Here is a 144,179-nt window from a genome sequence, read left to right as displayed (position 1 = left end):
TACTTAAATGAAAATTATATCTTATAGAATTAAGAGTTAAATCGATCAAATTTATGTTTATTATAGATACAGAAATGGTTGTGATAATATAGGACCACACAGAGATGACGAAAAAGAAATTGATAAAAATACTCCTATTGCCTCACTCTCATTAGGACAACAAAGAACGTTTGTTTTTACGCATAGAGATGCGCGACTTAAAGGAAAATTAAAACGATCAATTGCCCCAGGTGAGTTAACAGTGAAAGATTGTTAGAATTATATTAGAAATTTATTTTTTCTAATACAATAAAGAGACTTTTTAAGAATAAATCTGATAGATGCTAATAAATAAAACACTAAAACATAACATGATTGCAAAAATATGCTAGAGAAAGTGTAAAAATAATTTGAAAAAGCATATATGTGGCGCCATCTTTGACGCACATTGAATAAATAGCTTGTTAGTGGCTAACGATTTCTATATTATCTATAAAATACCTAACATCGTTGTTTCAATTTATTGACTCACAAACAATATGCTCTTTTAATTTGTTTAACGAATTAAATAATAATATATAAATTTGAAATCATCAATTGTTAATATTCAATATAATAACTTATGCGACTGCTGCCATCTATGCCGTAAATATTGTCATATACATTGGTAATAAGTACGCAGTTAATGGCTGTTAGATGGCACTGGCGAGTAAACAAATTTTGACATGGAGGCGAATAAACAAATTTCAACGTAGATATCTATATCTAGGAAATCATTTATTGAGAGATATTCTGTGTGTTAACAAAGGAACTTTAAATAGTTAATTTTATTTTATCATGGTCTATATTACAGTTGTTTTTGATAAATGAATATATCCTAGTCGACGTATTACTTTGTATATAGATATTTCTACCTTTAATTTTTGTTTATTAGTACCTATTTGATTATTATTTCAATTATTTTTTCATGGCTTGTATTTTATTTATTTACGGAAATACTGGGCGTGTTTCAAAAAACATGTGCTATCACTCGTGGGGAGATTCGTCACGTAAAAATAAGATTTATTTTTCATATCAACATAGGTCTGATTCTGCTTTGTTTTGTAGCTACAGGGTGTTAAAATCTTAGTATTTTTCGATTTATTCAATTTCTTCCAAGTACTTTTAGCGTTTCGAATAAAATTTTGAGGGTAGAAGTTACTATAAATGCGACATATTTTAAAGCTAAAAAAGTCTCGACATATTCACCAGGGACGTGCATATGGGTTATCACCGGAATATCTGTCTAAACAAAGTATGTACGCCACTGACTTTTTTTTCTCTTGTTAGCAAAATAGGATAAGAAGTTTAATGCCGATTAAAAATTGTCTCTTGATATTTTGTCGATTTCGGCCTTCTTGATGAGATAAACGCAATTTTATTAATTTGCCTTGATCCAAGCCTAATAATAGCAACATTTAAAAAAAATAATATCATTAACTTGCGAAAATTTTAAATAAGTACTCACTGATTCCTCACCAAAAAATATGAAAAAAAAGTTCCTATAAACATGGGCATGGAAATGCATAGTTTTAGAGTTACAGGATGTTAAAACTTTTTAAAATTAGATTTCTTGTAATTATCTGAAATACCATTTTTTTTTATTTGAAATTGCTGTAGGTTGGACTAATGATTTAAAATTTCCGGAAAAATTGAGTCATAGAAAAAAACCGGGTTTTTTTCCGGAAAAAAAACGGAAAAAAACAGAAAAATTGAAATGGTGTTAAAAATCAGTGTAGAATAGTCTGATAAGGAAATTAGCCCATATAAGCCTCATAAAAACTTTTTCTTCTTTTTTAAAATCATTATTAAGTAATTTTAATAAAATTTTGATGAAAAATACACCCTACGTATCCTACGATACTGGAAATCCCCCGTCTGCACAATTGGTCTGCGCTGGGATTCCCCTATGAACGTCGGTATACGAACTACGGTACTCATCCAGTTATATGGTGGAAAGGTTTGTGTACATCACAGCCGCTTATGAAAATTACCTTCCGGATTTTAAATGGGCCTCCATCCTCTGCCTCTTCAGAAAGAAATTGGTCCTTATGTGGTTTTATACATACTAACAAAAGAAATATATTGACACAGGATAAAGTTCAAAAGCTGGTTACTATTCAATCTAGTTTAATGGGCTTAAATATATATGAAAATGGCAACTATATGTCTAATCCCAGATGATTTCCGCTTTTAGAACAGTCTGCAAACGTTGTGGATTTAATTCAAGATGAAGAAGAGGTTAATGTGGAGGCAGATTCAGATGCCGATGCTTACTCAGAAGCCGAAGACGGATCAGGATCGGACTCGGAGGAAGATCTTCCTCTTAGTTTTTTTTTTAAATAATATTTCTGTTTTTTGAAATGATAATTTAAGTTTGATTTTTAATATTTTTTTAGATTTATTTTGTTTAAAAACTTGAAATCGAAGTTATTTTTATATTATAAGAAGAAACATTTTATTTGATTTTGACTATTGACCCCACAAGAATGTATAATTTGGTTAATTTACGTTTATTTTTGCTTCTATAAATATAATTTGTGGTTTTTCAATTATACCGTTTTTTCCAATTTTTCCAAGGTATGTGAAAAAAACAGTAAAAACCGTGTTTTTTCCAATTTTTCCCGATTTTTTCAGAAGTGTTAAATCTCTAGGTTGGACTAATAGTTATATTGTTAATTGTAATAATATTTAATAATAAATTTAGTAAAACATATAATTTATTAATTTTATTTTAATTTTATTAATTGTGATTAATAAAATTTCGTTTATTTTATCAAGGAGGCCGAATTCGACAAAATATCAAGAGTAAATTTAATGCCTGTTATAAGTTTTTAACAGGCATTAAACGGCCTATATAATTTTGATATCAAAATAAAAAAAAAGTCAGTGGCGCACATGACTCTTTTTTGAAAAATATTCCAGTGATAACCCATATGCACATCCCTGATAACTTTATCTACACTTTTTAGCATTAAAATATGTAGCATTTATAGTAACTTTTACCCTCAAAATTCGAAACGCTAAAAGTACTTGGAAGAAAATTATAATAAATTCAAAGACTATTAAGACTTTAACACCCTGTAGCTACGAAACAAAATAGAATAGAACTTACATGTTGATATGAAAAATAAATCTTATTTTTAAGTGAGGAATCTCCCCACGAGAGATAGCACATGTTTTTTGAAACACCCGGTATATAATTTATTTATTAACATACTATTTTATCTATATAATTTTAGTAAAAATAGAATTGGAACCAGGCAGCTTATTGCTAATGAATTCTCCAACCAACGAGGTCTGGTACCACTCACTGCCACCAAGAAAATCGCTCCACAGCCCAAGAATCAACTTAACCTTTCGAAAAATTAATTCTTAATATTTTTTTCTTCGAATGAAATAATTCTAATTAGTTTTATGTTATTGTTTATTTATTGTAGTTTTAATTTATTTTTAACTTAATAAGTATTTGGTAGTTTTACCGCATGCAATGTAAACTCACCGGCCAAAAAAATCGGCCACTAAAAACTAGTCCCACTTTCAAAGTTGGATTTCTCGCGAACCACTCATTAGATTTTGATGATTTTTTTTTAAATTCTAAATTAATTCCTTCTTAACGGATGCTACGTCAGAAATTTTTATTCCGAATTTATTTTGAGCATATACTTCTTCTTCTTAGTGTGCCGTATTCATTTAATGAATGTTGGCGACAATTCTGGCAAATTCGTCTCGATCTTGGGCGACTCTAAAGAGTGAATGGGCATCGAGACCAGTCCAGTCTCTGATGTTCTTAAGCCAAGAATACTTCTTTCTTCCGATGCCACGTTTTCCTTCAATCTTCCCCTCCATAATCAGTTTCAGGAATTGATATTTGGTGTTTCTAAATATGTGGCCCAAGTAAGCTGTTTTCCGTTTTTAACTATTTGAAGCAACATTCTTTCCGTTCCCATACGTCGCAGAACTTCGTCATTTCTCACGCGATCAGTCCAAGGAATCCTGAGCAATCTTCGAAATATCCACATCTCAAAGGCCTCTAGTCGGTTCATAGTTTTTTGCCTTGAGGGTCCAGGTCTCCACGCCATATAGTAGTACTGAGTATACGTAGCCTTTTACAAAACGGTAACGTAGGCGTAGACTCAGGCTTTGGTTACTCAACAGAGTTCTCATGTTCGTGAATATTGCTCGGGCTTGTTCGATCCTGCTTCGAATCTCCGTGTCTGGATCTAGGTCTTCGGTAATCCAGCTGCCGAGGTACTTAAACTTCGGGACCTGTTGAATCTGTTGGCCGTTCACCGAGATGTTTAGACGGTCGATCGGGGTTCTGCCAACCATCATAGTCTTCGTCTTATCGATGTTGATTTTTAAACCGAGTCGCTCGCCTTCCGCGGATACTCTATCGATAAGTCGCTGTAATGCTTCTTGGTTATCAGCAATGATGACTGTATCATCAGCGTAGCGAAGGTTATTAACCGCGTAGCCGTTGATCTTTATGCCGTCGTCTGTGTCCTTTAAGGCACTGTCAAAAATGGCCTCCGAATACAAATTAAAGAGGAGGCGACAAGACACAACCCTGTCTTACACCCTTCTCTATTGGAAAACTAGAGGTGGTTTCATTTCCTACCTTCACCGATGCTATCTGGTTTAAGTAAAGCTTTTTTATGAATGCCAGGTCGTTCCTGTCCACCATTTTCTCCTCTAGAAGTTTTATAAGTTCCGAGTGGTTGACACAGTCGAAGGCTTTCTGGTAATCTATGAAGCACACGCATACATTTTTTCGCTGGTCTCGACACTTCTGAAGAAGAACACTCAGACTGAATAATGCTTCCCTTGTGCCAAATCCCTGTCTAAACCCAAACTGTGTGGTGCTGATCTCTGAGCATATACAGGGCACAACAACAAGACGAAGTTTTTTGCCCGAACTTTGTAACACCCTGTAGGGTGCAGCAGCTGTAGTAGCTATTGCATTGTAGCCTCATCTTTTGTGAGCATTTTGTTTTTTTAATCACGACATTATCTCTGTTTGTATTGGAGATACGCTGCTTTAAAACGAACGTCCCGGAAAAATGCTTCACAGGCAAAACTGCGATTCATCCGTGAATAGGACTTTAGTCCATTGCTCAATATCCCAATTCACATGTAAACGCGCAAACTGAAGACGTGCTCGGCGATGTCTTGGAAGTAGCTAGGGTCCTGTGGCAGGCCTCCTTGCAGACAAACTGTTTTCTTTTAGTCTTCGTCGGATTGTTCTCTCACTGACTTGAGTTCTACGCACGGCTTGTAGATGTTGATTCTGAAAAGCTGTAATTCTACGATTTCGTAAAGTATTCAGGACAATAAAGCGGTCGTCAATTGCATTTGTCTTCCGTTTTCTTCCGGAACCCACTAGCCTGGTGAAATTTCCCGTTTCCATATACCGATTCCAGTCATTTTCCGACACGTTCGTTCTAAAGCAGCATATCTCCAATACAAACAGAGATAATGTCGTGATTAAAAAAACAAAATGCTCACGAAAGATGAGGCGACAAAGTGATTTGATTTAGCAATAGCTACTACAGCTGCTACACCCTACAGGGTGTTACAAATTTCGGGCAAAAAACTTCGTCTTATTGTTGTACCCTGTAAATGCTCAAAATAAATTCGGAATAAACATTTCTGACGTAGCATCCGTTAAGAAGGAATTAATTTACCTACAAATTAAAAAAAATCATTAAAATCTAATGAATGGTTCGCGAGAAATCCAATTTTGAAATTGGGACTAGCTTTTAGTGGCCACATGCAATGCCGTTTTTTTACGGCATGCAATGTAGTTACCTAAAATAGTTTTCATTCATTTTTTTTTGATATTCAATATTTCGAGCATCGTTCCAGAGTAACTACCTAATAAACTTAGATTTAAAAGAAAAAGAAAAAAATGCAGTCTATCTGTGAGATAATTTAGAAGTCTCCTCTGAAACAAATGATTTCTTCCCTTGAATAGAGTCTTTCACTACTGGAAAAAAAATCTAAAAAGCCACACTTTATAGTTTTTTTTTTGTTTTGGGTACCCTAACGATTATAAAACTATTTATTTATTATTTAAAATAATTTTAAGTCCGACTCTGGTTTTTTAAATTATTTAATCTGATTATATTCATCGCAGCAATATTGATCAGCGCTAATTAACATTGAATAAGGAAAATCGAGCCAATTGAAAGATTCAATTAAATAATATCCAGGTCAGCAATTTAAAAATATTATTTTAATTTTTTTATTGTGAATTTGAAATAACATTGTACGATCTAATAATATGCATAATATTAATCGTCGTTATTATAAATAAATCTACTTCTACAAACTAGTTTCTAATGCTCTACATGTTCGAAGAGGTTACCACCCTCCCTAATGCACACATTTATTTTTAGTCCAATCGTATTTATCGTATTTATAGTTCTTTGAACATATCTTCTTCTTATACTTCCAAATGCATTTTGTACTCTTGTAAATGTTGATTATCAGCTCATTTGAAAATCTAAAAATAATGTCAGATGCCCTAATAAAGTGGCTACGAAAATGTGTAATTAGTTTTTTGATTTTCTAAAAAGTAACAACAAGAAAAAATAAAGTTGATTTTCAAAAAAATCCGTTTTTTTCCAAAAAACTCAGCAATCCTTGAAATTTTTAAAACTTTTTTGATGACATCTTGGTGAACATACTAAAGCGCAACTTTGTCCCAATTTAACCATGTTCGTTGTTCGTATCTATCACCACAGAATATATTATACGCAAGCAGCGTTTATGGTTCAAGCTGCGTAGTATAGTATATTCTGTGCTAATACGGTTACCGAGATACCAATGCTCTTACCCCGAATTTGTAGCACGCTGTATAAAATGCAGGGTGTCCCAGAAATAAGTGCAAATATTCTAAGGGGTGGTAGATCTGGTCAAAACAAACATTTTTTCGGTAATTTCTTTACCGTTTTCCAAATAAGTCCAAAATAACCGAGTTATTTTACTTTGAAAATTTCCAAAAAATATGAATTTTGCTAAACTTTTGAGAACCTATTCTACTACCTATTTTGCCATATTATCAAGAAAATATGTTTTTTAACTTAAAACTAAAAAAAATCCATTTTTTTTTTCAAAAATTCCAAATTTTCAATTTTTTTTTCGCAAAAAATACCTCATAGGCGTGTTTCTGAGGCCGAAATATACTACCAGTTAAAATACTTGCACTTATTTCTGGGACACCCTGTATAAAAGGCAACCCTCGTATAAACTAATATAACATTAACTTTAGTCTAATGAGCCTAATTGAAGACTTGATTTGAAATTAAATTAAGATTTGGAATAATAATCAAATTTATATATTCAATAGATAAAAAAAATCTTCATATTCATCATTAGGGCAGCAGCAAATAAGCGTTGCGTATTCCCTCTGTTTTTACTCGAATTTTTTTACAGAGTTGTTTAAAGTGACCTGGCCAACCAGGATTGACACAAAATTTACAAATACTGAAAATTTTAATTATGCTTATTAACGAAAAATTTTTTTTGTTTATTTTAAGTTCTTCGTTTTATTGCCAGATAAATATTAATTCTGTAATGTAAGACCAAACCTTGAGTTTTCCACGAAAACTAATAATTATCGATAGGTTATAAAACACATTTATTAAACGGATAGTTCAAAGATACTGAACATTTTTTCCACGCTGCTTTCACAGGTTTGTCAACTGTATAAACTTAGGGTTATATTAAAAGGTTACATGTAAATATACGAAATTGTATTTGCATTTTCATTGTTTTCATTATGTCGCTCGTCACGATTGTAATTTGAATTATTTCAAATTTTTGGAATTTTTCTTTGAACAGCACCGTGGCACAAAGGTAAAGGACTTTTGTATTATGATCGGGATGTACTTAAGAATAGAGTAGATAATTAGATAATATTTTACTTTACTTAGTTGATTTTAATTTATTTATAAACACTTCACAGATATATAAGTTACAAGAATGAAATACTAGAGGATCGAAAAATAAATGGGGTCAGAATTGTTTGAAAATAAAGTTTGCTGTCATTTTATATCAAAAATTTTATAGTGAATGGCATAATTCATCATATCCAGGCCAACTTGACGACGGTATTTTTGGCCATACAGTTCGTTTTGAAAACAATTCTTTAGTAGAGGTGGTTGTGCCTTATTTATTCTTGAGAGCTTGAGATATTTGGGTTTGCTTAAATACATTCACCGGCACGAAAAACGGACACCTTAAAATTTTGATGCAATTTTAAAGTTTAATATATTTTCTACTAGTGGGCCTATTTTGATGATTTTTTAAGCATTTTCTAGTTAAATTATTTGACTTTTTAGTGTATCTTTCTAAATTAAAAATGAAAATTCTCAATTATAGGACGGAAAATAAAATGTTGATAGTTTGGTAAAAGTTTGAAACACCCTGTGGAATACGTTAACAAAGCGCGGAATTTTCAAATCATTTTATCATCTAGGTGCATCTTTTCTTGATGGTTTGTTTTTTGGTTAATCTCAATAGCTTTATTTTTGTTGGAGATATTCGCTTTTGAAGAAGACATTAATATTTTTTCGTAGTTTTTATTCTGATAATAAAATGTTACAGAGCTACCGATTAAATAAAGGAAAAAAAAACAAAAACATATAAGAAAATTATTACTCATACCGGATATTACCCTCCCGAGCTTCTCAATTATACCTAAATATTTTAGTGACATAATTTTGTTCTCTAGCATGCTATTGACATGACCCAAAAAACATCATTAAATCTTCATTAAATGAACTTCGCTTGGTTCTTAAAGAAGAATGGGAAAGCATAACACAATATGATATATGCAGCCCCAATGACAGTATGATAGTATGAACGGACTCATATACAGGCAGTTATAGCTTATAGCAGCCAAGGGGGCACCAGTAAGTATTAGGGTGTATTTTACAATTTTTTCTGTTTGTATACTTGAGTATTACATATACTTTCTTTAATATCGTTAGTTCTGTTTTCGTTTTATTGTTATTAATGTTTATTAAAACTAGGACTGTATAGTTACCCTTAATTTTTTTTTTAAATTTAGTATAAAATACAGTATCCAATGCAGAGGCGTAATATGACGTTACGACAATAGTCACCAAAACCTCATAAAAAACTACATTAAAAAGTAATGATAATTGAAAAAATTGCAAATTGATCGCGATCAGTTCATTTCGTTCTTAAAACATGAAAAAAAATGCTCAGGAGTCATGGTTCTGACCGTAAAATTATATTTTAGGAAAATTTACACACGAGATTATTGCACAGGGTGTTTTAAAGTTAGGGTAAAAACACAACCTCTCTCATTAACCCTGTATAATATGCCAAACACTAAAGTTTATAAAAAACTTAGTTTACGAATAAATAAAGTTGATATAATTATATACAGTTTGCTAAAAAATTCATGAAAATAGAGCTAAAAATAACAAAAATACAAAAATATAACACAAATTTGACCAAACACATCTCCGTTGAAGAGTCACATAAAATGGGAAAAAAATAATTCATTCTTAATTGAAAATGGACACTTAAATAGTAAAGTAAGTCTTAATTATTTCCTAAATCTGTATATATAATTTCGTAATTTTACATTATGTATATGAATTTTAAGTAATCTTTTTTTTAATATTTGGATATACCAAAATTAATAGGTTATGACTAAATATCACCTATATACACATATAACACATACTTTACGTTTTTGATACTTTTAGAGTAAATACTATTTAACCTTGCAACATCCTGTAATGCCATAGTAGGTACAAAAATACGATATTTACTTTAAGAATCAAAATAGGTATAAGCGTGAATATTGCGTAGCCAAAAGATTTTATACAATTGCAGGGTTTTTAATATTGATTTTGTCTCGACAAGATTTTAAGTAATGCTTTCCAGCTTTAAATTTGATCTAAATTCAACAATGCATGTACATTTTACAGTATTTTTTCACTTGCAACTTTACGCAAATTTCACTTGGAGACTCTCCACCGCGGCAAATCAAATCAATCAAATTAGAGAAAATTTTACCATCCATTTTTTTTTCAATCTTTCGATGTAATTAGGTGATATGCCGAAAAAGCTTTTCTAAGTGCTGTTTGATATGAAGCGGACCGTCTGCGCTGATCGTCCCTGTTGTGCCGTTTCACATGGAGCGGATTTTCCGTCCGGATCGTGCGTTGGATGAACAAGTACCATGAGTTTATATGAATATTTTCACATGGGCGCGAATTATTTTTGCATTTTTTACGTTTTTTTCATTTTTTTCAATATTCCGTTACGAAATTTTGTTGCGAAACATTTGATTCATCAGTGGCCCCAAAAACGCAAAGAAAAAAATAAATTAGAACTACCCCAAAACTCTCCTCCAAATAATACAATTTGCCCCGATTTGCCCAGACTATATACTATATGTAACTATTTAATTATTTCAAAGAAACAATAACATGCATAAATGTTGAAGAAACTCATAATATACGCACATTCTAAACTATAATAAATAGGAGTAAAATATTTTTGAAAGCAAAACAAATGTAAAGAATGCCAATTATTAATACAATAGAAATAAATAACTAATGGAAGTTTTTGGGACACCCTCGAATTTTTATTTGCATATAGATAAATTTCAATATGCATATTACTTACGTTGGGTCTAGGTGCACGTTAACGTGTACTCTATTATAATATTTAAGTACACGGAAAAACTGAAAATCTTTCCGCACTAAGTAATGCCTAGCTATAGCCTATAGCCGGGGGTTCACCCACGGAGTCCTCAGATCGATCCCCGACAAAGGTATAGAACTCTTTATTTTTTTACAGCTGTTTTAATTTACATTATTATACAGGGTGGCGCACCTCATTCGCCTCGGTTGATTATACGAAAACGGAAAGATGTAGAAACAAAATATTTTATGGGTATATGTGGGGAGGCAATGTGCACATTTTAAAATTATTTTGAAACATACAGGGTGTCTCAGAACTAAGATCCGTACCAAAGTTATATTTTTTCTTATGGAACACCCGGTATTTTATTTAATTTTTGGATTCTTGGGCCCAAAAAAGCATTTATTATAAGGGTTAAATATGTTTAATTTCTTTGGTTTTTGAGATATTTAAAGATATTTAAATATGCACGCTACAAAATAATTGATTATTTACACCCTGTACATTATTTTCAGAATTAATTCTTGTGCTGAGTTTAAAGGTAAAGAAATAAACTTTACTGAAAAATGTCATTACTTCCTTAAATTTATACAGGGGTACCAAAAATTGGTGATCTATTTTAAGGATTTATTTTACATAAAAACTTTGTTATTTCAAATGCAACATCCTGTATTTTTTTAAATAAATCGAAGAAGATTCAAATGCTCTTTCAAACTATATTAGGGTTTCCTATACCTATCTATCTCAGATTTTGAAAAAAAAGCGATTTTTAAATAAAATGTCAATCAAGATGGCTGGTATCGCCATGGCAATTTTCTAGTGACAGTTAGTAACTATCTTCAAAATCGACATTAGTTTATAAACATTATTATTTAAACAGTTTACTAAAATTTATAGTAATGCAATAGTTTTTTAAAAAATTAAACTTTGGTGTGCCACGACTTTATGACCGACCCTGTATACTTAACTTTATTACCCTCTAATAGATATTTAAAAACCCTATAATTTTTATATTTAAGTTTTTGCGGCACCTCTTATATTTTACCTAATAATGGACCGTTCCCATACATATCAACAGCCCAGTACTTATAAATTGATTATGAAGAAAAAAATGTTTTGCCCTTAGAACAATGCCTAAACTTCTTTAAATTAGATTAAGGCTAAATCTAGTCTTCACATTTTTTGACAGGTTTTGGGAATATGGTAGAAATGCAGCAGCGCGAAATTCCATCAATAAGATCAGGTTTATGACTTACTGTCGATTATTCTACATAAATATATCCAAACTGTTGATAAATTTAATGTTTTTTTTTCAAAAATGTTTTTTTTTTGTTTCCAATACAATTAAAAATTCCATTTATTACTTGTCCACTAAATAATTATCCCATAATAATTATTAACAGTGTCAGTGGTACAGAAAAATAGAACAATTCAATTATCTTTGTGGGTTCATCTTATTTGGCAAGCATATAATTAATGACTTCTTAATATGTGATATTGTGATATAGATACAGTTATTAGTCTGCCTTTGAGTATTTGCTTGTTTGGCATCAATCTTAGTGATAAAAACTATGAAACAAGAATGTTCGGATCGCTAGTTTTTTATATAATTTATTCTATTTATATTACTGTATCATGCGAGAGAAAGTATTTACATTTTTTTATATTTACATATTGTATCTTGCTTTTAATGTTTTTTTTCGGTTTTAATTGACTAAGAAACGGAGAGGTACAGCGCTCGATTTTGATACCAAAGATCGCAGGTCGCAGGTTTAATTCTTGATAAGGGCATGAAATCAGCCATTTTTATTATCAAAATTTTTGATACCCTGATCGACTAGGCCTTAATTAAGTACTTAATTATTCATAACCTCAAGGTTATAATAATAATAATAATAAGGTATGGGTTCTTCTGTGGTATGTGCTGTTAACGCGTAGTGCTGATATTTATTAAAAAGTAGTTTAAAGAAATATTCTTTGTTATAAATGAAGAAGTAATGATAGATGGCACTCCTATGATTGTAAAACGATGTATTACAGTGCAATCGAAACATTACTTTTTATCATATGTATGGTGACATTTTTGTGTAACTTATAATTATGACTTTTAATTTAACTTGATCAGTTGCTATCAGGAACATTACAAATTTATTTTTATTTTTTTTTATTTAAAATATTTGGTTATACCACGTTTAATAGTTTTTGACTTTCGCTTAAACACACTATGCAAACAAATAGCATTTACATTTAAATTTTCAAATAAATATCTTTAACCTCGCAACATCCTGTAACGTAAAGGTACTAAAATGAGTAAGAGTAATTCACAATTTTTATTGAATTCTAGATTTAATATTGAATAATGAAAACTTAATATAAAAAAATTGTATGTGCACCATGAATAAACAACTATTAAATTGAAGGATTTGAAGATCATACATTTGAAAAAGCGTAGTATGAAATGTTGAAAAAGTAATACATTAAAAATTAATGAATAATTTGATTCACTTTCACAAGATTTGTAGTAAAATGACCGTCTGTCTGTCTGAGGACTCCATTCAGGTTCAACCTCTATCCACGTAGCGAGTTTGGTTCCAATCGACCTATAATTAATATATAAAACTTCTGATGATTTCATCCATTCCTTGGCATCGGTACTAAACGTCGAGGACGTCATCCTGTAACCCGTCCCCGATTATGCCGAAATCGACCCACATTTTTCTTCAATATCAAATCCTTAGTTCCACCCTGCTGAAGATGTAAACGAAACGTCGTATCCAACTTTGCAGGATTGGACCGTGTGCACCGTCGCTCACATTTACCTTACCCATCAAATTTGGTTGCGATTTAACGACTCATTATCGTTTGACGTTTCTCTTTTGACGTTTCTTACGTCAAAACTGTCACAGTGACACGTGTCGTACGCGGTCAAGTTGGCCTTGGTCCAATCTATCGACATACCAAATTTAATTTGAATCGGACGATTTTTTCTAAGCCGTAGGCTGTCCTTAACACTTTTCCTCTCGCCTGTTGTGTCGCGTGTCGTGTCACGGCCTTTTCATTTTTACTCCCAACACGCGTAATAAAGTTTCACTTCAAAAACTTTTTTTTTATCCAGTAGCTGATTCTATATAAAAGCTAACAGATTATAAATGTACGGAGAGGGGTAGAATGAACTGATAAGGCTCTAAGGAATATACATGATTTAAAAATTAAATAAGTAGGATGGAAGTTAATAGTACTTTGTTTTATAACCATTGATTAATTAGATACTGAATAATTTGGTAATAAACTTTAAGTTATTAGCGCTAGTAAAAATCTACATTATGATATACGTACATTTTTATTTACAGTCGATTCACTATTTAAAATTTAGAAGAAAAATTATTATTTTCTAATAATAATCTAGAGTGCCATGGCTGTGTTAAAAACACTAATTTTTAGTCAAGGAGCCTTGGAAAAATAGATTTGATAGTCTATGTTATTCGTCTCTTGTCCTAGCTGGTTAAAAGATGCCCAAATCGTATTTTTATTCATATCTCAATTTTTTCAAATGGAACGAGGGTAGCTCAATAACATATTTGGAAAGAGCATTTTTTTACGAATAATTTGGTACCACACACTTGGTATTTCGAGTCAAATTGTCATTATGAATCGCATGTTGCAATTTCAAATAAACCATATTCGAAAATGTCAAAGTTGACATATGATATGTCATTCTATTCAGAGTATAATTTTCTATCAAATAAAGCAACAAAAAACCGAGGGTACCATTTAAAAATCAAAAGTTGTAGTCATTTCCGGTGAAACAAGAAGTGACAGAAAACAACTGAATACATCAATCAATCCTAATTTATGTCATATACTAACATACCAAATCTCGTTTTTTTATCTGAAAAAATAAAAAAGTTATAGGGGTGAGCCATTTTTGGGACTCACCCGGTATATAAACTTTGGTATTAGTAAATTTAAAAATCAACACTTCAAGCTGAGGGCGTTGAGTCAATGGGACGAACTTGGCAAACTTTGTTTTTTCTTTTAGTTTTCTTAAACGAGAGATGAAAAATTAATAAAAAAAAATTAGATTTATAAATCTTTTTGTCAAAGATCATTTGTGTTCCCCTTTCTTGAGTTATAACTCATCATACAGTCTCAGGGCTTTGACAAAAGCCAGTCTCTGAGACGGCTCCACAGAGGCCAGCTCTCCATCCTCGACATCAGCCGTACCAAAGTTCATGGTGTGTTCATGGTACGAATGGTCGTCGTCTCGGCGCATTCAGTGATAAGGTGTTCTGGTGTTTCCTCATTTTCCCCACAGAATCTGCATTCGCCGTTGTTTCGTAAAGCTTAAAATAATTTACGCAATTTAACCAATTATTTCTTATTATATGTATATGAATGTCAGTCATTGACTTTTGTGTTTCATTCAATATGTTTACTTATACCTAGTGAAAAAAAATATTTCTTGGAATTATTTCAGTACTAAGTAAAGTACTAAGTACTAAGTAGATCGTAAAGTAAATTAATTATCAGCATATTTTAAATCTGATTAAGGTATCTGTAAGAAGAATACAGCAACACTGCTGCTTCCCAGTTCGGTTTAGTACTTAGCTATTCTTTAGTACTGAGGCATTCATTCGATGTCCGATTTCTCTATCAGTAAAGGTTGATTCTCACTATCAACTCCCTTCCATTTCTCGTCCGTTTACATAAAATATTATATCATGTAAACGAATAAGACAATGCACACTATCCGTTTCGTTTCCCTTCCGTTCCATATCCTTTCCTTCCATACATTTTTTTTGGTGGACGAACTGAGGCGTATCGGAAACAGTGTTGTCAAGTTCTTACATTTGTACCAGCTCTGTTAAAATTTTGATGGTGTTTATTTATTCTTTCACCTCTTAATTATACCTATTACATTTTTCAGAAGATCAAATTCTTAAAATCAAACTTCCATAATTATATAAATTGTACAATAAAAAGTATGGAACTGATACGGAACCATCGCTTACGTATAGCGTCAATACAATAAAATATATGGAACGGATATGAAATGGATATGGAATGGAAACGGAAGGTATAGTGAGAATCAACCTAAATTCGGTCCATTTTCGATATGCCTGAGTTCTTTCTGAGACGCACAATTTTCGAGTGCTGTAAGTCTTCTCTTAATTTCGGCATTTGAGTTCACACTTCACAATCATAGATTCAATCAAAATTTGTCACGACCACAATTAATTCAGACATCCTACTATTCAATTGCTTTGTTGAGTTACGATTGACACTAAATATTTAAAGTCGTCGACCTTTGTGACCTGAGTATCATCCATAATCAAAACTTTAAAGGCCGCTTCATTATTGATTACCAGATATTCTGTTTGACTGACTTACTGCTAGGCCCCATTTGTCGTATTGTATACAGTCTCCTCATCATGTACTTAAAGTCAAAAGCATCTTGCGCAAGCACTAACCCATCTGAAGCAAAATTTAAAGTAAAACACTTTTGTGCGCCTATAGAAATTCAAATATATTCACATTGAGAGGCTGCAATCTTGTCTAAGACCCTTTGTGGTTATTATAGGTTCAAATAGTTGATTCCCTATTTTATGAGCGATATATTGTTATTATATAGTTCTTTAATTATTTTTACTAGATCCGTATTGACAGCTAGCCGTTCGAGAGCCTTTTTCGAGAGAATTTTTGATGGGGTATTGTGTCGAAGGACTTTTCAAGATATTCAAAACTTAAGTGAACTTCCTGTTCTACAAATATTTGTTTTTTCAGAAGCTGATGAAATATGAAAAGGTTGTTCACGCAAGGTCGGCCCAGTCTAAATCCATTTTGGTCTTCTCCAATTTTATGACCAGTATTTGCCCTTATTTCGGATTGTAGACTTCTAGTAAACAACCTGCCTATCGTACAATTAGCACTTGGTCCTCTGTTGCATCAAGGCCAACGTGCAATTGATACTTAGTCCTCTGCACCATTTCTTTGAATATAGATAACCACTAAATGAGGCAATTTCCATTCTTAATGTATTTTATTAATTGCTAGGCATTTATTCAATAGGGCTGCTAAGGGTTCGGGTTCGATCAGAGAGCAGAGAGTAACCTCTGCATTTAAGTAGCTCAGCTGGGATATTACCTGGGTTTGAATTTCTTTTATTTTTCATTCGCGTTTTTTGCGTCTTCCACTGATATATTTAGTTTTCTTTCATGATATTCTTCTGTGTTGGCAGAGTCTACAACTATGACATCTGGCCTAGTTTCAATCAATAGTGCCCTGTATTAAGATGTTAAAGCTTTTAGGCCAATTAAGGTGGTGTTCCTTCTTTTACTATCTAATTTTAGTTCTCTAATGGTTCTCTAAACTTTAGTGCTCTGGGCACCTTCTATCATGCTCTTAATCTCCACTAATTTCTTTTCCCAGATGCTGTTTTCTTCTTTTTTTATTGCTTATCTGACTTCGCTGTTTTTAAGTTTCCAATGGTACCTGTTCTCCATTGTCCTATTTGTAAGCTTTTCAAGTAAGTTTCATGTGTAAGCAGTTGTTATGCTTTTCTGCATTTATGTACTTCATTTTGTCAGTGAGCCACGACGGTTTCCTCTTTATTTGTATACTAGTATCGTATCAATAGTAATACATATTTTTTGATGTTTTCGGGTTTTTAGAAATATACTTAATTGTAATTTGTAAATTGTTAAATATTGGGCATTCCGTACACTGGAAACATAAATACGATTCAACATTCCATATCCAAATATTATACTACTTAACACTACTTTATGTAAAAGGTAACTATCGCATAAGTATTCACAAAGCTGAAAACAGTTAAATGCGCACTAATATTTCTCACATTATTTAATCATATTAGTGCATATAATATGAAAACAAATCAGGGTTAATTATATTTCGGTATGGAATTACAACATTTTGATGAAAGTTTTTTTCGTTGCCATGCATTTTCAATTTTGCATTGTTTAACTTTTTTTAAAGGTACTTGATTATTTATAAGCTTAATAAAGTTGGTAAAAAAATGGAAGGAATCTGGATGGAATTATCGATATTGTTAATTGCTTGTGGCATCTACGATTAACATCGTGATTATTCTTAAACATGTTTTTTAACAGGAATAGTAAATATTATGTTAGATATATTATTTTAAGTTTCCGTGGATTCTATAATAACTGTATTATGCAAAGAAAACTTATGTAAAAAAACATAATAGATCATATTAAGACTAAATGAAGATAGAAAGGGAAAGTAAAAATTAAACTTTTGTATAAAGTTTATATCCATAAAACCTTACAAACAGTCAAATAAATCCTCATTATAATTACAAATACCCGATTACATAGCGTTTTATTAATTATTCCGAAAATGGTAATGCTTTACTTCACAAAAAAATATTTTATTCAACTTTGGTGTGTTGTGCGTTTTAGTTGCCGATTAACGAATGAGCAAAAACAATAATTCGTACATTTTGATTTTATTTCTTCAAGTACAGTAAGTTACAACTGAAGCACAACAAAGTTAATAAAGTAATTAATAATTAATTTAAAAATATGGCGCTGCTTCTAAAAAGAATATTTGAAAATTACTTTTGGCTGATGAATGACTTATCAGGTAAGTTTGTATCTTCCTATTATACATAATATTTTGGATTATACGTATAAGTATTTCTGACACCCTCTTGAATATTATTTGCATACAACACTATAGTTTAAAGTCTACTATTATATCGGGTACCATATCAAAACGTGCTATATTGATGCTTCCAAAACCAAAGCAGGGACAGAGTTAGGAGTATTTAGGCCGACAACTAAATACTCCGAATCAATAGGCACCTAACCCAGCGTCCTTCAGGAAGAAATCTACATTATCGAAAGATGCGTACAATCTATATATATATATATATATATATATATATATATATATATATATATATATATATATATATATATATATATCTTAGATAGGCACTATCGAAAACAGCAAATGACTTATCCGATAGTGAAGCAGCACTAAATGCGATCAACTCAGTAACCATCAATTCCAAGTTGGTCAAAGAATGCCTAGAAAGCTGAACAAATTAGGCAAAGAAAATAAAGTCCTCCTACCCTGGGTGCCACCTCATCAAGGGATAGAAGCAATGAAAAAGCAAATAATCTAGCTAGAAAAGGAGCGAACACTCCCACTAACTGGATCAGAACCGTTCTGTTTTTCTAGCGGAAAACAATTAAAAGCGGAACTGAAGAACCTGGAAGACTCCATCCCTAACCTGGAATGGGAGTCCTCCAATGGTCTAATTGCTGTACCTCTAGTCCGATCTCAATCTCAGAGTCGAACTTAGCCAAGCCATACTCAAGACTCGAGATTCCGTCTCTATACGCATGTGCAGTTTGACGCCTTCTTGATTAAGTCTCCTCTATAGTACATTTTTCATCTAAGACCGTGCTCAAGCTTGAGGTCGGCTCAAGTACCGACAGCAATAAGAGACTCGAAAAGTTCCTCAGAACTTACGAGCGAGAAAAATCAAAAAAGATTTTTCTTGATTTAAGTAATAGCAATCTTCGGATTGTCACGGGGTTTCAAACAGGGCACTGTCTCCTCAACGAACACTTCAGCAGGCTGAAGCTGAGAAACAACGGCGAATGCAGATTCTTTGGGGAAAATGGAGAAACACCAGATCACCTTATCACTGAGTGCGCTAAAACGACAACCGTTCATGCCATAAACTTTGGTACGGCTGATGTCGAGGATGGAGAGCTAGCCTCTGTAGAACCGTCTCAGATACTGGCTTTTGTTAAAGCCCTGAGACTCATTATAACTCGTTATAACTCAAGAAAGGGGAACACACAATAGATCTTTAAGGTCGCGGTGATTAATCCTCTCCTAAACATTCTACATTATACCGGGTGCGTCTCAAAAGTGGCTCACCTGTACAACTTTTTCAATTTTTCAGATAAAAAAAACGAGATTTGGTACGTTAGTATATGACATAAATTAGGATTGATTGATGTTTTCAATTATTTTCGGTTATTTCCTCTTTTACCGGAAATCTACTACTCCCGATTTTTAAATGACACCCTTGGTATTTTTTGACTGCATTTCATAGAAAATGGTATTCTGAATAGAATGACAGAGCATATGCGTCAACTTTGACATTTAAAAAAAAAGAATTGTAAATTTTATTTTAGTTGTGGTGGCCATAAGTGAAGATTACACGGAAAAAACAGCTTTGTCCATTTTAATTGGAGCTGAGAAAAATTCTATTTAGTGTTAGAATCTTATCCCCATTCGTAAATTTTTAAGAAATGTATTATTTACGATTGAATTATTAGGACAATGTAAGGGTGTCTCAGATTTTAATCGGTAAAATTTAATAGACGATAGACCTTGCAAAAATAAAACAAAAAGTTCATATCAACTTGTAATGGTACGTTTAGACTTGAGCACGCACGCACTGATCCTCCGCGAATGCTCAAGTGTAAACGGCTGTGCGCGCACGCTCACCCTGAATCTGTCTGTGCGCGAGCAGCCGCGAACGTGAGCCGTCTGGTGTCGGTTTTTGGTCCGTGCTGAAAGGGATTTTATGTGTGCGCGAACGCTCAATTTGGACCGGCAATTTGTTTTGTCTGCGTTCGTGCGTGCGTGTGTAATTTTTTTCCGTTTTCTTTATTAAAATTATGGATGTTAAACATTCTTTGTATTATTAAAAAATCAAAAAAAAATATAATGCATTGCAAAACCTTGTAAATAAAATTAATATTGAATATGTCGATATTAATGAAATTGCTATTCTAAAATTTGTATCTTTTGTTCGTAATTTTTGGTGTTAATTAAATTTTGTAAATATTTAAAGTCGGGGCTGGTTATTCTTGTAAAGTTTTTGAACTGATCATAGCGCTCCTCAGACACTAAGTTGTTGCAGTAAATTATATCAATTTCTAAAAATTTGGGTTTGCCACCAGCGACGATGTTTTCGATTTATCTTCTTTTTAATAATTAAGCTGTGCATAACAATGACTTCAGGCTCGACTATTTCTTGGTCGTCCATTATTTTCGCCAACAAAACACTGCTGTGCGCGCACAAATGGATCACTTCATTCGTCGAAAAATAAGTTTTTAATTTGAACGGAGCCGAGAGCGCGAACGAATGCCGTGCGCGCACGCTCAGCTCGTGCGTGCTCAAGTCTAAATGCACCATAAAGGTGCGTATTCACTTGCAACAAAACACTCCGAACAAACCAAACTCGCCGCGCACTCCAAACAATCTGCAACAAAACATTTTCCGGGAGCGCTCTGAACGACCTGCAACAAAACATTTTGCGCGGAGCGTTCTGCCTGTTTGCGGTGTTCGCTGCGTTCCCATCAGTAATCAGTGTGTGAATCAGTTTTAGTGTGTTTGTCGATAAACATGCATCTGATATTACCATAGCCGCTGGTGCTTTTTTAATTATAGAGGCATTAGCGGGTAACAAAAAAGAGAAAAAAATAAAAGGACGAAAAATGTGGGCAAGGCGCCTCTTTTAGCGCCGTCAATGGCCTTACTTAGTGACCTAGATTATATGCATAAGAAGAATTTAATTAATTTAATAATTAATTATTAATTTAATAAAACAGGCCGCCTTTCAAACTCATCAATTAACTCTAAACACTTTTCTCTGTTCCACTCCATAGCTAGGTACAGTTTAAAAACACCCCAAACACAACGAACGTTCAAAATTGTCGTATCCACTGAACACCGGCCAACGAACAAATTTTTTTGACCAAATCCCGTTTACCGACAAGCTTCGGAAAATGTTTGGCGCGTTCGGTTCGGTTCGGCGCAACGTACTGACTACACAAACTTGTTACAGCGCGCGCGGCGCGTTTGGTTCGTTCGGAGTGTTTTGTTGCAAGTGAATACCCACCTTAAGATTTAAAGCTTCCTTTTCGAGATACAGAGTGTTAAAGTTACTTAAAAAAGAAAAAAAATTAAGATATTTGAAAAACTATTTAATCGATTTTGATATAACTTGACCGTTTATAATACTTACTATGGAACTTAATTTGTGTGTGTGATGTAATTAGATTTAAGTTTAATGGCCAGGGGCGGCGGTGGGGCATCACTGTTAAATTATTTTAAAGGAAAAAATAGGCACGCCACTGCTTTTTTAGAAATATTATTTTTTTGTCTCCTGACTTTTTTGTCTATAACCTAACCATTATTATTTAATTTATTGTCCAGGGTGGAGTGAATAAATTAATTTAATTTTTTTTCGCAAGAAGTAAGCAAGATAGACAAAAAAATCAGGAGAAAAAAAATAATATTTTTAATTACTAAATCCAAAAATAATATTAAACTTCTAAAAAAGCAGTGGCGTGAATATTTTTTCCTTTAAAATAATTTAACAGTGATGCCCCACCGCCGCCCCTGGCCATTAAACTTAAATCTAATTACATCAAATTAAGTCCCATAGTAAGTATTATAAACGGGTCAAGTTATATCAAAATCGGTTAAATAGTTTTTCAAATATCTTAATTTGTTTTCCTTTTTTAAGTAACTTTAACACCCTGTATCTCAAAAAGGAAGCTTTAAATCTTACAAGTTGATATGAACTTTTTGTTTTATTTTTGCAAGTTCTATCGTCTATTAAATTTTCACGATTAAAATCTAAAACACCCTGTATATTACTACCAATTCTGAATTATTAATATTGTTAATTATCGCGATATTCTGAAATATAGAAATAAAAATATCAAAATGCAAAACAAAACAGGGGAAAAACCAGCGATGTCCAATTAAAGGTTGTATAAAACCTAAATCTAAAGTATTATTTTTTTGTTGTAGGAAGAAAATTAATATTTAACTAGGTTTTTATTAGAATACATAAATTTGCTACATGTAATACTAACTGCAAGATGCATGCTGGTCGCCCATTCGTAAGGACATCTCTGGTTTTTGCCATTTACGCGTGGACTACTCTGGTTTTTGCCTTGTACTGAAAAGCCATGAACCAAGCTTTAATATCTCTGGGACTAAGCGTAATGATGCTTTCTTTGATGGTACATCGAATAACGCTAATATTTGCCTATAAAGTTGTGTTGTCATCTTAATTTCTATAAAAACGTGACATATCTGGTTTTTCCTTTGCAGTCTTCAAATATAATGACAATTTGATTCGAAAAACCAAGTGTGTGGTACAGAATTATTCGTAAAGAAATACTTTTTTCAAATATGCTAATGAGCCACCAGTTCTTTTTTCTTTTCCAACAATAATTATACCTACTAATAACAGTCGCACTGCATTATTCATATTATAATAATTTTTCTATTTTAGATCCTCGGACTGCAGATTTACCATTGATGTCTAGTCCTTTACCAGTAGTGATAGTTCTTTTTTTATACTGCAAATTCGTATTTGATTGGGGTCCTAATTACATGAAAAACAGACCACCCTTTGATCTCAAATATGTGATGATTCTTTATAACACCGTTCAAGTATTGGTTAATTCTTACGTTGTATACATTGTAAGTCGAGCATTTATTTTTTTGGTACAAAAAAAATCAATTTTATATATTTTTAGTGTTGGACTGCATGGAGCGTCGTTGATACTCAATGTACACCGGTGGACTATTCTAACAGTTATTGGGGTCTAAAATTCTTAAAAATCACATATTTGTATTTCTTATTGAAAATGGCCGATCTACTCGACACAGTAAGCATAAATATATTCTTACTAGTTTATTTTATTGTAAAGCATAAACAGTAATCTACAGAGTGTTTCTAAAAACATTTGCCATCTCTCGTGGCGAAATTCCTCACGTAAAAATAACGTGAACGGCTGTGCGCGCACGCTCAGTCTGAATCTGCCCGTGCGCGAGCAGCCGCAAGCGCGAGCCGTCTGTATCGGTTCTTGGTCCGTGCTCAAAGGGATTTTATGTGTGCGCGAACGCTCAGTTTGCACCGGCAATTCGTTTTGTCTGCGTATGTACGGGTGTGTTTATTTTTCGTTTTCTTAAATTAAATTATGGAACCACGAATTTTCATTACTGTCAATACAAGAATATGAAAACTATTTTAAAAAAATTATGGGACGTAAACCATTCTGCGTATTATTCAAAAACCAAAAAAAATAACTGCAAATAAATGACCTTGCAAATAAAATTAATATTGAACATACCGATATTAATAACGCTAAAAAAATTAAAAGCCGTTTTCTCCATGTAATAATATTTCCACAGTCTCTCCCCTATAAACGTCCCTATATAGCTTTCAGTAATGAATATTCCGTTACATCTAAAACCAGCTCCCATCACGACTTTCCAAACCAAACCAAATTATGGGACGTAAACCATTCTGCGTATTATTCAAAAACCAAAAAAAATTACTTGCCATTAATGATGGCAAGACCTTGCAAATAAAATTAATATTGAACATACCGATATTAATAATGCTAAAAAAATGAAAAGCTGTTTTCTCCATGTAATAATATTTCCACAGTCTCTCCCCTATAAACGTCCCTAGCTTTCAGTAATGAACATTCCGTTACATCTAACACCAGCTCCCATCACGACTTTACATCTCCAAGTACATCTGATATGAATATTTCAGAATATAGATCTACTAATACCCCATCATCTGCTTCTACCTTCATTGAATCCGATATATACCCCAGAAATATACCTACAGTCGCTGTTTCAGGAATAATATACGCGATGGAAGGTTTAAAAACTTGCCAAGAAACGTAAAGTAAAGGCTCAGCGTTCTTTTGGCGATATTGTTTTTTTTATCTTTTTTCGTAATTTTTGATGTAATTAAATTTAGTAAATATTCAAGTCAGCCAGGTCATTCTCGTAAAGTTTTTGAACTGATCATAGCCCTCCTCTGCTGATATAGCTCTCCTGTGTCAAAAAAAATATTGATCGGTATGAGACAACTCTGCTGTGCGCGCACAAGTGGATCACTTTATTCGTCGAAAAATAAGTTTTTAATTTAAACGGAGCCGAGAGCGCGAATGAATGCCGTGCGCCTAAGCTCAGCTCGTGCGTGCTTAAGTCTAAACGCACCTTTACGTATTTTAGTGCTAAAAAAGCATCGACAGATTAACCAGAAACGTGCATATGGGTTATCACTGGAATGAATATATATTAAGAAAAAACTGTGCGCCACTGACATATTCACCTTGATATTTTGTCCATTTCGATCTCTTCGATGAGATAAATGCAATTTTACTAATGGCAATTAATAAAATTAAAATATTAAGATATTTAAGTACAAAAGGACTATTTTTTAATATCCTGTAACTTTAAAACTTTAAAATAGGAACTGTTTTTATAATTTTTGATGAAAAATTAATGAGTACTTGTTAACATTTTGGTAATTTAATTACTTTAAAATGTTTTAAATGTTGCTACACAAGTTAGTTTGCGGTTGCTATTAGAATTGGATTAACGCAAATTAATAATTAAATTAAATTGCGTTTATCTCATCAAGGAGACCGAAATCAACAAAATATCAAGAGACAACTTTTAATCACCATTTAATCTACAACGTCTGCTACAAAATAAAAAAAAGTCAGTTGCGCACATATTTTTTTTAGAAAAATATTCCAGTGATAACCCATATGCACGTCTCTTGTGTCGACATATTTGTCGACACTTTATTAGCATTACAATATGTCGCACTTATAGTAAGTTTTACCCTCAATGGCATATGTTTTTTGAAACATGGCACATGTTTTTTAAAAAAAACACCCTGTATAAATATTACTTCCTTTTAAATAATGAAGTTAAAATAATCGTGTTCCACCATGATGAGTAGCAAGTAATGAGAGATAACAATTATCTCAATTCAAACTAATTTTTGGTTAGATTTGAAATACATATTTATTTATTAAAGATTTTAAAGTTGGTTACTTAATTTAGGGTGCAAAATCTTAAGTCCTATTTATTTCAATAGGCATATCATAGAATAATAATGTAGTATTGTTAAAATTGGCTAGGTTTATTTAATTATAGTTCATTTATCGAAACAATAAACTATTACAAAATTGTGGTAATAATAGTAAATAATAGTCTACATTAATTTTCGATTCTTTTCTTACAATGCTGCGATATTGGAAAGGTCAAATGGTCAATATGTGATTTATTTATAAAGGTTTATGTATTTTGTTTGGTATGGATTCTAAATGAAAGTTTCAAAAAAGTATTACTTATTAACTTGTAAATATTAGAGTTGAGTAGTAGTATAATAGTAAATATAATAGAAAACCAGCATACTGATAGAATAGTGATATAACAGACGCACGAAAACAAGTCTGAGAGCAAGAAGAACTCCTACCAGATTGCTCAGAAATGAATTATCCCAGACGAATTCAAAAGAAGCCGAAACAGAGTACCGTATAGCGCGCAGTACCCTTAAAAAGAAGATTCTAAAATCAAAAGAGCAGTTATGGAGAGCCATGTTAGACAATTTGGAAGAGGACATCTGGGGACAGGCATACAAGATCGTAACCAAGAAAATAAAGGTCAGACGTGCGATTGATAAAAACAGGCAGGATCAGAAGTTATTTCCCAAAAGTGATAGTATCAAAAAGGCCAAGGCACATTATGATCACTTCCCGCTAATTACTGATGCGGACACACAGAATTCAGCACGAGGTTGTCCAACGTTTGACCGAGGAACAACCCAAAATTATCTCCAACGTTTCTAATGGCATCATCAAGGCTGCTAACTTCCCGCAAAAATGGAAACGCACTCAATTAGTACTTGTGGGGAAGCCAAAAAAGGAGGCTGATAAAACTTCATACAGGTAAACTTCTAGAAATGACCTTAAAGATGAAATTGGAAGAATAAATAGTACAAAAATGAGGTTTGATTAAGATACAGTTTGGTTTTAGAAAAGGAACGAGTACAATAGATCCATTTAGTAAAGTCACTAAAATGATTAAAAATCTCAAGGAAACTAGATTGATAAACGTGATGCTGTTGATGACATTAGATGTAAAAAATGTGTTCAACGTGTTGGAAAGTATATATATACATGAGTTATATACCGTGCTGGCAACTGTTACGTTTGGGTCGGCATTTACATGTGTGGAAGTAAATCGCATAGAGATCTTATTAAGTCGGAGTGAGAGAAATGCGACCAACCGACGCGACGCGCGACGGTGTGATGTTGCGGCGTTGCCGATACGCCTTTCCCTATCAAGTAAAGTAAAATCACAATCGCAAACCGCTTATTTTTAAAAGACTTTTTTTTCAAGAGATAACTAGATAAAATTATTAGACATGTTTCTGAGCATCTGAAATGGGATTATAAGGATATCGTTAAGGTGTCATTTCTTTTATAAAGAGAAAACGTCAGTAATCGCGATAATTTAAAAACTCAACTTTTTAACACATAACAGGCCATACTTCAAGAACCTTTTAAGGTTAACCTTTAAGAAACTTTAGATATTGAAACTTTTTTTTTATTTTCAAGATCGGATATTTTACAATATGTTTACATAAGAAAAATTCGATAAGGTTGTTTTTTCCATTCAAAAATTGTAAACAATCCATCCATTTACTTTTAGAGCATAGCAATTTTCAGCAATCGTGTAATTTTTTTTTATTGATAAAGATATTCACATACTCTCTACAAAGAAAATACAGCAAAAATATTAACAAAGTTCTTGAAAAAACTACAATCTATTATTTCTAATAGATTTCAAGATATCGATTTTTGAATTCATAGTTCTAATAGCGCGACCACTATCGAACACCCACTCAATTCCACTTATTTTTACCAAAAATGCAAGTGTTTCTAGCTTGCAGTTAAAAAAAATCAAGCTATAGGGAAAATTACAACGACTCGTTAATAAATAAACAAATTAAGTATCACGAGACGTAATTAAATCGTGAAACTAAACGCATGACATGCACCTTTCCCTAGAACTTTAAGTACTGACAGAGGTATTGATTGGGTCGACCGGTCAACTGCGACAAATCTGCTATAGCGATGTGCACAGTTTCTCGGTTTATTTCATACGTTTGGCAACGTGTTTACTGTCCTCTCTTTGTTCAGTACATTATAAACGCATTGTACTCTTCTTACATACGGAAATCTCGACTCAAGACTAACCTTTGCCAGCCCTTAGTATACATGAGTTATATATAGATGAGTTATAAATTAACTCATGTCTGAGTTGGAATGTTAGGCAGTATTTGTTGCCTAACATTGTCACAGGGGTCAATACTAGCTCCCAGTCAATGTTAGGCAGTATTTATTGAACGCATCAAAAGTTATTTAAGTGATCGATCTATTTTGATCGCTGACTGCGACTTGGAATTGAGAAAAGGCGTGCCGCTGGGGTCCATACTAGCTCTGGAATATCTTATATGACGGACTTCTCAGACTTCAATTTCTCTATGGCACAGAAGTACTGGCCTACGCTGATTACATCGCTTTTATCGGAAATCATTTTACGATAGCAGAACAGGCAACGTTTCAGGTATGTTCCTGGATGGAAGAGGTGGGGTTGAAAATTGCTCCGCACAAAACAGAATGTTTAAATTAACTCGGAGGAGATTAATTCAAATTATCAGTCTGGGACATTCTAGTAAAGGACAAAGCCATTATGCTTTAAAGCACAATAAAATACTTGGGAGTGACATTTCGAGCTGGAGGAAATTTTACTCAGCACATACGCACGTTAGCGGCAAAATCAGAGAGGCAATGTATTATCAAAGCTTATGCCGAACTGGTCAATTATGGGGAAAACCAAGCGAAGAATGTTGGCTGCCATGCCGTTCGGATATCTACCATTTTGTATGCTGCAAAAGTTTGGGGAGAATCCGTTGAAGTTAAGAAGAACAGGGAAAGATTAAGGGCAGTTCAAAGAACAATTGGTGCTGCGAATATGTCGAGGGTACCGCACTATATCAGCAGATGCTGCAGAAGTAATTAGTTCCATGATATCAATACACCTTTTAACACAAAGGGAGGATACAGAGAAATAATACTGAACATATGGTGCAACAGATGGAATCAGCAAAACAAGACATAGACGTGAAAGCTCTCACATCTCTCATCCAGAACTACAAAGAGAACTTCTGGCAGCTACAAGTGTGAATGTTTCAGTTGAAACCGTAAGAAAAAGGCTTCGTGCTCGAGGGTTTGGCAGCAGGATCCCACAGTTATATCGGCAAAATAAAATTGACCGGCTAAATTGATGCCTTTAACATCAAAACTGGACAACTCAGAATTGGCAAAATGTTCTTTTTTTCGGATGAGACCAGAATTGGTCTAAGATCAGATGATCATCGGATTCGGGTTCTCAGAGCTCCAGGAAGACGAGCGAGACTCTAGGCTGCCAAATCTATACCAAGATATAAAGAAAGAAGAAAGAACTGTAATGGTTCTTTTGCTTTTTGGCCATTAAAAATTTAAATCTTAATTTCGTTTCAGAAACCAAAAATATACCAGTATGTTCATTTTGGGAACTGATTATTTTTTTTATTGCTATATGCATTATTTTTCATTAAAAGTCATTGGTAAGGATTGAGTTTTATTCATAAACACAAAATTTTCATGCGTCTCAAAAATTATGAAAAATAATGGATGATTTCATATAAGTTTGGTTGTGTGTATTTTAGTATAATCAATAACATAATTTTAGGTATTTTTCGTTTTAAGAAAAAAGAACACCCACATAAGCTTCTTGCATACTTACCATCATTTTGGAATGGTAGTATTAGGTTGGATAGCAGTTAAATTTATTGGAGGTGGACACTGTTACTTCGTTGGTTTGGCCAATTGTATCGTTCATAGCATATTGTACGCTTACTATTTGTTGACAGCATATGATAGCAAATATGGACGGCTGGTTTGGTTGAAGAAGTTTATTACTCAAACTCAGTTGGTAAGATATTTCTGAAATTGTTTTTAAGTATTATAGCTCTATAGAAGTTGATTGAAACCAAATCCATTTAAAATATGCGTTCAAAGGAGCGTATTCTGTACTAGGATTTCGGTTTGTGATCTATATTTAATTTTTTTACATAATATGGAGACAATGGTAAAGCACATTTTGAAAATATTTTTGTAAACTTACAGTGCGATTCAAACATGTTTTCAAAATAAAGTTTTATGTTTTTAAATGGAATACTATATATATTTTTAGCTCAGTTCTAGTAATTTTCTATTCTAAAAATACCATAATGTCATATACTATACCAAGTGGTTTTTGAAATATCTGTTTTTAAACTAAATATACTGTTTATTTAATGACCTCTCAAAATTATAAATCCGAAGATTTTTTTATTTTTTTTTACAGAAAAACTGTATAATAGTGCTTTTTCAAAATTCGGTTTACCAAAATTTGCAATTTTGTTTGATATATACAGGGGGAGTCTTATTTTTTTCCAATAATAAGGGGCTGTGTCTGAGCATATATTGATGAGCTAACCTGAATAAGGCCTTCTATTGTTTTCTCTTGTAGAATGGGGAAGATTTCTGTTTGGAATACTTTTGGGTATTTACCCAAGGAAAAGGATAAGCTTACTCTTGGTCTTTTCCCAAATACTCCAGCTCCTGTTCCTTCAGCGGTCTTTGACCCGTCTGTATACCAAGTTAGTCCGTCCTGAAGGAATTTTATATCTGTCAAAATTCCTCGATCCGGTTTGTTCACCTTGAATGGTTTGTGGTAGTGATAAAGACGGGTCATTTGGCCTGATCTCATTTGGAGTAGAAGTCCCCCGATAGAATCCCCCGTCTTTTAGTATCCTGTTTCTGTCCTACTTCCCAGAGACAACATACTTTGTTGTCGATATAGTTCTAATCTTGCCTCCGCCTGGATCACTATGTGAAGGTCCAGAAGCGCCTCCATTGATGCAGTGGGCATTGATTTCATCGCCCCTGCTATGCTTAGACTAGGAAGTCTTTGCACCTTGCTGAGGCTGAGCATTGTTGTTGTTGCAGTACCTTAGACCACCATACTAAGGATGCATGTGTTACTGAAGGCCTCACTACCCCAGAGTACAGCCATCTGTGGTCTGAGGCCCCAGATATTTCCATGAAGTCGTCTGACTACCGCTAGTGTAGTCACCGCCCTCCTTGTGACATTTTCCAAATCGGTTCCAGGTCAGTTTGGCGTTCCAGGCAGTATCCAGCGTGATTCCTAGATACTTGACCTCCCCGATAGAGGAATCTTATCACGGCAGAGTCTTAGCCATCATAGTCTCTCCTAAATTCTTTGCTTGGTGAAGGGGATTATTACGGTCTTTGTAGGACTAATATTTGGTCCCTTCCGTGTCACCCATTATTCCACAATCTTCAGGGCCCTCTGCATTTGCTCCCTTACTGTTATGTTAAACTTACCTCTGACTATCACGACCAAAGCGTCTGTATATCCCTGAGTGTTGAAACTAGCCCTGTTGAGACTATTAAGGAGTCCGTCCATAACGACATTCAACAGCAGAGGGGAGAGAACGCCTTCCTGCGGGCATCCTCCCGCCGCGCCAGCCGGGCTGCAACAACAATTTGTAGCTGAATTACTTGTAGCTGAATTATTTGATTTTTCAGTATCTCTTTCTAAATTAAAAATGAAAGTTGCCATCTGTCAATTACGATGGAAAACAAAATGTTGATATTTTAGTTTGAAAGTTGTGGTGGAAGATAACAAAGCAAGAAATTTAACATTTTTATCACCTAGTTGTCTCAAGAAGACTAACATTTTTTCGTATTTTTACATTAAAACCATGCTTTGTTTATGATTTATGTAATGTCATATTATGACATGAAAAATCATAGCATTATTGTCTGTTAGGCAGTTACTTTAGCAGAGATGGTTTTAAGTTCAAAAGTTGATCTCTACCAGGATCAATTAAAGCAGCAATAGCCGATACTATAAATAATACTGATATGACTTTTCAATGACAGTGATATTACAAAAACAATATACACTATTTTATAAATGTCGTGATGAGAACCCAAAATCAACGCTAAAATTGATGTAAATCGTTACTGTCTTATTCAACAGCGAATATCTTCAACAAAAATATTGCTATAATAAAAAAAAGCAATTGTGATGAGTTAAAAAACAAACTATCGAAAAAAGATGTACCTAGATGATAAAATAATTTTTAAATTTCTTGCTTTATTAACATATTCCACAGGGCGTTTGAAACTTTTACTAAGATATCAACGTTTTGTTTCCCTCGTATAATTGATAGACAGATCAGGGCCGATACCTCGTTTTACATGGGTGACCTTCAACAAATTAGAGACAAGCTGCAATTTTGTAAGATACTTTGTTTTAAGGTGCTAAATGTCCTCTGAAACTCCAGCGCTGAGGCATTGAGTCCATCACCCCAAAACTAAAAATGGCCCTTTTTTACTTTTTCTTCAATAACTCTAAAACTACGAATTTTAGGAAAAAAAGTCACGAGTAAAAAATTGAAGAGAAGAGAATTTTTTACCACATAAGTAAAGAACCAAAATTTTTAGAATTTCAGTGACGCAGGTGCGAATTCTTTAATTTAGGAGGATTGTTTTAATAACCCACCATTCTGTGTTTAACTACAAATGAAAGCATTTTTGAGATAAATCTCGAGACCAAAAAATTTATTAGGATACAAGTTCCTATAAAAACGATCTTTTTAATAAAGGTAAGTTAGCAGTTTCGGAGATAATTTTTTTAAATGTGCGTTTTTTATATTTTAAAAACATTGAATAAGAAAAATTGCAGTTTTACAAATAATTTACCATGAAATAGGTAGGTATATTGAAAAATTTACACGTTTAATAACAAAATAAGAAAAAACTTAGCTCAAAAATAGGATAACTTATCTTAAGGATAGTCCTCATTTACTTCCACATTTGTTGGGTTCATACATGTAATGCCATTGCATTGACCACATGCCATAGTGCAGGTGAGTCCCATTCGCTTGCATGTACATGCTTTTTTACAGCCTCCCTAAGAGCAATTGCAAAAAATTTTCTCTAAAACCCATGTAGGAGCAATGGGCTGACCTGAATGTATTGGATTCATCTCTCGATTTTTTCAGATTCCAACCCCAATCTTGCGGTGGTAAATTGTTATTTAACCAAGCCTGTACCTGTAAGTTTTAGTCTGTACCTGAGAATTTAGTTTAACATTTGAATGCAACATAAATTTAACTGACCTGATGAAAAATTCTAAGTCCATGATATTTCGCACTATTGGAGGTATGTAGGTGGTAATGATGCCAAGTTGAAGTTGGTATTAAGACTTCGTTTAGCTAGGTACTGTTGATAAAGCATGTGTATGTTTTTTGTCGAGTTTTTAACATATGCTGCTATAAAAAACTAACAAATAAAAAAACGTAATAGATGGGGAGCACTTGCTTTATAAGGTAGTTTGGCAAAACCCTGCCATATTTTCCAGATCTGTTTTCTCACAATACTATAATTAGATAACATATCACTATGGTAAAAATGTCACTGTTGTTTTTGATGGCTATGAAGAGATACAGACCAAAATTGTGGAGCAGAATCGCAGATCTGCAGGCAAAAAAATGGTACCAATTGTATCTTTCTCGAATTTATCTGCAGTGAAAGGCAGATTTTTTGTCAAACAACATCAACAAAAGCAACTTAATTCGTGCGCTCGAAAAACTATTGTTGGAAAATGGAATCACTGTTAAACTCGCTGATGGTGATGCCGAATGCCGATACTCTTATTGTAACTACAGCAGTCGCAATAAATTGCAATTTATCAGAAGGGCCCATAGGAGGAGTTAGCGAAGATACGGACATTATAGTGTTACTGATTCATTATTTCCACAAGAGACTATTTATGATTCGTCCGGGATAGGTATCAAAACCAAATAAAATAATCGATATCTGCCTTACAACAAAAATTGGGGGATCTGAAGAATGTGATTTTTAGTGTTCACGTTATATCTGGTTGTGATACAACGTCTGTTGTGTTCAATAAAGGGAAGATTAATTTAATGAACACTATCCAGAAGAAAAAGTTATTAGTGAGAGGTATTAAAAGAATTTTATAATCCCGAGGCTACAAAGGAGAAGTTAGAAGAAGTTACATCTCAGTTTTTTATAGCAACATATGTTAAAAACTCGACAAAAAAAGTAGATTTATGGACTTAGAGTTTTTCATCAGGTAAGTTAAATTTATGTTGCATTCAAATGTTAAACTGAATTCTCATTTTTAACTTACAGGTACAGGCTTGATTAAATAACAATTTACCACCGCAAGATTGGTGTAGGAATCTGAAAAATCGAGAGATGAATCCAATACTTTCAGATCAGCCCATTGCTCCTACATGGGTTTTAGAATTAGAAAAAATTTTTGCATTTGCACTTCGGGAGGCTGTAAAGAAGCATGTACATGCAAGCGAATGGGACTCGCCTGCACTATGGCATGTGGTCAATGCAGAGGCATTACATGTATGAACCCAACAAATGTGGAAGTGAATGAGGACTATCCTTAAGATAAGTTATCCTATTTTTGAGCTAAGGTTTTTCTTATTTTGTTATTAAACGTGTAAATTTTTCAATATACCTATTTCATGGTAAATTATTTGTAAAACTGCAATTTTTCTTATTCAATGTTTTTAAAATGTAAAAAACGCACATTTAAAAAAATCATCTCCGCCACTGGTAACTTACCTTTATTAAAAAGATAGTTTTTATAGGAACTTGTATTCTAATACATTTTTTGGTCTCGAGATTTATCTCAAAAATGCTTTCATTTGTAGTTAAACACAGAATGATGGGTTATTAAAACAATCCACCTAAATTAAAGAATTCGCACCTGCGCCACTGAAATTCTAAAAATTTTGATTATTTATCGTTATTCAACGTGTAAATTTTTCAATATACCTACCTATTTCATGGTAAATTATTTGTAAAACTGCAATTTTTCTTATTCAATGTTTTTAAAATATAAAAAACGCACATTTAAAAAAATTATCTCCGAAACTGCTAACTTACCTTTATTAAAAAGATCGTTTTTATAGGAACTTGTATCCTAATAAATTTTTTGGTCTCGAGATTTATCTCAAAAATGCTTTCATTTGTAGTTGAACACAGAATGATGGGTTATTAAAACAATCCACCTAAATTAAAGAATTCGCACCTGCGCCACTGAAATTCTAAAAATTTTGATTATTTATCTATATGGTAGGAAATTTTCTTCTCTTCAATTTTTTACTCGTTACTTTTTTTCCTAAAATTCGTAGTTTTAGAGTTATTGAAGGAAAAGTAAGAAAGGGCCATTTTTACCCCTTGTAGGGGTGGTTTTGGGGTGACGAGCTCAACTGTTCATCGCTGGGGTTTTAGGATGTTCAAAGATCTACAAAATGAAGCTACATGCCAAATTTCAGCTTGTCTCTAATTTCTTGAACCTCGGCCTGTATAGGCTCTGAGCTAAGAAGAAAACTATAATTTTTAAATTAGAAAGAGATAGTAAAAATTCAAAGAATTTAGGTACAAATTGCTTAAAAAATCATCAAAATCGGCCCACTAGAACAAAATATATTAAACTTTAAAACATCCAAAATTTAAGATGTTCGGTTTTTGTGTTGGTGAGTGTATTTGACCATTTAAAAATAGCCCATTTAGACCATTGATGACCATTTAGAATATAGAAAATTTTCAAGCCAATTAAATATAGATCAATCAAGTAATATTTATCTTCCTATTTAAAATATGACGATGCAGGAATTGTAACTAAACTAATTATTTGATAATTTTTTCAGTTCTAAATTTCATCAAAATAATTGTACAAGTTGGTAGTAATTATTTCAAAATTAGGAATTTTTATATTCTATTTAGCTCATACTTAATGTTGAGCTAAAAATACGATCTTTTTTTCATTTCATCACATCTTTTAACTATTATTTTTAGATTCAGTTTGGATTCATACTCTTCATGTTCACGAGATTGTTGTTCCTTCAAGATTGTGGATTTCCGAAAATCGTTTCCTTGTTCTTGATTCCGCAAAATTTGTTTATTATTGCTTTGTTTGGAGACTTCTACATCCGGTCGTATGTTTTGCCGCAAAAAAAGAAAGAGAAGAAGGAAATTTCCCCAGAAGAAAAACAGGAATAACCTAGACAGCAGAAAATTAATCGAATCCTTTTGAATGAGTCTTTATATTAATAAGTTATTTTTCCAAAACTTAACTGTACAACAACTGAATATTAAGGTAGTTCTAACAAAATGTTATTAATTACTTTGACAAGACAAATTAACATACCAATAATTCTTATATTTTTACTTAAAAACACTTACATACTATATGTAGTTTAGTTTGTTATTTAAAAAAAATTATCGTTGTAAGTATTAATTTAATATTTATTATTGGTTCTAATGTTTGATTCGATCTGGTTAATACGATGTTAAAGTAAATATCGAAACAAAAAAATTTGAACAAAGAGCAAATAAATCCCTAAATATGTGCGAAACCATTAAACATTTTTAAATACTTTAAATACGAAAAATGTTTATTTTTTAATTCCCCATTTAACAAAATAAATATACAAGTTGTTCTATTAAAAAAAAAAACAAAGAAAAAATATTTTATATTATTAGAAAGGTTGGCATAGAATTTTGAACACCCCGTATGATTTAAGATGACGATATTTATAATAAAGTATTCCATAGACCACCTACAGTAAGTACATAGTTTTAATATTAGGACACATCTTTTTTTTTAAATATTGAGAACCATATTTTTTTCTTCATTTATTTAATTGTAAAGCTTCATTCAGAACCTCGCAATTAGAGCAATAAATTAGTGGTTTCAATTACACCTTATACTTTTTAGTTTACGATCATTCACAATGTCTAAAAAGCACAATTAAAATTAATAGAATATTCTAGCGACAGCTTCCCGTATACAGGGTGCTACAAATTCGAGGTACGAGCATTGGTATCTCGGTAACCGTAATAGTACTAACTAATAATACGAACATGGTTAAATTGGGGCAAAGTTGTGTATTGGGATGTTCACCAAGATGCCATCAAAAAAGTTTTAAAAATTTCAAGGATTGCTGAGTTTTTTGGAAAAAACTGATTTTTTTCAAAATCAATTCTATTTTTTCCTGTCCTTAATTTTTCGGAAATCAAAAAACTAATTGGACATTCTCATAGCCACTTTATTAGGGCTATCTGACAGTTTTTTTAGATTTTCAAATTAGCTGATAATTTGTGAGATAGAGGCCAACTTATTTTTTTTAAATACGGACCTGCATTTTTTATTTTAGGTTTTGAAAGAACTCGGTCTTCTGAATACAATGATATGCCACACTTTATACTTTTTTTTTGTTTTGGATACCTTAACAGCAACAAAACTATTTAATTATTATTTAAAATAATTTCAAGTTCGACTCTGGATTCGTAAATTATTTAATCTGATTATATTCATCCCAACAATATTGATCAGCGCTAATTAACATTGAATTTTCAAAGTAAAATATCTCGATTATTTTAGATTTATTTGAAAAACGGTAAAGAAAAAATATGTTTCTTTTATGGAGATCTATAACAGCCCTGAAAATATTTGCACTTATTTAAGACTCATCCTGTATATTTTTTCTCAATCAATGTAGGTACTACTTAGTGATTTGTATTCTATTTTTTTAACCAATTCCTATTTTTGATTCTTAGATTTTATATAATCAATCATCATTATTTTTATCATTACTTTTTTATGTAAGTCAGAATAATTTCTAGGATTATTCATTGAGCTATTTATTTTAAAATACGTTGATGTGCATCAAATAAGGATCTTATAACCATAACATTTTAAACTTCGTATTGTTTTAAAACAATAAGAGTTAGTTGTAGAGATTACAAATGAAATTGAAAATAATACTAGTACGTAGGCAATCAAATACATATTAGGATATTGGTACTAAATCAAAATTAACAAAAATACGTTGATGTGCATCAAATAAGGCTCTTATAACCATAACATTTTAAACTTCGTATTGTTTGAAAACAATAAAAGTTAAGTAGTTGTAGAGATTACAAATGAAATTGAAAATAATACTAGTACGTAGGCAATCAAATACATATTAGGATATTGGTACTAAATCAAAATTAACGTTTTTTCCACGTCATTTAAGGATAATTTAAAAAACTAGTTTATTCTATTGTGGATACATGAAAATAAATTGGAAAATAAACTTATTAAAACAAGTCATAGATTCACTTTTTATATACTGACGTAATATTTGAGACCAACAGAAACCAAAATAATTGGGGAAATTTTCTATGCTCATTTTATGTGTCACATAAAATTGACACAATATATTAAAAAAAGCTGTAAATTTGTTGTACACAAAAACGGTTTATTCAATTTGATATGTTCCGTGAACTCTATACTATTAATACCATGTATTTTAATGGAGTTTTTAGTAAGTAGTAATTATTGTATTTATTTAAGACAAATATTATTTGTGGCTAATATCATTTGTTCCCCGAATATTATTTACTTTAATGATAATGAATGTACTCATATTCTATTGAATTATTATACGTTATTTGACATAAAGTTAATTGTCTTTAATTTGTAGACCATTTATGTTTGATGTGTTTTTCCTGAATTAGTTTCAAAACAAAAAAGAATAATTACCAATTACCTTTTACCGTTCTATTATCTCTGGCCTGACTTTAACTAGATGAATGCAAAAGTCATTGTTTTGCACTAATACCAATTAACTAATGCACTTAGATATACGGGATGTTCCATGTTAAGCTTGCCTTAGAAGTTTCTAGAGAACTTAAAGATCTAGTGTCAGAGTATCGTATAGATTTTAAAAGGAAGCGGAAGGCGGAGTCGTACCCGGGTTTTGTATAATTTACGCTTCTCCATTCTCTTTTTAATTAATCATTTATTCGTGGATTTTGTTTATTATTATAAATCTAGATCGGAAGTTTTTTTGCTCCTCAGTGTTTCACAATAGGATCTGTGGAATAAAAATATTTTCAATATGGCCATAGAGAGCTGAAAATATTTTTATTTCACATATTTTCAATATTTTAACATATTTTGAATATGTGAAATAAAAATATTTTCAACTCCCAGCGGATGAAAGAAACTTTCTTATTTAAAAAAAAGTTATTGAACATCATCGTTAGTGGCCATCAGTTAAAACACTGTATCTTAAAGAAAAGACATGCAATTACCAATTTCAATAATACAAATTTCGGAATATTCGTATTGTTTGAATACCATAAAAAAATAATATTATAAGTCACTCTATTCAAATTTCAAATGCAAAAACAGCTTTTTATCTACTAACTTTAGATATACAGGGTTGTTCACCACATACGTCACGGAGTATTGTAGCTAAATGATTAGATTTTTAGAAATTGTAAGTTTTGGGTTCATTGAAGGACTATTAGAGCTACAATTTAAAAATATTTTTACAATATACAGAGTGTCCCAAATAAATAAAAAATATCAAAGTTGTATTTTTTTAAATGGAACGCCTTGTATATTATTACATTTTTAGTTTCTACGATTAAAATAAAGGTAAATTTGATTAAGGTTTATCACACTTAAACCATTCCGTTTTTGAAATATTTTCAATTTTGTGAAATTGCAGTCAAAATTTTAAGGCTTCATTTCTCCAAGGGTATCAAAGTTTTTAATACTAAATATTTACTGAAGTCTATTTATTGATCAGTTATTGTGTTGCAATAATAAAAATAATACTACCTCATACAGAGTGTCTAAAAATTTATTTTAAATTATTGCTAGCTTTAAACGGCAATAACTTGTTTAATTTAAACGGAAGGCCCTGTATATTTTAGGAGAATCAGATGTACAATTTAATTGTCTATCAAATTGTATTATACCACTTTTTACCCATCCCTTCAAGTTTTCGTAGAAAATGCATTTTCTTATAATTTAGACCTCATTTATCAATATACCCATGGAATATTGACATTTTAGATTGTTTTTAAAGCAACAAATGTACAAAATGTACAGGCTAGTAATAAGCATTTGTCAAAAAATGACATATCATTTTTAAGGTGTTACTTTTCACCACACTGTCTGATACACATACAAAATTCAGTTTTTTAGTATTTGGAGTAATTATTATTAATCAACGCCAACAGTCAATTAAAGTAGTTTGAATACTGGAATCATATTAATTGGTCCTTTAAAAATATTTAAAGAGTTGTTTTATTTCTTAATGAAATAAACAAACTATATCGACAATATTAGTATCTGTACTCTTTAAAAATTTGGTACATCTTTAAAAATAATCTAAAATGTCAGTATTCCATGGGTATATTGATAAATGAATTAAAATTACAAGAAAATGCATTTTCTACGGAAACTTGAAGCTATAGGAAAAAAATGGTATAATACAATTTGATAGACAATTAAATTGTGCATCTGATTCTCATAAAATATACAGGGTGTTCCATTTAAATTAAACAAGTTATTGCCGTTTAAAGTTAGTAATTATTTAAAATAAAATTTTAGACACTCTGTATAAGGTAGTATAATTTTGCAACACAATGACTGATCAATAAATAAATATCAGTAAATATTTAGTATTAAAAACATTGATACCCTTGGAGAAATAAAGCCTTAAAATTTTGACTGCAATTTCACAAAATTGAAAATATTTCAAAATCGGTAAGGTTTGGTTAAGTGTGCCTGCTCACCAAGGGATAAAAGGCAATGAAAAAGCAAATAATCTAGCTAGGAAAGGAGCGAACACTCCACTAACTGGACCAGAACCGTTCTGCTTTCCAAGTGGTAACCAACTCAAGGCGGAACTCAAGAACTTGGAAGATTCCATCCGCAACCTAGAATGGAAATCTTGCAATGGTCTAGACACCCGAAGAAGTTTCTGAGGGCTTATGATCAAGAAAAATCACAGATCTTCCTGGGTCTGAGTAAGAACAATCTTCGGATTGTCACGGGGTTTTTAACAGGACACTGTCTCTTCAATGAACACCTCAGTAGATTGAAACTAAGAAGAAACGGCGAATGCAGATTCTGTGGGGAAGATGGGAAACACCAGTACACCTCATCACTGAGTGCGCCGAGACGACAACCATTCGTGCCATGAATTTTGGTACGACTGATATTGGAGATGGAGAACTACCCTCTATAAAACCGTCCCAGATACTGGCTTTTGTTAAAGCCCTGGGACTGTATGATGAGTTATGATTCAAGAAAGGGGGACACAATGGATCTGTAAGGTCGAAGTGATTAACCCCCCTCCCACTCATTCTAAATTCTAAAATTCTAAAAGGTTTAAGTGTAATAAACCTTAATCAAATTTACCTCTATTTTAATCGTAGAAACTAAAAATGTAATAATATACAGGGAGTTCCATTTAAAAAAATACAACTTTGATATTGTTTATTTATTTGGGACACTCTGTATCTTGTAAAAATATTTTTAAATTGTAGCTCTAATAGTCCTTCAACGAACCCAAAACTTACAATTTGTAAAAATCTAATCGTTTAGCTACAATACTCCGTGTCGTATGTGGTGGACAACCCTGTATAGAATGTCTGATATTAAAGTTCATGGCATTCTACAGGAAATTTATATCTATGTATAAGAAGAGAAAAGCAATAGCCATTTCAAATATGAAAGTTGATGTCAATTTTCGGTACTTCCGGAAGTGCCGCCATATTAAAATAAAAATATTTTTAAATTAGAGATATCACTATGAAAGGGAAAAAACATGCAAAAAAGATTCGATCCAGAAAATGTTAAAGGCCTCATCAAATCGTAAATAAATGAAATTATTTAAAAGAACTACATAAATCTACGTTAATAATAATTTAGTTTCCCATGTACAAACATCTAATGCACGCTCAGACTAGAACACAAGGAACAAGTGGTTGATCTGTTATCGCGTTTAGTTACATATTACATACATATAACTTCCTCTAGAGGATGCGAGATGCGAGACCTTATCATTGGTGGGGAAGCTGTTAGTTAGGTGCTAGGGGGAATCCCCTCTGGCACTTTAGCTGTGTTCTAAAGAGCATCTCATTGTCTTGTCCCTGGATGCAGTGTCGTGACCAGGAAATTGCACCAAGACGTATAGCATATAGCACCCTGGATCACTGTGAAAGAGAAGAAACCTGCAGAAAAGATTTAATCTAAAAAATGTTAAAGGCCTCATCAAATCATTAATAAAAAAAATATATTAAAAGAACTACACGAATCTACGTTAATAATAATTTAGTTCCCCATACACAAACATCTAATGCAAGCCCAGACTGGAACACCCTGTATGCTACGTATACTGCTACACAATAATTTTTATAGACTATTTCAAAAATATTTACAACATGGTATTTAATATTTATTTAAGATCTTGATGAGGTTACTATAGTTACTATTTAATATTGTATACACACACAATTCTCACGTATTACAACTACCGTATGATCGAATAAAAACGGCGTCAGCGATGGCTATGAAATGAAGATCGCTGTCATTTTATATGTAAATTTATATAGGAAATGCCATCGATCGTCATTTCCAAGCCAACTGGACGCCGTTTTTATTCGATCATACGGTATAACTAGATTTAATTATAGATGTGCAATGAAAGAATATATTGTTATATTTTCGAATTCGAAAGAAAATATTGTTTTATTTCTTTTTTCGTTCAAAATCAAAAGATCAACATTACTTTAAAAAACTCTAAAATCATAATTTTTTCGACCGAGAATGTATTTATGTATTTGTACAGACCAACAGGATGTATTTATTCTGGATATAGGTATTATTTTCTTTAATAAATGATTTTTCTCTCTTAACTTACTAAATATTTTTCATTGCGAAATAATGAATGTTATTTCGAAATATATAATTATCAGGCCATTTTTTTTGTTCGATTTTTTTAATTATAATAATTCTTTACCCATTCTCTGTCCTTACAATATTCTTGTTTTACTTACAATTTTTTTCTAATTTTAATTAATCGATTAAAAAGAATGGGTATAATAAAATAAATAAAACATATTGTCATTAATAAAAATAACCAAAATTCAATGACCCAGGTATTATTTTCTGAAGCCTTGACGGTATCGAATTTTATTTGTTTCGGCTAAATTCCATAGGAATACCTTTACAGGGTGACAATTTGAAAACGAACAGTATTTAATATTATCGCTACCGATGATAGTATGAAAATTTGGCGAAATACGTCAATTTACATATCAAGAGGGACAATTTTTGAGACATTTGTTGTCGTGTTACTTTCAACCCTTTGACCCCCAGGGCACCTACCCATAAAATTTTAAATGGCAACCCCTATATGTATAGACACCCAAAATCTCATTCAAATCGGAATAACGTTTCTTAAAATATCTAAAAAAAATGTGTTTATTTTTTTAAAGTTTGATGCCCTCTAACGGACAAACGAAGCAATTTTGTATAGAGGTAAATTGTGTCCAATGAACTTATTTTGATTATAAAAACCCGTAGTAGTTCTATCTCCACTTAATATTGGGACACCCTGTTTATCTCCGTTGATAGAAAAACCTATACATATTTTTTATTAACGTACAAAAAGACTATATCCGAAAGTGTAGCTCAATGTTAATATAAATTTTATTAATCATAACCTAACTGAACATCATGAAAATTAAAAAACTATTTCGTACACTTTATACCAATGTTACTCACACACGAGCTAATTTGTTTACAACAAAATTTTACTTTTCATGCTAAACTATTAATTTCTTCACTGAAAATGTAAGTATTAAGTGAATATTTGACTGACTAACCGAAAAATAACTGCGCATCATTTTCGAACTTCTTTCTTCAATTTTCAACGATTGCTTGCTTGTTATGATAACTTATTTGTGTAGATGTTTCACTGTTAACTGCTGTGTTGTCACGACCCCAGGACTACATCTTCATTTTATTCATCAGTTTCATTCTCAGGCTCCAATTCATTTAATTTTTTTTTTCAGTGAGTTCGTCTATCTGTGATTCAGTAGTATTATTTACATTTTCCTGGTGCAAAATGAAAAATTCCACTCCAGTGATGACATTATTAAATCAGCAAATTTTTTTTGTTGCCGGTCCCGGATCCCTGAAGTTGTCCCGGATCCCTGAAAAGTCCCGGATCCCTGAAGTTGTCCCGGATCCCTGAAAATCATTATACTACCCCGGAAAGCGTCAATCAAATCATAAAATCAATGTTTACAAAGTAAATAATACACACTTATGCTTATTATTATTCCATCATATTTTTCAATTTAGCTTCGTTTGTCTATATCTAGTTATTTACTTTCATTTATGTTATTTTGGTAATTATGTGTAATCATCTTCGTTCTTCGAGAACGTCACCTTTTTTCCTTCCCGAAATTTAGCTATAACAATCTGGCAACCCTATATCTGATACCAAGCACATACGTATGTGATAATAGTTACATACATATAACTTCCTCTAGGAGATGCGAGATCTTGACTTTCGTTGGTGGGAAAGCTAAAATCAAGTGCTAGGGGGAATCCCCTCTGGCACTTTAACTGGCTCTAAGGAGCATCTCATTGTCTTATCCCTGCTGTAGTTTTGTGGGCAGGGAATTGCACCAAGACGTATAAGGATGCCTGATGGGACTACCCTGTCCATCATACCAGGCCAGAGTTGTTAAACTACACGTAGTAATTAATAAACTACATTTACTACATGTCACAAGTAGTATTTTAAATGTCGAGTAGTAAATGTCTAGTTTATGTAACTAATGTAGTTTTTTTAAATAACAGTGAAAACATAACCTAAAAACTTTGTTTGTTGATTAACTTAAAGAAATGAAAAATCTATATTTTGTGAATTTGTTCCTTATTATGTGATCTTTTTGATACTTAGTAGTTAAAAATGGTTGGAACTAAAGTCCGGAAGACGTCGATGTCTCCATACCTTGCTCCATACCTTCTGGGAAAAGGGGAATTATGAAGTTGTGCCTTTAGATGTAAAAAATCATATATTCTCCTGGAGAATGTGTATGGAGAATTTCTCTATAAGAATTTATAGTCTTTTTATTATTATTTTGTGTTCAATGTTACTTTGTATTTCATAGAAAATACACTTTTGTTGAAAAAAAATTGTCTTTTTTTCTGATGTTGTTTAACTTATACAAATATAATATAACTTCATACTTCCATGATAAGAATTTGGCTTGATTTTTGTTTAAAGTCTAAATTGTTTATGTTTTACTATATTTTTGTAGGTAGTTTTTAATGTAGTTTTTGTGTAGTTTCTGTGTAGTTTTTGAAGGTAGTTTTTAAAATTTTAAAACATAGTTAACACAAAAAACTAAGCGTAGTTTTTGGCGTAGTTTTTTGCTTCATAAACTACTTAACAACCCTGTACCAAGCACCCTCTACTGTCTGTGGTCATACATTACGGGTAGAGGGTGTGGCGGGTCTTGGCTTAACCGCCAGGACTAAGAGGAGACAACCTCACCAAAAACCAAAATCCTTCGATGGCTAGACTAGATCAAAGAAACACGTGGCTAGATCGAAGACTAGTCTCTACTAGTCTCAACCTTGGGGCACCAGTGTATTCTCGTCTCCCTTACTTCTACATGCGGGGCTCTGTAGAAGTGGACCGACTAACCCTTGCGGAGTAATTGACCTCGAACAACTAGATAGGAATCCACATAATCAATAGAGAAAGAGGGACATATTCTCCATTATAGATTCGGAACAATACCGGTATCAGGTCTAAGGAGAAACAAAGTTAAAGAGGAACCAAGTTAAAAAGGTGGAGAATGGAGACAAATCCTCCAGCCTCCACTCCAAGAGGATGACCTGTCAGAGGAGAAATACCTTGTCCACCTAACAACAGAAAGATACCCATGCATGATGAGTTATAGATTGTATGATGAGCTATAACTCAAGAAAAGGGGACGCAATAAATCTTTAAAGAATTAATTAAACCACGTATAAGTGGACCGCGTAAAATAAGACACTGTTCATCAAAACTGCAAACGGTAAAAGCAAAACCCCGTATAAATATGCCGCATAATATGAGGGATCCCTGTATATTTAAATTATGTTCAAAATGCCATTTTATGAAACATAAGTTTTAGGTCACCAGACTCACTAAATATTTCTTTTCTTACCAGAAAGTTCAATCGAATTTAATAGCCTAATCGAAAATTTAAGGAGGCGCAGACGGTCAGAAGAATAACCCACTTTCATCACATTGTTACGGCAAACATTTTTTGAGCATCGCATTTTAAAAGTATTTAATTTGTTGTCGTAAAGCTCAGCCGGATAACATGTCCGTTATTATAAAATAGAAGAAAAGCCGTGACCTCGATTGACATTGACCTAGACTCTCGAAGATTAGAAGGCAACAAAATAAATCCAAGGCTGTAAATGAGTATATTGCTCTGAACACAATTAATTTATCTGTGCTTTTCTTCACGCACACCTTATCGCAATCAATCAGAAACTAAATCTTTTGAGCGATTCGTATTTTTTTTTTCTTTGCGACAGGAGACGATGCAAATATTTTCGATATTTGTTTTCACTAAAGAATGTCTGTGTATGTGTTCGTTAACACAGTGACCTACATTGCCGAACAGCGAAGAAAGTATCGGTGTATCATTTTCGTTTTGGTATTATTGTTGTTCATGCTACCTACCTTCATTATTGAAAAGGCAAACTTCTTTTCTTTCATGTATTTAATTTTTAATTGCCAGCATCCATCAGTATAAAATTAATTGATAAACCATAGACACGAGTTTCTTAATATATTTACGTATATCTTATTTTTGAAAATTTGGTAATTTACTTTTTTTACAATTTTATTCTTTGTTGATGTTCGTTTATTATAACCTTTTAATATTTTTTATGTAAACAAATTACTAAAATTACATACCGTGCTGGCAACTGTTACTCTTGGGTCGGTATTTACACTTGTGGAAGTAAACCGCATAGGGATCTTATTAAGTCGGAGTAATGGCAGTATACAGGGTTGTTCACCACATACGACACGGCGTATTGTAGCTAAACGATTAGATTTTTACAAATTGTAAGTTTTGGGTTCGTTGAAGGACTATTAGAGCTACAATTTAAAAATATTTTTACAAGATACAGAGTGTCCCAAATAAATAAAAAATATCAAAGTTGTATTTTTTTAAATGGAACACCCTGTATATTATTTCATTTTTAGTTTCTACGATTAAAATAAATGTAATTTTGATTAAGGTTTATCACACTTAAACCTTACCGTTTTTGAAATATTTTGGTTTTTGTCAACATACAGTAATAATTTTAATGCTTCATTTCTCTAAGCGTATTTAAGTTTTTAAAACCAAATATTGTACTGAAGTATTTATATTTACTGAATTTTGTCTTGCAATAATAAAAATTATACTACCTTATACAGAGTGTCTAAAATTTTATTTTAAATAATTACTAGCTTTAAACGGCAATAACTTGTTTAATTTAAATGGAACACCCTATATATTTTATGAGAATCGGATGCAAAATTTAATTGTCTATCAAATTGTATTACACCATTTTTACCTATCTCTTCAAGTTTCCGTAGAAAATGCATTTTGTTGTAATTTAGAACTCATTTATCAATATACCCATGGAATACTGACATTTTAGCTTATTTTTAAACATGCATCAAATTTTTAAAGAGTACAGATACTAATATTGTCGACATAATTCCTTTATTTCATTAAAAAATAAAAAAAAACTGTTTAAATATTTGTTAAAGAGGACCAGTTAACATGATTCCAGTATTGAAACTACATTAATTGACTGTTTGCGTTGACTAATAATAATTGCTCCAAATACTAAAAAACTAAATTTTGGATGTGTATTAGACAGTATGGTAAAAAGTAACACCTTAAATATTATATTTCATTTTTTCACAAATGCTTATTTATAACAACAGAGACGTTCATTTTCATAACTTATTATTATAATCATTTCTGATTCAAATTCACATTAATTCAGAATAATTTATTAACGAACACAATTAAGTATGTAATTAATCAGTATTTGGGCGGAAATAATGGTGGTATATTTAATTAATGGTATACTCTTTTACAAAGATTTAAATAGTTTTTTTCTTGCATACAAATATTTTTGTACATTTTTTGCTTTAAAAACAATCTAAAATGTCAATATTTCATGGGTATATTGATAAAAGAGGTCTAAATTATAAGAAAATGCATTTTCTACGAAAACTTGAAGGGATAGGTAAAACATGGTATAATACAATTTGACAGACAATTAAATTGTGCATCTGATTCTCCTAAAATATACAGGGCGTTCTATTTAAATTAAACAAGTTATTGAAGTTTAAAGCTGGAAATTATTTAAAATAAATTTTTAGACACTCTGTCTGAGGTAGTATTATTTTTATTATTGCAACGTAATAACTGATCAATAAATAAACTTCAGTAAATATTTAGTATTAAAAACTTTGATACCCTTGGAGAAATGAAGCCTTAAAATTTTTGCTGCAATTTCACAAAATTGAAAATATTTCAAAAACGGTAAGGTTTAAGTGTAATAAACCTTAATCAAATTTATCTTTATTTTAATCGTAGAAACTAAAGATGTAATAATATACAGGGTGTTCCATTTAAAAAAATATAACTTTGATATTTTTATTTGGGACACTCTGTATCTGGTAAAAATATTTTTAAATTGTAGCTGTAATAGTCCTTCAACGAACCCAAAACTTACAATTTGTAAAAATCTAATCGTTTAGCTACAATACTCCGAGTCGTCTGTGGTGAACAACCCTGTATATGTTACATAAGAAAAATTCGATAAGGTTGTTTTTGCCATTCAAAAATTGTAAACACAACCCATCTATTTACTTTTAGAGCATAACAATTTTCAGCAGTCGAGTAATTTTTTTATTGATAAAGATTTTTACTTACTGTCTACGAAGAAAATACAGCAGAAATATTAAGAAAGTTTTTGAAAAACTACAATCAATTATTTCTAATAGATTTCGAGATATCGATTTTTGAATTCAGAGTTCTAATAGCCCGACCACTGTCGAAAACCAACTCAATTCCACTTATTTTTACCAAAAATGCAAGTGTTTCTAGCTTGCACTTGAACATTTTCAAGCTACAGAAAAAACGACTCGTTAATAAATAAACAAATAAAGTATCACGAGACGTAATTAAATCGTGAAGCTGAACGCATGATGTACACCTTTCCCTAGAACTTTAAGTACCGACAGAGGTACTGATTGGGTCGACCGGTCAACTGCGACAAATCTGCTATATCCCCTTCCACGTCTCTTAGCAATGTGCACAGTTTCTCGATTCATTTCATACGTTTGGCAACGTTTCATTTCATACGTTCTCTCTTTGTTTAGTACATTATAAACGCACTGTACTCTTGTTACATACGGAAATCTCGACCCAAGACTAACCTTTGCCAGCCTAGTATAACCTATTAAGATTTCTTCTATTTTATAATAACAAACTGTATTCATATCTAGCAATAATCCAAGTAATTTCCACAATATGATAAATACTTATAAAACGTACCAATGCGTGTATTCTCAGCGGATAACGTCTCTACAGAATAAGAAATAATCTCACGCATAACTACACCCATAGACTTAAAATAAAATCTAGACTGAGCATCTCATTCATAAATAGCTGGAACATGCGGTCAGACACTGTCTTGTTATTGTTGTGTTATTGTTTTAGGTTATAACGAGTGCGACACGAGCGATAGATAGGTTGTCTCTGTCGTAACGGTCGTTCCCTGACGACTCTGCCGAGAAACACAACACTGTCTTTCGTTTCTCAAGTACACCTGAACTCTCCGTATCATAGCCGGGTAATTTTTTATTTTAATGAAGCTATAATTAAATTAAAAATATATCGTATTTAAACTTTTTTATATTTTATTAAGATTTAGGATAGGTTTTTTAAATAAACGTTTAGAAAAAACAATTTAGAGTCCAAAAAGGATAAAAATAATAAAATACACGTTATAGAAGAAATTTTATAATCGAAATTAGGTAATTTTTGAAATTAATAATAAATTATTAATTTTAGTCAAACATTTACAACCGCTAATATTAATCAAAACAGGATCTATTCCACAGATATAATAGAATCGGCGACAGGGAGAGAGAAAAAAAATATGATTGTTGTAATTTTTTTTCTGGTTAAGTGATGTCTTATTATGTAAATTAGAGAAAACATAAATCTGTTCCATTAAAGCAAGGAAGGTGATAGGAAGTGGATAAAATAAAAACTACATTTATTTAACTCGGTACTGTCTTTATTATACCGGGTGCGTCTCAAAAGTGGCTCATCCCCATAATTTTTTATATTTTCAAATAAAAAACAAGATTTAGTATGTTAGTATATGAAATAAATTAGGATTGATTGACGCATTCAATTGTTTTTGGTCACTTCCTGTTTCACCGGAAATGACTATAACTTTTAATTTTTAAACGGCACCCTCGGTATATTTCTACTTTATTCGATAGAAAATTACACTCTGAATAGAATGACATATCATATGTCAAATTTTGACATTTTCGCATATGGTTTAATTGTAATTGTAACACGCGGTTCATAACGACAATTTGACTCGAAATACCAAGTGTGTGGTATCAATATATTCATAAAAAAATGCTTTTTCCAAATATGCTAATGAGTCACCCTTGTTCCATTTGAAAAAATTGACATATGTATGATTAAAAATTCGATTTGTACATCTTTTAACCGGCTTAGACAAGGCTCCTTGATTAAAACTTAGTGGATTGAAAAAAACTGGATTGAAATTTAAAATAGGATATGTTTTTAAGCGATAATGTCAAAAGTTGACATATGATATGTCATTCTATTCAGAGTGTCATTTTTTATCGAATAAAGTAGCAATATACCGAGGGTGCCTTTAAAAATCAAAAGATGTAATCATTTCGGTGAAACAGGAAGAGACCAAAAAAACAATTGAATACGTCAATAAATCCTAATTTATGTCATATACCTACTAACATACAAATCTGTTTTTTTATCTAAAAAATAAAAAAGTTATAGGGTTGAGCCACTTTTGAGACGACCCGGTATATTAAAAATATTGTTTCATAATGTAATATCATTTTAAAATTCTTGTATGTTATTTTAGATTCTGAAGATAATTTTAGAATAAACCGGAATATATTTTTAATAAAAACATTATTAATTATTAACAGGGTTATAATTATGATTTTGTTACAATGTAAGTAAGTAAATAATGTAATGTAAAAGAAAAAATTCAGATTTTACATTTTACTAAAATATTATCTAAATAAGCGCCTTTCTACAACAACGCCACTGACTGCCAATGGGTAAATTGAGAGTTGCCTACCGGTCAAAAGTCGTTTCAAGACTTAAATGGATTATTTAAGTCAAATTTCTTGCAAATTTGGCACTGGCGAACCATATTTTATAGTTTTTGAACAGAAAAAGTCAATAAAATAAACACTTAAGGACTACAAGCAAAGAAAATGCGTTAATACAGCCGGGGAGAGAGCGGCAACAAAGCTTTACCGCACACGTGCGACACGTACTACAAGGTAATAAATGAATGAATAGGCTCCCTCGCCTCTAATCGGTGTTGTCATATTGTAAAGAACTTATCCTTATTAAACAGTATCCGACTTATAATTTAGTAGTATAAGGACTATTTAATACATCTATGGAATATTAAAACCTACTTTATTAAACTGTAGTATTAATATCTCAATATATGTGTATAACAAGAAAAAAAATATTGATAATATTAAAGACGTGACAACATAGGCTGGATGAGGAAGGCTCGGTCGACTGTACCCAGAAGTAAACATGTGTACAAAAAAGGTTGTTTGCCCGCGTTGAGATGTAAATAGTGTAGTCTATATTTTATATCTATGACTACACCCAATTTTTCCATGTGTGAATGCTCTGCTCTAGTAAATAAAGCTCAGTAATTTTAGGATTTAGATTAGTTTCCATCTGAAATCAATTCTTCTGGTCAGTTAATTTTATCTTTCCCCGTCTTTTAAGATAGTTCTCCAAACACCCTATAAATAATGTATTTTCTTTCTTCCCCAATACCAGCAAGAATAATAGCTGACCATGTAGATAGTAGTCACAACCTAACCATCACAGACCTTGTTAGCTGACCATACTTCAGCAGCTGATTCTAGTGGGTAACAATCTGACACCCACACTGTTTGGGGTATGATTATCTCTCTCTAGAGGGTGATGGGAATGAACGCCAGTTGCCTATAAAAGGTTTTTTGCCACTGATGATTTTATGCAAATGTTGTATTAGACTTTTTTGAAGAGGCGTTCAAGTTGTACTTTCACCTAGATTGGGCATTTAAATGTTATTTGCAAAAATCTGCTTACAAATTATTAAAATTTATAATACCGGCTCAGGAAAAGCTACAATAAAATTACCAGCAAAAAATATGATTTTGTCGATGAAATTCGATGTCTCATTTTGTGTTCAAGAATTTATGTGGTTTCGAAAGGCTGGAAATTTTTTTTCTAAATTGGAATGATTATTTACTAAAAGAATTAGTTGCGTTGAGAATAGTATTCGCGGTGTATGATTTATTTATTATTCATTACTCGGTCAGTCTCGTGTCCTTCCTCATACCACATACATTCACAATAATTCAAGGAATAATAGAAATATTTGTAACTCCACGAACTTTATTAAACAACTATACCATTATTAAAATATTCAAATAATCTCCTATTCACAGCCAACGAAAGATCAGAGACCAGGCAGGCTGATTACTGGTGTTATATATCCCAATAAACGTTGCCTTTGAATGAATCCTGCTATATAATATATTCTATAATATATAATATTCTATAATTTTAAGTGACTGTGCAGGTCAATCATCCATTGGAATCAAGATCATCCATTGTAATAACTAATAATTGGAAGTGTCTGAAGAATAGTTATGTGGTCTTTTTCTACTACCTTCCTCAGCAGACGGGAGCTAATGTTTATATTTTCTTCAACATGAAGAAGAATATTCAAATCATTGTTTTCCTCCTGTTCATTATGTTTATCTTCACACTTACATTTGCTTAATACCTTGCCTTTGTTTTAAATCTCTGGATTATTCTTTGAACTGTTGATTTATTGTTGAGTTGCGAACATACCCACTGCGGGGGCTATTTCCAAGGAAATGCTATCTAATCATCTTAATGGTTAACTCTATCTTTATTAAAAAATAAATCTATATTAAATCTATCTTTTGGTTAACTCTATTTGGTACCTTCAAACCCTTGTAGTGCTCCTGTAAACAAAATGTGACATCGAATTTGACAATGATAAAACCATGTTTTTACTGCTATTTTAATTGTAGCGTTCTCTGGACCGTACCTATTATAAATTATACTAATTTAAAGATAAATTATTGCAAAAAAACATTTAAACGCCGATTCCGAATAATACGAAAGTACTAGCTTTAACGCCTCTTCAAAAAAGTATATTACAACTTTTGCTTAAAATCATCTGGGGAGATAATCTTTGGGCTTTTTCAGAATTTACATGGGACTCCCGATGTCCCGTTCTCGGATGCACCACACGGTATATATTTACAGTATGTAAACACATACCTAGTATAAAAACATGCTATAAAGAGATGCAATTTAAATTATCATACATCTATTTAAAATGTTTATTTAAAAAATATATTCTTTGCGAATAAGCATATTACGCGTATCAGAAACCAGCAGACAAAGTTGTCCATCTTTTTTTTTAATTCCTAATAAAAATGAAACTATCAATCTATAGTTGAGGTTATTATTTATTTTTTAGCATTCTACTTATACAGTGTGTTTCAAAAAATATGTACCATCTCTCTTGGGGAGACGTAAAAATAACTTGCTCACGTAAAAATAAGACTTATTTTTCATATCAACATAGGTCGGATGCTGCTTTGTTTCGTAGCTGCAGGGTGTTAAAGTCTTAATATTCTTTCGATTTGTTATAATTTTCTCCCAAGTACTTTTTTTAGTGATTCGAATGGAATTTTGCGGGTAAAAGTTACTCTAATATCAAGAGACAACTTTTAATCGGTATCAAACTGCTTACACTATTTCTCTAACAAGAGAAACAAAGGCAGTGGCGTACATGATTTTTTTAGAAAAATGTTCCAATGAAAACGCATATGCACATCCCTGGTGAATATTTGGACATTTTTCTAACATTAAAATATGTCCCATTTATAGTAACTTTTACCTTCAAAATTTAATTCAAAACGCTAAAAGTACTTGGAAGAAAATTATAATATATCGAAAAAATATTAAAACTTTAACACCCTGTAGCTACGAAACAAAGCAGAATCGGACCTATGTTGATATGAAAAATAAATCTTATTTTTACGTGAGGAATCTCCCCACGAGAGATGGCGCATGTTTTTTGAAATACCCTGTATATCTAATTATCCAAATAATGATTTATAGGAGAAACTTGGGCATATTGCTAAGTATTATTGTGGCGAATTCAAACTGTAAAAATGCAAGTGTAATTTTTGTGTGCACTTTCGATCATAAATAATCTAGAAAATATATTGCTAAACATATTTTATATGATTTGTTTGACGGTAATCTTCTCTGATAGATATTAATTAATAAAATGTTTTATAGAGAATACGATTCTGAATGCTTCAGTCATCTTATGCTCAAATTAAATTGATAATAGGCATTTTTGGTAATTCCTTAATTTTATTAAAATAAATTTGATTAAAATACACAATCCTCAACCAAATAAATACATAGCGTATTTATTTGTGTATATCGATAAGTATATCGATAAGTCGTACGATAAGACGTTCTGTCTGGACCGGCCTTTAAAGAAGCACAAAATTTATTTTGTTCAATACTACGGAAAAGGTGATGATAGTTATCAGAAAATCTGACACCTTAACAACGGCAAAGAATATAATGTTAATCAAAATTATTAATAACCATCGATATTACCATAGAAACGCTTTTAGATGTTTAGGAAAAAATTCAATAATATTATCATGTTTTTCTTAACTTTCTCTAAAACGGTATGGACATTTGGTATACAGTATGTTCCCGGATTGTCTTTACAAGAGAAAACACTTTTTTATTATTGATATTTTGAGGAAAATGCATTCTTCATAAAAAAAATTCTTGTTCTAAATGGTTAATCCCGTTTATACTTTTCCAAATTTCCATACCGTTATAGAGAAAATTAAGAAGAAGAACTTCGTTTTCATTCTTTGTTAGATTTTTATTCATAGAATTTTAATAATGTCATATTTTTTGTTGTTTTAAAATGTTAAGGCCGGTCCAGACACAACGTCTTATCGGACGATAAAACGTACAGGCAAATCGTTCGACAAAAACGTACAAAAATTAGCGCGTCCACACGTTTCCAATTAATCGGTCCAATTATAGTTTCGCGACGTTTTCAGTCATGGAAGAAGCAATATAATGGTCGCTCTATGCTATTTGCGTTGTAATAAAAACCAGAAAGAAACAAAATCGAAGACTTAGATGGTCTATGGAATGGCTATTAAAAAGACAGAAATTTTGGTCACTCAGAAACTTCAGCAAATCGAAGTACTATAATGTGGGTTTGTAGATATCATCTTCACCAGCACCACTTTTAGTGGATTTCATTATTTTGGCGCGTCTCTTTGTTTGCCGTTTCATTAATTATTTCCTTATATTTTTCAACCATTATTTCATATGCTTGTGACTTCTTATTGCGATCACTATACTCGGCACTTTTAACTTGTCACAAACAAGGAAAACTACGATACAGTTCAATAAATTCCCTTAAAAATGGTCGGGAATACTGCCGAAGATCAGACATATTGCTCTTTATTATTTATTGCAACAAATACGCATACACAAGGCAACAAAAAGTGCTACTACGAGTACTACGACGAAAATATACTAAAATAATTTCCAATAAAACGGACGTTCGTCCACACGTTCCAAGTTGTCGATCCAATTTTCATAAAATGATGCCTCGCTCTTCAAACTTTCGACAAATCGTACCAACCTATTTCGATCATACAAGACGTACGTTTTGTGGTCCACACGCGCCGTTATACTTGATACGACTTGTCTGATTCGATAAGTCGTACGATAAGACGTTCTGTCTGGACCGGCCTTTAAAGAAGCACAAAATTTATTTTGTTCAATACTACGGAAAAGGTGATGATAGTTATCAGAAAATCTGACACCTTAACAACGGCAAAGAATATAATGTTAATCAAAATTATTAATAACCATCGATATTACCATAGAAACGCTTTTAGATGTTTAGGAAAAAATTCAATAATATTATCATGTTTTTCTTAACTTTCTCTAAAACGGTATGGACATTTGGAAAATGTCCATACCAATAAATGGACAATTTAGAACAAGCAAACATTTTTATAGAGAATGCATTTTTCTCAAAATGTCAATAATAAAAAAGTTTTTTCTCTTGTAAAGACAATCCGGGGACATACTGTATATTGTATTACATATTTATAATTAATTTCACAAAAGTTTCATTTTGTCTTTGTTTATAATTTACAATAGATATTAACAAATTAAGACTACTATAACATGCAGATAAAAAAATATCACTATTTCTTCTGAGTCGGGTACCAGTTAATATTTTCATAAATATTTACTGCAGAATACTTATTTGGTCTAACAGATACTTAGAATACCGGCAAAACAGACAGAATTGTAATTAATTTAAACTAATTCTGACGATTTAAATATATCTAAATCGGTAACAACTACTGATATAGACGTGTATATGTATACGTTATGACAAACATCAGAAAGTATTTTTTGTATTAATATTCTGCATCTGCTTTGAGTCGTAATGAAAATTCATTATTTTCCATATTACACTCATCATTGTTTGGTATAGATTACCTTAATGAGATTTCCGTTACGACAAACTCGGACGTCATTGGATTCATATAAAATGAATTTTGCAAGTAATGATAGTTTTGTTGTTATTTTCCAAAAATTATTTGAAATAAATAAATTTGGAAACCCATACTATGAAAAAAAAAGGAAAGTATTGAGCGTTTTTGTCTTACGTACCTACTCTTTAAATAAATTTATTGCAATCTACATACCGGGTGGTGTATCGGCGTTGGAAACATAGGAAATCCCATGCAAATTTTAAGCAGTCAGCGAAGTCGTAAAGAAGTTTATTAACCCTCATCTGGCGTGGTGAATTCTTGCACCGCTTATGGCGTGCTGGGGTCCGACGGACCCCAATTTTTTTTCAGTTACAAATACATGATGAAGAGATTTTATAAAAAGCTTGTTATTTTAACACTGTTTACAATATACAGGGTGGTCCGAACTGTATTCCGGAAACTTCGGCAGCTTATTCTGCAGATAAAAATAAGTAAAAAAGTTCGTATTAATGTGTGTCCTAAAATGCTTAGTTTCGGAGATACAGGGTGTAGAAGTTACATTTTTCTTTCGATTTTTTCCAAATAATTTCTGCAGTAACATCAATATTTGGAAGAAAATTGGTGTCTGGGAGTTTTCTGACATGAGAAATTTGATTTTGATGTCAATATGACTCCTACTAGTAGAGGGCGCCACCTACATATATTTTAACTGATTTGAAGAATAATAACTTTTTGTCCATACCTGTATAAAGCTACTGAGTAAAAAAATATACATTCACAACGTTTTTTACGTAAAAATTGTCTCTTGGTAAATTAAATAGTTATTAGACTGAGATCATAAATTTGAAATATTTTTTTGCTAAAAGTTCAACAGAAGCTGTTTTATCATCATTTTTTTGCAGAAAAAATTATGATTGATTTAAAAAAATAAAAATTGTCCAAATTTATTATTTCAGTGAAATACCTATCTAACGCAACGTGTTTATTTTTCGTCAATAATGACATGTATTGACTATTTCCATTCTAAATATCTTGAGAACGATTGCTCCTAGCGATTTTTACAAAGATATATTTTTTACGTCAAAAGTCACAGAGATGTATATTTTTTCCCTCGATAGTTTTATACAGGTACGGACAGAAAGTTGTTACGCTTCAAAATAGTTAAAACCATGTTAAAACAGATGTAGGTGGCGCCCTCTACCAGTAGGAGTCATATTGACATCAAAATCAAATTTCTCACCTCAAAAAACTCACAGACCTCAATTTTCATCTAAATATTGACGTTACTTCAGAAATTATTTGGAAAAAATCGAAATAAAAATTAAATTTCTACACCCTGTATCTCTGATACTAAGCATTTTAGGACATACATCTATACGAACTTTTTTACTTATTTTTATTTGCAGAATATGCTGCCGAAGTTTCCGGAATACAGTTCGGACCACCCTGTATTCAAACTTGTGAACAAACAATTTCATTAATTTTCAACAAATTAATAATAATAACAGACACAAAAATAAAGTACCTAAAACGCATTTTTTAGGAATTTTTGACAACAGAAATATAACTTGACTAAGAAACACTTAGAAATTAAAAACATATATATTTTATGATTTTACCGTATTATTAAAAATACAAACAACTGAAATGTGAAGCTAAAGTAATAAGCATAAATTATTTTCAACAAAACTGCAAGAGATTCAGAATCGGAGTTATGTTACTGTTCGGAGAAAAATCAATGTCTGGATGATCTTCATTTCATTTAAGCCTCTTTAAGTTCATCAAACTACTCAATTAATGCTTCCTCAAAATTAGCGTCCCAGTGAGGCACCACTTTTTAGACTACCCACCATCCCAATAATGAAACATTCTTGGCGTGGTGGTGCCATACAGACCCCAATGAAACTTTAGCCCCCGCTGGTAGGAACAATACTTGATAAAATCAAGTGCGTCTTTAACAGTTGCATATTGGTACCCTAACTTAAAGGTAAATGGCGCGACGAGGCCTAATTTAAACATTTTCGAGAGGTTTAAACAGTGCTTAGGGTCCGTTAGACCCCACTACGCCAATTGAGGGTTAAAGGTCTGCGTATACTGAATATACATGGTAAATTTAAACAATTTTGGATAAGCCGATTTTAAGTAATTTAAGAAAAACTGCATCTATTTTTAAATTTAAATTGAACAGATAATAATGCAAAATCAGCCAAACGTCAACATACCTTAAATTACTATGATTGTGGTAGACAATGATTCAGTATTAAAACTAAAAGAATTTCGGATTTCCGTTGTCTTTATTTATTTTGCTTACACAACGCTGCAGTAACTGTGACCGAAAGGTATATTGGAGAGACAAAACGTCCTCTACATGTACGACTTGACGAATATAAAATACATAGGCAAAGAGGTGAAACCATGAAGTTGAGCATTGCAGATCATGTGTAGTATAAATATGCACCATAACATAAAATGGTCGGAACTCGCGAAATGGTGAAAAAAGCCCAAACTTAAATAGGCCGTATTCACTAACAGAATTAAATTGGGAGCAACTTTTCTCTTTGTCTGTATACGAAAACTTGTCACCTTATCCCACTTTTTTCATGGTATGTAAATAGTTATTTTTTATACAAGACGATAAAATGGTATTTTATCGTCGATTACAGTTGAGGGTTGGAACCTTTGGTGTTACACAGCAAAATAAAAACACTAAATCACCACAATACACCAAAACACTTTAACTTTTACTCTGGACGCGCGTTTCGCAAACCATGTTAGCATCATCAGCAGATGATTATAAACTAAAGTACAATCTACAAGTTGAGGGTTTATATACTCGCTCAGTAGGCACCGAGTGGGCGTGGCAAAATCTAGCCAACCGAGTCAGAGCCCACTGAGCGTAACAGTTAGATTTCCGCCACTAGAGTAGTAGGAACAAAGAACTTGAAGGAATTGAACCGCTGTCTCTGTTCATACTATCTTTACATTTATTAATTCTGATGCTTTCATATGCATCTAATTGCCTGTAATTTGAGACTTGTTTAATTAATTTTATAGTTATTAACGTAATAAGGCCGATAAACAACAAATAACGGCCGGGCTGAAGTTTGTGATCCGAGGCGATAGCCGAGGATCATAAGCAGCCAAGGCCGTTATTTGTTATCGGCCGTGTTGCGTTCTAGATTTTTCGTCATACTGCAGATTTTTTAGAGCAATAAACACTACTATTTAATAACAAATTTTATTGAACAATAACACAAGTAAGGATAAAAATACATAATGTCTTATACTAAAATTCATTTTCATGATAATGAACATGGAAATTAAAAGTGCACTTGTTGTTCTTAGAAATCTGTAATCCTTCCCAGGGATTTACAGATTTTATAGAAGAAGATGATGCTACTGAAGAATGGCAAATATTTGTATCCACTAAAGACACATTATTTTTGGAGCTATCATGAAAAAGTTGATTTGTTATTTTCATTCTTTTGGAAACTGATTTTTCTATGTAAGTTTCTGCCACTGTTGAAGACTCCCATCCTCCTAGCTCCTTTAGCGATAGCAAATCACCACCATTTTCGGCGAGCATGGTTGCTGATGATCTACGAAATGAATGCCCTGTATAACGTTCTGGATTCTCCAAGTTCAAAAAATTTTGCAATTTTCTGCGGTACGCTCCCGATGGTATGTATACCGACGATTTGCTTAACACACTTGCCTTTCTTGTAACCAATGAAAAATTTTGGATTGTCAAAGTTACGAGGACGCAGGTTGATGTATTTTTGTATAAACCATAGGCATCAAACGGAAGGCCCGTTTTTGGAATAAGAAATTTCCTATCTTTCTTATTTTTAGTATTTCTTAATGAGACAAGAATATTTTTCTCCGAATCTTCGAAATCATCAACTGTGAGTGACCAAAGCTCGCTGCGCCTACAAGCTCCAAGAATACCAAGCACCAATACAATTTTTTCGAGTAACCAGGTGTAATCATCGGCATCCAGTAGAAAATTATTTATGTCATTCTCCGACAGAACTTTGGCTTTTTTTGGTGAATAACCTTCGTTTTTGCGCCTCAGAAACATGAACAGTTTACCAAATCTATGAACAAATATAATTTAGATGAGTATGATTAAATATCGAAGAATATAATGGCTTTTTTACCTTGATATGTCGATGTTTTCATATACTCTCAACGCAAGCTTCAGCATGGATATCTTTGTCCACAGTGATGTAGGAGAATACATTTCAGACATTCTTTTAGCATAAGCCAGCAATACCGCTTCATTTACGCTGTTTATACTTCTATCCTGCCGCCACTTCAAAAAATTGTCATATTCCTGCTGATATCTCTCTCTGGTTATAGTCGGAAGTATAATTTTGAGTAGCCGCAGCCGCTTCCTCCTGTATTTCCAACGGAATTTCTCGCGACATCTCGCTATGGTCTATTTTCCCAATTTTTGAAAAGTCCAACTGACAATAAATAGTCATTGTTGCAGGTGACAGACGTTACGATTACCTTAGAAACTTAACGGCCGCCGGCCGTTATGATAACGTCCGGCGGACGTTATATGCATCTTTTCCATTCTGATTTTGCTTATGTTATAATAATATAACAATATAGTATGACGAAAAATTATTAAGATCTATACAATGTTCTTTATCAACAATATGTTCGGCAACGCAAGATTTATCCGGTCTACCATATCTTATCTGAGCTAAATGTTCATTAAATCTAGTTAATATTGATCTTCTAGTTTGCCCAACATATTTCTGATTACAATCTTTACAAGAAATTTCATAAATACCTGACCTTTCCAGTGGAGGTGTTTTATCCTTTGGATTACCTAATAATTGTTGTAATAAGTACATCACTGAGTGAATTAATTTCGGCAGACGATAATGCAATTTTATCGTCGTGTATAAAACAATATTTTTTTCCATAGCGAGTTACGTTTTAAAAAATACTCAGAAATTATGATTTCAAGGAATTTATTACAAGTGGATAAAATATTGTGCTGGGTTGGCGTTGGTTTCTATGTAATTTGACAAATAAATTAATAAAGCTGTCTCTTGAGTTGTCAGTTTTGAGTCAATATTTTTTAATTCTCTTTCGTGTCGATTGCTGATTGAATTGGAGCCAGAAATGGCTCAAAACGAAATAAGTAAATTACCAACAGATATTCAGGTTAGGTTAGGTAAACGCCATATCCAAACTACTTCTATTTAAATCCCGAATAACTTATGAAAAGGAATACAAAAATTTTCAAAAATGGAAGCAATTAAGAAACGTGCGAGAGGAAATAAAGTGTTTAACCTATCCTCGCTGTTAAAGTATCATTTAATCTATATACCCTTGAGGTTAAAGTACTATTTAAAGGCGGGTTCTCACTTGTCAGTTTCGCTGACGCAGTCTGACTGATTCAGTGATACTGAACAAACAATGAACGTCAGAACACATTTTCATGTTAAATGATCAGTACATTCGTACTTTCAGTTAAAGTGAAAACCAGTTCTACTTTTTTTCATTTTGACTGATCATTATCGAATATGAATAGAAACTGAAGCGTGAGAACTACATTTTCGTGATTTGTGCAGTTTACAAGTTAAGTTAATTAATTCTTTTAATATAGTTTCACTAGCACCCCGTTTATTTCTTCGCAATATCCAGGACCTGACCACCTACGACGTTTTTTTTTCTTTTCTGATTCACCAGAATATTCTGTAATTCATTTGCGAATTGTAAACAAACTTCGCGAACACCTGGTTTCAATTTAGTTTTAACCATTTTCATGTATGAACGAAATCACCACGTTAGAATGTTTGGACCAACTGAATACTGAATGTAGCAAAACATGAAACGTGTGAATACAATCGTTTTTTTTATTTTTCATTGATAATGAATCAGTCAGACTGCGTCAGCGAAACTGACAAGTGAGAACCCGCCTTTATCTACTATTTTTGATAGATATAAGGCAATTTTAACAGTTGCTATGGAAAAAAAAGATGTTTGTAGTTCGTATCATAGATAAATAAAAAGTTTAGATTGGAAAGTGCCCATAAGGACAATGTAAACAGTATTTGGCGCTATTCTTGCAACGGTCGCGACCCAAATCTTTTGAAAATTTCGGAGCGGTTCGGCTTTTTCCGGAATTACATCGCCAAATATTGTTTATTCAAATTTATTATTATTTTCTTTTAATTTTATAAATAAAATACAGTGTGTTGCATACAAGAAACTTTATTTTATATAAGGATATGTATGAAATAGGTACCTATGAAACATTGGAAACCGACGTTATGCCATGATCCACGATGGTTTTTGCAGTTCACAGTTCACAGCACGGCTTTTTAAGTGTTTAATGCCACTTTTTCACAATTATCACGGGTTGGAGTAAATAAGACTTGAATTAAACTCACAAGATAGTAATAATGATTTTGAAAATGGACGCTATAAACACTTCTCGGAATTTCTTCAATGAGAGCGGTTTCGATTTTGAAAGATTTTATAATTTTTGAAGATTCTGACTTTGACAAGAGAAAATTACTTCTGTTATTGTTTGCGGTTGTTCTTAGCAACCGCTATAGCAGCGCCAAATCGCGTATAACGGGCGCGACCCAAAATAATTTCGCGATCTAAAATTTTTATGGGCTTTCCAATCTAAACTTGTTTCATTTATCTATGGTTCGTATCATGTTTTTATCCATGACACTTGACGTCAAACTTCAGAACTTTTTTAATTTTCTGAGCTTAGCGCTTTCTGTTTTTCTTTATCAAGATATAAAAAATAAATACATTTTGAAATGAATACACAATAACATTTTTTTGGAGAAAAACCTTCTCTCATTATTGGAAACAGAGGAAATCCCATGCATCCCATGTAAATTTTGAACTGTCCCAATATTGGTTCCGTAACTTTACAAGTCGTAAATCGGTTTTTAAAGGTTTACGTATGTAAATATACACACAAGCAAACTTATATGGAATCATCTATTATTTTTCATAATTTTTGAGATGTATGAAAATTTTCTGTTTATGAATAAAACTCAGTCCTTACCAAGGATTTTTAATGAAAAATAATCCATATAGCAATAAAATAAAATTAATCAGTTCCCAAAATAAACAAAATGGTATTTTTTGGTTTCTGAAACGAAATTAAGATTTAAATTTTTAATGGACAAAAAGCATAAACAAAAAGAAAATTGATAATTTTAATATTCCTTGTTGCTACCTCTAGCCCTTATGCAAGCTTCTATCCGCGCTGGCATGCTTCTTGTTAAATTATCCACGTTGTCTTGGGGTATGTTTTCCCATTATGCTAATGCTGCATCAATAAGCTGTGCGAGATTTCCTGGATTGTTTCGACGAGCTCTAACCCTTCTTTTGACCTAGTCCCACAAGTGTTCGATAGGGTTTAGATTTGGTAAATAGGCAGGCCAGTCCAAAACTATAACACCTTCCGTTTCAAGACATTCTCTAGTCACTCTGCTGGTATGGGGAGGTGCACTATCGAGCATGAAGTTAAAATTATCCCCAATTGCAGCTCCCCAAAGACTAACGATTGGTTCTAGCACCAAATCAACATATCTCCGACCCCTTAAAATTTCTTGAAGTGGTAACAATGGAGTTTTTGCTCCTAGTATAATACCTCCCCAGAATATTACAGTTCCTCCTTTATATCTTGATACAGATTTTGCAGCCTGAAGTCTCGGTCGTCTTTCTGGAGCTCTAAGAACCCGAATTCGATGGTTATCTGATCTTAGGCCAATTCTGGTCTCATCCGAAAAAAGAACATTTTGCCAATTCTCAGTTGTCCAGTTTTGATGTTGAAGGCATCAATTTAGCCGGTCAATTTTATTTTGCCGAGATAACTGTGGGATCCGTAACTCTCTCCTACTGTAAAACTCTCATGCACGAAGCCTTTCTCTTATGGTTTCAACTGAAATATTCACACTTGTAGCTGCCAGAAGTTGTCTTTGTAGCTCTGGATAAGAAACATTGGGATTTATTCTAGCAATTTAGCACACAAGGCGGTCTTGTTGTTCAGTTGTGACCCTTTGACGACTTTGTATGGGCCTATCCTTGTGTGTTTCTAATTCCAAATATCTTGCATATGTTTTCGATACAACACCCTGGGTAACGCCTACTATCTCTGCTACGTCTCTCTGGAGCATTCCTTGTTCGGTGAAAGCAATAATTCTTACCCTCTGTACATCTGTTAATACAACATAAAGCATTTTTTATTTTTTTTGGATTGAATAAAAATTACCGGACAATCGTGATTTTACTACTGAACACAAAATTCAAAAGAAAATAAATTGCAGCAGTCGTTTATTTTTTATTATCATGTTTATTTATAACAAAAAGCCTTATCTTAAAGTTGTATACCAATTTTTATCCTTGCAAGAAATTTAGTCAGAAATAAAGACTGATTCCATATAAGTTTGGTTGTGTGTACATGCCGAATTTGAATAGAATATTTTTAAATTTATCAAATGCAATTTTAAAATATTAATCTTAATATTTAACACTTATAATAATATTTTATTGTAATTATTGTGAGCTACACTATTGAGGTGTCAGATATGTTTTCATTTAATTCTCCTGATAAATCAATTCTTACCCCGTCGTCAATACAAAAAATTATTCTTGGTTTAATCGAAAAAATTCTTAATAAAAACCAGTCAGCACAGTAGATAATCATGAGAGAATTAAAGAAAACAATGATAAAAATTTATATAATTTATTTCACATGGTCGAAAATAGTAATATTAATATAAGAAGTATTGAAGTAAATGTAGAAAAAGATTATAGTACAGTGTATTGATACATAAATATCATTGACTTAAATTGACTCATAAAGAAATACTAGAGTAGGGCGAAGAACGCAGTAGTTCAATATATTACAATTTGTACAGGGTGGCTCGAATTCGACGCTCATCATTGGGATTTCAAAAACCGTTAGAGATATAGGATCGGTTAAATGGAGGCAAAGTTGCGCAATTTGATGCACAATAAAATTCCATATTGCATTTTGAAAAATTCCGAATACTTCCGAATATATTCGAAAAAAATAGGAATTTTCAATAAAATAAAAAACACATTTTAATGGCCACTTTTTCTGCTCTATAACTCTGTGTAGTTAAATATTGAGTCTGACGTTTCGGCGTCTAGCGACTTAATTTTTTTAAATACGGACCTGATTTTTTTTTATTTAATTAAATCCATTCATCACTCATAAAAAACTATATATAGTCACTTTGATATTTGCGGACGTTTCGTACAGAAAATTCCATCACCAGAATATCTTATGCAAAAAAAAATAAAAAATAAAAATGCAATACGGCATTTTATTGAGCATCAAATTGCGCAACTTTGCCTCCATTTAACCGATCCTGTATCTCTTACGGTTTCCGAAATCCCAATGATGAGCGTCCAATTCGTGCCACCCTGGACAATAGTACAATTTTTTTAATGGAAAGAACTTTTGCTGTAGGTATTACTATTTCTTAATACTAAATATAATAATAATACTTAATACTTTAATACTTATTCTAATTCCCTCATAAAACCATTTCTTGTCATATTCAGTAAAATCATTTATTTTTTATTAAATGATTGGTTTAGAAATAAAGATCTTTTTTCTAAATATAGTTTTTAATTTATACATTAGCTAAACTTAGATTTAAAGGAAAAAAAAGTAAACCCGTTTAATATGGATTGTAATTTGTTGTACTGTCTACAAATACGTCATAATTGTCCAGAATTTTTAGAAATTTAAAACTTGTTTGAATTAGACAAAACCCTCGTTTGGGAAATATTATTGGACATAGACAAAATCATAGTTTTTCTAAAATTAACATCGGCCTGTCCAAAATTGTTCAAATTTGGCTTGTGTATTTAGTATAAAGGGTGCGTCTCAAAAGTGGCTCATCCCTATAACTTTTTTGTTTCTTTAGTTGGAAAAAACAACAGATTTGGTATGTTAGTAGGTATATAACATAAATTAGGATTGACAACTTTTGATTTTTAAATGGCACACTCGATATATTTCATTTTATTCGATAGAAAATGACATTCTGAATAGTATGAAATATCATATGTCTATTTTTGACATTCGCTTAAAAATAAATCGTAGTTTAAATTTCAGTCTAGAGTGCCATGGCTGTGTTAAAAACACTAATTTTTAATTAGGGAGCTTTCGAAAAATATACTTGATAGTCTAATGTTTTTCGTGTTTTGTCCTGGCCGGTTAAAAGATGCCCAAATCGTTTTTTAATCATATCTCAATTTTTTCAAATAGAACGAGGGTGGTTTATTAGCATATTGGGAAACAGCATTTTTTACGAATAATCTGGTAACACTTATTGGTATTTTGAGTCAAATTGTCCATACATTTATGGCCATGACACTCTAAGTTAAAATTTAAAATGCTATTTTTTTAATTGAAAATATCAAAAGTTGACATATGCTATGCCATTCTATTCAGAATGTCATATTCTATCAAATGAAGTAAAAAAATACCAATAGCGTCATTTAAAAATCAAAAGTTGTAATCATTTCCGGTAAAACAGGAGGTGACTGAAAAGAAGCGAATATGTCAATCAATTCTAATTTATGTCATATACTAACATATCTATATAATCTCGTTTTAATCTAAAAAATTATAGGAGTAAGCCACTTTTCAAACGGACCCGGTATACTCACACCTTTACGAAATATATTCACTCTTTCGCTGTAAAATCAACAGTAAATCCAAGATAAAGTTTGTATCACGCTGATAAAAATATTCTCGTGATTTTCAAGAGTATGGGAATCTAACTCTATAAAATTATTTATGATGAAATTAGTTACTTATTGTTACCAATACCAACTTATTGTTGTCAACCAAAATAGCAGAACATCGACATATATGAAGGCCATATTATGGTCTTGGGACAAGAGTATATACAGGGTGGTCCGAATTGTATTCCGGAAACTTCGGCAGCATATTCTGCAGATAAAAATAAATAAAAAAGTTCCTATAAATGTATGTCCTAAAATACTTAGTTTCGGAGATACAGGCTGTAGAAGTTTCATTTTTATTTCGATTTTTTCCAAATAATCTGTAAAAAATTGACGTTAACAATATTTGGATGAAAATTGGTGAATGGGTGTTTTTTGACATGAGAAATTTGATTTTGATATCAATATGACTCCCATTTGTAGGTGGCGCCACCTACATGTGTTTTAACTGTTTTGAAGAGTAATAACTTTTCGTCGGTACCTGTATAAAACTACTGAGTAAAAAAATATACATTTGCGATTTTTTTACATAAAAAAGGTCTCTTGGTTTTTTACATAAAAAAAATCGCTGCGAGTAATGGTTCTCGAGATATTTGGAATCGAAATTATCAATACCTGTCATCAATGACATAAATTAAACATGTTGACTAAATAATAATTAGACTGAAATCATAAATTTAAAATCTTTTTGTGCCAAAAGTTCAAAAGAAATTGTTTAATCATCATTTTTTCGCAGAAAACCTTATGATTAATTTAAAAAAATAAAAATTTATTATTTCAGTCAAATAACTATACTCAACGTGTGCTTATTTGTTGTCAATAATCACATGTATTGACTATATCCATTCTAAATATCTTGAGAACTCCCAGATACCAATTTTCATCCAAATATTGACGTCACTTCAGAAATTATTTGGAAAAAATCGAAATAAAAAAGAAACTTCTACACCCTGTATCTCCGAAACTAAGCATTTTAGGACATACATTTATACGAACTTTTTTACTTATTTTTATCTACGGAATATGCTGTCGAAGTTTCCGGAATACAATTCGGACCACCCTGTATACTCTTGATACAAGAAAATATTTATATCAATGCAGATTTACAGTGTTTCCAATGATGATGCACCCGGTATATTTTTTATGTTATACCTTTCAGGATAAAAAAATCTGTCATTGCGACAATTCGTCGGTATTGTTGACCTGTTGACTACATAATATGTCACCAAATACGTCAGTGTCCTTTTAATTAGTACACAGTTAACACAGTTACATTTTTTCTGATCAAAAAAAAGTGCCCGACGAATGTGACAACAAACGCCCATTATAAATTTACCACACGAGCGATCTGTGGGCAATCGAATTTCACCAGCCGAATTATATTGAAGTGGTTCTTGTCCTACATCCCAATTAATGCGATAACGTCATAGCCATCGGAACCTGCTGTATGGATGTGCGGAAGAATGGTACCACGAACCTAGAAAGAGAAAAGTGGTTTAGCTGCGAGCGATCGGGGATCGGCAAGTACCATTATCGTTTGGTGATTTAGCCACTAAAGTAGTAACTAGTGTACCGTCGAGTCGTAACAGAACATTTGTAAAAGTACTGCGGTACGACGCGCATACTTCTCCATGATCCATTTTCGGCACCAGTTACATTGGCACCTTTGATTTGAAAATAACTTTTTAAGGATCCTAGTTTGTGTCGTCTAGCTTTTTTCTAATTCAAGGTGAGATATTATTTTATATTTTATTAAATAATAATTATCCATTTCACCTCAGTTAAAAATGTACGCTTTTTTAAATTTAAATAAAAAATTAGACTCATCGGTATAATGGACATTAATTAATTTTTCGTTATCAAATATTATACAACCAAATACCTAGATACTTGTTTTAGGTAAAATTATTTTTTTATACATTCATATGTAGGTATTTAAAATAGTAACTACATATATTCAACCTAATTTTATACAGGGTGCGTCATAAATAAGTACAAATATTTTAAGGGAAAGTATATGAGTTTTTTCGCGAAAAAAAATTGAAAATTTGGAATTTTTTGAAAAAAAATTTGGAATTTTTTTTAGTTTTTAGTTAAAAAACATAACTTCGTGATGATATGGCAACATAGGTAGTAGATTAAATTTACAAGAAAGAAATCTCAGAACAGATCCAGCGGTTCTGAAAATTTAGGCAAAAAAAAATTTTTGGAAATTTTCAAAGTAAAATAACTCGGATATTTTGGACTTATTTGAAAAACAGTAAAGATAAAATATGTTTGTTTTATCGATATTTACTAGGACTGAAAATAGTTGCACTTCTACCCACCCTGTATATTTACAAACAAATTTTATATATTTACAATATTGTAATTATAATAATTAAAGAAATATATTATTTTAAAGAAGAGAGAACATTCAAATAATTTTTCGTTATCAAATATCATACAACCCAAAAAGCTATATTATGTACCTACTTGTTTTATGTAAAATAATTTTTTTATACTTTTAGTAATAAAATATAAATTTAAAATAAAATAAGCCATACACGGTAATATATCCATATTCAACCATGTACCATATTCAATATTTTATATTGCAACTTATTATAATAATTACAATATTGTTTGTATAAAATTAAACAAATATTTTAAAGCAGAGAGAACATTCCAAAATGTTCCTTCAATTTGAAGTTACAGGTACCTACTTTAAAATACACAATTTTAAGTTATTTTTTTTTTCAAAAAGTTGGTTTATACTATATTCTTATAACATAATTTATATCGGGCGACGAATGCCTCGAAAAAAAATTGGTTTATTTAAAAAAAAAAGTTTTATTTTTACTATTATTTCTATAAATTTTCTAAAAAAAATCAAATTTCTACAGTTATTGTTATACATTCATTGAACATATCTATTAATTATATTGAATAACAAACTGTGAAAAAAAACTTAAAATTTTTGCGCTATGAAACGTTTCTTGTACCCCTAAATAACAAAAATTAATTTTTAACTCAAATATATGTTTTTTTCTAACGTTCTAACTACATAATTAATAAGAATAGAATGAATGTATATAAAAAATGAGTTTTTTAAAATAATATACTAAAAATTACAAATTCAGTTACCCACTTTTTTTTATTAAACTTTATTTGTAAATAAATACTTTATGGTATAAATGCATATGCAAAATTTGAATAATTTTGGACTATTTTTAAATTAAAACTGAATAAGTAACAATACAAACCAGGCCAATGCCACAATACTTTAAGATTTGGTCCATCCACAACATGTGATTTTGTCATTGTCAAATGTATCACTTTAGAATATTTATTTTAATACTTAAAAACAAATTAAAAAAATTATATATTATTAAAGCTTTATGTGTAAATAAGTATTTTTTAAACGTTTTCCTACTATTTAAATTTGATTGTTCTATTTATAAAAAACATAATTATATTTTTGACTGAAATTAGAAAGTAAAATGTTTCGAAAAGTTACTTTTTACTATATTTTAACAACATAATTTATAACAATAGAATGAATGCATCTCTTTAGAAGTAGTAGGTCATGATTTCCTTTAATTTCACTATAAATTACTAGTAGATATGTGTATTTCTAGAAGTTCAATTCGCATTCATTTAATTATCAATTAAAATGCCACGCTACACACGGGTATATCATTATGCTTAAAATACCGTTTATTGAAAAATACTATAAATAACGAATCGGTAACGATTAAAATTGGTAATTGTATTTTTAGTAATTTAGGAATGATATATGAGTGCAATATCCTGATTACAATGTATTTAAATACAATGTATACATAATATTTGTAAAACTTGTTTTTAATTCTGAATCAGATTTTATAGTTTATTTCTATAATTAGCTTATTATTTAAAAATAAATATTGTTTTATAAAGTCTGTCTGAATAAATAACACAATACTGGATACAGTAGAGAACAACTAATAACACCAGCCTGTGATCTCAGGATCAGAAATCAACAAAAGAATTAAGTAGCATGGAGTACTTATGGAAGAAACTCAGTCATGTTCAAACCTAGAATGCCACTTTATCTAAAGAAGATAATTTTCGACCAATGTGTACTACCAGTCATGACCTATGCATGCGAAACCTGGACACCTAAAATGGACATTATAAAGAAACTTCAGGTCGCACAACGCTCAATGGAACCAATAGATGAACCACAAAAATTACAGCATGGTACCCACGAGGAATTAAAAGACCTAAAAGAGAAGACTAAACCTGAGATGAGACCATAATATTAGTAGATAAATAAGCAGGGATAACTTGGGCCCGTATAGCCAACAACAGATAACAATGGGCCCAATACAAAGAGATCTAAATATGTGAGGGACGCTATACCATCATTGAAAAGGGTTGGATAAGCTGAAAATGATGAAAGTCTCTCCAACGACAGAAAGATTTTGGCAGATAGCATTTAAAAAATGATAGAGAGTACAATTTGCCTATGAATAAAAATGATAGACACAACTGTCCTGGGAAACCTCTCATTGGAAAGACTATATATCCACAGACAGTAATATTATACAAATATAACAAGTTTAAAATATTATGATAATCTAGGTATATAAAAACATAGACTGACTTGTCGATATTAAATCATACGTGCAGAGAGTGAAATTAATTATTTATATATTACTGCAATATTATTCTATGAAAGTTCTGCAAGTGAAAGTCCCGTAATAAGTGGTTTCGTCGTTTTGAAGATCAAGATTATTAACGTCTGTACCTTTGTGACAGGTTCATTTCTAGAAAAAAGCTTGGGAATTTTGCCACCGAAGGAGAAATCTTAAAAAAAGTTAAAGTTATTTTTGTAAACATCACTTCGTAGAATGCAAATGGAAACCAGCCTGTCAATGGTTCTGTAACAAATTTGCCTAACCGGCAAAAAATACTTAATGTTTCAAGAAAACTAAAAGACCTTAAATAGTAAAATAAATCAGTCATTCACTGCAATACACCAAAACATTTTACTTTTAACACTGGATGCGTCTTTCGTAACTGCTGATGATGATTATCGAGATTAAAACAGTGAATTTTAATCATTTGCTGATGATGCTGACATATAGTTAGCAAAACGCGCGTCTAGTGTTAAAAGTAGTGTTGTGGTGAATTACTGTTGTATTTTTATATTGTAGCACCAAAGGTGTCAAACCCAAACTGTACTTTTAAATAATGTTTGCTTCTGACGACGCGACGGGAGGAGATCACAACCTTCTGAAAAGGGAAGCATTTTTTGTTAGATAAGCAATTTTGATTTAGGAGTAACAGAGTTAGATAAGTAACAGAGTTTTAGAAGTATCCATAGAGTAACAGAGATTTAGAAGTAACAGAGTTAGATTTAGGAGTAACAGTTCTGCTTGGATTCTACGAAGTGGTGTTTAAAAAAGAATACATTTTTTATTTCTTACATTTGGCAAAATATCCAGTCTTTTTCAAGAATTTTGATAATAAACAATAGGTTTAAAAATTTGAAAAAAGATAAAAATATCTACCTTGTTGCAAGAGAGTATAGAAAACAAATACTAATTATATATGTATTATAAATGATTAGAAAATCAAAATCTTTAATTGATCTCTTTTTTAAGAAAAAATACCGGGTGTTTCTCACAAGTGGTTAACCCCTATAACTTTTTTATTTTTTCAGATTAAATAAATGAGATTTGTTGCAGTTAGTACGAGTATATGACATTGAAACATTGAAAAAAATCAGGATTGATTGAATTATACGATTGTTTTCGGTCACTTTCGACTTCACCTGAAATGACTACAACTTTTGATTTTTTAATGGCATTCATTGGTATTTTTTGACTTTAATCCATACAAAAATGTCACTCTGAATGGAATGAATTTAAATTGTTACATTTTTGGCCATGGCACTCTTAATTGAAAATGTCAGAAATTGACATATACAGGGTGTCCCACTTAAGATGGATACAAGCCAATATCTTGATTGTTTGTTGAGCGATCTTTTTCATTTTTGGCAGGAGGCTGTATGGCTATAAGACGTACATTTTGCCCAGGGTAAGAAATGCGATACCTCATAGACGTACGTTTTAATGGGGTTTGATATTTTTCGAGTCAAGAGTAAACTACCCTTAGGACAGTATTTATTTCAAATCTGATAAATAATATTGAATCCTCCTTACCCAAGATACTTAAGATTCTAATTTTGATAAATGTTGATACAGGGTGTGTTATTAAAATAAGACATTCTTATTTTTGTTATTATTTTTTAAGTACTTACGACGCCACTGGATAAAAAACTGGTTAATTATCAATAACCAATTATAACCAATTATTAATTAATAATCGATTTAAGTTTTCAGATAGCTTCCATAATAATTAAGATACGATACAAAAAAACTAAATCTTTTCAATTTATTTCGATTGCTTTAAAAAATTGTTTTTTTACGTTTGCTAATACAATAAATTAATATATTCTTTAAAATATTTCTCAATAAAACGAATAAAAATCATATTTCAGATTCCATTGCAAACTGGATTTTTAAATTATTTTGTAACTCATTTTATTCATTTTTTCTATTAGCAAACTTAAAAAACAATTTTTTAAAGTAAACAAAATAAATTGACAATGTTTAGTTTTTTTGTATCGTATCTTAATTATTATTGAAGCTGGAAATCTGAAAACTTAAATCGATTATTAATTGATAATTGGTTATAATTGGTTATTGATAATTAACCAGTTGTTTATCCAGTGGCGTCGTAAGTACTTAAAAAAATAATAATAAAAATAAAAATGTCTTATTTTAATAACACACCCTGTATCAATATTTATCAAAACTACAATTTAAGTATATTGGATAAGGAGGATTCAATATAATTTATGTCCTATGGGTAGTTTACTCTTGACTCGAAAAATATCAAACCCCATTAAAACGTACGTCTATGAGGTATCGCATTTCTTACCCTGGGCAAAATGTAGGTCTTATAGCCATACAGTCTCCTGCCAAAAATGAAAAAGATCGCTCAACAAACAACCAAGAATTGGCTTGTATCCATCTTAAGTGGGACACCCTGTATGATGTCATTCTATTCAGAAATTCAGAATGTGATTTTATATCAAATGAAGTAAAAAAATACTGAGGGTTATATTTAAAAATAAAACGTTGTAGTCTTTTAAGTCGAAACAGGAATCGACCGAAAACAATTGAACACGTCAATCAGTCCTAATTTATGTCAAACAAACTCAATCTCTTTTTTTATCTGAAAAATTATAGGGGTGAGCCACTTTTAAACCCCTGGTATATCAGTTATTTTTCTACCAAGAATTTGTTGTAGTTTATAAAAACAGTAAAATAATCAAACAGTATTAATATTTATTTAATATTTTTTTTGTAAAAATTTGTCGAATTATATTGGATTTTAATTCTTAAAAAAACTTATATACCTACTCGTATTGCATATTTTTAAACAGAATGATCCGTATAAAGGTACTTTCTTCTTTACGCACTTTCTCGTACGAATTAAACCGTGATAAATAATACTTAACGTAGTTCAGAAAATCGCAACTTCTTAAGAAATAAAAACGGATATACAGAGTTTGCAATGAAAAAAAGGCATCGTTAACCTGCGTAAATATCTAATTAATAATAGGAACTACTGTTATCTAATTACTATAATTGTATTATATCCTATTTAGAAATATTATCGTTTTCCATTTTTTATACATAAAAAAAGGTAAAATCAAAATATGCGAAATTAATAATTGAAAAATGACTTCTATATTTTAAGTAAGCAAAGAGGAAGGAATCTCAAATTGTAAGAGCAAGATTGTAGGATTTGGCCTAAATAATAAAAAGCCTTCAGAAGGTTAATAAAAAATTCATGAGTATTTAATTTCTTCTTCTTCTTCTAGTGCAGATCCATTAATGGATGTTTGCGATAACATTTTCCATTGCTTCTCTGTTCCGGGCGGTGTGTATTAACGACTGAACATCGAATAGCCCTGTCCACTGTCTAATATTCCTCAGCCAAGACATTTTCTTCCTTCCGATACCCCTCCGGCATTCGATCTTGCCTTCGATCAACAAATGCAAGAATTAATATTTGGGGTTTCGCATTATGTGCCCCAGGTATGCGATTTTTTTCTTTTTAATCAATTCACATAATTCACGCTCTTTGTCAACATGTCTGAGAACTTCCTCATTTCTCAATCTAGCCGTCCAATGTATCTTCAGGATTCTGCGATATAGCCACATCTCAAAAGCCTTCAATTTGTTGATATTGGTGCTTTCAATGTCCAACCTTCCATACCATAAAGGAGCACCGACTACACATAACACTTCACGAATCTTAATCTAAGGCTAAGGTCAAAATCAAAATAGACAAGTACTTTTCGAAACCTCAAGAATGCCTGCCGAGCTTGTTCGATGCGACATTTAATTTCCTTGTCTGATGTCCAATCTTCGGAGACCCAGATGCCCAAGTACTTAAATTTATCTACTCTTTCTATATGAGCCTTGAGTTAAATGTTAGAATGGAATTTATACACACATCTGGGTTTCTGGATATAATCTTAAATTTGGTTTTCTTAATGTTGATGTTTAAACGCATTGCTTTGCTCTGTTCTCCTACCTTGTTGACCAGTTGTTGTATGTCGTGTATATTATCTGCAATTAAGACCGTATCGTTAGCATAGCAGATATTATTAATCCACACTCCATTAACTTTGACTCCCATTTCCACGTCCTCCAGAGCCTCTTGGAAAATAGCTTCTGAGTATAAATTAAATAGGAGTGGAGATAGCACGCAACCATGTCGCACCCCCTTTCTAACTTGTATGGGATTGGACATGGTATTGGACAATTTTATTTGTGCTGTTTGGTTCCAGTATAACTTCTCAATGCATTGGATGTCTTTATGATCTATATCAAGTCTTTTCAGGAATTGCATTAATTTGTGGTGCTGTACGCGACCGAATGCCTTTTCGTAGTCTATGAAACACAGGCACATATCCTTTCTCTGATTGTAGCAGTTCTGGACAAGCACCTGTGTTGCAACTATCGCTTCCCTCGTGCCTAACAAGGGTTAGACAAGGGTTAACAAGGGGTTCAGACAACTGAACCCCATTTGCGAATCGCTTATGTCCCTTTCACATTTTTTGTAAATTCTCTGGTGTATTATTTTCAGAAATATTTTAGGATATGGCTCATCAGGCTGATAAGTCTGTGATCTTCACATTTTCTGGAATTATTGGTCTTCTTAGGCAGTGGTATAAAAGTAGAACGCAATCACTGTTTGGGGTAGTGACCTGTCTCATATATAATATTGAATACTTTATGTAATGCTGTAATGCCTCTTTCATCTAGCAGCTTAAGGATTTCTGCAGAAATTTCATCTGGGCCAGCCGCTTTGTTATTTTTCGAATTAAGGATGGCTTTTTCAATCTCATCTTTAGTGATCGATGGGCGGTTAGTGAGTTATTGATATCAGCTGAGGGTCATTCATCGCCAAAATGTTCTTTTATATACATTTCCCAAACATTGTTCTTCTCTATGCTTTCGAGGACTATCTGGTTGTTATTATTGACTGTCACAGTTGATCTCATTTTCTTATATATGCCAGCAGTCTCCTTCAGCTTTTTATGCACGTTAAAATTGTCATGTTGGTTTTGCAGCTGTTCTAATTCTGAACATTCACGTTTAAGCCATTCGTTCTTTGCTATTCTAATCTTTGTTCTTATGACTCTTTGAATATCTTTGTACATGCCATCTGTTTTGTTCTTGTACTTTCGACGTTCATCCATTAACAACAATATCTCATCCGTCATCCATCTTTGCTTTTTGTTTTTTGCTTCATATTCTAACCTGTTTTGCATTGCATTTGATACAATGTCCATTATCTTTGTCCAAGATTTTGTTGGTTCTTCTCTCATATTCGGTATTATTGCTTGAATTTGTGTGTTGATTTCGTCACTCATCTCTGATTTTACTATTGGATCCCTCATTCATTCTAACGCCATCCGTCTCTGTGTGGTTGGCTTTCTTTGACTCGATACAGCAATTTTCATTACGGACACTAATAGCACATGGTCAGAGGGAACATCGGCTTCAGGGTATATAGCTGAACCTTTGGTTAATGAGGATGAAATCTATTTGGTTGCGTATTACATTGTCCTTGTAATTTCTTAGTAAATTAAAAAAGAAATGATAGCAATTGAATTGCACAAAGGAATGGAATCATATTGTAATTCGTGGATAGCTCAACATTATATTATGCACAAAGAATTAATTTTTAAATACCCTTTGATAAGTGCTATAAAATTGTCTTAAAAATAATATAAAAATTCACACCAATACCTTATGATTGAAAAAAATGGCGTCAAAGACGGCAGAGGAATAACAATCGATGATAATTTTGGTGAGGTCAATCTCTATGTGTCATTTACTAAAATTGGCATAAAAATTGTCAAAATTTACACTAATTATAGAGAGATTAAAAAAAGATTTAAGAACCATTCCAGATACACAAATCTTTCTGCAAAAAAATAGTTTTTCTCCAATTTTGTGTACTACATTTAAAAACTCCCATTTAAAAAAGCATTTTTACACAATAAAAAAATACAGCCTTCTTAATGCCAACTGACAGTAAGCGGCATTAAAAAATAAAGGAAAGTACGGGCCAAGTAATGACGTCAAGGGCTTGACATCGCCAAAATTATCATAGATTGTCATTCTCCAGTCGTCTTTGTCGCCGTTTTTTTTTATCGTAAGGTATAGATAATTATATTCAGATGGTATCACTTACAATTTTTAATACATAAATCAATAACAAACTAGCTATTTTTGATATGGATACATTTTCTACGAAATCCATTCATTTTGTTAAATTATTATAATATAGAATGTTAAGCTGAAAAAACGAGATGGGGTATTTCATCTCATTTTTTTTCCTTTTCATTGTTTCAATCGCATTCTCAAAAGTTTAATTCTGAATAATCTCAAGGACTTGCTAAAAATTAATATAATGTCAATGACTACAATAGAGGTACTAACTTTTTTCTCGGGATCTTCATAATGTATATTAATGATTTCTGTCTGGATCAAATAATGAATAATTCAGAAAAGGCCTGGGAATTAAAATAACATTAATAACGAACTGGAATGAAGAGAAAGATGCCTTACATAGACTAAACTGCTTTTTAAAGTTGGTTCGTCTTTCGTTATCTAGATAAAATTTGGCATTTTTACTTTACTTATTTATTTTCCCTCTGTGGTATAGGACTCTATCAGGAGGTTTTTGGCTATAACTTACCACCCTGGATAGACAAGAATGTAGAATGTCGAATGTTTGGGAGGGGGTAATTACCGCGGCCTTACAGATCTATTGTGTGCCCCCCTTCCTTGAGTTATAACGAGTAATAACACATGACACGGGCTCGGGCTTTGGCAAAAGCCAGAATCTGAGACGGCTTCACACAGTCTAGTTCTCCATCTCCGACATGAGTCAAGTACCAAAGTTTATAGCACGAATGACGTCTCGGCGTACTCAGAAATGAGGTGTTCTTATGTTTTTTCATTACGCCCACAGAATGTGTATTCGCCGTTGTTTCTTAGCTTCAAGCTTCAATCTACTGAGGTGTTCGTTAAGAAGACAGTGTCCTGTTAGAAACTCCGTGATAATCCGAAGATTGTTCTTACTTAAATCAAGGAAAATCTTTGATTTTTCTCGGTCATAAGTTTTGAGAAATTTCTTCGAATGTCTTGGACCGTTGGAGGATTATTCCATGTTATGGATGGAGTTTTCCAGGTTCTTGAGTTCCGCTTTAAGTTTTTTTCCACCTGGAAAGCTGCACGATTCTGGTCCAGTTGGTGGAGTGTTTGTTCCTTTTCTAGCTAGATCGTTTGCTTTTTCACTGCCTTCTGTCACTGTTGGTGAGCTGACACCGTGAGTAAGAGGACTGCGCACTGATGTTTTGTACAAATGGACATTTTATATTAGGTTGTGGGTTAATAACAGTATAGTGTATTCGAAGCAAATTGAAAGCTCAAAAAAGTTCAAAACCTTAGGAGATTGGCGCTAGAAATTGTGTGTAGGTTTTGTAAATGAAATGACAATGAGTACATTTTATGTCAGTGCGATAATCTGGCAAATGTGCGGCTCTTTGTACTAGACAATGATAAGCCATCGACAAATGGCAATATAAAGTGCTCAATTTCCAAGTTATTAAACTTTTTGAAAAACTAGGTCTGGAGAACATAGCCTAGAAATCAGAAGAGGAACACAACAGATCTCTAAAGGTCACAGTGGAACAGGCCAATAGTCACTTCATAAATCTAATCTCATCTAACCGGAGTGTGACGGTTATATAGGGTCAACAAGTGAGAATCGAGTGTCTCGGGAGTTAGTAGTCAGTTATATAGATCTTTCGGGATTACTACTTATTCAGGAACCTCCTTCCGAATAATAAAAAATATGATGTTAATAAAGTGTTTAATCTACGACAATGTCATTATGACACATTTAACATTGTCATTTGGATGTCATTATAACTTTCATGATAGCAATGAATTCATAATAACACGCAAATTTTAAAATAAGAAACAAGCAAGAAAAGGTACTAAATACGTTTATTTATTGTAAACATTAATTATAATATCAGTACGATTGATTAAATTAATTCCAGACGATGACAGGTGAGTTGAATTTTTAGAAAGTAAATTTATTTCCTGAGTGCTTGAACTTGTTGAAGACCCATCATATGCCAGAAATGTTACCCAAAATATTACATGACACTTTTTTCTTATTTTCTTTGGAATTTTCTATATATCTCTCTGCCACTGTGTTAGAGCGCCAACCACTATGTCTTTTAACAGTTAATAAATCCACTCCTGAATCTGCAAGCAACGACGCAGACGATCTACGGAAAGAAAGTCCAGTGTATTGTTGTGGATAAGGAAGACTTAGGAACAATGCTATTTTATACGGCATTTTTCCTAAAGTATTAATGCCAACGGGTTGCTTAATACATTTTCCATTTCTGTACTCCACAAAAAATCGAGTATGCTCTGTGTTGCTAAGCCGCATAGCTATATATCTTCGAACCATTTCCACCATATTTCCTTCAACATTCCCTTTCGTTATAAAAAAATCTCGTGATATCTTTGTTTTCGTAAATGGAATAATGACATTAATGCATTGTCCTTCATCTTTAACATTTTGCAGCTGCAGATTTGTCAACTCGATACGCCGGCAGGCTCCCGCAAGTCCCACTATCAATGAAACTTTTGTCAGGAAATAAGTTTTATCATCGGCTTCCAACAAAAAACGAGTTATGTCTTCTTTTTTTAAAATTCTCAATTTTTTTGACCGAAATCCTATTTAGAAATGCAATTAGATGGACTACTTACTAATATCTGTATTTTTCTTCACTGGTATAACTGAACGTAGTATGAAATAAATATATAATAAATATGTTTTGAAAGACGTTCAAAATATGCCAGGAGAACCTTTTCGTTACTACTATTCTTGATTCCTTTCCCTTTACACTAATCTTCAAGTTTTACATAGCCTTGCTCGTACGTTTGTCTTGATTTTTCGGGAAGTAGGGAATCGACAACGTTTTGCGCAATGCCTTCAATATCCGAAGGGACACTTTCAGAATCAGAATCACCCATATTAATATTATTTTTTGCTTTTTGCTAAAACTGAACGTTTAACACAAAATTGAACATCAATAATTGAGTTGTCAAAGTCAAAATGGAAACAATCAACAAGCACGGTTATCACGGCGTCGACTAATATGGGCACCTGATAATTTTGAATTTTAATTTTTATGAGGATATCTCTGATATTTTAAATTAAATCAAATCTCTTTTGATCGTCCCTCGTGTCGCGTCGTAGATTAAATTTTGAATGATACACGTTCGATACGAACTTTTTAATGAAACTTGGTGTAACTAAGCCACTTGGCTAACGCCTCGTGGATTAACGTTACACGCGTTTCATTATGATGTTCGTATCGAACTTGTATCATTAATAACTATAAAATGTAGTAAAGTTAGTTAAGAACACCTTTTTTTAAATAAATAAGAAAACATTTTGACATTCTCAATGAAAAAGAGGAACAAAGACATAGAGCAAAACAATTAAATTCAACATTAATAAAGTGACATAATCTGCTTAAGCATCCATAAAATGTTTTATAAGTATAAGTATTTTGTAATTATTGAACTATAATAATTATTATTTTCTTAGGTTTTTTGAGATAGAAAAGTTTGTTCTTTAATTTCCCACAAAGGAATTGAAATACATGTTGTACATAATAATTACGTTTTTATTTTAATACTGCTATTGTCATCTGCAAGTCACTATTCTCTAGAGTCAGTTTAATAAAGCATAGTAATGCAATATTAAAATATTGCTATGTAAAATTCAAAATATAATATTCGCATAATATCTACATGTATACATGACATGACACGTGAAATAAATATTTCGGTTACATATAACGTGCCCAATTGATATTCGCGACAAGAACTTACAGGACGTGACAATTTTTTAACAATTTTTATGACGTCAAGAATCAGGTGTGTGAATATTGTTAATTAGATTTTTGACGCATGTTTTTAATACAATTCATCATCTATACATAAATCTTTAGCATACAGAACGTCCCAATATTTCGCGGACATATTACTACTATTTAATTTTTAAATCAAAATAAGTTAATTGGACACTATTTACCTCTATACAAAAGTACTTCATTTGCCAATCAGAGGGCAACAATCAAAAATATTCCAAAAGTTACTTAATTTAAAATTTATAGAGCTTACTATCAAAAATTATTTGTGATACTGATATAACAGTCCTCCATTTTTACTCACAAGATTATTAAGGCGGATTCTCACGACGGATCTCTCGACTCGTGTACTTGACAAACATTTGTAATCGGTATACAGGGTATATCCGATGCGACGGGCATCTATAGAAGCTTATGTACTCGGTAAATCATGGTAATGTCCAACAATTCATTTATATACGTAATAACATATATTACTTGAGATATCAGATTGCCTATAGAACGAAAGCACAGGGCATGCCCCGTACATGATAATAGAGTTGTTCAATCAATAATTTTCACTTTTAATTTTAGATAAAGTGGATATAAAATACAGGATGTCCCAGAAATAAGTGCAATTATTTTAAGGGGTGGCAGATCTTGGTAAAAAAACATATTTTCTCTTTATCGTTTTTCAAATAAGTCCAAAATAACACAGTTATTTTACTTTCAAAAATTCCAAAAAAAAATATTTTTTGCTAAAATTTTGAGAACTACTGGATCTTTTCTGGATTTTTTTTCTTGTAAATTTAATCTAATACCTATGTTCTTATATTATAAAGAAATTATGTTTTTTAACTAAAAACTAAAAAAAAATTCCAAAAAATTTCGATTTTTTTTTTCCCGGAAAAAAACTCACAGACGTGTTTCTGGAGTTGAGCTATACTACCAGTTAAAATACTTGCACTTATTTCTGGGACACCCTGTATATTTAGTAAACATTTTAAGAGAAGCCAGATATAATCTTGCTTCTTTTGGTGACGACGTAAAAATAAAAAAAATCAACACTAGTTTTTTTTATATCGATTCAAATGAGAAAATAGTGAATTTTAGTGGTTTCTAGCGGTTTAGAAGATAATTTAGTGGGGAGCCACTTAAAAAGTTGGTCACACTGGAGCTACGCCGCATTCCCGCCAGACCCTGTATGCCAATAAAAAATACTTGCCAAGTACACGAGTCATGAGAGTCCGCCTTTATCTTAAGATTCTCACGACACGTCAACTTGGCAAGTATTTTTTATTGGCATACAGAGTCTGGCAAGAATGCGGCTATAATAAATAACTTAGAAATTCTATATAGATGCCCGACGCACGATGTATACCCTGTATACCAATTACAAGTGTTTGTCAAGTACACGAGTCGTGAGAATGCGCCATTAAGGCAGATTCTGACTACTCTTGTACTTGGCAAGTACGGCAATATTTGCGCACTTGGCAAGTATACTCTTTGTAAACAACATCTTTTGCAACAAGCTTGGCGCTAACGCGGCGCAACGAGTTGAAAATAGTTGCACAAGGAAATCACTTACACAAAATGGCAAGTATAACCCAATAACAAATGCTTGTCAAGTACACGAGTCGTCAGAGTCCGCCTTTAGATTTTAACTTATGATGCGATCAAAGATAATTTTTGATCAGATGCGGAAAACATTTTTTTTTCTCAAAAATTATGCGAGGTGACCTTTTTAGAAGGACCTTTTCAAGCAAAAAAATAGTCGAAGTTTCAAAACAATACTGCTAGAATTTATGTAAGAATGAGGGTAGTTCACCCTTCTAGTACTTTTTCTGCTTTTTTTGTGAAAGTATTTAAGCTTAGTTAGAGATAGACATGCCAAATCTCATTCAAATCCGAATGTAGATTGTTAAATTATCTTAAAAATGTATATCGTAAAAATGTGTGTATAGGGATAAAAATATGACCAATTCACTTATCTTGATTACAAAAATACGTAGTAGTTCTTTGATCATGTAATATTGCTGATAACACCCTGTAAAATTATAACTAGATAATAAAATTAAAAGCAAAAAAACACCATTAATTAAATAGTTAAAAAATAAACTGTATCAGATATAAAATGTAATTTTTATATGGTATCTTGATAAACCCTCAAGCTTTGTTTCTCCTCAAAAAGAAAATTCCCGTTTAATCCTCCACATAACACCTGTTATTGCTTTCAGTTCACAGGATTTTCTAGTCCATATTTATCTGAGACGCTTAATTGGTTTAGTTCTCCTAGTTTCGCTTATATAATATGTGAAGTATAGTCTCTCCAACGAGGACAGGGAAGAATTTGCTAGACGACATCCAGAAAATGCCAGAAAATACAATTTATCTGTGCATGACAGAAAAAATTGTCACTGCATGGTAGGGAAATTGCCACAGCTTATGTTTGGGCACAGAGTATATGCTAGACACCCTACCAAAAATGGTATTAAAAATCATTAACACTGTAATTATATTTTGTTCAATTGAACCATCTATGTTGAGACACCCTGTATATAAGTCATTAGGAGAAAATATCTAATTATTTTCTTTAAACACAACTAGTTTGAGACTCACTTTCTCGATATATAATTACGTATTTGAATAATTTAAAAGTAAAAAGCTTATTTCATTTATTACAGAAGAGAACGATTAAAATATCTAGGCACATAATATATTTTCAAGCTTTATTTTATATACTATTTGTTTTGTAATTACTGCATGTAGATAGTTATAATATAATAGGTAAGATTATAAATATTATTAGCCATCAGTTTCATACAAAACAACTAAATTAGTATAAAAATACCTAGATTTTTGTGGAAACTTTAGGATATAATCAATAACGAAAATAATTATTTTGAGACAACACATTTGTGTTAAGTTCTAGTTATTTATGGGACCGCAAATTGAAATTTGCAAAGTAGGTACTCGAATAAAGAAATATGATAAATAGACACGTGTCCATTAAGTTTGCTTTTTAATACGAATAGTTAAAAATAAACAAAATCTATTATTTTTTTACGCAAATAGAAAGTAGTTGGATAATATATTACTATTTAAAGTGCAGCATAATAATTAAACAAGTTTTAATAAGCTATATAACTTGCAGATAAAAATAATTGGTTGAGAATTGAAAAGTTTAGCGTTCGATAATTATAATGTACACACAACAATAATTGATAAATTCAACATAACAAAAGTAGCACAAAAGCACTAAAACCTCATTCAACTTGTCTCAGACTCATAATAGTGAAGACAGGTGGTTAAAATTTTATGAGTTTTATTAACACATTGGCATATTTAAAAATAAGATTTACAAGCTTTGCACTTGCATTATTTGTCAGTAAAGAAATGAAGAAGTAAATAAACTACTCAAAACCATTATCGCATATTTTCTAAACATAAATTTTAATTTGGAAAACAAGACACTTTGAATTCTCCTTGAACTTACGTTTTTAAATACAGTAATATCCGCCTATAACGAACCCCTTTATTGCGAGCTTTCGTTTATAATTTTGGCATTATAATTTTGGCGTTATTAAAATTTATTCTGTGCCCTGTGTCCCGTGAATGCTGACAAATCTTAGATTTGTGAAAATCTCCCTTTCTTAAATAATCTTGTTCTTTAATTCTAATATTTAAGGGTCTAGATGTTTCACCAATGTAAAATTTATCGCATTCACATGGTATTTGGTATATTACGTTTTTTTGTTTGTTGTTCTGTATCTAGATCCTTAAATGTTAAAATTAAAGAACATAAAAATTATTTAAGAAAGGGAGATTTTCACAAATCTAAGATTTGTCAGCATTCATGGACATAGGGCACAGAATAAATTTTAATAACGCCAAAATTATAATGAAAGAAGCGATAGCCTCTAAAAGAAAAATAAAAGAGGCTCTTTTAATACATTCTAATAAAAATAAATATATTGCTCATGTATCTGTAGATGTTAGTAATGTATGGCAATCGCTTCTTTGATTTTAAAGAACATAACATAAATAAACATAACATACGTAAAATTTAAAAATAATCATACAGAAGGTTTGGGGCTTTTTGGTTTTACCTTATTAAGTAATTGTTATCAGGTAGTAATTGTTAATTTTGAAGTTTAACTTGATATAATGTCATTTTAACAGAACGTCAACGGTTTTCTTGTAGACGTATCTGTTTTAAAAAACTAAAGTGTTGTCGAATAGTTGAATTTAAATAGTTTTCTTCTTTATTCTTTGTATTTTTTTGCTTCCGACGACGGAAAGAGATAAAGTTTCCGAAACGTTAAGCATTTTTTTCTTTGTTAGGCAATTTTGTATAACTGTAAACATAACTTCTGACAAGTTGTTTCCGTTTGGGATTAACGCCCAGAAGTGTTTACAAAAAATAACTATTTTATTTTGTAGATTTTCTTGCAGTGCAGTGGCGCAATACCCATATAGGATTTTTTGGAGAGAACTATTTGATAGGCACCCTTCCATCATGCACAGAGTAAAAAAACTTTAATTTGATATATGTACAGGGTGGGTCAAATTCGACGCTTTTAACTGGAAACAGCCTTTTCTATAGGAGAAGCCAAAAGCTAATATCGGTGTCTGGAGCTCAATTTTCATCAAAAACATGATGGTGAAAACCGCATATCGATATCTGTTACCGTTTCGAAGTTACGGGGTGTTTTTCAAAAATATGCATTTTTAACAAATCGCTGTAACTTTTTTGCTATGGAAAATTTTGTATTTTTATGAAAACATTTCCAAAGCACTTTTTTACGTAGAATTTAATGGTTTAAGTATAATTTTTTTAAAATTAATAATTTAAAAATTATCAACAGAAAATTTTATTTTTTATATGGAACACCCTGTATATTTTTAGTTTATTGAAAATAATTTAAAATTACCTTTCCAAAAATATAACACACTTGATATTTTGCTCGATTCCTCTTCGAGATATAGAGTATATAAAAATTCGCCCCCTTTAAATAAGTAGGCTTTGAACGGCACCGGCTGTAATGCAAAAAAAGTCTAGATGGGAGCATTAATTAAAACGAAAATAATATTTGCTATGAGAGATGCAGAATTTTATAACAATTTAAAATATATTTAACCAACATCAACACATTTAAACTATATCTAATACCAATAAAAATAAATAGCAAACCAAGACATGAGATTTTGCTACAGGTGTTCGACATATCGACATATCGTCTTCTGTTATGGATAGACGGGGCAGTTTTTGAATTTCTCGCGGAATTCATTAACTCAGTAGGGGTGAAAGATACCCTTTCATAACTGCTAAGTATTTTTAATTCTTGTCTAGATTATACGGAATAATAAGGAACCTTTATTCTTCCGCAAATATATCCATAGGATTAGATCCATGAGCATTGAGTCAGGCGGCCTCGACGGCCAACGGCTGGGATCTTGGTTAGCTATTGAATTATTCTTGAAATTGGCTGCAAAAATTTTTCAGCGTTCAGAGGCGGTGCGTCGTCTTGCTGGAAAAATATATTTTCGAGTTCCATTAAGGGCATATCATCAATAAGGGGTCCAAAGCCTACTAGTTAAAAGTGACAAACTTTTAATAATTCTGTATTTCGAAGGGGATTATAAGAAAATATCAAGTGTGCTATATTCTTGGAAAGGTAATTTTAAATTCTTTTCAGTTAATGAAAAATATAGAGGGTGTCCCAAATAAAAAATCAATTTTTCTGTTCATAACTCTTAAATTATTAATTTTAAAAAATTTATACTTAAACTATTAAATTCTACGTAAAAAGATGCTTTGGAAATGTTTGCATAGAAATACAAAATTTTCCATAGCAAAAAAGTTACAATGATTTGCTAAAAATGTACATTTTTGAAAAACACCCCGTAACTCCGAAACGGTAACAGATATTGATGTGCGGTTTTCACCATCATGTTTTTGATGAAAATTGAGCTCAGACACCGATATTAGTTTTCGTCTATCTCCTATAGAAAAGGGTGTTTCCAATTAAAAACGTCGAATTTGACCCACCCTGTACTATAAATTATCGAAAAAAATATGAACGTAATGTCGTCTCCAAAATCAGTTATAATTAATTAAACATAGTTGTGGCAACTTTTTTTTGATACGCACCCTGTCAAAAGCGTATTTCCCTATTCATAAATATACGTAAAAATTAGGTTTTGTTTAAAAATCCGTTGAGAGTAATAATCCGGCAGTCGGATTATGTACTATAACATGATGAGAAACATTTCATGCAATTTTTAATTTCATGTTTTTTCAGTCTAGTTTACTTGACCTATTTCGCACGTAAAAAATCAATTTTAAGTATTGTATGACAAGTAGTTTTAAACAATTGCATCTATTAATATATATTTATGCAGATTCATTGGAACAAATATATGATTTATTCTTCTATAAATTTACATTATTTGAAGTGGTCGATTGACAAGGTGCAAATTCTATAGAATTTTAAATATGTTAAATTACAATAGTTTAGTTTATTTGCAATATGTCAGAGGACTACAATATTTTATATTATAGTATTTACTATTTTTATTTTTGGACTCTTACATCTAACCGTAATTCATATTTGTTACAGATTTAAAATGGCTTCAATAGTGCATCAAGCTATAGAAAACTACAATGATTTATTATCTAGCGAAAATGGTAAGTTATCAACACATAATATCTTCTTCTTCCTCTTTTTAACCTTTCAACAAATTATTCTTTCCTATTTTTATAGATAAATATCGCGAGTCCAATCCAATCGTTGATTTGGTGCTTGCAAAGTCTTTTTTTTCATTGCAATCGAAGAAAAAGGTTTAAAAGTAACTCCTATTTTAAATATTTTAAACCTCTGTAAAACCATCTCAGATACTGGCTATTGTCAAAACCCTGAGATTGTATGGTGAGTTATAACTCGTTATAACCCAAGAAAGAGAGACACAATAGAACTGTAATACGGCGACTACACTATGCGAGAAACAATTCGAAACATGTCAAAACTTTGACGTATTTCGTTTTATTTCCAGTTGTCTCGACCCATTTCGGTTTGCCTCGACCTACTTTCGATTCTTAAAAGCGCCTGAAAACTACACGTGAAGAGGGCGAGCTTTTTGAGATTTTTTTTGGCGTTTTTTGTTGCCTCGTTTAATTCTGTTTTGTTTTGAGGTATTTCCAAAACGTGGCGGTATCTGTACCCAAGGCAAAGGATTTTTTTTCACAAATCTCGGTGAAATAGGTAAACCTAGAGGTTTCTAGAATAGCTGTTGTTACGATGATATTTCGTTAAATACATCTCGTTTTATATTGATATATATTCCACAGATTTAATATTTGAACACGCGTTTATTATATGTATAGTAGATATTTAGGAACAAAACTTTTCACTTAAACTGCAGGAATATAATTATAATATTTTTATGATTTAATTTTATTATAATGAATTAGTATATAAAATTGTATATGATATGTTTGTTTACGGACTTAATTGATTAATATAATAGTAGTATTGTTTGATGAGTAATACCGGTAACGTTATCAATATATCCGCTTGGGAAAATTATTAATTGACCTGATGCCAACAAAAGTATGGTCCACGGACATTATTTAAACGTTCTTTTATTGTTCTTAAGAGAAATCTGTAAACGATACTTTTATTAGCACCTAGCATGGTTAGATATAAATCCATTCAACTAGTATTTATTATGTAGGGATTTAGACAATTAAAACTAGAGAAACAAAACCAAATTCGTAAACTAAACTTTGCTACAGACTACAGTATAAATGTTACTTTACCATAACCAGAAATGACGATTTTTTAAATAATTTTGTGTATATTTTGTTCATGAGGCGCAATACCGTGGATTATAAGCCGATAAATGGTAGATCGCTAGTTAGTCACTGTTTTATTTTTTTTACTATATTGTAATTAATAATATTAGACAATGATTAAAACTAAATATTCTCGTGGAACTTTCGAGGAATAGCCAATTTAATTTACCATCGGTAACTGTTTTCATATCAGTTTTTCCTTGTTTACTTATTTTTCTGAAGCCAAAATAACGTTTGACCTTGATTTCCTCGTGCTATTTTATGAAATATAAATATTCCCGTGTCATAAATTTAGTTCCTGAAATTCATCGAGACCGGCCGTGATTGGTTGTTTGTTTTTTACTGCTAACCCAGATTAACAATTTTTTTGCGAATGTAACTTTGTGGTCTATTGAAACAATTTATAGTAAGTTTTTTCTTTTAAGTAAAAATTGCTCCACATACGTCGGAAGAGCTAATGTTAAATTTAAGCTAATTGTTTGTTCCAGCTTGCACAAGTCAATTTGCGTAAAATGCATTAGCGTTCAAACCATCTTTAGGTCTCCTTATTCAATGTCTCAATAACCTTAACATGTCAAAATACTTGCTACCGTATACTGATATACACTGCTCAAATATTCGAAAAAAAAGTGTAAAAAGTCGTATTCGTTTTTTTTTGGAACCAGCTGAACATTCTAAAACCCCTATTCACATTAAAATTAGAAATGTAATTTTCCCCATAAGAATTACTTATTTCCATTTTTAACAATGTAGAAACCAAATAATAATAAAATTTTACGATGTCGGACATATTTAAATTATTTTCCATAAGACCATTATATTTCAACTTTATATGACGTCAAAAAAAATGACAATACTACGATAAAAATTACAGTTAAATTATTTTAACGATATTATTGTTTTTTTTCAAAACAATACTTTTTACTACAAACATTTACTTTGTACGAATATAGTTCCTCTAGTGCCTGGTGGACAGAGTTAGCAGTATCAGTCAGAGTCATGGTCTTAAAATAAAAATAAACAAAATAAAATTTATGATTATCAGCAAACAAAATATTGACAATATCAGGATAAGTGGAAGATGAAAATATAGAAAGGGTAAGAAGATTTTAGTACTTAGGTTGCTGGCTGAATGATAAATGGGATCCTGATGAAGAAATCAAACATAGAATTGAAATAGCCAGAAACACTTTTTTCAAAATAAAAACTCTACTCTGCAACCGGAACCTGAATCTGACTACTCGATAGCGAGCTACCAAATGCTATGTACTCTACATTGTTATGCGGAGTCGAGGGATGGACGTTGAAGGCACGGACCATGTCACGCTTGGATTCATTTGAGAATATCCTGGACTGTTGAAAATATCTTGGACCGAACGAATAACAAATCTCGAAGTATTAGAAAGAATGTGTAAGGACCAAGAACTATTGACTACAATAAAACGACGGAAAGCAGCATATTTTGGTCATATTTTTCGAAATAACAAATATAGTTTCCTACAGCTGATCGTTGAGGGAAAGATTGAAGCACGACGAGGCATCGGGCGTAAACGGGTTTCCTGGTTGCGGAATTTGCGCCAGTGCCAGTGGTTTAATATAGGAGAGGCCAGTGCAATTATCCGTTTGGCTCAAAACAGGGAGGAATTCCAATTGATGGTCGCCAACCTCCGATGAGGAGAAGGCACATGAAGAAGAAGGTGTTCCTCTAGGATGTAGGACGATAGAAAAGAACGGCATCAAGACGGCTGGGGAAAAAAATAAATCGATCATCATTTTGGGGTGGTCAAGTTCTAGACGTCATTCGCTAAAAATTGACATATAACTTCGTCTAAAATTGAAATCTAGTTACATAAGGATTAAAAAAAGGTAGAACGTGGTAGTTTGCATCCATACGTTATACCGTGCTTTTAAAAAAATACCTATTTGTTACTAACATAAACTAGCCTAAATTACATTCTCCTTTAGGCAAATTGGCAGTAAGCGACATGAAAAAATAAAGAAGAGTACAGGTCAAGTAAATGAAGTCTAGGGCTTGACCTCGCCAAAATTATCATCGATTGTCCTTCCCAGCCGTCTTTGACGCCGTTTTTTTTTCGATCGTATGATATAAAATTCTGACGGGTAGTTGCATTAGTCTTTTAACTGACAAAATCGAGACTCGCTTTTGTAAAACTTTTTTACGATTACGATAGCATATAAACTAATTATTATGGTTGTTATTATTATACGGAAAATTTTTTGGTCAAGTTTAAAATGTTATATTTTTTTATTTTTAGCCCAATTTTCTTGATTTTTTAGCAAACTGTATAAAATTATATACTTTAGTATTTGACTTATTATACAGGGTTAAAACACCCTGTGCAATAATTTCGTGAGCAAATCAGAACCATGTCTCCTGAACATTTTCTTTTTTGTCTCATGTCAACACAGGCCTTGGTTAATTTTTAAGAGCAAAATGAACTTGCCACAAACATTTTTCAATTTTTTCAGTTATCGTTATTTTTTATGTTATTCTTTATAACGACAAGGTGGCTTAGGTTATTATTATTGTGTACGATTGCATATGATTCTTAGTGTCAAAGATTGTGAAAAAGTCATTGAACTTGTTGAAGATGTTCGGAATTATAAATATTAAGTTGGTTCTTGAAGATGAGTGGACACAAACAACAACCTCATTAACATTATGAATCGACTAGGGATGTCAATCCCGAAAGGTTTTCAAAATCCCGGGATTTTCGAGATTTAATCCCGGGTTTAAAATTATCAGTGTTAAAAAATTTAATATAAATATAACAAAACACGGAAATTAACAAAAAACTCTTTAAAAAAATCATATGAACACCAAACAAATTTTAGCAAATAAATTATAGCTACAAATTTTTAAAAAAATAGGGCAAAAATATTAATCCGTTCAAAGTTTCATCCCCCTGTCTTGAACGTATCTTATTACACAAGATCCCTGCCGAAGAAAAACATCTTTCAGATTCCACGCTGGTGGCCTGAAGGGTTGATGAAAATTCAAAAGCTTTTTGGAGATTACGTCCCCGACTAGGTACCACCATTTGAAAATAATTCAATTTCTTGGGTAATAAATTCGCGTCTTATTACTTCTTTTGGTTTTTATCGGCTTTGAAGGTTGTTGTAAAGCTTTCTGCAGTTTAACCTTTAAAGGTTCATTATCTTCTCTTCTCAGAAGTTCGGCAATGGGAAGCTCATCCTCTTCGCTGTCGTTGCTGGTTCCTCTTCTAGAAGTATCTGATGAATTGTCGAGCTCTAGTCTGATTAAAAGCTTTTCTGTCTCTGATTTAATTACGAAAATATTTGATGTTTTGAAACAATCATCTGGTTTATAGTTTACAGGTCGCTCTCTTTTCAGGTCGCAACGTTGTCGGATTTTACGTAAATTACTTTAGTGCCGAAATTAAGCAATATACTCTATGGCATGAAAAATCGGTATTTATATAATCCAATCCCGGGATTTTTCGAGGCAAATTTTCTTCCGGGATCCCGGGATTCCGAGATTCCGGAATTGACATCCTTAGGGTACAAACATAGTGGAGGCAGCCCATATAGCACGTCCAAATGAAATTACGTTTCTACAAGGGAGACACATGAGAAACAACATATGTTAAAGTGAACCTAAGTGTTCATCTAGTTCTAACATATACATATGAGATACACGCATGTTTATATTGATAGAATTGTGTGATACAGTGTTTACTAGTTGTATGCCGTATGCACTCAAGATTCTAAAGAGTTTTTTGTAACGTGACAAATAATTATTAAAATGATGAAATCTGACGTCGGTATATGAGACATACAATGTATAAGTCATATGTATGTGTGATACTTCTTATCATAGTTGTGCCTATAGTACACACCTTGTAAAAATATGACGTATACACATAATATAAATATCTATATAGACACTTTGTAATAGTGTACTGTTGGGTCTACATTCTAGCATGAAATAAAGGTGCGCGCATGCGCGGATAGCCTCAGCGTAGATACACCGACCAAGTGTATCTTATGTGTCCCTCTCCTTTCTCCTTTCTAGGAGTGGTATGTATTAGCAGCCATTATTGTTTTATCATTCGGAAGCTCTATATAAATGTTCTGTTTGTGTGTAGTTTAAAAGAGATTTTAAGGTAAGCACAAGTTTTTAATTACCTTGTTACACCTTCCTAAGAGTATTATTAATATTATAGCAGCGAATCTTCCTTACTCGATACCCAATATACCAAATTTTGACTCCAATGAATGAAAACTCCAAATATTCTCGTATAATGATAAAGAGGTTAGCTGAGTTAGCTCTGCAATATAATTTTTTTTAATTTGGAAATAATGAAAATCTAAATGGACCAGAGAAAGAAAGATTTAAACACTTCAAAGAACTTCTTACACAGATATTCGGTAAGTTATTGATGGATCGATATACAGATATGTTTAATATTCAATAATCAGTTTCATATAAAATTTAAGGGTGAGATTGTTAATCTGGAAATAAAATACAACAAAGTCCAACAGAGTGCTCGATGAATGAGTATGCTAATAAACCAACTGCTTGGAGGGAAAAGAGGAGAAAAAAATGACTCGAAAAAAACGAGGTCCACCAAATTGTGGCGATATACCAGTGTTTACCATTTTAGTATGTTGTTATACTAGGTACTTATATTTTTAATACATTTTGATACAAATTCTGTTCTTTTACAGTGTTTTCTTACTTCTGGTTTCTGCAGTGTAAATAATTATTATTGTTGTGTTATTTGCGCTATTGCGTTCCATGATATAAAGAAATATAAGAATTTTATTTTTAACCACTTAATCCATTTTATGGAAGAAAAATGTTACATTTAATACAAAACAAAAATGGAACAATTTTAAGGCTACTTCTCTTGAACTTACGATCGAGATACTTTTGGAAAATACAAAGTTTTGCATTCCTAATTTTCGTTCCAAAAAGATATAATTAGTATCATTGAATAAATATTTCTTAAAAAGAACGAAAAGTTAGGCATCAAAACTTGTATTATTTCCTAAATTCGTTCATAAGAAGTAGTTTTATCTAGCACAAGATGTATATACGAAGCAAAATACATAGGTATACACGCGGTAGTCACAACTGCAATGTGTAAACATAGTTTAAACGTAATACATCAGCACTGTGTATCCTACGGTACACTGTGTATCCCTTACTTTGTGTATACGTAAATGCTATACTGTGGCTACATTGTGAGGCGGACGTTTAACCTTTGTGCATACGTGTTGAACTACAATGTGTAAACGTTGCATATTTACATCGGGGGAATTGTGTCACCCTGTGTCTACATCTAATAATGTAAACACATCGTAAATGTGATTTGATGTGCTGTATGGGAGGTTTCTGCTTTTCGGCAGCCAGCGCCGTCTCTGGGTACCTATTCTTGATCACTCGCTACTTCAAATATCGCTCACATATCGCATCTCCGAAAAAGCCATATAACAATACACGTGATGCGTAACTTTGCGTATATGCATCACGTGTATTGTAATATGGCTTTTTCGGAGATGCGAGCAGGGTTCGGAAGTAGTTAATTAAGAGGAAATTTACCTGATTAACTAACCTAACCTAACCAAACCATATTCAAACGCCGCGCCGCACATATGGGTATTTGGTCTATAAACCTGGCCAAAAGTGATATTTTTTTATTTTCATTTTTTATCTTAACTGAATACAAATCTATAAATACTAAATGTAAGCACGTTTATTAGCTTTTTTTAAGTTGACTATCAAATAAATAATATATTTCAATTATAAGTATGAATTATCTTGAGTGTATTCTGAATATTTCTAAGATTATAAAATAGTCGAATTGTTTGTAGTGTTTTTGTTGCAAATTGTTTATAATAACTGTCATGATGGATAGAGAGCCAGCTGGCAAGTCCTGTTTTATGCCATATTTTTACTTTGAAACTTCTATTCTATTTCTTTATAATGTTTTATATTTAAAAAATCAGAGGCATTTTTATAAGGTGTAGTCTCCAGCTTTGGAATATGTACAAAAATCTTGCCAATATTTGCCACTGCCAAAAAAACCTTGATTTAAATAGATTCTTAAAGGAAATAGTCTTTACCCTATAACACCCATCCTCCCTCAGATATCGTCTATAATATACAAATTACTTTCTTGTTCTAGCATCCTCATCCAATTGCTTGGTTTTGCACAGATTGGCCCTATTTGATCGGTGGAAAGGGTTTCAGAGTAAAGGAAAAAATATTGTGTAGGATATTGTGTAAAATATTGTGTAGGATATGTTCCATATTAGCACCCTCTCCTCTAATAATTAATATTACTAGCAAAAAAGCAAAAAAATCATAAAACATAATTGTGGCCAACTTTTAGTTCTTAATACCTTCTGTGCGCCGTCGGCGCGTGCAAAAGCAGAAATAAATAAATTTTGGTTCCGGTAAAAGCGAGAACGCCGATGAACGCTGGTTGACGGCGCCTACCTGCTTTCACTGTGAACTAGCCGATTTGATAACACGCTTTAATTTTTCAAGGTTATAAGCGCGAGGCGGCGCGGCGCTATTATGTACCCATATACAGGGTATCCCAGAAATACGTGCAAGTATTTTAACTTAACTTCTTGTATAGTTCAACCCCAGAAACACGCGTATGAATTTTTTTTCTAAATAATTTTTTTTTTGAAAATTCAGAATTTTTTGAAAATATTTTTGGAATTTTTTTGCAATTTTTTTTAGTTTTTATTTAAAAAAAAAATTCTTGATAATATGAGTAGATTAAATTTAAAAGAAAGAAAATCCAGAAAAGATCCAGTGGTTCTCAAACAAATCTCGAAGTATTGGAAAGAATGTGTAAGGACCAAGAACTATTGACTACAATAAAACGACGGAAAGCAGCATATTTTGGTCATATTTTTCGAAATAACAAATATAGTTTCCTACAGCTGATCGTTGAGGGAAAGATTGAAGGACGACGAGGCATCGGGCATAAACGGTTTTCCTGGTTGCGGAATTTGCGCCAGTGGTTTAATATAGGAGAGGCCAGTGCAATTATATCCGTTTGGCTCAAGACAGGGAGGAATTCCAATTGATTGTCCCCAACCTCCGATGGGGAGAAGGCACATGAAGAAGAAGGTTCTCAAAATTTTAGCAAAAAATCATTTTTTTTTGGAAATTTTCAAAGTAAAATAACTCCGTTATTTTGGACTTATTTGAAAAACGATAAAGAGAAAATAATATTTTCTCTTATGTTTCTTTTATCGAGATCTACCACCCTTTAAAATACTTGCACTTATTTCTGGGATTCCCTGTTTATAACAATACACGTGATGCGTATACGCAAAGTTGCGAACGATGTCAAGAATAGGTACTCAGATTGGCGCTGACCACCAGTAAGCGGCAAACCTGCTTGCACTGTGTTCGCACTCTTAGAACCGACTTCTACAGAGAGTTACAGCTGCCGGGGGAGGCAATACAAGCTTTTTGTTTCTTTGTACACTTAATTACTACATTTTTTTTTAATATCCTTAGTTCTTTTAGTGTCACTAATATTTATTAAAACCAGCTTGTATCGTTACATTTTAACGTTTTTTAAATTTTAGTCTATAGTTCTAATCAGTGTCAATATGATATTACGATAATAACACTGCCTCGTGATATTAAAAAAATTACATCATAAAGTAATCATAGTTGAGAAAATTGGAAATTGTTGGTGGCAAGTTCATTTGGCTCTTAAAAATTAACCAAGGCATGGGTTGACATGAATCAAAAACCCAAATACTCAGGAGACGTGGTTCTGACAGAATAACAACGTTTTAGGAGAAATCACTCACGAAATTATTGCCCAGAGTGCTTTAAAATTAGGGTAAAAACCAACCCTTCAATTAACCCTGTATAATTGTATAGTAAGCCAAATGCTAAAGTTTATCAAAACTGAGTTTATGAATTAAAGTTGATAGAGATTTATATTATTGTTTGCTAAAAAATTCATTAAAATAGAGCTAAAAGTAAAAAAATATAACACTTTACACTTGATTAAAAAAATGTTCCGTTGCTTTTTTTGCATATGAGTGTATTTCCAACTTTTGAGTTTCTTCTTACGACTTTCTAGTGGTGTAAGCAATAGTTTAAAATAGTTTAGAACAAATAAATAGGAAACAACTAAAATTACACATGTAAGCCAATTACATAATTATAATTATTTTTGTTATTAGAGCAATATAATGGTGTTTTCGAAAAATGTTTATTTTGAACGTATTTTTTATGGATTTGGCGATAAAATGTAACTACAGATAAAAGTATGCAAATAAAAAATTATAATTACTATTATTAAGAAACATACCATATAATAATTATATAACTAAACAAAATGCATATAATTATATAGACAATCAAAGATAGATTAAGAAAATTATTGGTAACATTATAAGCACATTTCAATAACAGGGAACTACTAGATAACCACAAATGTTAATTTCAAGAAATTAATTTGGAAATTAGTTTTAAATTATAAATAACATAACGTATAATAAACAAACATTATCTGTTTTCGTTAAAAATACATAAACCACCTTTAATAGTTTGGTTTTAGCTCATTATTTTTATTATCAGTTTATCATATAGTGACTTATCAGTCGTTAATGATAAATTGGCAAGCTATCTAATGACAGCATGTAGGTACGTCGAATTGACGATTTTTTTGTCGTCGGTTGTTGTTTATGGCGCATTTTTTTCCTTTGACAGCATACATATATTTTTTTTGTGAAAATATTTTTGTGTTAAAGAGTCAAGTTTCTATTTCATACAGATATTCAGAAAAACTTCATTCAAAATATCGAAATTAGCGGACTAAATTAGTGGTATCAATTAGCGTAGAGAAGTTTCCCATACAGCACATCAAATCACATTTACGATGTGTTTACATTTTTAGATGTAGACACAGGATGACACAATTCCCCCGATGTAAATATGATACGTTTACACATTGTAGTTCAATACGTATGCACAAAGGTTAAACGTCCGCCTTACAATGTAGCCACAGTATAGCATTTACGTATACACAAACTAAGGGATACACAGTGTGCCGTAGGATACACTGTGCTTGTGTATTACGCTTAAACTCTGTTTACACACTGCAGTTGTGACTACTGCGTGTATACGTATGTATTTTGCTTCGTATATACATCTTGTGCTAGATAAAACTTTTTCTTATGAACGAATTTAGGAAATAATACAGGTTTTGATGCCTAACTTTTCTTTCTTTTTAAGAAATATTTATTCAATAATACCAATTATATTTTTTTAGAACGAAAATTAGGAAGGCAAAACTTTGTATTTTCCAAAAGTATCTCGATCGTAAGTTCAAGAGAAGTAGCCTTAAAATTGTTCCATTTTTGTTTTGTATTAAATGTACCATTTTTTTTCCATAAAATGGATTAAGTGGTTAAAAATAAAATTCTTATATTTCTTTATATCATGGAACGCAATAGCGCAAATAAAACAATAATAATAATTATTTACACTGCAGAAACCAGAAGTAAGAAAACACTGTAAAAGAACAGAATTTGTATCAAAATGTATTAAAGATATAAGTACCTAGTATAAAAACGTACTAAAATGGTAAACCCTGGTATATCGCCACGATTTGGTGGACCTCGTTTAGACAATTTTTTTTTCTTCTCCCTCCAAGCAGTTGGTTTGTTAGCATACTCATTCATCGAGATTAACAATCTCAGATTGACAATCTCACCCTTAAATTTTATATGAAACTGATTATTGAATATTAAACATACCTGTATATTGATCCATCAATAAATAACTTACCGAATATCAGTGTAAGAAGTTCTTTGAAGTGTTTAAATCTTTCTTTTTCTGATCCATTTAGATTTTTATTATTTCCAAATTAAAAAAAAATTATATTGCAGAGCTAACCTCTTTATCATTATACGAGAATATTTGGAGTTTTCACTCATTGGAGTCAAAATTTGGTAAATTGGGTATCGAGTAAGGGAAGATTCGCTGCTATAATATTAATAATACTCTTAGGAAGGTGTAACAAGGTAATTAAAAACTTGTGCTTACCTTAAAATATCTTTTAAACTACACACAAACAGAACATTTATATAGAGCTTCCGAATGATAAAACAATAATGGCTGCTAACACATACCACTCCTAGAAAGGAGAAAGGAGAGAGAACACATAAGATACACTTGGTCGGTGTGTCTACGCTGAGGCTATCCGCGCGTCCGCACATCTTCATTTCATGCTAGAATGTAGACACAACAGTACACTATTACAAAGTGTCTATATAGAAATTTCTATTATGTGTATACGTCACATTTTTACAAGGTGTGTACTATAGGCACAACTATGATACGAAGTATCACACATACATATGACATATACATTGTATGTCTCATATACCGACGTCAGATTTCATTATTTTAATAATTATTTGTTACGTTACAAAAAACTGTTTAGAATCTTGCATACGGTACTTGCATAGACCGTGCATACGGTATACAACTAGTAAACACTGTATCACACAATTCTGTCAATATAAACCTGCGTGTATCTCATATATCTACATGTTAGAACTAGATGAACACTTAGGTTCACTTTAACATATTTGGTTTCTCATGTGTCTCCCTTGTAGAAATGTAATTTCATTTGGACGTGCTGTATGGGTTGTTTCTCTAATTTCAATGTAAGCATTCACTACGTCAACATTGGTAGTAGTCATTTCCAATTATAAAGCTTCAACCTTCATTCAGAACAGCGAAATCAGTGGAATAAATTAGTAGTTTCAATTAGTCGTAGCAGTGGCGTGCGGTGAAATTTATACAAGGGGAAGCGATTCGATAAAGTTAATAAAAAAAAGTCGAAAAATATTTTTAACAGATTACCTATAAACCACTACCTAGATTCATATTACTTGCTATGAATTATTATTAATTAAAACGCTTGGTTTCAATGAATAGGAAAGCCCCGGCGCCGCACAATGGATCGAAGCATAGGAAAATAGGGACACTGACTTATTTCGAAATTAATACTTTTATTTTACTGTTTTTTATGTACGACTTCAATAAATACAACAAAAATCTAAATTAATATGGCATTTTGTACCATATAGTTTACAAAATATACAGAGTGTCTCAAAAAAAGAACTAATATCTAAACAAAAAAGAAAACAAAAATATTATAACAAAAAAGAAATTGCTTTCTCTGTTAAATCTAAATTAATATGGCCTTTTGTACCAAATAGTTAACAAAATATACAGGGTGACTCGCAAAAGAACTAACCTCTAAATAAAAAAGAAACAAATATATTATAACAAAAGAGATATTGCTTTCTCTGTTAAATCGCTATGAATTTTATCACAGCTACGCATATCAGTTATATATGGATCGGAAGACAACAAAAGATTATGTAAAATGTCTTCATTTGCAAAAGTTCTGTTAGACCTTCTTGAACGGCATTCTCTATATTTCCGAAAGTATTTATTCCTAGACTCTGAGGCCTCTTCAGACAGATGCCCTATCGGAAACCAAAAATTGCTGATGATTTTTGCTCCGTGTATCAAAATTTTGTGTAGAGAAGATGGCATGTAATACCATCCATAAAGGTTAACTCTTCTGCAGCCTCTGTTGCAAATTTATTAAACTTTTCGGCATTTTTTTTTCCTGAAACCAAAACTTGGAGTAATGTATATATAGTCTTTCCAGCAATCAATTCATCGATTCCTGTAATTTGTTATGACTTTTCGAAGTTTCGGAAAAATCTTCTCGCAGTGTTTCCATCGTTTGCCCCATCCCTGTTTAACGACATCGACTATCAAACCCATTTCCTCCCTAAATCTAAAATAAAATTGCAAATATATTCTGCAAAGCAACGCGTGATGCGCGTCCACGGCAAACTGGACAAATTGCCGAATACCAATTCAATTGCCGAATAGGTACCGAATACCAAAACGAAAACATTTCTGGGCCTTTCAACCTATATGCCTTATGTATTGTAGTGTAATTCAGTCCCACTCCAATGTTCTTCGACGAATATACTTACCGATATCGGCAAATTACAAATTGTTTGATGGTGCACTGTGCGTGCATTGCATAAATTCAAGGATTTTGATATTAAAAACATTATAGTTTTTGCAGTGGCACTTTGGGGCAGCCAATTTTTTTATATGTGCGAGTAAAGGTGGCTCTTTACATTGCACGTAATATCTCCACTTACATCCGCTTACATTTTTTTGTAATTCAAGAAAACTTTATATTTTTAAGTCTTAATGACATAAATAAAAAACAAATGAGTTTTTCACTTCTGGTGTGACTTTTTTTTAAATTTAACAATCCAATACTATAGCCCAAGAACGCTTCTAATAAGTCGTTATATATAACAAACGAATATCTTTTACATCCATTTTAAAATTACAATCAAATGTAAGACTCTTTATCTACCAATTTGAATGATTTTTCTATTTACTTCAATTGGTGCTCATATGCTCAATAAGTAAATAACAAACAGACATACTGTATATGTTTTACAAGACTAGAATATCTCTTTAACACAAATATGTAAAAAAATATTTAAATTTGGAACTCTTCAAAAACAGCCAATGTCCCTATCTTCTTATACTTCGATCCATTGTGCGCCGCTTCCCCCGCTTCCATAGACCGCACGCGCCTATGTCGTAGAAGTTTGTTCACCTAATTTTAATGTAAGCATTCAGAACGTCATAATTAGTGGTAGTAATCATGGTACAAAGAATACAAGGTATGATATTGCGCAGGTTGGTCGCTACGTCACAGGTGATAACAGGCGCTATTGGTCAGCACTCTCCGCGCGACAGTTCAAATCGTCAAGATATTGTTATAAACCTGTTTTTTTGTTTAGATACCGTCATTGAATTATCGCTAAGCAAGTTACTGTGGAGCAGTGCGTAAGGAGTCGGGCTAGGAAGCGAGAGACCGGAGTTCGATTCTCGGCCGGGACATAACTTTTTATTTATTTTTTAAATACTGTTGTATTCTATAGTTTATTTTTGTAGTATAAAAAAAAGAACTATTTATTCTGTTATTTTTTAATCTCCGGTATTAATATAAATTGATTGTTGGCACAATACCTCATTTAATATAAAATAATATTCTACTTTTTGAAATGTATCGGGCCCTAATTGTACCTAAAAGTAATATATTTTTAGTGATATACCATATTGTAAACTATTTAATATTTCAGTCACTTAAAAAGTTAATTTGCATTGAATAATTGCCTACCATTAAAGGAAATTTGAGCTATATAATCCTTGATGGGCATATTCTGAGTATGCAAATACTTCCTCTAAATTTTGGGTTTCGTTCAACCGATTTATTCTCAACCTGAAACATCTACATATAAAAAAAAGCACAGGTCACTAATTACTTCCACTAATTATAATAAACTTCGCCCTTGGAATTACTTCTATCAGAATTACAATACATTCATCTGCATTGGCATTTTCTACTTTTTGGTTTGGGAAACTTCAACTTCCCAACATATTTTAAATGATGTAACAATTCCTCTTGTGGTTACTTTTCTATAGATATCCTCATCTCTGTCCTCATGTGAATTCAGAGGCAATGAACATGAAAATTATTTACCATAAACATCGCAAACTAAAAACCTAATAAACAATTTTATACCGAATATAGAAATAAATTTAGTATTCTTACCTATTATTATCGTCCAAATCCATGTTAATAAATAATTATTTTTAAATATATTTTTGGAACTGCTGGTTTTAGTAATTATTAAATTAAATGAACTAAAAAGTCTTAAAAATAAACAATTCTTAACCATAAAGCCTCGTTCTCAGAACTGCGTCGTGTCGACAGCGACACTGATTGACACTTCAAACGACCAATGGGAGCTGTACTAAATTTAAAATTGACAGCTGTTTGAATTTTGTACAAATCTGATTGGTTCTTTTGTCGTGTCGCTGTCAACCACAGCTGTCAACTTTCTTTATTTTATATTTATTCATTATTTTCCTAGTGACGTCACAGGTGGTATGCGCGAACTAAACGAAATTGGAGCCGCTATCGATCATACCTTGTATTCTTTGTACCATGGTAGTAATTCTCAATTAGTGGAAAAAGTTAACAAACTTTTGACTTTTCCACTAATTATACTTCAAAATTTGCGAGAAATGTCATTTTGACCTTTGACTATCTCCCGTCAAGAAAAATTTTGGTTAGAAGTTTATTGTTTTATAAGCTAAATATTATGCTTTCTCTGCGGATACAACAGGCTATCGCAAGCTGTTGCTAGGATATTTTATTAATTTTAATTGTGTTTTTTAGACATTGTGAATGATCGTAAACTAAAAAGTATAAAGTGTAATTGAAACCACTAATTTATTCCACTAATTGGTTCTGAATGAAGCTTCATTCAGAACCTCTACAACTAAAATTAATAGAATATCATAGCAACAGCTTGCGGTAATCAGTTGTATCCATAGAGAAAGCCTAATATTTAACTTATAAAACAATACATTTTTGATGTCTAACCAAATTTTGTCATGACGGATGAAAATAAAAGGCCAAAATGACATTCCTCGCAAATTTTGATGTATAATTAGCGAAAAAGTTAAAAGTTTGGTAACTTTTTCCAATAATTGAAAATTCGTACGACTAAATTTGACGTTCTGAATTCAGAACGTCAAAATTAATAGTAGACCATAGATAAAAGACTTATAATATTAAATAGATAGGTAACAGAATACTGCCAAAAAATCTGAAGGAATTTAATCAGGGGCGGGAAAGTGAAATAGCAAAAGCGGTTCCACCGTTTCCACGGAAATCTCAAATAAAATAGTTCCAGCCCTAGTCACTAGGTGGTAGTGCAATTAATTTTTAGGTTAAGAAGTTGCTACTAGTTATTGCCAGATGGCGTTAAATCAGAATTTTTTTGTAGTTTCCATAGTTTCCAACGCCATTGTCATATTATTGTCAAATTCTCAAAAAATATTAACGTTGTCATAGCGCCAATCATAATATTATCAAATAAATGATTATCAAAACGTTTTTCAAACTATAATTTGTTATATGTGTTTTAATTAGACAATTCCTTTTGTTTGTGGCCCTAAAAATATAATGTAAGTCTTTTATTTTTGCCATCATTTAAGTACCTATTTATATTTATACCATTTACAAAACTTTGGGCGTATTACGTTGGTCTTGTTTTATTACAATAAACGATGTTTAAATATTTCACTTATAAATAAAAACTTTAAATAATAAATAATATTTCACATGTTTGGCCTTAATTTTATTTAATAATTGTATAAATTATACTTTTAAATCTTATTTTTTACACATCACAACGATACTTGTTATTGTATTGTTGAATTTGTGTAAAAAATAAGATTTAATAATCAAATTTAGTTATTTTAGAGTAAAATTCAATAAATACGCTCATTTAAAAAGCCCGCGCTTCGATCCATTTAAAACAAGCCCTACTCAATAGATGGCGCCACTTCTGTAGGACCATTTTTCAGTATGGCAGAGTCCATTCTTTTTCTAGCTAGGTATATTCTTTGAATTTAATTTTACAATAAATTGAAAAATCAAACCCTAAAATCACAACAAAAGCGTCTCTAAGTGTCAGTTAAAAATCAAATTTTATTATTGTCAGATATTGACATTTGCATTGTTGATATTGACAGTTTTATATATATTGATGATTGATATTGACATATTTTGCGCCTCTGTATCTTGGAGGAAGAACTATTTTTAATGAACTGTCATTTCCATTTAAGTTTCCCAGCCATGATAGTAGACATTCAAAATTTGCGACAATTGTCATTTTGGCTTTTGATTATCTTCTGTCAAGAGAAATTCTGGTTAGAAATCAAAAGTTGATTGTTCTATAAGCTAAATATTAGGCTTTCTCTATGGGTACAACTGACTAACGTAAGCTGTTGCTAGGATTCTATTAATTTTAATTGGGTTTTTTAAACATTGTGAATGATCGTAAACTAATAAGTATAAAGTGTAATTGAAATTCACTAATTCCACTAATTTATTCCACTAATTTCGAGGTTCTGAATGAAGCTTTGTGCCTCATTCAGAACTTCAAAATTGGTGGAATAAATTAGTAGTTTCAATTAGCGTAGAAGTTGGTTTTCCTAATTTCCAATGTAAGCATCCAGTACGTTAAAATTAGTAGTAGTACTGTTCAATTATAATGCTTCATTCAGAACTTGTGGAACAGTGGAATAAATTAGTGGTTTCAATTAGCGTAGAAAAGTTGTGTTTCTCTAAATTCAATGTAAGCATTTAGAACGTGAAAATTAGTGGTAGTAATTTTCTATTAGCAGAAAAATTTAACAAACTTTTAACTTTTGCCACTTTATAATTTTATGTTTCATAGTAATTCAGGGTAAAGATAATGTTGGATAAATAAGTCTCTTTGACAAAGAGGTTTGAGGTTACGCTAATAGAAGAAAATCCATAAAATATAATAGTTATCTATTTAGGATAAATAAGGTTTATTACTTAAAAATTTTAAATGTAATCAAAATCTGTATTTGCAGTCATGCGTAAAATTAACTATTTAATAAAATGAATCTTCACAATGAATTTATTGTGAATAACTTAATAGCCCCAGTATTCGACATCTGTTGAGTATTGAAAGTAAATTTTAAGAAAATCAATTAGAGAGTGCCGCTACGCTCGTTAGCAAAATATCTTTATCATATTTATTTAGTGAAAGCACGAACAATGTATTCTTCTAATGTGACATTTATTTAGTCCGGGCAGCAATAGTTTTGTTGATTTAAGATACATTATCGATTTTTTAGATTACATCCTAATCCAGAGAACATCTCTCTCAAATTTTATTAGCTTCTATACCGGGTGATGCACATAGGAAATCCCATAAAAAATTTTGATCTGTCTAAATATTGGCTCCCCTATTAATTTTACAGCTAAAGCTTCATTCAGAACCTCGAAATCAGTGGAATAAATTAGTAGTTTAAATTAGCCGTAGAAGTTTGTTCACCTAATTTTAATGTAAGCATTCAGAACGTCATAATTAGTGGTAGTAATTTTCAATTATTGGAAAAAGTTATCAAACTTTTGACTTTTCCACTAATTATACTTCAAAATTTGCGAGGAATGTCATTTTGGCCTTTGATTATCATGCGTCAAGAAAAATTTTGGTTAGAAATCAAAAGTTTATTGTTTTATAAACTAAATATATAATTCTCTATGGATACAACAGACTACCGCAAGCTGTTGCTAGGACATTTTATTAATTTTAATTGGGTTTTTTAGACATTGTCAATGATCGTAAACTAAAAAGGAGCGGCCGGAAAGTGAAATAGCAAAAGCGGTTCCACCGTTTCCACGGAAATTTCAAATAAAATAGTTCCAGCCTCGGGCGCTAGGTGGCAGTGCAATTAATTTTTAGGTTAAAAAGTTGCTACTAGTTATTGCCAGATGGCGTTCAATCAGATTTTTTTTGTAGTTTCCATAGTTTCCAAAGGCCATTGTGATATTATTGTCAAATTCTCAAAAAATATTGTCGTTGTCATAGCGCCAATCATAATATTATCAAAAATAATTATCAAAACCATCAAAACGTTTTTCAAACTAATTTGTTATATGTGTTTTTATTAGACAATTCATTTTGTTTGTGGCCCTAAAAATATAATAAAAAAAGTCATTTATTTTTGCTATCATTTAAGTACCTATTTATATTTACTCCATTTACAAAATTTTGGGCGTATTACGTTAGTCTTGTTTTATTATAATAAACGATGTTTAAATATTTGACTTATAATTAAAATCTTTAAATAATAAATAATATTTACACATATTTGGCTTTAATTTTATTTAATAATTGTATAAATTATACTGTTAAATCTTATTTTTTACACATCACAACGATACTTGTTATTAGTATTGTTGAATTTGTGTAAAAAATAAGATTTAATAATCAAATTTAATTATATATTTTAGAGTAGAATTCAATAAATACGCTCATTTAAAAAGCCCGCGCTTCGATCCATTTAAAACAAGCCCTACTCAATAGATGGCGCCACTTCTGTAGGACCATTTTTCAGTATGGCAGAGTCCATTCTTTTTCTAGCTAGGTATATTCTTTGCTAAAAAGTATAAAGTGTAATTGATACCATTAATTTATTCCACTAATTGGGAGGTTCTGAATGAAGCTTAAGTCGTAAATAGGTCCTTTAAATGTCTGCGTATGCTGAATACACATTCCAAATTTGAACAATTTTGGACAAGCCGATTTTAAGAAATTTAAGAAAAACTGCATCTATTTTAAATTAAAACCGAACAGGTAACAATGCAAAACGAGGCAAATACTAACGTACCTTAAATTGTCATCCTATAATTTTGTCAATGTCAAACTGTATTTTCTACACATTAGGTTTTTGCCTCATTCGAACCAGTTTTAAATTACAAAAATATATTTCGGCGACACTAAACATAGGCACTAAGACGTAGTAGTGTAGACGGCACAACAAATTATATCTAACAATGGTCAAATCCAACTGTTGACAACTTAAGGTATGTTGATATTTGCCTGGTTTTGCATTGTTATCTGTTCAGTATTAATTTAAAAATAGATGAAGTTTTTCTTAAATTACATGAAATCGGCTTGTTAAAAATTGTTCAAATTTGGCATGTGTATTCAGCATAGGCAGACCTTTAAAAAACATATTTACGACTTAGCTGTAAAATTTGCATGGAATTTATTAAATTCTTCTATACAGTGTGTCCTCGGATTGTCTTAATAAGAGAAAAAACTTTTATATTATTGACATTTTAAGAAAAATGCATTCTTCATAAAACATGTTTGCTTGTTCTAAAATGGTTAATCCCGTTTGTACCTACTATTCGTAATTTCCATACCGTTTTAGAGAGAACTAAAGGAAACATGAAAATATGGTTGAATTTTTTCCTAAAAATCACAAGGCGTTTATATGGTAATATAATTTCGATTTAATTCTTTAAGAGATGGTTCTTATTAACATAGATAAAGTAAAGTAAAGATTTAAAGTCTCCCTTTTGGCTGCCAGGGCTAATCTGGACGGGACCTACTTTGTATACGCGGAATCCGAACCGCGGTCCTCGGCCATATCATGGTTAATGGCCTACCGACTTGGCAAGTGTCTAAATCGACTCTTACTCACGAGATATCCGATCTCATCCGGCCTCGAACCAGCGTGAATGAGCAGTGTGTGTCAATAGATTTCAGCCTTTTGCCTTTTATTGGACAACAGCACGATACAGAGTTTCGAACCGGTCACCCGTCCATCCACTAGTATCGCCTTACGTCGCTTAACTTCGGTGTTCTAATGGGAACTGGTGTTTCGACGTAGCTGGGCAGTTGCCCTAATATAGATAAAGGAAATAAATTTAAATTTGGAATGCCCGTCAAAATTTTGGGTAACGAAATTATTTTGGGTCGCGACCGTTGTACGCGATCTGGCGCTGCTATAGCGGTTGCTAAGAACAACCGCGAACAAAAAAAGAAATAATTTTTTCTTGTCCATATCTCTTGTCAAAGTCATCATCTTCAAAAATTATAAAATCTTACTAAATCTAAAGCGCTCCCATTGAAAAAAATCCGAAAAATGTTTAAAGCGTCCAATTCCAAACTAGTTATTGCTATCTTGTGAGTTTAATTTAAGTATAATTTACTCAAACCCGTGATAATTGTGAAAAAGTGGTATTAAAAACTTAAAAAGCTGTGCTGTGAACTGTGAACTGCAAAAACTATCGGGGATCGTGGCATAACGTCGCGTCGCGTCGGTTTCCAATGTTTTTGTCCAGGTATTTCATACATGTCCTTATATAAAATAAAGTTTCTTGTATGCAACACACTGTATTTTATTCATAAAATTGAAAGAAAATAATAATAAATTTGAATAAATAATATTTGGCGATATAATCCGGAAAAAGCCGAACCGCTCCGAAATTTTCAAAAGTTTTGGGTCGCGACCGTTGCAACAATAGCGCCAAATAGTGTTTATATTATCCTTATGGACACTTTCCAATCTAAACTTGTTTCATTTATCTTCTATACTTATTAATTTTGATTAACGTCATATTTTTTGGTGTTGTTAAAGTATAATATTTTCCAGTAACTATTATCACTCTTTCCGTAGCATTGAACTAAATAAATTTTGTGCTTTTTTAATATTTGAAAACAGCAAAAAATATGACTTAATGAATTAAAATTCTATCAATAACAATCTATCAAGAAATGAAAATGAAATTATGTTACCATAGAACGCGTTTTAATTTTTAGGAAAATGTCTACTATATTAAGTATATTTTTATGTTGTTTTTAAATTTTCTTTAAAACGGTATGGACATGTGGAAAAGTATAAATCGAATTAACCATTTTAAAACAACCAAAAATTTTTATTAAAGAATGTATGTTTTTCTCAATGGCAATAAAAAAAAAGTTTTTCCTCTTGTAAAGACAATCAGGGAACATACTGTATATTGGGTTATATTTGAAAAGTTTCCTTCATCTTTATTTTTATCAGTATAACACATGATATGATGTTTATAATTCTGTAGACAATTAAGCTAATATTAAAATAATTTTTCAAATCTTCTTAGATATACAGGGTGAGTCTTAAATAAGTGCAAATATTTTCAGGGCTGGTAGATCTTGATAAAAGAAACATATTTTCTCTTTACCATTTTTCAGATAAGTCCAAAATTATAGAGTTATTTAAGTTTGAAAATTTAAAAAAAAAATTTCTTTTGAAAAAAAAGCTTAGGGCCACCGGATCTTTTTCTGTATTTGCATCCCTTTTATTGCCGTAACCATAGAGTAAAGCCGTAACTGTGGTAAGATCGGAGATTAAGAAACTATACAGTGGGAAGATTTGCGATGAACAGGCAGTTCTAAAAAGTTTTTGAAAAATATACAGAGAAATTTAAAAAGAAATGCACGATTTTCAACCTCTTTTTTTATCGAAAAAAACCACATAGACGTGTTCCTGAGGTCGAAATATACCACCCCTGAAAATATTTGCACTTGTTTAAGACTCACTCTGTATTGTAGTTACTTTCTAGACGAAATTACGAATGTTATACATTCGCCTCTTTCAATATTTCAAAGAGACAAACAAATAATTAACAAGCATTTTCTTCTGTACTATATTCACAAAATACTTCATATTTTGTAATAGTATATTGCTTTTAGAATACATTACAAACATAACACATGTAAACATGTACGGACATTGTTTTTAACACACTTCTATATGTTTTCAAATACTTAAATAATATTAATTAGCTAATATGTTTTAAAGGTTCTACGTGCAAAGAAAACATCAATTAATGGAACTCTACTCTAATCTACCAAATAAATATTTTAATGTACAGTTTTTGCTTATTATATACAAATTAGTGTATGGTACTAATGCAGGACGCGAAACAATAAGAGACATTAAAATGCATATAGTGAGATCAAGAAAGTGGGTCTATAAATTCAGTATGATCCTCGGTATAACCGATATTTTATTGATAAGAATATTAAAGTTGAATTATCAATATTTGATATCACAATTATGGGATTTAATTATTTTTTTAATGAATTATTCTCTTAGAGATAAGGAAATTTATTATCATATCTATTTAGAAACACAGAATTGTTCATAATTTGACAGAATGTGATACACATTCCTTAATAAGTTTTGAGTTTGCGGCAGATATTGATACCTAGTAGGTACGTTTTCAAAAATACGGTTAAACAGAATTTATTTACAAAATATTTTACTATATACAGAGTGAGTCTTAAGTAAGTGCCACTATTTTCAGAGCTGTTAGATCTCGATAAAAGAAACCTAATATTATATTTTCTCTTTATCGTGTTTCAAATAAGTCCAAAACATCTGAGGCTTCTTTTGTGATTATTTACTGTGAAAATTTCCAAAAATATTGATTTTTTGCTTAAATTTTGAGAACCGCTAGACCTTTTCTGAATCTTCTTTTTTGTTAATTTAATCTACTCTCTATGTTGATATTATGTTTTTAAATATACAATTAAATAAAATCCATTTTTTTTTTCAAAATATTCCATATTCAAATTTTTTTTTCGCGAAAAAAGAAATCATAATCGTGTTTCTGTGGTCGAAATATACTACCCCTAAAATATTTGCACTTATTAAACCCTGTTTATCTAGTATTATAATTGTTTTATAAGTTATTTATATTTTTAAATATCCTCTAGTGTTATAAAAATACCGGGTGCGTCTCAAAAGTGGGTCACCCCCTATAACTTTTTTATTTCTTCAGATAAAAAAACAAGATTTGGTATGTTAGTATATGCCTAAATTAGGATTGATTGACGTATTCAACTATTTTCTGTCACTTCCTGTTTCATCGGAAATGACTACAGCTCTTGATTTTTAAATAGCACCCTCGGTATTTTTTACTTTATTCGATAGAAAATAACATTCTGAACAGAATTACATATCATATGTCAACTTTTGACATTTTCACTTAAAACAAATTTGAATTTTAAATTTCAATCTAGAGTGCCATGGCTGTGTTAAATACGCTAATTTTTAATCAAGAATCCTTGGAAAAATAGATTTGATCGTCTAATTGTATTTGCGTCTTGTCCTGGCCGGTTAAAAGATACCCAAACCGTATTTTTAGTCATATTTAAATGTTTTCAAATGGAACGAGGGTGGCTCATTAGCATATTGGGAAAAAACATTTTTTTACGAATAATTTGGTACCACACACTTGGCATTTCGAGTCAAATTGTTGTTATGAATCGCATGTTGCAATTTTAAATAAACCATATTTGAAAATGTCAAAAGTTGACATATGATATGTCATTCTATTCAGAGTGTCATTTTCTATCGAATAAAACAACAAAATTCTGAGGGTCATTTCCGGTGAAACAGGAAGTGACAGAAAACAGCTGAATACGTCAATCAATCCTAATGTATGGTATATATTAATATACCAAATCTCAATGCAAGTTCTTTTAGCCAAGAAATTATTTTAGTTTTAATACTGAATGATTGTCTACCACATTCAAAGAAACTTATCTTGGACACTAAAACTTCTATCCTTTTCCAGAAAATATCTACTAATAGGTATTATTTTTATTTTGCTTGGCTATATTGGCAAAAAATACACTGCATTTTTTATACCCATAGAATATTATAAAATATTTTAAAATTAAAATTTATGAATCAACGTTTCAAATTAATTAACTATTTTTCGATTATTGGTTATTTTTATTTAAATAATTTAGTATAATGTATATAAAATCTATCAATATTATCTACTTTATCGTTAATAATTTTAATTGTTTATATTTTTGCAGATACCTTAGTCAACGAATGGCCTTTAATGCAATCGCCAATACCAGTAGTCCTAATAGTGATCCTATACCTTTACTTTGTATTAAATGTTGGTCCGAAATGGATGGAGAAGAGGCCCGCCTTCAAACTCAAGTCAGTACTAATATTCTATAACCTGTATCAGGTGTTGTTCAGCGTGTGGTTGTGCGCTCACGCTTTTAAAGTGAAGAATCTCGGACCCTATATTTTCAGTCACATGTGTACGAGATCACAAAATCCTGAATTAGAGAAATTGGTAAGTATGTTAACAAGTCAATGTTATTAAAAAAAACAAGATTGTGAGTTTGAGTTTCATGTGGTCTTCTTTGAGGTTTGTCACTACTTTGTAAGAAAAATGACTGCAATCAGTAAAGTAAAGGGCAGCGACCTTTTCAGCAACTTGGAAACCTTCCAGATATCTCTCCATCAATGGCCTATCATTGCCTATTACAGAGAACTGCACTTTTGCCAGGCTTTCGCACCGCCATAAAATATGTTCTGTCGTTTCTTCTTCAGTTTGGTTCATCACCTGCACATGGCTTCGTTCGCCAATCCCATTACCTATAGATGTCTATTCAGCGTATAATGTGCTGTTAATAGTTCCTCTACAGATTTGACTGTTCTGTCTTTGTTTATGAGATCTGCCGTGAATTTTGGCAAATGTTCAACTATGAACTTTTCGCCAAAATATCTCGCCTGTCTCTGCCCTGGTGAATTTCTTCACTCTAGAGATTTTTTGGCCACCCAACGTTTCATGGCCATTCTTGTAACTGCTTTTGCTATGCCGCAGAAGGGTACGTGTAAGGGGATATGTTATTGATGAGATGTTTGGACTAGGAGCTTTGAACTTTGGCCGTTTCATCTGCCTTTTCGTTACCTAACTTATCAACCTTTAGAATAGCCTATTATGCCCTTTTTAAGTCACATTTTCGTTATGCTCTTCCATTCTGGAGTACTTGCTGTGCTAAAAAATTTGATCGTATTTTCAAACTTCAAAAGAGAGCAGTTCGATATTTATTGGGACTGAACAGTAGAACTCACTGCCAGAATTTCTTTAAAAATTTCAAAATACCGACTCTTCCTTCTTTATTCATTTTTGAATCCGTTTGCTTAATCCGCAAGCATATATCTGCTTTTCCCGAAAGGCCATCTCACAACTATCCACTTAGGAATACCGAGCACGATCTTTATCTTCCAACCCCGAGCTCAGAACTAGTTAAAGGTTCAATACTGTACAATGCCAAAAAAATGTACAATCATCTGCCTTTGAATATCATGTCGCTTTCATTCTTTCCCGCATTTCGCAAAGCTCTGAAATCATACTTACTGGAGAGAGCCCTATATGCGGTAAACGACTTTTTTGTTGATGTTTAATCATTAACAATTTTGAATTTTAAAATTTTGATCATCTCACACACTGGTTAAAAGTCTAGTATTTAATATTTTATTAAATGATTACTAAACTCTTAAATGACTATATCTATTTACAATTTTTCTATTGTAGTAAAATTTTATTGATACACCTTTATTTGTGTTCTGCAATATTCTGTTGAATTGTATGATTTGTATTGTATGATATTTTTTTATTATTTATATATTTTTTGTCCTTTTGTTTGTTTTGTAAATGCTTTGTCGATGAACCTATTTTGGCTATTACCTTTGTGACCGTTTGCCCTGGTACAGAAGCTAACGTAACATTGCTACGCTTACCCAATGTATTTAGAGTACACACACAATCCCACAAAGAATACAGTAGAAAGAGTTCGTCTCTTAGGTGAAATGATTATTTCTCACCTAAGTTACCTTGTCAAATTGGATAATTTAATCCCTGCTAATTTCAAAATATCATAGTCTCATTTCAGGTTTGATCTTTCTTTAGGTCTCTTGATTCCTCGTGGGTACCATGCTGTAATTTTTGTGGCCCATCTACTGTCCATCCTTCTTGCGAAGCGTCCTGTATATTGCCACTTGAGGGATTTGATTCTGTGGATGACATCCATTACCTGAATCTTTTGTCGTATCCACTCTATTATTTTACGGTCTCTCTTGGTTATTCCCAGGATATTTTGTTCAATTGAGCGTTGTGCGAACTGCAGATTCCTTATAATGTCCGTTTTAGGTATTCATGTTTCGCATGCATAGGTCATGACAGGTATAGTACACATTTGTCTAATGTTTTCTTCTTTAGATAGAGTGGCATTCTAGAATTGAATATGATTGAGTTTCTTCCATAAGTAACCATTCTAACTTAATTCTTCTGTTAATTTCTGGTAATAGAGATCCTGAACTATGTATTAGTTGCCCCAAATTATATATATATATTCTTCTATTTCTTCTTTTCTTAAATTTATAATTTTGTTATGTTATTTACTAGAATGTACTTTCTGTCTACCAGTTCATTGTACAGGGTGGTCGAAATTGGTCTATTTTAACAGGGAAAATCTATTTCCTGACTAGATAGAGCAAAACCGACGTAGATGTCATGGACTCGATTTCTGACACACGTTTAATGGCATAAACCGCCTGTTGATATTTTCACTGCCAACTGAGATACGAGGTCTTTTTGATTTTTTTACCATTTTGAAAATTGCCCATAACTTTTTTATTTCGCGGAATAATAAAATTCTGTAAAGACGTTCTTAAGGCACTTTTTTAAGCACAATCCAGTGGCGTAGTGACTTTTTTTCTATGCTTAATCTTTTTGTCAGAAATAATAAAAAAATATAATTTTTAAATGGAAATCATAGTTGGCTATGAACTTAAAAAAATGCTGCCGTTTAACCATTTCGAACGATATAAAGTTATGGGTACCTATTTCTAAGAATGAGAGAAATATTAGGTTTTTTATCTTTGTATCGAAGTGTGCCTTGATTTTGAGTTGACCTAGTTGTCTAATTATTTTTTATCGCAATTTAATATTCTATATTATTATTTATCTGCATAATTAGAGACTTTTGAAAAGGTAAATTAACATTATATATTAGTTTTAGTAATTACAATTGAAATCGATACAATAAACAAAGAACAAAGCTAAAAAACGTATTTTTTGAGTGACGAATATATAGTTTTCTAAAAAAATCATCTAAGATGTTCAAACTGAGCACCTCCTTGTTGAATACATAATAAACATCTTTTGCGTACAGAGTTACAGCGATTTATTAGGCGAACTGGTGTAAGTCCAAAAGCTTGTCTAGTAGCTTTCTGCAATTCTTCTCTCGTCCCAATGGTTCTTTCCTTATAGATAAAGTCTTTTAATTTTCCCCATAAAAAATTAGAAAGAAGTTAAATCACAGGACCTAGCAGGACAAGATATGGGGTCCCTTGTTCCAATCCGATTCTCTCTAAATTCTCCATTTAATGGCGTTTTAATTGTAATTGGTAAAACTAATATAGAATGTTGATTTATCTTTTCAAAAGTCTTTAATTTTGCAGATAAATAATAATATAGAATATGAAATTGCGATAAAAAATAATTAGGCAACTAGGTCAACACAAAATCAAGGCCCGCTTCGATACAAAGATAAAAACCCTAATATTTCTCTCATTGTTAGAAATAAATACCCATAACTTTATATCGTTGCCAAGGGTTAAACATCAGCATTTTTTGAAGTTCATAGCCAACTATGATTTTCATTTAAATAATTATATTTCTTACTATTTCTGACAAAAAGAGCAAGTATAGAAAAAGACTGACTACGCCACTGGATTGTGCTTAAAAAAGTGCCTTAAGAACGTCTTTACAGAATTTTATTATTCCGCGAATTAAAAAAGTTATGGGCAATTTCCAAAATGGGAAAAAAATCAAAAAGACCCCGTATCTCAGTTGGCAGTGAAAATATCAACTGGCGGTTTATGCCATTAAACGGGTCTCAGAAATCGAGCCCATGACATCTACGTCGGTTTTGCTCTATCTAATCAGGAAATAGGTTTTCCTTGTTAAAACAGACCAATTTCGACCACCCTGTACAATACTTTAGTTTTTGCTAAATTCATTTTGAGACCTACTTTATTGCTGGCTGTATTTAGCTCATTAATTTGTGCTTGTACTATTGACAATTAGGACTATGTCATCAGCGAATCTTAGATGGTTATGATATTTTCCATTTGTTTTTAATCCTTTCCCAAGCAACACAGATAGTAGCAGGTACGTTCCTGGGACTACAAAAGCGACCATCAAGTAGACTGCCACTATCGGCGGCTACGTTGCCGCCACGTAGCCGCCACGTAACTGTTACTAAAATGGGGAAGAATTTAGTGTAACGGGGTAGTATACCGGGTGGACCCAGGGATTAACGCCGCCACTATATTTCGTAACTATAAAGTGAAAGGGTAGTAGCGGCCACTATCCTGCTACGTAGCGGCCTGGTCGCCCCTACGTGGCCGCCTGGTAACTGCTAGTATATAGTAGCAAAACATTCTTCTAGCGAGCTCTACTTTTAAAAAACGTTTTAAAATAAAATAATAATATGATATGACAGCCGCGGTGCATGGCCATGTTAAAATTAAGTTAATAATGGCGTGTTATGTTTATGAGGAAAATGATGGTTTTAATCGCGTATTTCGGACACTTCCAGGACTAATATAATAACGCACGTCACTTTACTGACCAATATTACCGAGTTAGATGGAAATATTTTAACGCGCCTTCGAATTAATTCAATTTTGTAGATATTTAGAAACAAAAAATAATATCAAAAATATTAAAAATAATATTTGGCAATGAACGAAAGTGTATTCGAGTTCTAATTGGAAAAATAAATGCTTAAAGCACTATAAAACTTGGGAAAATAAAGAAAAAATTAAAATATATTAACAAATAAATTTAATTAAAAAATGTCTGACATTAAAAAATGGCTGACGCACACTTCGCTACGATAAAGTTAGGCTCTTCCCTATGAAGTAGCAGGGACTACCCATTTTTTACTTTAAAAGATCCGCTACTTCCAGTGATTAAGTTGTTACTACTCAAAAGTTACTTTGTAGTATCGGCTACTACTTCGGAACTTTGTTATTCTTAAATGTATTTAAATTTTGTACCCTATGGTAACTACTGGAACTAGAAAGTTACTTTGAACACCCAAAAAGTCGGACAATCAGGCATTTTGTGACAATATAGTTCCATATGTTTCTATAAAGTTCCGCCTACCTCTCATCTCAAAACAATATAAGAACACTAATTTTTTATCTAGGATCCTTCTATCTAGGAGAAAAATATATTTGATCTTTTAATGTTTTTCGTGTCTTGTCCTGACTGGTTAAAAGATGCCTAAATTGTGTTTTTAATCAAATCTCAATTTTTTCAAATGGAACGAGGATGACTTATTATCATATTTGAAAAAAGCATTTTTACGAATAATTTGGTACCACACACTTGATATTTCGAGTCAAATTTCCGTTAAGAACCGATGTTACAATTTCAAATAAACCATATAAGAAAATGTCGTATTATGATATGTCATTCTATTCAGAGTGTCATTTTCTATTGAATTAAGCAAAAAATATTGAGGATGCCATTTAAAAATCAAAAATTGTCTTTTCCGGTGAAACATGAAGTGACCAAAAACAATTGAATAAAAAAATGATGAATGAGAAAATCAAATTTTTACTTTCGCCCTAATCTGATTTACTTCAATTCCAATATCCAAAATATCATTTAATTCTGTTACAAAATCATGTAAAAATTCTTGTAATGGAGGTTTTGACTCGCCACAATTAATAGCTGTCACCATGGGTTGATCGCAAGGATATTCATGCATTTTTAGGAGTATCGGCCAAAATTCTAATGGAGAACTCTTAAATGGAGGCAAGCCGTCAACATTAAAAATTAGAGACATCGATTCTAGGTTGGTCTCTTCGGATAAACGTGCTACTAAAATCTTCCTTATTCCATTGTACCAAAATTCTCCATTTCCCATTGGAACAATGGCACAATATCTCAGTTTTTTAGTATACCAAGTAAATTTGTTAAAGCAATGTGGCTAATTTGGTGTTTTAATGGCCAATGCCTTAGTTCCTGACTTATGTTACTTTCTTTTCTGAGCTCTGTTTTATCTTTAAATTCATCAGTAGTCACCAACTCGACATTCCTAGAAAAATGCAGCTATAAGAACTTTACAAATATATAGAAAATACGACAATTATACATAATAATAATATGTATATGAATTTTCAAAAATAAATTTAAAATAATTTATTGATCATATCAAAGCCCAGTCATACTTCTCTAAATTTAATCCAATAAACCCTTTATCCTGGTGAACTTATCTAGGAAGTTCCACTAGAAGCGCAGTGAACAAACAGTTTTATTGATCTTTATTCTTGTGGTCACGGACAAGATGGGTAAATACGCGATCTGCTACTTTAAAGAAATATTTTTTAGTTTCCACAACTTTATAGTAGCAAGACGTCAATAGGAGTATGGTACCCGTTACTTTATAGTAACAAACCATATTCGCAGCTACTATTTTGGGACCAACAATTAGTACCCAAATGCCTCGTAACGTTAAGACCCAAAATGTAGGGTACTGCGACTATTCTGCGACTAAGCATGGGACTATATAGTAACAAGTACTTCATACACCCATTTTAGTAGCACAGGCTGGTAGCCGTTCCGTATTTATTGTCACTAAGTAGATTTTGCCACTTAGTCACAAATGACTAGTAACAGGTTGGTAACAGATACTATTCAAAAATACTTTGCAGGGGTATTACCGGATATAGTGACAAATTAGGTAACAGGGTGCACCCAGGAACTATGTTTTGATAGCCAGTCTTAAACCTAAGGGATTTGGAACTATCTGTGTTGCTTGGGTTGTTGGCCCAGTCGAGTTATGAGTAACAGTTTGATAAATTATTGAGTGTTTTTTGTGTAAACAATCTTTCTATACATCGATGCATCATTTTTAATTGACTTATATTTAAAACACAATGTGTTCATAAACATCGTCGTTAATGCAAAATGCTTTCTAGGTTTACTGTCTCTGTTTGTTCTTGTTTTTCCTAATTACATTTATTACATTTTAATTTCGTAAATTACGTTGGTCAACTACAATTTTAGGTTTTAGTAGGTGTCGTTTTATCACCTAAAATTAGTCTTGATGATTGATATACATGACCTACACGAAACTTTTTTCCATTCAATTTTATTTATGTTATTGTATCATCATATTGTATCATTGTATAATGAGCTTAATTCTGTGTACGCATTGATTAATAAAAATAATAAAGGTACATTCTAGCTGAGAACGTCGAGCGTCGCGTAGCGTCGAAATGGAATTAATTCACTTAAACTTAAATTAGACCGTTCAGGTAGACAGCGTCGCGTTTGGCGTTGCACTAGCGTCCGCTGAGCGTCGGGCGTCGAGTTCAATATGAATAATTCTTTTTCGGCGAGATTTGTAGCGTTCAGTGGCTCGAAATCATCCAAGTCCAGGCAAGACATGCACTTTGTGACGCAAAATTGTTACAATATAGAAATAGAAACGTGTAATCGGATATTTAAAGAAATTATATCTATCTCTATTCAAAATGTTTGAAATTTTTATAATAATAATAATATCCCCCGTATATAGCGTTTAACGCCTTGGAAATAGGAAGGTACTGGCCATGCTAAAGCCGTTCGGTATACAAGGAAGGTAATGTGGCTAGCACTACGCTTCAACCGCCCATTATTACCTCAGGATTGTGAATCGCAAGTACTAATTTAAGGCTGAGTCGACCTAGGTACCCAAACTATTTTTATTTTATTAAAAATAGTCGGCTGATGAAATGCCGGCTGTAGGATTTGAACCCACAACCTTAAGATTGGTAGACGAGAGCTGTACTTCTAGGCCACCGGGCACCTTTTGTTAAAAATTTTATAATATCTTTATATAATTGTCGCTTTATTTTTAGGTAGATTCTCCAACTTTTTTGTATATTATTTAACTGCAGAATATGACATTTCTAATACTAAAATTCAACAAACTGCTCTCTTTAACGCCATTTTACAAACTAAAAATGTAAAAAAAGTTATCACAAGAGGCTGAACTGACGCTTTCATCCTGAATGTACCTTAAAGATAAAATTAAAGAAAATAATAAATTCTTTTTTTATAGATAATAATAAATAAATTAAACCCCTTATTTTCAGATTGTCAAGAGTGCCTGGTGGTATTTCTTCTCAAAAATAACAGAATTACTAGATACGATATTTTTTGTATTAAGGAAGAAGCAATCGCAAGTTTCGTTTTTGCACGTGTATCACCATTCGGTTATGGTGATTGGAACATGGGCTTACCTAAAATTCCTTCCAGGTAATTCAAATTTCACTACCGTTTATTAAAGACAGTAACTTATCTTTGATTTTATAGGAGAACAAGGTTTGCTTATAGGATTTTTAAATTCACTGGTCCACGTTGTCATGTATTTCTATTACTTTTTGGCTGCACTAGGGCCACAATATCAGAAATACTTGTGGTGGAAGAAGTACATGACCTGGATGCAACTTGTAAGTAGCGATCTGTTTCTTCCACTCATTTACTTGTCATTGGCATTAATTAAATATAAATTAGTGACTGTTGTCTAATATTTGATTAATGGGTACGCGAGTATTTAAAAATACCTACGTAGAGTCTGTACCACAAAAATGCCAAGTGTCCTTTATGCGTGTAGTCAACAAAATTGCATATACAGTAAACAGTTTTTGCATTTTTAACGATCTTAATGAATTAGTCTAGTTAACACAGGAAGATTTTTTTAATTATACGTGACTAACCTAGGGTTGTACGTAGTTTTGAACAATTCGAATAACATTGTCTAATTTTATATAATTATTATGTAAACTCTTGTAGAATTTTTTTTTGGTGTAATTGTGTTTTTTTATTCAACTGAAAACAATTTAAGTATTCTATGGAAAAAAACAAGGACGAGAATTCTCAGGAAATAAATTTAGTCATGTTTATATTCCCCCTTTCTGAATATATTCTATTTTTGGTGTTTAAGGGCATAAATATTATTTTTTAATGTTATAAATGTTTTAATTTTTTTTTCAAAAAATTACGTGATTATATAATATATAAGAAAATACATCTCACAAAACTTGATTTTTCAACATGTACTAGTATTTAAAAACAATAGAGAAAAGTAACCAAATATGGAATAAAATTTTGTTTTTGTGATATACAGGTTGTCCCAATGTTCCGTGGACTTAGAACTACTACGTATTTTTGGAATCAAAATAAGTTTGTTGGGCACAATTTACCTCTACAACTATACAAAAATGCTTAGTTTGTTCGTCAGAGGGCATCAAACTTTAAAAAAATAAACACATTTTTTCAGATATTTTAAGAACCGTTATTCCGATTTGAATGAAATTTTGGGTTGCCAAGTGCTTTAACATTTTACTTTCACAAAATTGAAGAAAAAGTACGGGAAGGGTAAAAACTACCCCCACCCCTACTTATATTTTAGTAATAGTTACTACATATTCTTACTTATTATCAGTCATACTAATATAATAACTGTTTTCTGTTACATATATTAATTTAAAATATAAAATTTTCTCAAAAACAAAATCAACATAGAGGTACCTATTATTATGGAATAGGTAACCAAATATATGGAATACTCTCGGGACTACTGTAAAACTATGAATAATTACTTTTTATGAAATACTACAGGAACTTAGATCATATTTAAAAGGAAACTTAAGTTAGTAATAATGTATGAAATTCAGAAAATCACGTGTCGAGTTCTGCACCTACGCAATCACCATGTATCCAGAGCCCGCACATGAAGCATTGAATCTATACAGGGTGACAATTTGAAACCGAACAGTATTTATTATTGCCTCTACCGATGATAGTATGAAAATTTTTGGCGAAACACGTCAATTTACATATCAAAGGGGACAATTTTTGAGACATTGCATCGTTTTACTTTCAACTCCTTGACCCCCAGGGCACCTACCCCTAAAATTTTAAATAGCAACCCCTATTTCTTTTACCATTTTTGTGTTTCTTATAGAATTCTACATAAACTGCATTTTTTTGAGAATTTTATAAGGAACACAAAAATGATAAAAGAAATAGGGGTTGCTATTTAAAATTTTAGGGGTATCACTTATAAACTAAAAAAAAATTTTTTTTTTTATTAAAATGATTACTTTTATACTAATTTTTTTAACATCTATTTTAACTAAATTTTAATTGCATAAAATTAAATTAAAATGTAATTTTGTTAAATTTACTTTGTTTTAATACAATATTTAGTTTATCCGACTCCTGCCGAGTCCTGCCCTGTCATTTTTGCTGTAAATATTGTACATACAGGGTGAAAATTTGAAAACGAACAGTATTTATTATTGCCTCTACCGATGATAGTATGAAAATTTTTGGCGAAACACGTCAATTTACATATCAAAGGGGACAATTTTTGAGACATTTGTTATCGTTTTACTTTCAACCCCTTGACCCCCAGGGCACCTACCCCTAAAATTTTAAATAGCAACCCCTATTTCTTTTACCATTTTTGTGTTTCTTATAGAATTCTACATAAACTGCATTTTTTTGAGAATTATAAAAAGGAACACAAAAATGGTAAAAGAAATAGGAATTGCCATTTAAAATTTTAGGGGTAGGTGCCCTGGGGGTCAAAGGGTTGAAAGTAACACGACAACAAATGCCCTAAAGATTGTCCCCTTTGATATGTAAATTGACGTATTTCGCCAAATTTTCATGCTATCATCGGTAGAGGTTTATTAAATACCGTTCGTTTTCAAATTGTCACTCTGTATGTCTCCTCGAGTATCTTGAGAAAATAGACCATTACAGGACATATGTATACTCTGCATCTTCTGAGATCTTCCTTTTCTATTACGGCATCAAGCTCACTAGTTGTGTCAAAATGTATTTCTTCTGAATTATCTGAATCCATTGGACCTTTCTCATTCCATATTTTTTCGAAAATTTCAAACTAATAAAAACGTATGTCGAGGGTCACTGTGCTGTACCTCGTATCATTTTTGATACGATTTTCCAGGAAATCCAAAAAACACACCTAATTTTAAATTAAATTATTATTTGTTTTTTTAAACGAATTATTATCTTATAGAGCCGAAATATCAATGATTTATTACCAAATGAAATATTTTTTTGAAAACATTGCAAAAACTTTTTAAAAAATAATAATATAATTTTATTAAAAAAGGCGTACGAGGTCCTGCCTTGTGACCCTCCATATCAGATTTTTAGTAAACCACATTCAGACACAATACCTATTAAACATTCACACATACCCATAATAATTCATCATAGAACATGTATTCAAAGCGCTGTCATAATAAACAATATTACTTGCAATTATGTATATCAAGAAATACTCACTTTATGAGTACCTTAAAAACCTTTCTCATAGTGCTGAAAGAAAACTCTCTCACCGTGGCTACAAAGTTTTTTTTCTGACAAGGCAGAATCTGCACGAGAGTATAATGATGAAAGGAGACTAAAGGTCACAGATTTTTCCGAATAGGCGTATTCGTTTCTGATTAATGGCGGTTATTCCATATTTAGGGATGTTATTCCATATTTTTGGATACTTTCTTTTATACAGGGTGTCCCAGGCTGAGCGTGCATTAGAAGTTTCTAGAGAAGCACAATATCTAAACCGGAGATTTTTTGCACATTATTTTTTCACAACGAGATCTATTGATTAAAAATATTTTCAATATGGCGGCACTTCCGGAAATACCGGAAATTGGCGACAACTTTCTTATTTTAAATGGGTGTCCCCATTTTTTATTACATACTTAAATTCTCTGTAAAATTTTATGAATTTTGATTTAACCGGTTTTGAGAAAAAACATATTTAAATTTTTGGACGAAAAAAACTGCCTGTCAAAAATATGCGTATAGTCTAAACGTCAAATTAATGATGACCACAGCCACTCTACCATAAAGAGAAGACATGTGGCTATTTATTTCAAAAATTAAATTGTTTGAATGTCATATAATAATGGTTCCAGCTGTCATGGAATTGAGCGATTTAAAAAGTATCATAAATATTTTTTTTTTCAAATTGAAATCCACTTTTTTTTATTTCACTAGTGAAAATGCTTTTCAGTTCGTGACTTTTTGACTATACATGTTCCTATACCTAAAATAAATCGTTTTTAAGTTATTTAAAATTTAGTTTTAAAGCGTAACCTATATTTTCTTGATTTTAACCTATAGGCCTGTAGCCTATGACTTTAAACGTCAAGTGATGCAAAACAATAGATCTGGCTATGTCATATTGTGACACTTTGTTAAAAAAAAGCAGTATGTATTAGTATGTTATCGATCATCATTTGCAAGCCAACTTTGCGTTGTTTTTTTTTCAGGGTTGATAAGTATATTATTAATATAATTAATAATATTAACTATTAGATGCCACTAAGGAGCGAAAATACGAGATATAGGTATTTTTATAAATAAACTTTTAAAACTTTTAAGGTAACAGTATTTTTACAATATAGGAAATTCAAATAATTTGTTTTCTGATAGATGGAAATAAATTGTCTGACTTTTTGACACTTAATGTCAAAGGAAGCTAGATACAATCAAGAAAAGTATATGTTTTCAAACTAAATCTTAAATAACTTAAAAATGATTTATTTTTGGTATAGGAACATTTATAGTTAAAAAGTAACGAATTGTATAATCTTCTCACTAGTAAAATAAAAAAGTAGGTTTCCATTCAAAATAATTTATGATAACTTTTTAATCGCTCAATTCCATGACAGCTATCGTCATTATCATATGACATTTGAACAATTTAATATTTGAAATAGATAGCCACATGTCTTCTCTTTATGTTACAGTAGCTGTAGCTATCACTAAATCTGACTTTTAGGCTATACAATTTTTTTTGACAAGTAGTTTTTTTCATCCAAAAATTTTAAATATTTTTTTCTCAAAAACGGTCAATGTTAGAGATAGAGTGTTTAAAATCAATATTTATAGAATTTTACAGAGAATTTAAGTATGTAATAAAAAATAGGGGCGGCCATTTAAAATAAGAAAGTTGTAGTCAACTTCCGGTATTTCCGGAAGTGCCGCCATATTGAAAGTATTTTTAATCGATAGATCTCGTTGTAAAACAATGATGTGCAAAAAATATCCGATCTTAATATTGTGGTTCTCTAGAAACTTCTAATGCACGCTCAGCCTGGGACACCCTGTATAATATGGTCCTATATGCAAAACATACTTTAAAAGAAAAAAAAATTGAAATCTAAATACCAAAATATGTCAATTTAAATGAAAATTAGTTAGTACTAATTTGATCAAATATAACATATTTATTTCAGTATTTCCCTTAGTACAAATAATAAAATGCAGAAACTCCTTATTGCCATACCTCTATGGCAAATTCATTACCTTAAATTATCTAAAATTTGTATCTCTCACAACGAACTAACCAATTTTTCCCAAAAAGGCCTTTGTATAAAATGTTTTCACACTTTCACACTATTTGACATTTTTAATATTATAACAGATTCCATAAAGCCCCATATTCACTATGCGCTGATGCGTCGATGCCAAGACTATTTAAACAAAGTGTAGTAACATGAAGTGGATATAATTTTATTAAATTATTAACACAAATATAAAACAATATGTCAAAACTGTAAATAATTTAAGGAATATTACAATTACTTATGATTTTATTTTTTAGACTCAATTTGGTATTATGTTGGTATACCTGGCCTTTGGAGTAGCAGTAAACTGTGAGATGCCAAGAGCGTGGACGTACTTCTTCACCACAAATGTCGTAACGTTTATGTTCCTGTTCTGGAACTATTATAGAAAAGCGTACAAAGGAAATGTTACCGGAAAGCTGAGCCAAAAGACTGTTTCAAATGTACAGTATTTTTACAATTAATTAACAGTGTATCGAATTGCATGGACCAAAGTTTGCTACCATATTTTTAGTTAATTATAACATCCTTTCAACGTACTGAAATTGAGTTGAGATAGTTGAGACAAAAAATTGTTTTTATCTTATAATTGAACTTAGATGCAAACTTACTTATTGCTGTAGATTGTAGATGAATGGATACATGGGAGGGGTAAAGATATTCAAAACGACCCTATAGATCTATTGTGTCCCCCTTTCCTGAGTTATAACTTGTCATACATCGGAGCTTTGATAAGAGCCAGTATCTGAAACGGTTTTACAGAGATTAGTTCTCCATTTCCGATAGCAATCGTACCAAAGTTTATGGCACGAATGGTTGTCTCGGCGCCCTCAGTGATCAAATGTTCTGGTGTATTCAGAATCTGCATTTGCCGCTTTTTCTTAGCTTCAATCTACTGAGATGTTTATTGAAGAGACTCCTGTTAAAAACCCCGTGACAATCCTAAGATTTTTATTACCTAAATCAATGACAATCTTTGATTTTTCTCGGTTGTAAGTCCGGAGAAATTTCCTCCAGTAGACCGTTATTCCAGTATTCCTAATCCAGGTTATGGATGAATTTTTCAAGGTTCTTGAGTTCTGCTTTAAGATGGTTTCCACTTGGAAAGCAGAAAGATTCTAGTCCAGTTAATAGAGTTTTACTGGAGCAGGAGAAAACGAGATTTGGTATGTTAGTATATGACATAAATTAGGATTGATTGACGTATTCAATTGTTTTCGGTCACTTCCAGTTTCACCGGAAACGATTACAACTTTTGAATTTTAAATGGCACCCTCGGTATTGTTTTACATTATTCAATAGAAAATGACACTCTGAATCGAATGACGTATCATAAGTCAACTTTTGACATATTCGCTCAAAAACAAATTGTATTTTAAATTTCAGTCTAGAGTGCCATGTCTGTATTAAAAACAATAATATTTAATCAAGGAGCCTTAGAAAAATAGATTTGATCGTCTAATGTTAGTGTCTCGTCCAGGCCTGTTAAAAGATGCCCAAATCGTATTTTTAAACATATCTCAATTTTTTCAAATGGAACGAGAGTGGCCCATTAGCATATTTGAAAAAAACATTTTTTTTCAAATAATTTGATAACACACATGTGTTATTTCGAGTCAAATTTTGAGGGTCCCATTTAAAAATCAAAAGTTGTAATCATTTCCGATAAAATCGGAAGTGACAGAAAACAATTGAATATGTCAATCAATCCTAATTTATGTCATATAATAACATACCAAATCTCGTTGTTTTATCTGAAAAAATAAAAAAAATTATAAGGGTGACTAACTTTTCAGACGCACCCTCTATTTGTAAACAAGTTCCTGCAACAATCATTGCAAAACGTTGTAGTAAGTTGCAGTACAAAAATTTGCTTACGGTAGGCGTAGTAATTGAAACCGTTGTCGGGCAGGTTATGACAATTTTATAAAGTCATCATTAGGAGAAAGAGAAAATATGGCGAACGTTTTATGTGTGGAATTTGTGATCGCGATGTCAAACATTAATTGAGTACGCCACATGTTATGCTTGGGTTCACAGGGGATGTTCCGGTCTCGGAAAAGTGAAATATTGCAAAATTCTTGAAGAATTTCAAAAAAATAAGACTTATAAGTAGGAATGTAAACGGTGTAAGAAAACTAAGGTTAGGAGACATCCGCGATGCATCGATTTATAAATGCGAACATTTTCTCTGTAATATGTGGCATTGATTAAGAGCGCATTGTAGTAATTGTTACTACAAAAGTATTTAAGGTTGCCGATGAGCAGTTTAGATTTCACTACAATTCGTAGTTTTGGTTAAGATCGAACATGCCATTTTTATACTACAATGGAACGGAAATATTGCAGACATGCAGATTACATTTTACTACAATCTTTAAGGAATTATTACTTGATATGCAGTTTATGAGCCTAAATACTTCCTTATATTAAGATCTCCTACAAAACTATAAACTGCTTCTTTTAACTACAAAAAATAGTAAATATTGATGACTTGTATTTGGCCCATATATACCACATACCACTATAGTTTGCAACGAAGGATTTCACAATTGGAGCATTATTCACAACATTTTTTCCGTGGAAAAGCAAAGGCATGGTTTTAATGCTAAAAATTTTGGTAAATCGTTAGTCTTCTTCAGAAGAGAATATCTCTCTCTCTCTCTCTCTGTCTTTATTCCTACAAGAGGAATGTAGTGGTCAGGTAATGTGTGAGCTTTGTCTCCATAATTCCCTGTCTTGTGCTTCATGTACAAGCGTGTACAGTGGCTTGTGGGTGATCTTTGATAGGTGGTCTATCTATCGGGAGGGCGAGCGGCCTTCTTCAGTCAGTATCCCTCCTCATAACGTGCATTGGCGTAACTACAAGGCGGCCAGGTGGTGCCCCCCCCCCCTAGGTACTGCTGGGCACCCCCTAGAGAAATCCTGAATTATGACTCTTGGCTAGGTATTAATTTTTATTTGCTTGTAATGCAGTAAAAATGACGTTTTCTAGTTTTGTTTAGTTAATATTATTTTTTTGTGTTCAAAAAATGTGTTAATTTTTATTTTTTTAGAAAATCTATAGGTATTTAAGTAATCTACGGGAACACGGTTTGATAACCAAGTCTATGAAATTTATTGATAGAGAAATTCATGTAAACGTTTTATTCAAAAAATGTGTTTTTTTAAATTATTTTTTATTTAAAAAAAAAACCCTAGGCCCCCCCTGTGCCCAACCCCAGGCCCACCCCAGGGCCCAATTGCTAGTTACGCTAATGATAACGTGACCGAAATATTTAAGTATACGTGACTGTATAGAAATTGAGAGGCGTTCTGTGATGTTCAGTTCTTGGATTATGGATTCATTGGTTCGCCGGGCAGACCAGGGAATTCTGAACATTCGTCGCCAACAGTACATCTCAGTTGCGTCAATTTTTTTCATTTCTGACTGTCTCATCGTTCAGAACTCGGAGCCATACATTAATATAGAAAATATTAGGCAGTGAACAAGCCTTTTTTTTAAGCGTTTAGATATGTTTTTGTCTCGCTATTTCTTTGAGAGTTTTTTGCAGAAGCGAATATCTACAAAAAATAGCTATTGAGATCAATCATAAAACAAATTATCGAGAAAGGATGCATCTTGACACAATATATCTTTAAGACACAATAGATCTTTAAGGTCGCAATGACTAACCTCCCCTCCCCTCCCATTCTACAAGGATGCACCTTGATCATATTATGTGGTTTTTACTTTTTTAAATGATTCCAGAGGATGTTTCTAACTTTAATCAAATTATCATCATTTTGTTTTTCCTCGTATAGCTAGGAATTTTAATTTTTAATTTAAAAATAGACTAAAAAGTTGAATGAGTTAGAATTGATTAAAAAATCACCAAAATTGACCCATAGAACAAAATATATTTAATTTTGAATCACTGGAAAATTTTAAGGAGCACGTTTTTTGTACCAATCAGGGTACTATTTGAAATAAAAATGAAAAGGTTAAGTTTGATTGATCAAACTGAATAACAACTTGTTTATAATTATATATTATTTCATAAAATATGCTAGTAAGGTTGGTCTAAAGCAATGTCTGTCATTTTCCATACATATACCCAGGGCCGTTCCTGGCAAGCGTGCAGTGCGCGCACGCACGTAGGCGCAACATTTTGGGGGCGCAAAATCAAAGTGTCAATCTGTACTTTGTAACAAAAAACCAATACGCTTTCTTGCCAATAAACAAATACTTAAACATACATCACAGGATAAAGTTTGCTTAGCGCCTTTTTTGCGTTAGCCGCACCGAATAAACAAGTGTAGGGCAATCTGTCGGCAACACATTGATCTCATCTATTTATTTTTCATTTTATTCATTTTATGGAAAGCACTGTTCATTGAAATGTTGTATCCTATGTTATAGGGCTTGTCTCTCTACAATTTCCTCTCTCACAATATACCGTTTGTGTCGGGGAAGGGATCATAGTTTCATAGTTGTCGATTTTCGAAAGAAATCAGTTCATGTATATTATTTCGTATATTTTTAATTTTATTGATTTTATGGAAAGCACGGTTCATTAAAATGTGGTATCCTATGTTATAGGGCTTGTTTCTCTCTACAATTTCCTGTCTCGCAATGTACCGTTTGTATCGGGGAAGGGATCATAGTTTCATAGTTTTCGATTTTCGAAAGAAATCAGTATATGTATATTATTTCGTATATTTTTCATTTTATTGATTTTATGGAAAGCACTGTTCATTAAAATGTTTTATCCTATTTTATAAGGTTTGTTTCTCTCTACAATTTCCTGTCTCACAATGTACCGTTTGTGTCGGGGAAGGGATCATAGTTTCATAGTTGTCGATTTTCGAAAGAAATCAGTACATGTATATTATTTCGTATATTTTTCATTTTATTGATTTTATGAAAAGCACTATTCATTAAAATGTTGTATCCTATGTTATTGGGCTTGTTTCTCTCTACAATTTCCTGTCTCGCAATGTACCGTTTGTGTCGGGGAAGGGATCATAGTTTCATAGTTTTCGATTTTCGAAAGAAATCAGTACATGTATATTATTTCGTATATTTTTCATTTTATTGATTTTATGGAAAGCACTGTTCATTAAAATGTTGTATCCTATGTTATAGGGCTTGTTTCTCTCTACAATTTCCTGTCTCACAATGTACCGTTTGTGTCGGGGAAGGGATCATAGTTTCATAGTTGTCGATTTTCGAAAGAAATCAGTACATGTATATTATTTCGTATATTTTTCATTTTATTGATTTTATGAAAAGCACTGTTCATTAAAATGTTGTATCCTATGTTATTAGGGCTTGTTTCTCTCTACAATTTCCTGTCTCGCAATGTACCGTTTGTGTCGGGGAAGGGATCATAGTTTCATAGTTTTCGATTTTTGAAAGAAATCAGTACATGTATATTATTTCGTATATTTTTCATTTTATTGATTTTATGAAAAGCACTATTCATTAAAATGTTGTATCCTATGTTATTGGGCTTGTTTCTCTCTACAATTTCCTGTCTCGCAATGTACCGTTTGTGTCGGGGAAGGGATCATAGTTTCATAGTTTTCGATTTTCGAAAGAAATCAGTACATGTATATTATTTCGTATATTTTTCATTTTATTGATTTTATGGAAAGCACTGTTCATTAAAATGTTGTATCCTATGTTATAGGGCTTGTTTCTCTCTACAATTTCCTGTCTCACAATGTACCGTTTGTGTCGGGGAAGGGATCATAGTTTCATAGTTGTCGATTTTCGAAAGAAATCAGTACATGTATATTATTTCGTATATTTTTCATTTTATTGATTTTATGAAAAGCACTGTTCATTGAAATGTTGTATCCTATGTTATTAGGGCTTGTTTCTCTCTACAATATCCTGTCTCGCAATGTACCGTTTGTGTCGGGGAAGGGATCATAGTTTCATAGTTTTCGATTTTCGAAAGATATCAGTACATGTATATTATTTCGTATATTTTTCATTTTATTGATTTTATGAAAAGCACTGTTCATTAAAATGTTGTATCCTATGTTATAGGGCTTGTTTCTCTCTACAATTCCCTCTCTCACAATGTACCGTTTGTGTCGGGGAAGGGATCATAGTTTCATAGTTGTCGATTTTCGAAAGAAATCAGTACATGTATATTATTTCGTATATTTTTCATTTTATTGATTTTATGAAAAGCAGTGTTCATTAAAATGTTGTATCCTATGTTATTAGGGCTTGTTTCTCTCTACAATTTCCTGTCTCGCAATGTACCGTTTGTGTCGGGGAAGGGATCATAGTTTCATAGTTTTCGATTTTCGAAAGAAATCAGTACATGCATATTATTTCGTATATTTTTCATTTTATTGATTTTATGAAAAGCACTGTTCATTAAAATGTTGTATCCTATGTTATAGGGCTTGTTTCTCTCTACAATTTCCTGTCTCGCAATGTACCGTTTGTGTCGGGGAAGGGATCATAGTTTCATAGTTTTCGATTTTCGAAAGAAATCAGTACATGTATATTGTTTCGTATATTTTTCATTTTATTGATTTTATGGAAAGCACTGTTCATTAAAATGTATCCTATGTTATAGGGCTTGTTTCTCTCTACAATTTCCTGTCTCACAATATACCGTTTGTTTCGGGGAAGGGTCATAGTTTCATAGTTGTCGATTTTCGAAAGAAATCAGTACATAATTATTATTTCGTATATTTTTCATTTTATTGATTTTATGTATTTCATGTAAAATGGGGCAGTTTTTTTCTTTAAGGGACTATTTTTGTTACTAAATATTTTTGTGGTTTTGTTTGTTTTATCTATTTAATAAATGTTTTTATACTTTAATTAAAATAGTTTTTTCACATTTCTAATTACATATTGCCCGTTTGTCACAGAATATAAATTCTTTAAATTTTTGAGATTAAGATTAAAATATATAAATTGATTTAAATATAAAAATAGCGCACCAAAGAATGCTGCACGTAGGCGCCAGATACCCCAGGAACGGGCCTGCATATACCTATATGGAATAATGTATTAAATCCCTTGAAATACTTAATTATACAGTATATCCCATATACAGTATATTGTTTTCACAAGAGTTGCATTTTGTTGTTGCATTCTTCATAAAAAAATTAAAAATATATAGCTGAAGTCCTAAAAATCAAAAGGCGTTTCTATGGTAATATCATTTAGATTTCATTCCTTGATAGATGGATATTATTAATTTCCATTAGCGTCATAATTTTTACAATTGTTAAAGTGTCACATTTTCCAATAACACTCACCACTTCCGTAGAAATGAACTAAATAAACTTTGTACGTCTTTAACATTTTAAAACACCAAAAAAATATGTCGTTAATTAAAATTCTATAAATAACAATCTATCAAAGAATGAAATCGAAATGATATTGCCATAGAAACACCTTCTGATTTTTAGGACAGGGAAAAATTCAAATATTATTTCATGTTTTCTTAAATATTCTCTACAACGGTATGGATATTTGAAAAAGTATTAACGGGATTAACTATTTTAGAACAAACAAACTTTTTATGAAGAATACCTACATTCTTCTCAAAATGTCAATAATAAAAAAGTTTTTCCTCTTGTAAAGACAATCCGAAGATATACTGTCATTTAAACAATATCTATTGCATAAAAAGTCAAAGCATAATTTTAATTTAAGATCTACTCTCTATTTTACTTAATTCAAATGCAATATTTTAGATCAATGGTGTCAAAAGTTCCATTGAAGAGTTATCGAGTAATGGAGTTCAAAAAAACCAATGTAGCGAAGAATTACCATCGACGGACGTAAACAAAAGAATATTTAGTGATAAGAAGAAAGGCTAAGATGTCTGAGCGTTAAATTTAGATTTTCCTACTATAGATTTTTCTAATTGTTATTTATTAGAATGTTCGAACTATCTCAAGATTTTTATAAGATCTGTATTTTCCAGGGTTTAATTTGTAACTTTGTTTTCTAGGGCATTTGGTTTATAATTATTTTAAAATTTTGTGTTCGTATCGTGTACAATTAGAATAATTTAAAGATACTGTTGAGGCCGATGAACATTTGTAAATATTTCTTTAGGCTATGTTAAATTGATATCTTATATGTGACATTTGAAAAAATAAATGTTAAGTTAGTCATTAAAATAAGAAATATCTTATTTATATATAAAACTGTTGTGATCTTTATTTCCATTACACCACAACTTGCGAATAATATAAATATATGTATTTACCGATCTAGTCTAGCACAAGCAGAATACTTAAAGAGATTGTCTTTATATACCAATTTAAAATTCTATCTTATATAGAAAAGAAGTAATTATATATTTTAGCTTTATGTGTGGTTTTTACAAAAATAAACGTTTAGCGCTAGGTTACCATGATGTATATTCATTGTATCTTTTCTCTTCCATAAGTTGATTTCATAATTAAGCAAAATGATCGGCATTTGACAGATAATATTTTGAAGATATAAAATGGCATTTTTTTATAAGAAAAAATAAACTAAAACTAAATTTGACGTAGTCCCTGTCAGCTGCTTTCTTTGACGAATCCAGTACAGTCATAACATATTCCATAATTTCTTTACCAGAATTTACCAATAAAGTAACAACCCTAGACACAAATTTCAAATATGTAATGCAAAATAATTTCATTGCGAGTTGTTTTTTTTTCTGGTAAAATCTCTGGGTGATCTTTTTCTTTTAAAAAAATTATAACTACAAAAACTTATACAGGGTGTTTCAAAAAACTTGTGCCATCTCTCGTGCGGATATTCCTCACGTAAATATAAGATTCATTTTTCATATCCGATATACGACATAGGTCCGATTCTTCTTTGTTTAGTAGCTACAGGGTGTCTTAATAATCTTTCGATTTATTATAATTTTTTTCCAAGTGCTTTTAATGATTTGAATGAAATTTTGGGGGTAAAAGTTACTGTAAGTGTAACATATTTCAATACTAAAAAAGTATTAATAAATTCAACAGGGACGTGCGTATGGGTTATCACTAGTGATGAGCCAAACCGTGATTTTCTGTTCACAGGCTTACCTGTGACAGCGACTTTGTATTATCTGTGACTCTTAACTGTGACTGCGACTTTATGATTATGAATCCGAAAGCACAATCACGGCTAAAATATAAGATACGATACGAATGATACGATTCTGTTGTTGTTGTTATACTAATTTTTATTTGTCCTTTATTGAAGGCCGCTGAAATAGAAAACACTAAACAGTGGGTAAAAGGTATATTAAAAAATAAAAATAAAACAATTTTTTTATTTAAAGAAACCAACGGGAAAAGAACAAAATATGCCAATATGCTCATAACCATAACGAATGAAACTTAACAACACGAGATAAGTAATACATTAAACAACAAATAATTTCCTTTGTATTAAAATAAACGAAATATATAAAAAATGAAGTTTCTAAAAAAAAATAAACAGTATAAAGGTAAAACTTTATGCTTGGCTTTAAAAAAACCTCCTAAACTAAAAAGGAACCAAACCGATTCGTAGTGATAGAAAATAGTAATAAAATATAAAATACATAAAAAATTAAATCACTTCTAACAGTCACTGTCTTTAGATCACTTTGTCAGATATCTATCCTATGTACGTCGTGACTCGTGACTGAGTCACGACCGGCGCCATCGGCAGCTGCGTTCACGACGCGCGACGTCCCGCTCTGTGAAGTATTTTCTCGTTACCAGAGAAATCACAATTAACTGTAATCGTCATGCTTTAGCAAGTCACCGTTTATTTTCAAATCAGTCACAGGCCGTGACTGTGATTATAGAATATCAGTGACAAAGTCACAGTTACCGATATTTCACTCATCACTAGTTATCACTGTAATATTTTTCAAAAAAAAGAACATGTGCGCCACTGACCTTTTTTCTTTTGATATGAAAATTGTGTAGGCCGTTTAATGCCAATTAAAAGTTATCTCTTAATATTTTGTCGAATTCGGCTTCCTTAACGAGATAAACGCAATTTTATTAATCACAATTAATAAAATTAAAATAAAAATAAAATTACATAATAAATTATATATTTTACCTTATTTATTATTAAATATTATTACTAGTCCAACATACAGTAATTTTAAATAAAAAAATAATGGTATTTAAGATCATTATTACAAAAAACCTCATTTTAAAGTTTTAACATCCTGTAACTCTAAAACAATGCATACAAACAACATACCCGTGTTTATAGAAACTTTTTTCATATTTTTTTATGAGGAATCAATGAATCAATTTAATGATTATTTTATCATTAACTTTCGCAAGTTAATGATATTATTTTTTTTAAAAGTTGCTATTAGACTTGGATCAAGGCAAATTAATAAAATTGCGTTTATCTCATGAAAGAGGCCGAAATCGACAAAATATCAAGAGACAGGTTTTAATCGGCAATAAATTCCTTACACTATTTTGCTAACAAGAGAAAAAAAAGTCGGTGGCGTACATGCTTTTTTTAGAAAAATATTCCAGTGATAACCCATATGCACGTCCCTGGTGAATATGTCTACACTTTTTTAGCTTTAAAATATGGCGCATTTATAGTTACGTTTACTTATCCAAATATCATTCGAAACGCTAAAAGTACTTGGAAGAAAATTATAATAAATCAAAAAAATATTAAGACTTTACACCCTGTAGCTACAAAACAAAGGAGAATCGGACGTATGTTGATATGAAAAATAAATCTTATTTTTACGTGAGGAATTTGCCCACGAGAGATGGCACATGTTTTTTAAAACACCCTGTATAGGTGCATGATTTATACCGATCTTATTATCGAAACTGCGTGGTCCAGTGTTGCCAGAAATTTTCGAGCGAATTCCTTCAACGGAGCTTTAAAAATCCTTCATATTCCTTCAACTTCACAAAATAATCCAGATCTTGTGAAAAATCACCAAATTCAGTGTATTTTACCTATTTTATAATTAGGAGAAAATTTTTAAAAATTTATGTTTGGTACACACCGAAGTATTTAAATAAACTTTTTATTAAAAAATAACTAAATTAAAAATGTTGTGATAGATACTTAACAACAGTATTATAAAATATGTTTCAAAAAATTCATTGTTTACAATGACTATATTTTCAAGTTTACAAAATATATTTTCTGTTTACCTATTTATTTTTTTTCCATCATCAAGAACTTTGGTTTAGTTATGGTATATGTGTGTAATAATACAAAATGTATCTATTATTTTTTTGTTAAATTTTAAAATTTTTCGAATTGCCGACTTTTTGACGGCAACATTGCTTTAAACTGAGACATCCTTAATTAAACACCGTTAAAGTAAAATATAGATGTAGTTAAAACAATAAATAAATACTCCTACTACTTATTTTAACAATTCTTATTGTGCAAAACTGCCAGAAACCTTCATATTGTCTGCATTTTCGATAAAAATCCTTCAGTTCTTCCATCGATGAAATTTGACAGTAAAATCCTTCATATTAAAGGAAATCCTTTAACTCTGGCAACACTGGCGTGGTCTGTATTTTAGTGCACGCGAGAGAGATAAATATAAATGACCATTTGACAAAGAGAGAGAGAGACAAAATAAAAAGCGGCAAACAGTGTTGACGGTTTTTCTCTGTGTAGGAAAATGTGTGTAGAAAAATATAATCTATTTTAAAAACTTTCATGTATACTACAGAAAACAAAGATAATATATCTAAACTAAATATAATTCTTATGGGAAGTTACAATTTAAAAATAAAAAACCCCATTTAAACAAAAAAACGTTTTAATGCTACGGTACCTGCAAGACAATTAAAAAATGACTCTTAATTAATAAATTATTAATTATAATTAATAATTAATAACTACGTAACGCAAGTTTCTGTATTTCTTCGCTTGTTCTACTCCTGCTGACTGCGATTATTAACGTCACAGATTAACAGGCCCACGTTTGCAACCACAGGCCAATGCGGCAAACTACTATGCTGATAAACGGCCATAGAAGTTTATATGTTATACAACTTATAAACTATTTACAACTTTAGTTTAAAAATATATTTCGGTCACTCTGCACAAATATTAACAAAAACTTTTTTAAAATGTGCTCAGATTCTGATACAAATATATCTATATAAAGAAAAATCTATAAAAAATGCCTTTTCAATAAAAATTAATATACCGTATGATCGAAAAAAAACGGCGTCCAGTTGGCTTGGAAATGACCATCGATGACATTTCCCATATAATTTTACATATAAAATGACAGCGATCTTCATTTCATAGCCATCGTTGACGCCGTTTTTATTCGATCATACGGTATTAAATAAAATAATTTAGTGATTAATTAATTATTTTTTAAATCATATTTTACTTTTCACCGAGCTTTTCACATTTTTATAAATATTCAGATCTGATTTTTATTTAATACTTTATAAATATTCAGATCACTCTTAAATAGTATAAAATAGTTATTAACATATTTTAAAATTCCTCGGTCGCTTGCCAGTATACCGGGTGCCTCTCGAAAGTGGCTCACCCTTACAACTTTTTTATTTTTTCAGATAAAAAATGGAGATTTGGTATCTTGGTATATGATGTAAATTAGGATTGATTGACGTATTCAATTTTCTTTTGACACTTCCTGTTTTACCGGAAATGACTACAACTTTTGATTTTTAAATAACACCCTCTAAAATTTTTTGTTTTTTCATATTCCACAAAGTGTATCAAACTTTCACCAAAACATAAACATTTTATTTTGCCTCGTATAAGTGACAGATGGGACCTTTCAATTTTAGTGAGAGCGCCCACCAAAGTGACGTAGCATCTAACGTGGTACGTGATCTGGCAAGTAACATGCATCTTTTTTTGGCATGCTACAACGACGAATGACACGTTTCTAACAGCGCTACTTCAGTGTGCGCTGACACACTTATTATCGTTTGTTCAATTCTACGTAACTTGCTAGATGCATGTTACTTGCCAGATCACGTGCCACGTCAGATGCTACGTCACTTTGATGGGCGCTCTCACTTAATTTGGAAAGAGATACTAACTAAAAAGTCAAATAATTTAGCTACATAGGTATTGCTTAAAAAATTATCCAAATTGGCCAACTATTGACCCAGGTAATAGATGTCATCCACATCCACAGAATCAAATTCTTCAAATGGCAATGGGCAGGACACCTGGCAAGCAGAACGAACAACAGATGGACCACAAAAATTACTTCTTGGTGTAGTAAGTAGTTACCCACGAGGAATTAAGAGACCTAGAAGAAGACCGAACCTGAGATGATATTAGGAAATTAGCAGGGATAACTTATTGGACTCGCATAGCCAACAATAGACAACAATGGGCTCAACTACAAAGAGAGTATCTACATATGTGGAGAAGGCTACACCATAATTGGAAATTGTTGAATAAGCTGAAAATGATAATGATGATTCTAGGTACCTATATTTTTACTCTACTATTTTATTCGACAATGTCAATCAAACGATCAAACGGGGAATCAGAATTTGATTCTAAATTTGATAACACGAGATTATTAAAATTATGTTAGTATATTAATCCTTATCATTAGATGTGATAACAAATCCCAAAAATTTTACTAAGTTGGTAAATAACGCTAATTACATCTGTGGTGGATTCAAATTAAATTGAATATGATACCCAAATATTAAACTTCTAAAAAATATTCATTACAATTTAATAAAAAATGACATATAGCTTTTTTCGTTTCCCTGCTATTACCGATTCTGAACCGTCCTAGAACTCTGCAGCGCATGCGCAAATGAAATAATGCCTTCATATTTCCTTCTGCGCATACGCATCACAGTTCCAGGACGGTTCAGAATCGGTAATAACAGGAAAACGAAAAAAGCTATTATGTATGTGACAGTTTGTGTCCACATCTGATTTAGTGTCGAGTGTCGACGTATCGATAAGTGGTTCACGGAATACGGTCCGTTAGGCCTGGACTATATTATATAAAACTATAATGACAGCTTTAAGTATCTATTTTTCTTAAGAGCGACCCTGCGAGGTCCCATTCTACCCTAATGTAGGTAGATTCATTTTCACCGTTGTAACGTACACATCTTTTTGTATTCTTATTGTTTTTCGCCTTGCTATTTTTTGTTAAAGCGAATAAAGTTAATTAATTCCAATAGGAAGTCGATTATCATTTATTATAACTGGTGCAGTCGGTAGGATTCCGAAAAGATAACACTGTTAATCTTTGTTTCGGAGCATTAATTCCTGTATTGTGAAAAACCTTCTCAAGGCGACTCGTCGAAGAAACATAAGAAACATCTGCATCCTTGTCGTGACGGTACAGTTTGATTCTCACCAAGGAAACCCAGCTGGAAAAATGCCAGAAGCCTGAGTTTCCCGGGGCAACTCAACTGGAAAATCGCCAGAAGTCTGAGTTCCCGCTCCTGGTTATCACAACCAACACTAGAATTCAACGACTAAGACTCACTACAAGCAGTCTTGGGTTTGATTCTCACCAAGGAAATACAGCTGGAAAAACGCCAGAATTTTGAGTTCCCGCTCCTGGTCATCGCGACCAACTTCTAGGATTCAACTTCTAGAACTCACTACTAGCAGTCTTGGGGTAAGTCGCTTGATTTAGTCATACAAACTGCTAGCTAGATCTTCTTTCCTCTTTTTTTCTGTCTTGTTCTCTTTTACACTTTTTTCTTTCTTTTATTTTACAAGGTTTTATTTTATCAAAATGACACAACCTTCTAACCAAAGTCAACCCTCTCACTTATTCTTTTCGTACGATAAGGCATTTACATTAATTCAAAATTTCAATGGTTCTACAAAACATTTGCATAATTTTATAGACGTTGTAGACTTTGTTTAGAGTCGTTTCGATTCTCAGGAACAAGATATTTTTCAATTTATTGTAAAAGCTAAATTGGAAAGTCCTGCTTTAGACCACATAGCTTCATAAGAACTAAACGACTGGCAAACAATAAAGAACGAATTATTAAAGAAATTTGGTGAATCACTCGATATTCACAGCTTAGCTTACGAAATGGTCCACTTAAAACAAATGGCTAATGAAAAGCCGCTTCAGTATGTTCAGCGCGTCGAAAATCATTTGCTTCGAATCCACAAAATTATCAAATATAATACTGCATACGATATATCTGCTAGGACTGTTTTACGAGAATACCATGAAAAATCCGCTCTTCTAACACTTATGAATGGTGTAAAAGGCCCTCTTTGCACGACCATATGTTTACGAAAACCTAGATCAATAGCAGAACTAATAAACTTAATAAATGATTTCGAGAATCAGCAATTTATGCTGACACAAAAAAGTAGTTCCCGCTTTACTAACTCGACCACACAAATTCCAACTCAGCAAAATGTAACCCTTTCTTATACTCAAACTTCTTTAAATAAACCCGTAATAAAGCTTCTCATAAAAAATTGCTCTTTTTGTAATAAACCCGGACATCATGTAGAGTCTTGTTATGCTAAATACGAGGCTAAATATATGCTAAATCTCCGTCCGCCAACTACAGCTAAACGAACAGCAGAGTAAACTTTATGTTGCATTCATCGACCTCACGAAGGCCTTCGACTCTGTAAACAGAGATGCACTTTGGGCAATTATGCAAAAGTTTGGGGTGCCCAACAAATTTCTTACTGTGTGTAAAAGCCTCCATAACAACAACAAATCGAGAGTGTCACATCATGGATCACTGAGCGATCCATTCCTGACAAATACAGGAGTTAGGCAGGGTTGTGTCCTAGCTCCTCTCCTATTCAACATATTCATGGCAGCGCCCTCTATTATAGTGGACAGCAAACTGCAGGAAAGAGGAATGGGTGTTAGATACAGGTATAACGGCGGTGTGTTCAACATAAACAGGCTCAGGGCAAAAATACGTATAAAATTCATCACAGAACTCCAATACGCTGATGACTGCGCTCTAGTTGCAAATACGTTACAGCAGTTAGAGGAAATGCTGAACACATATACCTGGGCATACGAGACTTTGGGCCTTAAACTGAACATCAATAAAACTAAAATCATGTGCACTCCCCCGGAAAACCATAACAGCGCTACAAAAATCGGAGAAGAACTATTGGAGTATGTTTCGAAATTTAATTACCTCGGCAGTTTGATTTCCGAAAAGGCAAATATCGACTCTGAAATTCAGCACAGAATCAGCAGCGCCTCAAGAGCATTCTGGAAATTAAAAGACAGGGTTTTCTACAATCATGACTTGAGTACAAAAACGAAACTTGCAATGTATCGAGCAGTAATAATCCCCACTATGTTATATGGAAGCGAAACCTGGGTACCGATGTCGTACCGCTGGCACACGAGCGCATTAAACCGAGGGGTGAACACTTAGGGGATTTATGGTGTACACATGAGAGGATTTCCAGGGGATGTACCGAGGATGTAGTGGATGTACCGAGGATGTAGTGGATGTACCGAGGATGTACTAGAGGATGTAGGGGATGTACCGAGGATGTAGGGATGTACCGAGGATGTACTAGAGGATGTACGGGATGTACCGAGGATTTACCGGGGATGTATTTCGAATTATTTGGGGCGTAATTTGCCGAATGCGATGTTTCAAGTCATCCAAATTTGTGGGTTGTTTTTTGAATACATTTTCCATAAGGTATCCTCTTCGGTATCCTCTTAAAAAAGGTTTTTTTCTAATATTTTTTTTCACTTTTTAATTTTTAAATGAGAATAACTCCAAAAAGCTTGGATTTGGGTATAGCACTTACATGGAAAATATTCAGAATTTTAAGGGTAATTCAAAAATGCAGAAAAATAATAATTATGTTGCCACGAGGGTTGCCATTAAAAGAAATTGTTTTGGACAAAGCATTTTTGACGCACCCTGTATAATATTCATTTTTTGCATAATCTGCCCCGGAAAAATTAAAATAATTGATGTGGCCGAGCGATTTCCAAAAAAATGTGGTTCTCGAGATGTTGATATTTATTCAATATTTTACAACCACCCTGTACGAAATCAAATAGGATTATTGAGAATATAGATAGATATAGATATTTCCGATATGCAGTATTCATAAAGAGATATAGCGGTATCTGTTATATCGATAGCTATATCGATATTTGTGGACGAATATATCGTTACTTGGTTTTCACGTATGTGAATTAGCTTGTGCACATCCGTTTTTTTCAATGAATTTATTAAATAAAGTTTGCACAAGCCGATTTTCAAAAGCCGATTTGCACAAATTTCATGAGAGTGAAAATGGACCTTTATTTGATATATCGATAAAAATATCAATATATAATATCTATAATGTATATATATATAACTCAAGGCTTTGTGGCTCACCCCTACTCATAACCTCAAAATATCTCGCAAAATGTATGTATAAGTCAGATATATAGCCTTTAATCCATATCTCTGGTATAAGTTTATGCAAAAATGTGTTTGGCATGTGTATTCATATCTTATTGCATAGTGCCGTAAGCGTTATGAATTAAAGGGAAGTGT

The 144,179-nt window shown here is 31.8% G+C and overlaps 3 protein-coding genes and 1 long non-coding RNA gene across 4 annotated transcripts in view; all 4 read left to right on the top strand.

Annotated features, from left to right (window-relative positions):
• The window catches only part of LOC115881898 (DNA oxidative demethylase ALKBH2-like), a 29,152-nt gene extending 25,223 nt beyond the window's left edge, over positions 1–3,929 (top strand). The window contains exons 4-5 of the mRNA XM_030899620.1: positions 67–230; positions 3,261–3,929. Coding sequence (XP_030755480.1) covers positions 67–230; positions 3,261–3,397 — 301 coding nt within the window. The 3' untranslated portion in view covers positions 3,398–3,929. The remainder of the gene's footprint in view (positions 1–66; positions 231–3,260) is intronic.
• Positions 3,930–18,132: 14,203 nt separating this feature from the next.
• Positions 18,133–36,498, top strand: LOC115881897 (elongation of very long chain fatty acids protein AAEL008004-like). The gene is made up of 5 exons (XM_030899619.1): positions 18,133–18,339; positions 23,040–23,230; positions 23,287–23,418; positions 29,366–29,608; positions 35,599–36,498. The coding sequence occupies exons 1-5, from the start codon at positions 18,279–18,281 to the stop codon at positions 35,800–35,802; spliced, it is 831 nt and encodes a 276-aa protein (XP_030755479.1). The 5' UTR covers positions 18,133–18,278; the 3' UTR covers positions 35,803–36,498.
• A 32,155-nt stretch (positions 36,499–68,653) lies between these two features.
• On the top strand, positions 68,654–134,820 carry LOC115881896 (elongation of very long chain fatty acids protein-like). Its single transcript, XM_030899618.1, has 7 exons — positions 68,654–69,129; positions 88,593–88,660; positions 113,210–113,481; positions 121,356–121,518; positions 121,576–121,712; positions 126,920–127,105; positions 134,382–134,820. Exons 2-7 carry the CDS (start codon positions 88,600–88,602, stop codon positions 134,505–134,507), a joined length of 945 nt encoding a protein of 314 aa, XP_030755478.1. The 5' UTR covers positions 68,654–69,129; positions 88,593–88,599; the 3' UTR covers positions 134,508–134,820.
• Positions 134,821–136,350: 1,530 nt separating this feature from the next.
• LOC115881894 lies at positions 136,351–143,935 on the top strand. Its single transcript, XR_004050102.1, has 3 exons — positions 136,351–136,520; positions 138,301–138,306; positions 143,924–143,935. It is a non-coding gene; the product is annotated as an uncharacterized LOC115881894 (long non-coding RNA).
• Positions 143,936–144,179: the final 244 nt, after the last annotated feature.

This window comes from Sitophilus oryzae, unplaced genomic scaffold (assembly GCF_002938485.1).
Source record: "Sitophilus oryzae breed Bouriz unplaced genomic scaffold, Soryzae_2.0 scaffold_1744_pilon_pilon, whole genome shotgun sequence".
In the NCBI taxonomy this organism is placed as follows: Eukaryota; Metazoa; Arthropoda; class Insecta; order Coleoptera; family Curculionidae; genus Sitophilus; species Sitophilus oryzae.
This window is presented reverse-complemented; position numbering and strand designations above follow the sequence as displayed.

Bases quoted from the DNA above. Each gene is read 5' to 3' on its own strand.
- LOC115881896 (XM_030899618.1), top strand. From the start codon at position 88,600: ATGGCTTCAATAGTGCATCAAGCTATAGAAAACTACAATGATTTATTA. The intron at 88,661-113,209 runs GTAAGTTATCAA...ATATTTTTGCAG, and splicing joins TTTATTATCTAGCGAAAATG to ATACCTTAGTCAACGAATGG. The intron at 121,713-126,919 runs GTAAGTAGCGAT...TTTATTTTTTAG, and splicing joins ACATGACCTGGATGCAACTT to ACTCAATTTGGTATTATGTT.
- LOC115881897 (XM_030899619.1), top strand. From the start codon at position 18,279: ATGGCGCTGCTTCTAAAAAGAATATTTGAAAATTACTTTTGGCTGATG. The intron at 18,340-23,039 runs GTAAGTTTGTAT...TTTCTATTTTAG, and splicing joins GCTGATGAATGACTTATCAG to ATCCTCGGACTGCAGATTTA. The intron at 23,231-23,286 runs GTAAGTCGAGCA...ATATATTTTTAG, and splicing joins ATTCTTACGTTGTATACATT to TGTTGGACTGCATGGAGCGT.